At 41.0% G+C, this 101,270-nt stretch overlaps 9 protein-coding genes across 10 annotated transcripts; 5 read left to right on the forward strand and 4 right to left on the reverse strand.

The window, feature by feature from the left end:
• Positions 1-17,675: 17,675 nt before the first annotated feature.
• Positions 17,676-28,260, reverse strand: efemp2a (EGF containing fibulin extracellular matrix protein 2a). The gene is made up of 11 exons (XM_069694399.1): positions 28,187-28,260; positions 24,051-24,291; positions 23,417-23,465; positions 23,083-23,271; positions 22,365-22,487; positions 22,112-22,228; positions 20,974-21,093; positions 20,734-20,853; positions 20,463-20,589; positions 19,754-19,949; positions 17,676-18,055 (listed from the first exon to the last, which is right to left on the reverse strand). The coding sequence occupies exons 2-11, from the start codon at positions 24,150-24,152 to the stop codon at positions 17,882-17,884; spliced, it is 1,317 nt and encodes a 438-aa protein (XP_069550500.1). The 5' UTR covers positions 24,153-24,291; positions 28,187-28,260; the 3' UTR covers positions 17,676-17,881.
• Positions 28,261-29,828: 1,568 nt separating this feature from the next.
• On the reverse strand, positions 29,829-34,745 carry fibpa (fibroblast growth factor (acidic) intracellular binding protein a). The gene is made up of 12 exons (XM_069694400.1): positions 34,489-34,745; positions 34,370-34,408; positions 34,160-34,244; positions 33,062-33,260; positions 32,732-32,858; positions 32,282-32,382; positions 31,917-32,050; positions 31,289-31,397; positions 31,093-31,156; positions 30,909-30,995; positions 30,669-30,766; positions 29,829-30,134 (listed from the first exon to the last, which is right to left on the reverse strand). The coding sequence occupies exons 3-12, from the start codon at positions 34,242-34,244 to the stop codon at positions 30,065-30,067; spliced, it is 1,074 nt and encodes a 357-aa protein (XP_069550501.1). The 5' UTR covers positions 34,370-34,408; positions 34,489-34,745; the 3' UTR covers positions 29,829-30,064.
• Positions 34,746-37,690: 2,945 nt separating this feature from the next.
• On the forward strand, positions 37,691-40,337 carry ccdc85b (coiled-coil domain containing 85B). Its single transcript, XM_069694401.1, has one exon. It carries the CDS (start codon positions 38,463-38,465, stop codon positions 39,063-39,065), a length of 603 nt encoding a protein of 200 aa, XP_069550502.1. The 5' UTR covers positions 37,691-38,462; the 3' UTR covers positions 39,066-40,337.
• Positions 40,338-41,441: 1,104 nt separating this feature from the next.
• Positions 41,442-48,792, reverse strand: fosl1a (FOS like 1, AP-1 transcription factor subunit a). 2 transcript variants are annotated; one of them, XM_069694403.1, is made up of 5 exons: positions 48,601-48,792; positions 44,613-44,734; positions 43,964-44,221; positions 42,838-42,945; positions 41,442-42,720 (listed from the first exon to the last, which is right to left on the reverse strand). In XM_069694403.1, exons 2-5 carry the CDS (start codon positions 44,727-44,729, stop codon positions 42,163-42,165), a joined length of 1,041 nt encoding a protein of 346 aa, XP_069550504.1. In that variant the 5' UTR covers positions 44,730-44,734; positions 48,601-48,792; the 3' UTR covers positions 41,442-42,162. The 2 variants fall into 2 exon arrangements, with proteins under 2 accessions (XP_069550504.1, XP_069550503.1); XM_069694402.1 differs by lacking the exon at positions 48,601-48,792 and having other exon boundaries at positions 43,964-44,693.
• On the forward strand, positions 48,608-55,555 carry yif1a (Yip1 interacting factor homolog A (S. cerevisiae)). The gene is made up of 9 exons (XM_069694404.1): positions 48,608-48,703; positions 49,100-49,151; positions 50,220-50,470; positions 51,285-51,389; positions 53,382-53,460; positions 53,546-53,603; positions 53,684-53,839; positions 54,098-54,191; positions 55,177-55,555. The coding sequence occupies exons 2-9, from the start codon at positions 49,109-49,111 to the stop codon at positions 55,333-55,335; spliced, it is 945 nt and encodes a 314-aa protein (XP_069550505.1). The 5' UTR covers positions 48,608-48,703; positions 49,100-49,108; the 3' UTR covers positions 55,336-55,555.
• Positions 55,556-56,323: 768 nt separating this feature from the next.
• Positions 56,324-62,169, forward strand: LOC138618448 (forkhead box protein N2). The gene is made up of 5 exons (XM_069694164.1): positions 56,324-56,594; positions 58,099-58,753; positions 59,001-59,122; positions 60,263-60,318; positions 60,718-62,169. The coding sequence occupies exons 2-5, from the start codon at positions 58,142-58,144 to the stop codon at positions 61,068-61,070; spliced, it is 1,143 nt and encodes a 380-aa protein (XP_069550265.1). The 5' UTR covers positions 56,324-56,594; positions 58,099-58,141; the 3' UTR covers positions 61,071-62,169.
• A 465-nt stretch (positions 62,170-62,634) lies between these two features.
• Positions 62,635-76,449, forward strand: atl3 (atlastin 3). The gene is made up of 14 exons (XM_069694405.1): positions 62,635-62,765; positions 66,384-66,606; positions 67,212-67,346; positions 68,438-68,542; positions 68,631-68,681; positions 69,162-69,218; positions 69,357-69,449; positions 70,378-70,516; positions 70,620-70,747; positions 70,821-70,877; positions 70,979-71,050; positions 71,299-71,490; positions 73,151-73,390; positions 74,043-76,449. The coding sequence occupies exons 2-14, from the start codon at positions 66,403-66,405 to the stop codon at positions 74,103-74,105; spliced, it is 1,536 nt and encodes a 511-aa protein (XP_069550506.1). The 5' UTR covers positions 62,635-62,765; positions 66,384-66,402; the 3' UTR covers positions 74,106-76,449.
• A 2,088-nt stretch (positions 76,450-78,537) lies between these two features.
• Positions 78,538-86,579, forward strand: cfl1 (cofilin 1). Its single transcript, XM_069694408.1, has 4 exons — positions 78,538-78,644; positions 82,588-82,898; positions 83,718-83,794; positions 85,567-86,579. Exons 1-4 carry the CDS (start codon positions 78,642-78,644, stop codon positions 85,677-85,679), a joined length of 504 nt encoding a protein of 167 aa, XP_069550509.1. The 5' UTR covers positions 78,538-78,641; the 3' UTR covers positions 85,680-86,579.
• Positions 86,580-87,072: 493 nt separating this feature from the next.
• prss23 (serine protease 23) lies at positions 87,073-90,581 on the reverse strand. Its single transcript, XM_069694407.1, has 2 exons — positions 90,316-90,581; positions 87,073-88,817 (listed from the first exon to the last, which is right to left on the reverse strand). Exon 2 carries the CDS (start codon positions 88,805-88,807, stop codon positions 87,665-87,667), a length of 1,143 nt encoding a protein of 380 aa, XP_069550508.1. The 5' UTR covers positions 88,808-88,817; positions 90,316-90,581; the 3' UTR covers positions 87,073-87,664.
• Positions 90,582-101,270: the final 10,689 nt, after the last annotated feature.

Below are 101,270 nucleotides of genomic sequence, written 5' to 3' on the forward strand. Positions count from 1 at the left end.
TTTATGACGTCGAATTGTGGGGACCTGCCACCATTTTGTGGACTAAGAACGAGCCCCCATAATGCAAATCATAACATTTCAGGGTGAAGACTTGGTTAGAATAAAATGAATGTAAGTCAATGTGATGTCCTCCGAAGTGATGCAAACACGAGCATGTGTGTACATTTACAACATGGGATACAGACCTTGATCTGTTTTACCTTCTATTATCTGAGTTGTTTTGTTATTCTCTGTCATCTAGATGAATGAGGAGTCAACAGGACAAGGCCCATTTACCAAACAATATTGATTACTTTGCATCACTGTTTTCCTCCTGTGACATTTTTCAGTGTGCAGAGGAGATCTCATTGATGAATCATCCTGCTTTTTGTTGGGGACCTTCGGCGTTACTTGTTTCAGTCCCTGTGTGTGTGTCTGGTTTTTGTTCTGGTGCTTGTGGATCTGCCTCTTGCTTTTCATATCGGATGACTCAGCCACCTCTGCTTCCTCCTCTGTTGTTGTATTCCAGTTTGGTTATGACCTAAAGGTACTAAACCAGATCATCAGAGAGAAATGACACATTTGCTGTTAAATTTACTGTTTTCCTCTTAAAACGACCCCCCAGTTCTTACATTTTGTCTTTGCAGTTGTAATTCACTTCACCCTGAAGATCCCTGAAGCTGTAGGAATGAGAGATATGGGTTTGTCATCTCTGCTGCACATCACATGGGTGAGCAGCTCCCCTCCAGCACAGAGAAATACATCACACACCAGTCTGTTGCTAAAGTGGTGACCGTAATATCAGGACAGTGACATCAGTTTTCCTATTCTGGATGCAGCGTCACACTCATTTATTAATGCAGTTCATTCAGAGAAGACATAATTGCAGAGGCTGTGATCATATTTTTTTTCCAACCAATCCTAAAAGGACTAAATTTGAGTCATGCTCTTTGTTTCATGTGCATCAAATACCCTTTTGTTTGGTATGATGTGTGAAAGGTCCTCCAGCCAGTGTTCCCATCTCAGGATGGTTTGAAGGAAATGTCTTTAAATGAAGATGTCTTGAGGGGCAACAGTCAATACTCCCACATGAGTAATAATTGTGAGAAATCGTGGTTTGTATTCAGGATCAGTTTGGACAAACTGCTTTAAAGTATTTTTTAAGTTCAGTTAGAAATCACAATGGGTTTTTTCAGCGTAATCTCACCACATACATACCAATGGAGGAGCTTTATTTGAGTAAACAGTGGTTATTTATAAAGGGCATGAAAAATGTCTCCTCATAAATCACCTTAAATGTCTGTTAAAGCCAAAGCCGATCAAACAACTAATTAATTATCAGATACGATAATCAACAAATCCAAACATTCTCTGCTCCCACCTTGCAATCGTCTTCCTTTATCTCTTTGCAAGATCAGTGAACACGACCTCTTCACAATTCATACATTTCAGTTCTTTTTTTATACAGTCTGACTTCATGTTTTATTACTTTGCTGCTACTTATGGGTGATTTCATTGACCTCATTGTTTTACTTGTGCAATTGTTTTACAGCCTGCAACATACAGTATAATTACTCCCAATTTACAATCGAATTAAGTACACCAGTATTGCACTTACAAAAACATACATGTAGGTACAAGGTAACTATGAAGTCAGGGAGTAAGGGACAGCAATTTTGTACCTTAAAGATAATTTATACTGCAGGTATTTTTTAAATACTGAGTATTTTTTAAATTCTTATTATGAGGGTCAGTTTCACTGTCAATGGGAAGAAGCTTTTTAAGAAATCTGTTGAGTTATTTCCAAAATTACTATATACAACTTACCAACACTGGAGGAGTGCAGACGAGAACGAAATGTTTTTTGTTGGTGTGTTTTTAGTTTTGAACAAACAGGACCGGGAACGAGAGTTTCAGAAACATGCTGTAGGCCTATCGCCCTATTCTGTATGTTCCTGCTTGTGTTATAAAGTAGGCCTGTTGGAACTTCGACTTGTATCCAAAACTGTGCAGACCTAAAATCTCAGGCAATAGCTATAAGAATAATCTGATGATACTGTCAGCAGCTCAGCAGTGTCAGCTACTACTCACTTCACCAAAAAACATCAACAGTGGACACTCTATTGTGACCTGTGTGCGGCTCTTAATAATGGTAATGCTCATTATAGCCGAAAAGGTGCCTACTAGTTTAAAAGTACGTACAATAGATGTTTGCATCGTACGCTGCATTGTACTCTGTACCGTTCTCTTGTTCCTGTAAAAAGGTTGTACTGTATAATGTATTGACTCACACCACCTCTGTCTCTCTGAACTCCCCTCTGAAGCACCAAACTCTGACTTTCCTGACATAAAAAAACGTTTTTCCATCTCTCATCAGGAGTTTGGCTCAAAATCCACCCAGCTCCTCGTGATTTGGTTTCTTCAGCTGCCACGAAGTAATGAATTGTACTCTACAAGTTGTACTCTGTGTGACAACATACTAAATAGGATCCTCTGCATCTTGGTGTCATTAGCAAGTAAAATCCTCCTCTTAAACAGATTCTTCAATAGAACCACTGCGGTATTCTTTTTTCTTACAAAATTATTTTTTTTAAAAAGAATAATTATGCAGACAACACATTTAGGTCTGCTGCATCATTAACTAGCCTGTAAGCAAATCTGAGGCCTTGTGTATTATTGGCCATCATTAGAGTAATTAATGACAGACAACAATCTTTAACTACAAAAACTTTATTTATTTCTGTTTTCCAAAGGATGACTGACTACAAAATCACTTCGATTACAGGTTTGACCTTCTACGCTGTCATGTCAACCACAAATGAATCCTGCAGTGAGGAATCTAGATTCCAACCCTTGTTACACTTAAGCTGGTGTTGGTACGTAATTTGTTTAATTTCCCCACACCACATATTCATTAATACAGACTGTTTACTGCAGCTTTTTTTCTGATTTATGAATGTGTTTTTCCCTGTCTTTCAGATTTAAAATCATAAGTGCTGAGTGTTTTTGTACTTTTCTCCACCACTTTGTCTTTGAGAGGAAACAGGTTCAGCAGTTAAAGCTCAGTTACCCTGGTTCTTAATTTTTCAGTCCTTGTTCTGATGACCTGAGAGGCCTAAAAAAAACTTTACAGGACCAGCAACTCACTGATATGTTGGAGCCAAATTCTGCTATACCTTTAAAGTCATTTGAAGGGTTTTAATTTCAGTCATAAATCTGACAGGATGCCAGTGTGATACACAAATACTGTGGAGTCTTTGAAAGGAGTCTTGCAGTAGAAATTTAAAGTACTTGTAGATGTTCTGGCTTTCACAGGATTATAAAGCTTCGCAATAGTCAAGACATCAGGAGACAAAACAATGGATGATTTGTTTGAGCTGAAATACAAGAAAGATTGTAGTTTGGCATTGACTTTAACTGTGTTGGCAGCATCATCCTACCGATGGCAACGTCGACATGTGACTCTTGTTTTCATATGATTTGTGACCAAGCAAGTGTCACTTTCTTTAACATGTTATGTTTTCAGAGACTGCCTTTAAAAAAAGAAAAACAGCACCGGCAGACTCTCTTTGTGGGCAGAAATAGCACACATCTTTATGCAGGAGCTCCCCGAACATAAACACTCAAAGTTTTTTTTTTTCTCTGCACCAAACAGTCTCCTTGATACTCAAGCTGTCCCGGTGTGCCACACATGCTGTTGTCTCAAACGCTGCCATTGTTGTGTTTTTACATGAGAATCCCTACCATTAAGAGACGAGGTTGTGTTGGCATCATAGGTGGGTGGCAGAGAAGAACATGGCTGCGGAGAGGCGGATGGTTGAAGAGCGAGGGGTCTGAGGGATGATTGCATCGTCTCCCAGACAGCAAATGGACTCAAATGAATCCAATTAGTGGCCTGTCTTTGTGTTAGAAGCTCCTGTTTGTCTCAGTATTCATGTGGAGCCTCATTTAGTCTTACAACCCTCTTTAGCGCAGCCACTCATCCAGGCACATTAACTCAGGCACTCGCTCATTCACTCGCTCATTTTTCCACTTGCTGATCCTATTTTTCAATGAATTGCTCCCTCACTTTGTCACAAGTTTATACACATTCATTTGTTCACTCAGTCACCCTTTCACTCGGTCAGCCATTCACGGGGAGTGTCTGGTACATTTCACAGCATGGTGAGCCGACGGTCAGTAATGAATTGAAAAAAAACCAATACATTGATAATTTAAGAGTATTAGTAGAGTTGATGGCTTAAACCGGCTCTAAATTATTTGTGAACATTTGCAGGCAGCTGAAACTGGAAGGAGACATACAAGACACACATTTTGATTGACCTCTGCCAAGCTGATACAATGTATTATATTTACCTTGATTTGACTTGAAGAGGCTTTAATTTATATTCTTATAATGAAAATTAATCAAATGACAAAAAACAAAACAGAAAAACTGATTGTATTCTACTTGCTCAGCACCAATCAGCAGACAGACACAGTTGGCGACTAGCTGGTGAATATAGTGGAGCATTTAGTGGCTAAAGAGTTAGATATTTATCTTAGGGGTTCGTTGAGACCATAAACAGAGCTAAAAGAAGTTTTAGACCTTCATCAAACAGGCAGAAACATAACTCTAGATTAGTGATGATGTTTCTCCCAAGTGGAAACCCACCGTGACGTCACCCATTGGTTTGTCAACTGCCGTTTTGAAGCCGCCATCGAGCATTTTGGCCATCGCCATTTTGTTTTTCCAGAGCAAGACGTAGCCATATTTAGACAAGCTGGGGAGGAGTGAGTGGTTGATCTGACTGAGAACCCGAGGACACTACGAGGCGTGTCAACCAAACAAGGCACGCCTCCAAACATCCCTGTCTTTAAAATCAAATTAGTTATGGATCTACTTTCAACAGGACCACCAGAACACTGAACAGAAGGAGTACATTTAGTTGACTTCATGAGCGAAGTTGGTTGTTTTTCATTGGAAGTCTGCTTTAAGGCACTTTTTCATTTGCTTCACATTTCAGACCCGGAGACTACATCCATTTTTATATATAATGTATGATTGCTCACTATGATCCACAATTTGTTTCTGTCGCCCCCAGGTGCCAATAAAATCAGCCATTGCAGGTTTTAAGTGATTATAAAAGTTGTTTTTGTTGTTGGCGGTTGTTTTCTTTTTTGACATAGGAGTTAAATGCTCTGAGTGGCCAGTGAAACATTGTGCTGCTCAGTGTAATATGGTGGTACGGTAGCTTATGAGTAGCCTACAGCAACAGTGTTTCAAAAAATGTGCGCGCAGCAGAAATAAAACCTGTAATCTGTTCACTCCCTCACATTCACTCTGTCACTCACCCACATATTTCCTCTCGAACCCTCTCAGATGTGCTCATTCAGGCACATTTCACTCATTCAGTCGCTCACACCCTCATTCATCAACACTTACTCTCTGTCGCTACCACACACACACACACACACACACACACACACACACACACACACACACACACACACACACACACACACACACACACACACACACACACACACACACACACACACACACACACACACACATATACTGCACAGATGTACAAAGGGCAGGAGTGTTCTGGCGCTTTCTGTACAAATACTATTTCAGTAGCCAACAGGTGTGACTTTCACAGCTTCAGCTCTTGGCAGTGAGTGAAACTGTGGATGAGGGACGAGCAGCATGTTCCTCCACAACCTTAGTCATCGCATCACAGGGAACAGAGCGGATAGATCATCGGTCTCTGCAGCCGCTCCATCCTACCGTATTGTGAAAGTTTATCACACATAATAGGAGATGGACTGTATTTATCTCGAATGTAAATGTGGCTATAAATGTGTGGACTATTTTTGGACCACTTCAGGGTGAAGATAAGGGGGAACGAGGCTGAGTGGGGTGGGTTATATATACACCATATTTTCAGGATAAACAAGGAGTGAAGTTCTCATGCCAGAGGTGAATGATACTTGTCCTTTTTCCTCTGAGCCTGTCTTTTCTTTTTCTGTTTATTTTTACACCCAGAGAGTTAAGGTCTGCACTCAGCTTCTTGAAAGGAAGGAGCTAATCTGTCGCCTAGCAACACCTCCCACTCCTGCAGCGAAGCAGGAGCGAGAGAGGATGTGGAGAAAAGAGAAGAGTTGAGGAAAAAATAATATTTAGGGAATTTAGAAATTTAGGGGCAAACTCACATCTGTTGCAACAATTTGTTTGTTTAGTGATTTTTAATTGAATTTTAAAGTCCAATCAGAAACAGAGACAAGCTTGACTTCCTTTAGACTTCCTCTGAAATATTTTGTATCTGTTTCGTTCCTGTTGACTCAACTAACTCATATATATATATATATATATATATATATATATATATATATATATATATATATATATATATATATATATATATATATATTTAAAAGAGGCATTATCTAACAATTAAAGAATCCATGCCTCGTTAATGGGCCACTTATAAGAATTAGGAGTTACATTCCTGGCAGTGCCCTCCCAAATGTAGAAACTAAGCATTGATTAGTAGGAATTTGTTACATCCCATTTTGTTCTGCTTTAACAGTGAATGTAAAAAAAAAATACTTTTTTTTATTCAAAGTCTGATTTTTTTTTTTTTTTTTAAAGGCCTTTATAGAATAGCAGTCATGCAGATATCCAGAGTAGCTGTAAAGGTCTTGAGCTGGATCTGAAACAAGGATACTGTTTATATTATACATCTTAACCTCTGAGCAAATATTACACTCGTACAGATTGATTTTACTGTATGCATTATTTATTGCATTTTTCAGTAATTCAAATGATTAGAAGCCTCAAGACAGTACACAGGGAAAATCTAATAACACATAGGTAAAGACTGTCAGAACTGGAACCAGTTGTCTGTATGTACTTTTATATAATAAAGAGATTCTCACACATTACACAGAGAAAAGATTATTGAGTGGTGCCCTGGTGGCCTGCGAACCACCAACGTATCCGGCTTGCATCTGGCTTTTGTCCTTGCTTCTCTCTCTTCACTCAGTCCTGTCATCTCTCCCAAAATCATTCAGGAAGTGTTCATTAGCTTGTCCATATGCTTTTATAGAGATATGGAGTCTATCAGAGGACGTTGCAGTTACATATCTCTATGAAATTTTGAGGGAGGGCAACAAATCCCCTCTCTTCCTCTCCATGACGAGATATGTTGGTGCCTGAGCTGTTGTGGTCGAACACTTGGTGGTCCTCCGGCTGCTCTTCAAATACTCACACACACACACACAACAGAATAGTGTTGCATTAAAAAGAAAAAATGTTTACTTGAAACAAGCAGTCACCTGTTGCATATGTCTACTTGTTTAAGTGATTGTCTTAAAAAAAAAAAATAAGCAGATCAGAAGTTGTTTTTTTCCCACTCTTTCTGTACGTTAATCATCTCGCAACTTCTTAATTTGATCTCGTAAGCCGGACCTCAGGTTGGGAACCACTGCTCTGAATCCCACCTTTTCCCTAATGCATGCTGAGACACACACCGACCATCTCATGGCTCTGAGCAGGAAATGTGTGCAGAAGAATTTGTTTCATTATTTTTGACCTAACACATACAGAGGATGAACTCTGCTAATCATCAGATATTTTTTGTGCTATTTGAACATACATGTTTTCTGCTGCTCAGTTCACTCAGTTCCTTCGCACTGCATGTCCCTCTGTCGGACTCGAAGCCGGTCAGAACCATCGACAGACAGACGCAACCTGCGTATACGAACCATACAAACACCCACACTGCTGCTCCTCACCTCCCGCCTTTATCCATCTCTGCCTGCCTCCTTCTCTCCGTTTGGCTTTGTGAGCCGGTAGCCTTGTGCCTTTTCTCTTCGCTTTTCAATATCGTTTATTTTTAGCAGCTGGGGCACAGAACAGGGGACAGAACTTTTTTCACTAGTGTTCTTTAGTTGGGCTCGAGTTCTATATCTCCCCAAGGTCCCTTGATTATACTTAGACTCACAGGAGAACACGGGGACAATAACTCGGTAAATAGCCTCGCTATTTCTATTGTGGATGGAGTTGGCCACGAGAGGCGTCATTATACTGCATGAGATTGAATGTGTGTCTATGCTCAAGGATAAGGTTGCATGCAGCTTTCAAGGTAAAGAAAGAAAAGCCTGTGGACACCTATGTATAATTTGGGAACTGCCATGTAATATTTATGATATTTGTATGTAACATTTGTATACTTATTATCCAGTAATTTGTACCCATGAGTCTTTATTTTGTTTTTGTGGCACACGCAGAGACTTTTTCTCCCAGAGTAATCTAATGTAACATACCAGCACAGACACCGACTCTTGCTCCCCACAGTCAGTTGGTGCTGATGCGGGGTTGCCATGGTGATGTGATGTAGATGTGTTACATCATGAGAGACCTCCTAGCAGCAGATCTTTCATTGAGACTCCCTTTCTGCTTTCCTCTCCCTGTTTTCCACCCCGTGTGCGTCCCGCACCCCTCGGTTAACTATCAGCCGCCTCTTTTTCAGACAAAAGGTCAAGAACAGATACAACTGCGCGCAAGACGTGATGCACGGATACATCTCACATTTGGTTTTGGCTCTCAAGTGCTGCTTTCCATGTGTCTCACCTGGACATATGTTGGAGATGAGCAGATAGATCGAGGTGTTGTGTAACAGAAGCAGAGAGTGGGATGATGTCAGTGAGACAGGAACACATTCAATGGATTTTTACCTTGTTCTTTTCTTAGACTTCAGTCCATTTGTCCTCTTTTTCCTCACTGTCCTTGTTGAGCGTGGCTCAAAATACATCTCTATTGACCTGACGTTTTGAAACCTGTCACATGACTCCCTTCACATAACTGTCATTATTTCATTTTTTTTCTCTATGTCATCTACTGTCCTGGGTCCATTCATTGTGGGCTGATTAATAAACAGATAGGGTCAATTACAATCAGCTGTGGATTTTTCATGTCCTCCCGTTGAGGCCGGCTTTCTATCTGTAGCGCTCCCAAAAATACATCAACAGGACCTGTAGGGCGTCAACAAGCTGGAAAACAGGTAACAGGTTGTAAACTAGACTAAGAGTCTACAGCCAAGCTATAATCTGTCCCACAGGTGACATAGTTATTTGGCTTGTTAGCATGCTAACATTTTGTACTCATCACTTAACACAGAGTAGAGCAGAGGCTGATGGGGCTGTTAATTAATGTTTCGTCATAAACCAATTTTTTTGTGGTAATTCATTCTGTAGATGTTAAGATATTTCAGTCTGGACCAAAGTGGATGGATGCTGCCATCAGTGCTCCCAGCCTTTTTGGCTTGCGGCCCCCTTATAAAACATCACGGCCTTGTTGGGGCTCCTTTTCATATTCTAAGTGTTTATACGAAGGACTTTTCTTTCATCAGGTTCTCTCATTCTGATCCTCATGGGACCTGAATGACCTCCTGAACTGTGGGTCACAAGGTCTGTGATGTAAGGTGTGCTACAGACAAAAGCAGCCTGGTGTTCCCCGATCAACCAAGTTTCAAGTTTAAGACTAACGTCTCCTTATCTGGAAACACGGAAAACTCTAAGGAGTGAATGATAACGGGAGTCGAGCAAGCGGCACCTCAGAGAGGGAATGATGGCAAGACGCCTGCACACTTGCTATTCTTGTTAGTCAATAGTTATTTCTGCTAAAGTCATCAAGTAGTCTCCTGAGGCTTCTTCCAGAAGAGTAGACCAGCTCCATGATTTCCATGACAATCCAAACATCTCACGTGATTTCATTTCTATAACCTTTTACTAAGATGATCACTGAGATGATCTAAAATGTATCACACAAGAAAAGCAAAGACGAGAGCAGCGTTAATGAGATGGAAGCAGATTTGTGTGGCAGAAGTTTGCTTTTTTCTTCTTTCCTCACCCATTAATCAGTTGTGACACCTCAGATTTATCTTGTCAACCTTTGGAGGGCCTGAACCCTTAGGTTGGGAACCACTTAAATAAACGATTGAACTTCTTTATATGGTTAAAACGCCACCTCAATCAGCCACAACTGTAAAATACTATTTTATGTACTGATGCATTAGTATTAACAACAGGGAGCTTTTTTTGGTTTGTCAACTTTACTTTTAATAGTCAAGTTGGAATTGCAAGAGTTTTATTTTTACCGCTGCTCGGTGAAACCCAATACTGGAAGAAATGTTCAGATCTTTTACTTGAATACAACAATGTCAAAATGCTAAAGGTCCAAAAATTCGCTCCAGTAGAAGTACAAGTGTTTGCACATACACAAAAAATGCCAAAAATAACTAAGTATCTGCGGTATGTCTCATTTCTGAATAATGTATATTATTTAATTGGGCTATGATTCATTATTGATGAACATCACTTTCATGATAGTAAATGTGAGGCTGATTTGAACAACTGTACATACCCCTGAGTAGCTTAATCTATAAAATACATCATGATTTAGTAGCTGATTATATCTTGACTGATGATTGTCTAATAAGTGGCGTAGAATGGAAATGCTCACGTAAAGTACAAGTACCTCAAAACAGCACTTGAGTACTTAAGTAAATGTTTTTGATTACTTAAGTTGAAATGAGTTACATCCCAGCAGTGAACCACAGTGAGCTGTTTGTCGTTTGAATCCTGCAACGGTGCCTCAGCAGCTCAAATATCTGTTTCACAATCAGTTTTGTAATTCATAGAATTCCTCTCCAGCCTTCTGCTCCCCGCCGCTCACATACCTTTCACTTTTTCTTTTCTGTTATTTTTCTCAGGGCTGAATGTCTTTTCAGCATCGGTCCCTCTTTGCCGCTCTACACCCACACACCCATAGCAACACGTTGTCGTCTCTTGGTAACCACATTTACGCAATGAGTAAAGAAACAGGAAAGTAAAGTAGGAATGGGTCTCTAACTTGGAGCCTTGTATAAATCTATCTCAGCGACTCTCATGTAATCCGACATCTCAGTTTAAATTCTGTTTGTTTGATTGACAACGGCGGATAAAGATGTTGTATGAGTGCTTCTGGGGGCCTCCGTGTTTTCGTTTGCACCTGTATGTCAACATAGACTTCAGTCAGAGGACATGCAGTTTGTGCAGTCATCCTCTCATATTTTTTAATCACACTGTTGTTCATCACTGACATGTGATCCAACATACTGCTCGCTGCAATAACCTGCACTAAATTCCCAGAGTGTTCTTTGGCGATTACATTGACCCGAGGTAGTGAACATACCCAGCAACTGAACCTGTAATTGCACCAGACTGATAAGCTAATTATTTCTAAAGCTAACAAGAAGTGTTGTATTGCAGGACATGGAAGCCCTTTGTGTGATATGTGGAGGTCACACCTGCTCGGAGAAGTGATTACATTTTTTCAAAGTAGAAGATCCCACAGGATTTATGTCTAAACAATGGAAAATCCAATCAACACTCACTATGTGTGGAAACATCTTCAGACAGTCAAACATTTAAATCCCAGTAGATTTTAATGTAAACAATACAGTCAATGATATGGAGTGAAATCTATAATATATCTATATCTATATAATCTATAATATTATACATAATATATATATATATATAATTATTATTTATAATAATATAATAGTATAATAAATAATATAATAATTACTGGAAAAATTGCCCTGAATTTCGGTTCAGATATTATTGATCCCTGCAGGATCAATTGTAATAACTTATAAGATTTTATGACTTTTTTTTTTTTTTTAATCTGGTATCATCATCAGGTTAAAATGAGAATATGTCCAATACTTTATTTTATGTTCAAATACATGCAAAAATAATGATTTTCTCATACTAACGTGTCAAGCTAAGATGATTAACATGAAAAACATTAAATCTGCTATATGTCCAACCTGACATCACAATGAGGCGTGTAATACACCTGTGAGTCCACGAGACAATACAGTGTAAATGTCATATTATGCCTCCCCTCAGCGTGAAAAGTAAGGCGCCCCAAAAAGCATGTGTGGGTTAGAAAAAGATCATGGTTTGGGCTAAAATAAGTAACTTTGCTTAAGTAACATCACTTAAGTTACTTAACTTGTAAATTAAATACGGTACGTTATAAAAGTAACTAGTTGACGTTACTTAAAAAAACAAAAATCTATGTTGACTTTTGCTTTCTCACTGAATCAAACACCGGTCATTAAGGAAAAAGTTATGTGTCCATCCAACGACCTTCGAGCTCCCCGACTCTGACCACTCTGTAGTTCATCACATGACCTCCTTCTTGGACATGGGTGTACTTTTCACGCCTAGCCGAGGAAAAATGTGACAGTGATACAGTATCCTCTAGTGGACTGACGGGTTTGACGGTTTTAATGTTCAGTTCTTGTTGAAGGTATATGTTCATGTTGGAGGATGTTGCATTAAATTAACGGGTGTTTCTATTATTTTGTCTTCCCAATTTATATCAATGGTGGGTGGAATAACAGAAACATCTTGCTGTATAATGCAATATAGTTTAAGTTAAGTCTACAAAATATCGTCACATCAAGCTGTTCCTTCTAAACACATAAATTGGATGTATATACATCTCTTGCGATATCAGTGTTTCTATTTTCTCAAATTAGCTGATCTACTCTGCTGCTACAACCCAAGAGGATCTCGTGATTAAAAACTACAGCAGCTCATTAGCAATGTAAATACTGTTTTTCATTTAATTCAAGGCAAAACATGACCTGGCTTCATCTTTTATTTTCTACCAAGGGAAGCTTTTAGTTTACCTAAAACTTAAATACAGAGTATACTAATACTAATTTTCCATATTTCTAATTGTTTTTATGGAAAAATAAAACACTAGTTTCAATGTAAATTGTATGTGAAAGACACTGAATAGAATCATGGCTTGTTTTTTTTTTAAATTAGTTATTGATGTTGTTGTTTTTGTCATATTTTGTAATTGTCCTCCCCCGCTCATCACCCTCTCTCCATATCTATAGATACTCTATGCAAATATCCAGATGAGAGAGAACCATTTCCTGCCTCATGCCCTCACTAATTTACACTCCCTAATCACTCAGCCCTCCTCGTATTATACGTCCGCTTTTCATGTCCCACAGATTCCACGGCCCGCTCTTTTCATTAATGAATTAATCTCAGTGCTCGGGGTTGTGGGTGGAGGGAAATGATACTCCACCTCGCTCTTTCATTCATAAATATAATACCTGCATTGTATTGTAGTGGAGGGGGAGGCGTCGAGAGCTTTTTGTAATGCAATAGGAGGAGATCAAAGGGGGAAAGATTGCTCCTCCAACATGGTAACATGTCTCAAATTGAGGGACAGGACATGATTGTACAACATGGGGACATGTCTTTCATGGCCACCATGTTTGTTCTATCGCACTGGAGTCATCAGCGCCCCACATGAGCCTCCATTTCTCCACCTCCGTACCCACGCCATCGCCCCGCTGCGGCCTACAGGGCACGACTTGCCCAGAAATGACATCATGCTCCGGCCAAGGTGCCAATAAACCGAGGCCCAGGCGCTCCAACACTCCCCACTGCCACCCCAAACACTCCTCCCACTCATCTGTGTGGGCACTGCCACTCTTAAACACATGCTCTCCAATGTAAACACCCACATCCTGCACACACACACACACACACACACACACACACACACACACACACACACACTCATAAACACAAATACAAGCAGATTCATATGGACACTGGATGAATATACTAATGCACTCATTTGAAATGCTCCATTGATCCATCAAATGACATTACTGCGCTCACACAAAATCACAGATGCTCACTCACACTCTGCTGAGCTGCTGTAAAAGGCCCTCCACCCTTCACACAGGAGCAGCACACCCAAACTACAGGAGATACGACAACAGTTTTCCATTTCTTTATGTTGTTTTGGGCGTTTTCTGTCTTTGTGTTTATCCTATGTTTCTGTGTGGCTGTTTTATGCCTCTTTGTGGTAATTTTGTATCTATTTTAGCCATTTTACATCTTATCCTGGTTGTTTCGTGTTTATTTCTAGTCATTTTGCACCTATTTTTAGCCATTTTGCGTCTTATTCTGGTTGTTTTGCATCTATTTTTAGGCCTTTTGCATCTGGTTTTAGTCAGTTTGTGTTTCTGTATGGTCTTTTGCATGTGTTGTGGTCATTTTGCAGCACTTTACAATCATTCTGCATCCCTATGTTGTTAGTTTGCACCTCTAATTAGTCATTTTGCATCTCTTTGTTGTCATTTTGCAGTTGTTTTGTGTCTCTCTGTAGTGTGTCTCTTTCAGTGACATTTTACAGGTGTAGCCCAGAGGCGGCTTGTCCTGTCGAGGAATTCACCGGTGACTGTGTCAACCTGCTTCAGTCAGATTTTCTTTCAGTCTGAATGGCAACAGGAAATGCCAGGGCTGCTCTCCCCCTAATACGAACACACACACACACACACACACACACACACACACACACACACACACACACACACACACACACACACACACACACACACACACACACACACACACACACACACACACACACACACACACGTCCTACCCTACTGCACTTTTTAACGCCATCACTAGGCTCTGTCATCTTTGGTCTCCATCTTCACAAGGTGCTAAGTTATGCAAGAATAAATCTGTATATACAACATGTTTCAGAGCTTGGAAATTGCTCAAAAGTATTTTTTGAAGAGTAGACAGGGTTGCTGTCAGTTTTTCCTCCCACAGGTGCATGGGTTCGTGGAAAACGGTAGAAAATGTAGGCTCATTGGCCAATTAGGTTATAAAACCAACACTGTCTCCTCATGTTGTTGCTATTCCTGGACTGCTGCTGCAGAGGAGATCTGCAGGGTCTGCTGCCCCCTGGTGGCTGAACGCTGTCTGCTGCTATTACGTAAAACAGGGCTGCGTGTGAGTCATCACCCCCAAGTGAGGACAGATGGGAGGTGTGTGTGGTGTGTTTGTGTGTGTTTGTGTGTAGGACTGGGTGGAGAAAACATCAGTGGACTGTGAAATAAGGGCTTCCCCCTCTCTCTCTTTTTTCTCCCTCTCTTTCTCTGTTTTTCCTTAGTTTTTTTTTGTGGGTCAGGAGAATCAGTTGGCACTCGAGTGAAGTGCTGTGACAGTAAAAAATAGAACAGAAGCAACACAGCTTCAGTGTTGTGTAATTTAAACTGCAGCCATTTGGTGCCTTTCCTCCCTAATTTAAGGATGTTAGGATCTAATCTGCCTCTTTCTCAAGCAGGAAGGAAACATTTTAGATCATTAATGAAGATGAGCAGAATCAAAATAGGAAGTGATGTTTCTGTCTTTTTTTTTTACACCAAGATCCTGCATTTTATCTCATTACAGCACGGAGCTCGTTTTTAGACAGGGCAGAAATAATAATGATGACGTTCGCTTGCATGGTGTTGTAGACAGAAGCACATACTGTATATATCTTGGCTTGGGAGGCTCGTGTCGAGTGTGGGTGCAGGTAGAGAGGAGGTGGTTCTGGGATGCTCGAGCACACAGCTGTGGGTGTCATGTACCAAGTCAACGAAACACCAGTTATTAAAAGGGTGCCACCGGATGACCCCGTAGACCCCGCCCTCTTATTCTAACATACCAGCTCGGAGGAAACCATGCTCTTTCCTTTGATATGACGTAAGGGACTGAATTCTGGTGGAACTAGATAAGCAGTGATGGTGGATACTGCTGCTCTTTGCTTTGGGTGAGAGAAAGGTTTCACTCAGTTTAAAGGTGTATTAAGTCAGAGAAAGGTGTGGAAATGTATGATACAGCTACTGGTTATTGTTGAAGGTGGACAAACAGTGCATGAGTTCTGCATGGGATTTGGATGAAGCCGTGTATCAAGCCAGTGGGTCCTCCCGTTGATGTTAAGCTGATGCGGTGTAGCTAGAAAACTGGATCACACTGCAAATGATCTGCTCTATTGTTGTGTGAAAGTACTGTTAATGGCAGCTTAAAGGTGCAATATGTCAGATTTACTTGTAATACCTCTTTGTACCCTTAAGAGGCGATAGTGAGTCACTGTAGAGTTCAATCTGTCCTCAGTCTGACAAAGTTTCAGCTGGTTGATACAAGTCTTCATATTCTTGCCCTGCTGTGTTACTTTTGAACTATTTTTTTAAAAACAAAAAAAAACAGATGATTGTAAAGTTACATCGTATCTGTTGGATCAATAAAATAAAAAAAATGGTGATAATATATAATATAAACCTATAATTTATGTTATAGCTTGCTTATCTTCATTTGTAGCAAGACCATTGTAACAAGGTAACAGTCACAGCACGACCATGCCACTGTTTTTAGGTATGATTTGTGTTATAATTAGCTGCACTAAAGATCTGATCTCAAGTGTTTAAACAAGGTCAGTACACCTGGTTTGTTTGCTACGGAAAATTCCCTCGGTTTAGTAGATGGCTAGATGACGACCTAACTCGGCTAGCCACGTGCAACTATTCTAATTGGCCTGAACTGCAGACTCAGCAAGCAGTAAATATTTTTACCGCTGTCAGTAATTTTATCCAATTAGTTCCCTTTATAAGCTATTGCTAAATGGCCAATGTTAGCATTAAAATCTGTTTATTCACCAGTCTGGAGGAAACGTTGCGAGCTCAGGATCAAACTTCATTCCTCTTATTCGTCATCAGTTGTCTCCAGTAATGGAGAGCAAGGCCGGTGTTAACTTTTGCTTTGCTTCTGTTTTGCCAGCAGTTTCAGCCATCGTTGCGTTTTCTGTTCTGCTTATTCTACAAGAAGCTTGTTCACACTTCTTCCTCTTCCTTTCATGTTGGACCTAGGGCAGACTGGGCTCATTGTGATGGGACAGTGCTCTTTGGTTAGAGTGTGAACTTCAGACATCTGTGAGACAGTCCCAGATGGTCAAAGTGACCAAGAGGCTGTTTCCATTGAGCTATTTGCTATTGCTTGGAGAGAACAGTTGTTGTAAGTGTGTTTTTCCACCAAGGGCCACGAGGCGCAACAGTGAGCCCAGTGACCTCCCTTCTGAGGATTTTTTTTTGCCTTCACCATCTTGCTTATTTCTGAGCTAAAACTGACCATATTTGGGAGAGCTCGGGAGGAAGCGAGCAGTGAATCTGACTCTCATTTCATGAAAGAAGTTGAATGGGAATTTGTGGCGCCAGAACCTTTTTTTTGGAGCATGGGTGAAAAGGTATATTGTTTTATTTGGGTTCAAATCTTAAAAAAAAAAAAAAAAAAAAAAAAAAAATACAAAGTACAACACAATCACCAATGTGACAAACCTAGAGACAGCAGTGACGGTGAGCTCAAACATAAATGAACAGTGGAGGGGGGGAAAGAGGAGCGTGGGTGCTGAGGTCTGATGTGAGTGGTTACTGCATCGCGTCTGTCAACAGGAAACAGGTCTGACAAGAATAAAGTGACAAACAGAGGCAAACTGCTGATAAGGATGTAAACTGGTCGACGCGGGGCGTCAATCATTCCAGCTGAAGGCAGAAAGGAAACATGTCACACAGATTTGTTATCACCCTGAACAGATGTGAAGAGAAGAAATCTTCAGAGTAAAATCCCTTTTATGTTCTCTGACCACCAAAAGATGATGTCAGATGTGTGTAAAGTAAAAAAAAAAATAACGCTAAACATGACAACAGGAAGACCTCCAGATTAAACACGAGGGAACAACTTTGACTGGACTAATTATTTTAAGGCTGCTATTTATCGGTGAGACTGCATGTATATTCTTACACATAATATGGGCTGACAGAAAAGTGTCACTTCCTTTGGGCGACTAAGTACAGATGCTGTTGGTGTAACATCACAGTGACTGGTTGAACTGCAATCGACCGCTTCTATTTTACAGCTTCATTTTTTTGCATCTGTGTTTCTGCCATCTCTCGCTGTGTCCCTCCACTCTTCTTCTTCTTTTTCTTCTTCTTCTTTAAAAGGTGTATGGCCCGACGTAGATGGAGAGTCTGAGGGCAGAGCTGGTCTGGTAGCTGCCCTGGTAGCTGACCAGAGGGTTGACTGACACCATCTCCAGGTCCAGCGTGTACTCTCTGGGCCCCGACACGGCGCGGGCCAGCACCAGCATGGCACTGATGTTATTGATTTGCTGCAGAAGACAAAACAAATGTTACTGTGCACTTCGTCACAGCGGGGGTGACAGATGTTTTTCACAGCAGGTGCTACTGATCCCATGAGCGATGGCTCTGTTCGATACGCGTGTCCCAGTCAGAGACGACAGTGTGACGCCAGGACTCAGACACTGAAGCAGCTAAAGGGAATTCAGCCACAGTTACTTTTAGTGTTCACACTGGTGCTTTTCTTACTATAGCATCTCAAAATGTCTTCTATAGAAGTGATGTGCCTGTTTGAAAGGTCCTGCACATCCGCACAGATGTTTTCACTTATTCTGTTTGACATTCGGTTTAGCTATGCTGGAAATTTCATCACCAAAGCTAATGAATTGATAAAAAAAAATGTTACGAGTCCAAGTTGTCCAATCTTTACTGGTGCTATAAAACTGAACGAGTGAGGTAAATGTCAGCCAGTTGAACACAGGCTGCTCATGAGAAGGTCTGACTAGTCACATAAAGCAAAATCACAAGTGAGTGAACCACATGTGTAGGGCTGCAATGTTCCATATTAATGTTGTAAAGGGGCAGTCTGCTGATTATTACAAATGAAGATTATTTTAATTGTCAGGGGGAGAAAAAGAGCTGGAGCGAGAGCCTGACCCAAACTGGGCAATATTTATATATATAAATATAGACTATATTTAAAAAAGAAATCATCATACAATGATATTTCTAGTGTAGCTATGTCTTCTGTGACTCTGGAGGAGCTTTTAATGATGCCCTCTGGGTTATCTCGTAGTAAGTTTAAAACTTTAAATTTCTAGCAGGAAGTCTGCGGTACAAACCGAACCTGTGGGCATTTAATGAGGCAGGGAGAATCGACTACAGAATTGCATCATGGGAAAGGTTGGAGCCAGTGTTTTTGGAGCTTGATCCATCAGGATATTAAGACCCATTCAGCATCGACTTTCAACCATTCTTTCTGTTTATTTGGGTTTTTTTCTGTACAAACTGTCTGATTTTATGAAAGCAAACGACCCAACAGCTTTAAAGCCTTTTAACTAAAAATTCCAATTCCAGTGAGAAAGTTATCTAAGCATTTAATTGAAGTACAGATAGACACAATCTATACAGAATTCGCGCTTTCTATGAGATTTAACTGAGTTTATTCGCCACATCTTTTTTGTGTCGCTTGAGAAACAAAGTTTTAAAAAACCCGCAGAGATTATTGATTGGATTATTAATGTACAGACGTGTTTGACTATACAACTCCTGTTTATACCCACACAGAAGTTGGCACAGGGAACTCCGATTTTCACTGACAACGCATTCGGTAAAGTCGAGCTCGGTATGGTACTAAATGATGAGAAATATAATTTTAATATAAAAAACAAAATCCTCTAAATTAGCACCCACCATCATGTGACACAAAAGCTCTTGTTTGATCGATCAGTTAAGGTTTTTGGCTGCAGTGTGTGCACCTTAATGATTGGTCACCAACCATGTTAATTCAATGGTAGAAGAAATGATCAATAAATGTATAAAGTACAAAATAAACAAACTGACCAGAGTCCAATGTTTGAACTTTTTCATTCTTATTTCTGTCTATGCCTAAAAATAACTGGTGCACTGTGAGCTTCAGAGCTGCGATTACAGGTTCTGTCAGCAGGTCGTTTGGTAACTTGAACTAATAATCCATCACACTCTCCTCCACACTCTCTCACAGTTCTCACCCTGATGTAAAAGTCTCCGTTCTCGTCGCCGGAGCGGATGCGGAAGGTGTTGTAAGCCCCCGCAGAGACGCTGGTGGCCTGGATCTGGAAGATGTCAGAGGGGACGGAGCGCTCTGAGGTGATGCTCATGTAGCGGTGGACGATGGAGAAAGGCAGATCTCGACAGGCGGGCTTGCTGACGGGGCACACACAGCGGCTGGTGACACACAGAGACGAGTAAACAACTGAGGTGAGAGTCCACTTTGAGTAAAATAACTGGTATTTGTCAAAGTGGTAGTTTGGTGCAGGAAAACATCACCGTCAGTTTATAAATCCGCCAGCAGAGGGAGTAACATGACTGAGAGGAGAGTTCTCCTCAAATCTAAACATATTGAACAGTAGCCTTTTTTCCATCATGTTTTTCTAAAACACATTTTATACTACCAAATCATCTGGGATATGTTAATAGTGACCCACACCTGTTACCAAGCCAGCACTTGTTCGCAGCTGTAATAGTTTTCTTATTGCACTGGAACACGTTCAAAAGAAAAAGGCTGCAAAATTGGACTCATACGTGGAAAAAGTAATTGGCGTAATCTTGCAGTTTAAAATGTATTCAACACAGGGACTGATTATACTCTGAGGTGATGGCCAGCACATATTTGAGTAATTGGGAAAAGGTGCGTGTTTGTGCATGAACACACACGAGCTTTCATGAGGTGTCACTCACTTCTCAGACACTTGGACGTAAGGGTCTTGGCAGCGATTGTTGTCCACACACTGGTATCGTCCGTGGATGTTCACACAGGTCTGCGTGTCGGTGCACTGATTTTCTCCCGTTTCACATTCGTTTATATCTGCAGGAGACAAACAGCAAATGAGCATTGACTGAACAGGACGAGACACCGCGAACTGGAACGGAGCTGCTGCCAAAAAAACTAACTGACTCAGTGCAGCGTTTGTGAATCTGAGGGGAAGGTGTTGGAGGCGGGGGTGCTTACCCTGGCACATTCTGGTGCCCAGCAGCTGGTATCCCTCTGGGCACATGCAGGAGAACTTCCCCGGCTCGTTGACACACTGGAACTGGCACAGGTAACTGGAGTAGCTGCACTCATCGATGTCTGACGAGTTACGGGTTCAGGTTTTATTAATTGTCCACCGTCAAGAGCAACAGGAAACAGAGCAGGGAAGTGCACATATCACACCGTAATCCTTCATTATAGACAGAGAGGGTCTCTTACCGTTACAAGCAAAGCCATCAGGCCCGAGCTCGTAGCCCTGATCACAGCGACAGAGGAAGGTGCCGTATGTGTTGTAACACCTCTGAGAGCAGGGGGCACCCATGTCACACTCATTCACATCTGAAAGGAGGGAAGCAGGATTCCACAGTATTTAGAGGTCAACTTTGAATGCTGCATGAGCGACCGATGAGTCCAAAAAAAAAACTTTATAGGTTCTGAAACAACATTGTTTTTCTGATGAAGATCTGATGGAATGAAAGTTTAAAACCTGGATCTAAGTGTGCGGACATGGTTCCAGCACCTCAGCTAAGAATCAGCCAGGTGGAGCTACTGTCTTCCTGGATAGATTCTAGATTAAACACTCAATGTAATGTCAAAAACTGTACATCTGTGGACCAATTAGAATTTAGCAATATTGGATCAATAAGTGATGACAGCTGCGGGTCTGTTAGTCAAATCCCATCAAATCAAACTGACAGATTTGATAAATTCGCTTGTCAGAGTTCAACCCTTAATCAATAATTCTCATCTGAATTCATTACATATGTCCTCGTGAATATTTTATTTGACACAGAAATACTCAAGAAATTTGTTGAGCCTTTGATGTTTGTCAGGATTTAAAACTTGAGTATAAAAGTGAAACTGACTGAAAGTTGTCGAGTGACTTTCTTTTGTCTGATTTCTGTTGACAGTGGCTGTGACAGTGGTGAGGTAATTATACTTGAATATTTCATTTTTCAGCTTATTTATAGTCCACAACTTTTTTGTGATATACAAATAAAGTTCATTGTTATTATTATAAAAAATATATATATCAGTACAGATTAAACTGGCAGACTGTTTATAAGGTTTGGGGACATATTTGCATGCCAAACAGACAAAAACATTTATTTGTATGTGTTGCATCATTATGCATCAGCAATAATAATTCTATTATATAACATAATAATACTACTCTGATGGGGCCATTGCTACTAGAGGACAAGTACTTTTACTTTTGATACTTTAAGTACATTTTGCAGTTAATACTTTCATACTTTTCTGTAAGAAAGATTACATATGCAGGAGTTTTACTCACAGTGGAGTTTTACACTGTTGTGCTGCAACAATTATTTACGTAAATGATCTTAAAACTCACCAATGCATGACCGATTGTTTCCCGCCAACTGGAAACCAGGTTCACACTGACAAGAGAAGGACCCGGGGACATTGACACAGCGGTGCTGGCAGTACCTGTACCTGCACTCATCAATGTCTGAGAGAGAGAGAAATAGAAGAAGGAATATTCAGGGTTTTAAGCTCACTCCTGCAGGTTATAACTAACTGCAGGCCTGAATGGCCATATTTAAGCTTGAATACAATAATTCAAGGAGATATTCTGGTAATCTCACCAATGCACTCTGTGCCAACCTTGCGGTAACCGTCCGGACACTGACAAGTGAAGGCACCCAGTGTGTTAATACACTGCTGGCTGGGCTGGCAGTCATGTTCGTCTCGTTCACACTCATCGACATCTGTGTTTGTGGGTGAAGAGAAGCAAAGACACACATGTAAAACGTGGTTATTGTGAGCAAACGCTGCATCATCCAGCATGACTGACAGGTAGAGTTTGACTGTCAGCGGCTATGCCCACAATGTTCCCCTCACTTGCACCCGACAGCTGAGAATATCATGTTGAGTCATGTTCGCTGCCTCACGCGGGCGGACACCTTAACGTCCTCCAGCGGCAGTAGGTTTCTCACTGCAAATCCACTTCTTAAAACACAGCAGCTGTCTGCGTGCGAAATCTTCCAAATTCCTGCATTGTCTGTCTGCCTCCCGCGGACTCGTACTCACTCACACCCACGCAGATTGCACCAACACGCTGCCTCCAGTCCCAACACCTGCCACGGCCACCTGTCCCTCACAATCTGTGGCCGCCGACAATAAATTTACACAATCACACACACACACACACACACACACACACACACACACACACACACACACACACACGCACACGCACAAGCACACTTAATGATCACTCATCCTGTGGCCACCTGTCCACCTCCAACCCCTCCAACCTCCCCCTACCCCCACCCACCCAGGACCAACAAACCAGACACCCACCCACACAGCTGTCTCCCTGCGGCTCGTAGCCCAGAGGGCAGGGGTTAAAGGCCTCGGTGGGCGCGATGGGGGGCTCTGGAGCAGGGATGACTGACGCCGAGCGGGGAAGGCACAGGTAGCCTCCGTAGTGGTTGAAGCACTTCATTTCCCCTTTGCAGGCATCAGGAATGGTCTCACACTCGTTTATGTCTGACGGGAGACGCATAAATTGAATCAGCGAGTGTAAAACAAAAAGACAAGGCAGGGCTTGCAAAGCAAGAGGGCAATCAAACCAATAAATGTACATAAGAATGAGCTGCTGAGGGGAATTAGTGCAGGTAAGAGAGGGCTTTACCTTTGCAGTGCTCAGTCTGAGGGTCCCAATGATACCCATCTGTGCATTCCTATAAAAAGCAGCAGAGAGAGAGAGAGTGAGAAACTGATGGAAAGAAAGATGTGAACAGTCCCTCTGAGCCAAGTAGTTGCATAATAAAATGCATAATACATAATAAATCCTCAGTAGTGGGACATGATAAAATAAGCAGGGGATGGAGAAACTTCTTTCCTCTGTATGCATGTGGGAGTGCTGGGGCAAAAAGACGAGAAGTCTGCTTCTGTTAAAGGATTCAGGACGTTTTAAACTACTTTCCTGCAGCCAAATGTCACTTCAAAAACAAAGTATTTAAGGCCACTGTTTGGAAAAAGGGTCATTATCATTCATGGGAAAAAGACTGCTGTGACCTGAATGGAAAGAAAATCTGAGGCCTCAAGAAACATGGTATTAAAACCAAATTTAACCCCAGCGATGACCACATTTATGTGGAAAGAAGAAAAGAGAGGATTTGGTGGAAAACATTTCAACACAAAAAAATAGTCATATTAACTGACAGGTGTGATATATATAACGGAGAGGAAAGCGAGAAGATGCAAATAAAAAGAAAGGAGCGAGAGGAAGAGCGAAAGAGGGAGAGAGATTCATCCATCCTTACCGTGTAGGTGTCACTTTCTGTGTGTTGCTGTGAAATCGCACAGCGGAGGAGCACGGACACACATATGCACACACACAAGACTGACACACAAACACCCTGCATACTAATGCACTAACTGATGGGAGATGGGTCAGGAACACACGTAAAACATGCACACAAACACACACACACGACTATCAGGCAGGTGGTGGTGCCCTGAACACAAGACTTTGTGATGTGCAGAGCAGTCGAGAAGTGGTGTCTGTATTTCAGAGAGAGACAAAAGGAAAGAAAAAAAAACGTTAAAAAGAACAACATCAGAAACTCAGACATCACAAAATAGTTTGATTCTGTTTCAAAACAAACAGCTGAGATGGTTAATCAACTCGAAGAAAAACGCGCTGCAGCCAGCTTTTCAGAAGTCAGTCACAACACGAACAGTTAGCGTCTTGGACTTCGAGAAATTCACAGTTTGTCAACCAAACAGTTCCCTCTTGATCGTACTGAGAATAAATGTAATGAATCACAGTGCCAGGTAAAAACATAAACATCATGACGTCCTCCAACCTTCAGCCGAAAATAACCGAGTCAACATCACAGAAATACTTTCATATTAGCTACTTACAGAAAGCCCTCTCTGTCTGCAGACAGGCAGCGACTGGAATGACAGTCTCACTCAGCGCTGCCTACAGTTCATTCGGTTTACTGTGTATCAGAGCTGCGTCGGTGGGGCCACATAAATCCTGGCCATTACTCGCATACTTTATAGCAGCGTCCACTGCTCAGCAGCTTCAGTTTCAAAGTTTTAAACTTGGAATTCATTTGTCTCAATCTCCTTTTTTTTCTAGACGCTGTATTGTGTCTGCTTAATGGAAGAGGCGTATGTCTTTGCCAGTGGTGGAAAGTAAGTACCTTTACTCAAGTACTTAATTATCAGTTTTACTTGAGTACTATTTTCACTCCATTTCAGAGGGAAATATTGTCGTTTTTACTCCACTACATGTATCTGACAGGACTACTTTGATTTTACACATAAAACATGGTTCATTAAACATGATGGATTATAAAAGGCCCTGCGTACCCACACAGGTGGTTTGTAGTTATGTGGACAGATTGGAGGTGTGTAGAGTTCTAGTAACTAACAGTAAATAACAATAAAGAGAAAGCTCTAACTTGAGATGCTGGTATCCTGAAAAAAAATAATTCTTATCTTGTTTGATGAGACAAAAACACAAAATACAATCTTGTATGCATAAGATAAAACAATAGCAATCCTTCAGGACCTTGTGGACTGCATAATTGAATCTGCTGAAAGGTGCCATCAGGTATAATGAGTACTTCTACTTTGGATACTTTAAGTGGATTTTTCTTATATATATATATATATATATATATATATATATATATATATATATCCCCTTAAATGCAGGACTTTTACCTGTAATGGAGAATTCTAACATTGTTAAAAGAGTAGTTTTACCGCCTCTGGGTTTTTCTACAGTGAAGTGTATTTTTAGGTAGATTTGAATTGTATTCTGTTTGTTTAGTGCTGGGCTTCTCTCCCAGCAGAGACACAACCGTCTCTCAGTGAATGTTCCTGTGGAGAAACTATATAAGCGTTTAAACTGACTTTAAATGTAAACAAATCACCCATTCCGGCCCTGGCACAGAAAAGAAAACAGAAAAGAGTTTGAGAGGTTGAAAGAAAACAGACCAATTCAAGTAATATAAAGAAAAGTCTCAGCAAGTGCTGTTTGCAAAGTAAGTGCGCTCCAGTTAAAATACATGGCAGGAAAGTTATAATCACTGGCTGTCTACGTGCACAGACTCACGCTATAATATAAACTCCAGAGGCCACATTTGCAGGAATTGCTTATTGTTGTATTCCAGGTTGGGACAAACAGAAGGCCGCAGGGTGACTTGGACGCCCTCAAATACTTGATAGATGACATCACAGGCCAGTCGCAACATTTGCACGGTGCCAAACAGCATAACATGCTCTCAGCCTCTAAGCCCAGACGGTAACACATACCACGACGCAATCAGACGGCCGCAGAACGTGACCTCTCTGAATTGGCCCGGCAGCTACTTACAACCGGCATGAATGTGACCCGAAACCGTCCAAAAACAAACTGACCATCAGTCCGGGGTCCAGTCACTCACTGGCCACTGAGTGTGGGCAGCGGGGATGCATGGGCGTGACCCCGCTGCTACTGCAGATCAAGTGGCGGTGGACCTCTGGAATGCCCGTGGCGAGGATGTGGGCGCCAGTTCTCAGCTGGGATGCCCTGCCACTGCAGTGGTTCCCAGAGTATCGGGTTCTGGGAAACCCCCCATGGTTCACATAAGAGGACAGCTGGTGCCAAACCTCCAGTCACTGCTCCCCTAACCTCTCATCTCTCTGTAGGATGTGTAGGAGGATGTCAGAGAGCTGCAGCTCTGATGCAGGAGTTCATTATCTGGGTGCGACCACCATTGATCATGAGAACCACAGGTTTACTTGAGCTCTAACAATTGTTTAATGAATTATCTGTTAAAAAGTTGTTGTTTTTTTAAAAGAGTTAAATGACAAAAGAAAAGATATTTTTATTTTACTCGTAAAAATGCTTAACGCTTGTTGGTTCGAGCCTCACAAATATGTGGATTTTCTGCTTTTCATTGTTATTATGATATTAAATTGAATATTTTGGGGTTTTGGACTGTTGGTCATACAAAATAAGAGGTCTGAAGCCATCTGATGCCTTGGGCTGTAAATGAAAATAGAGTAAATAATAAGCAGATTAACTGATAATGCAAAAATCCATTAGTTGCAACCTTAATTGAAACCTCTAAATATTACTGCTCTATGAATTATTATTATTAATAATCAAGTATATTTAGTATTTGTAGCCTGGCTCGGCCTCTGGGGCAGCAGGCATACCCATTTCTAAATTCACATACTCAGTACAACTTAACAAGTAAAATGTCAGGTGGCTTATAAAAATGACCACATGGGAACCAGAAGAACACACAGACACAGACAGACAGACACAGACACACACACACACACACACACACACACACACACACACACACACACACACACACACACACACACACACACACACACACACACACACACACACACACAGACAGTGTAGACTACAGGATGGTCATTTGTAGTGTATACATGGCTAGCTTTGTGTTGTTGTGCTCGGCTGTGCGTGGAGTATCCTGAGAACATGGTGGTCCGGCGAGCTCCAGCTACGCTCTGTTACAACTGTGGCAGTGAACATGCAAAATCCACAACCAAGAGGTCTGCCTCTCACACGCAGCCTGAAACTCCACAGGTAATGATGGATAGTGGCCTGCAGGAGAAATTCACACACTGTAACTGTAACAAAGCTCTCCTGAGCTGTTCTGGGTTCCCAGTGGTGATGCTGCTCTGTGAAGAGTGTGTGTGATGTATTAGTGTGTGCAGACAATGTGACATGAGATGATGGGCTGCCCTCAGGGGTACAGCGCTCCTTCCTGGTGCTTTTATAATCCCACCTGATTTACAGCAGGAGCACAGAGCCATCTGTTGTTAGCTGTGAAGAGTGTACTGTAAAAACTTTTGATAAAAAATTTAAAAAAATACACAGTCAAATAGTAGTGAAGCACTGTGAGGAGTTTCTATGTGTTGCCACCTGTTTGTCTCTCGGAAATTAAACTCAGAGCTTCACCCAGACTGTCCAGCTGTAGTTTCCCTCCACCTAGTGACTAAACTGAGATTGTGACACTGACTTTAAATATTATACAAGAGGGATATACAAGAGGGATGAGCTGGAACAATTTTGCAATATACCGTACAATAATACATGCCCTGTGACTCACCGCCTCTCTTCCTGTCTAACCTCCTATTACCGTCAGAGCCAAGAAGCAAACTACACAGACTGTTAGCCACGTTATCTTAGCTTCTGTAAGGAGCCAAGTCCAGCTGGGAGAGCGAGCAGACAGCAAGGCAGCGGTGCAGCTGTGACGTGTATGGCCTGGACCAGAAAAGTGGGTAAGAGGTACGTCTCGTCTCTCACCTCTGTTACTTGCTCCCTAAAACGCTCGTAAACATAGAAAGTCACCCGGCAGCTCTGTTTGACACGAATCCCTTCTTGTAAGACACTAAAGAAACAGAAGGAAACTCACAGATGAATCTTTTTTCCAGCGGGTCTTCTGCGTCTCGGTCTTCCTCTGACCAGTGTCTCCTTCTGCTGGCTGAGCTGGTCCCTTAAACTCCTGTCTGTATGACCCTGAGAGAGTGAGTGGGGAGAAGGACAGCTGGAGCAGCTAAACACATGCAAAGGGAGGGAGAGAGAGCAGGAGAGAGAGAGCGAGAGGGAGGAGAGAGGGACAGCCCCTTCTTACCCTCCCAACCCCCCTCCTCCCCCGACCCCCTGCGCTGCCATCCTCCACTCTCCAAACCCCCTCTCACTGACCCCCCAGGATGCAAATTCCTGGTCTGCGGCCCAAATACCAAAATTCCAAATCCGTCCAAATCGCAGGCACAACAACTCACAGATTTCACACACACACATGCCCCCCATCTTCTTACCCAATGCCCCCTCTTACTGGTCCCACAACACACCTGGTTTCATTTAAACTAAACCCTCACAAAAGCCCCAAGCTCTCCCACCCTTTCCCCCCCTCCCTTTTCCCATTTACCCCCCATCTATCTATACTTACCTCCCCCATCTTTTTCCTTTTTTTTTCTTTCCATAAAGTGACTAAAGCCCTCACTCTCTTCCAATCTGACATGCAGGATATTTATAGCCGGGGAGAGAGAAGTTAATGGAATGTGGACAAAAATTAGAGAGTGGAAGAGCGAGAGAGTGTGCGGAGGTCTACTCGGAAAAATTTGTCAGCTTATTTTGCAGAATAAACGAGTGGTACTTTCTGGAATAAAATGCCGCAAATAAACGACTTTTATGACTCTTGACCAACCCACCAACTTTGCTCTTCTCTATTTGGACATGACTAATCTATTACTGCACTTGGAATCATTTCCGGCGGTTATGTTTTTTTCTGGCAAAATTTGTAGTCTGTTGCGTTGCACACTGGTTAGGATGTTGCAAGTCTCACTCAAAGTCAAACTTAAAGGTCATCCTTGTTCTGGGGACAAAATAAAATCAATAAAATTGCAGCCTTCCTTCCAAGATACTTAAAAAAAAAACATGTTGCATCCATTACAAAATGATTGCCTGAAATTAGGTTTACAACCAAATATTTTTAATCCAAATTGTATTTTTAAAATGGTACCAATTGCCACATTTTCCTCCCGTTTTGTTTTTTTGTTCTCCAGTGTTTTGGTTTTAGGCCTTAATTATCTGCCTTGTGTTGCTGCGTGGTGGCCGAGATGGCAGTTGTCATCACTGGGGGGGGGGGGGGTTGTTAAATAAAATCACACTGACGACCCCCTGGCTGGACCAACTGTGACCCCCCCCTGGTGGGTCCCTAGTTCCCATGACCACATGGACATCTCACACTGGCTCAAGTCAACAGTTCATCATACATGTGATCTGCTGGTCCTATTTAAAAATCTGAAACGCCATGGCGTTTCATGCCAAGTGCTGGATGCTCACGCCTGAAGCAGGGCTTTACAAATCTGGCATCTTCACTTTTGCAGCATGATTTGTATCTCCTTTTTCTCTCAGTCTCTTATCTCCACCCAACACTCACGAGATCAGTAAATCCTGACTCTGGGTTGGGTTGACGATAACATCTCTTGCATATAAACACTAACATAAAGCACAAAGACGTAAGGGGGTAATATAAAACAGAACAGCATTTTGGCGTAAATACGTTAATTTTATTTACAAACCAAATTTACAGACACTGCGAGGGAAGCTATCCCGTGGAGAAAAAAAAAAAGAGGAGGGGGGGGTGAAGCGATAATGGGACTTCAGAAGCAAGATTCATCCCCACTGACGAAACGAACAAACAACCGCAGGAACAAAATAATCGGCTTCAGTGGGGGGGAAACGAACCGAGGGGAGAGAGGAGAGAGCCGCGAAGGAAACGCCTCAGTCGTGATACATTGTGAAGATACAGCTTTTGATGACGCCCATGTATCTGTCCCACACAACCTGATGTCTGAGGGTCAGAAAAGAGACACAGAGAATAAACGGAAAGTTATTATAGGAAGTACTGTTAGGCTCATGACAAAGTCTAATTGTGAAATCTGGGTGAAGAGAGTAAATGAGGCAATCTTTATCCCCTCAGTGTAACCAGGGGGGGGAGGGGGGGTCTATGCTTCTTTTTATGAATATCTCTTTGTTAAGCTTGTCCTGGTGCAGGGCTGTGTAAACCCTTAACTACATTCCTGAGTGTTTGCAGGAGAAACAAGGTAACTACAGTTTAAGAAATCATGGCCGAGATAGGGAGACACCCACTGGTAGAACAGGGACATCAGTTCTAGAAAGGATTTCAACATAGGAGTTCATGCTAGAGCAGCGTTATGTGAATGTGTATATCCTTATTGGGTTATTTTGTAGGTTTCCCAAACCTCTCTACAGAATCATGACTGTATTTTTAGCATCACATATCCCTGGGGATTGATAACCCTGGCAGGATCATTGCCGTGCTCCACCTGATAAGCTTCGCAGAATAAAAAGCACATTAACTCACTTGAACGTGTCGAGTATGTGTGCAGAGTTGGTGTAGTGAGTGAGGTAGAGTTTCATGTCTGCAGCTGTCCATCGGTCTGAGCGGCAGGGCTCAATAAACTGGGGGAGGAAAAGGAGGGGAGAAGGTTACATCACACCGTCTCAAAGGCAGACTGAAGCTGGCACAGGCCTCAGGAAATCTGGGCTTTACTCACAATTTAGGGGGAAAAAAAGAAATAATATTTGTTTAAGTAGTACTCACCTTCTCTACAAGATCAATAAAGAAATCTCTGACATCTTTTGTGTTGGTTAACTTTGCGGCAATGTTGACGAGTCCTCTGGAAAGATTCTACACCAACAAAAAAAAGCATTACACTCAGAAACTCTTATTCCACGGTAAAACTTAGATGACATTGAGGAGGTCAAGAGGGTGAAATGTTTCTCACCTTGAAATTAGCCTCCATCTCATTAAAAGCTTTAGTCTTTCCTCTGAGGGCTGTACACACTAAACTGAGAGGAGAGATGACAAACAGAGAAATCAGACATAAAAGACTGGACAACATTATATAAGAAAGTCAGAATGATTTTTTTTTTTTAGTAATCAGCAAAAAGACTGCAGTGTTTGGAGTCTGTTTCTGTTACCTTTTGTGTTGATCTAGCAGATCTTTGTCAGTGATTAAAATCTTTAGTTCTTTCAGCTCTTGTAAAAACTCTTTATCAAGATCGACGTCCATGTCTTCCACCATGTTGTCTACAAAGAAAACTCCAGTCAGACACGGTCAAATCAGTCCAAAGGATGTTTTCTTCTTATTGCCATTGGTAATATTTTCTCTTTTTCTTACAAGTACAGTTTAATTATCATGTAACTACTCAGACTGCCTGACTCAATGAACCTTCATTTCACTAAAATTCCTTCTCATTCTGATGAGGACCTGCAAAACCTGAAGGACCTCTGGTGGCCAGTGGGCTTCACTGACGACTCACTTCTCGAAATGTTATTCATTATTCACTATCAACAAAGAATGCACCATTTGTGCTGAAATGAGAAACAGAATTTAAGCCCTTTTTAAATTCTGTCATACAGTTTCAAATTTTATTTCACATTTTTGTTCTCCTTATATTTACTACTAATGTTTTATGGCCATTTAAACCGTAAACCAAGACAAATTTAGACAGTGCCATTTGATTAATGTGTTAAATAATCTAAAAATGCGCCTCCTAACATCTTACGTCGGCAAACTGGCCAAAGGAAACAACAGAAATCCCTCACCAATAGCCCCAACAGTCCAGTTGTTGATAAGCTGTCCGGCACAGAAAGCAAAGTCCTGGAAATTGAGATATTGCAGCTTTCTTTTTCCCGTCTCAAAGCGATTGTTGGCAAAGAAAACAATGGCGGCATAGTCCCTGAAACAAGCAGAGGAGACAGAGGAGATAACAAAACAGAACAAGATAATCAGAGTTGCTTTCGCTGGTTTAGATATCACGAATACCGGCCTTTTCATGTTGTGTTTTGTTGGAATTTGTTGCAAAACTATGCAGTAATGCATCATAAAAACTACAACAAAAACGATTTATAGCAATTCTCTGAAAAATAAAACTAACACAAGAAGGTTTGTGCTCGGTTCTCCTGATTACCTTGCAAGCTTATCAGAGAGAAGAAAGTGTTGATGAATGTTCTCCACCAGGGGTCCCTTTAGCTCTTCCACAACTTTGAAAACACGTTTGAAGTTGTCAAACTGAAATTAAACACATGATGCAGGACAATTAACAGAATTACGACAATGTGACTTGTGCACTGTGACTGATAAAATGTACCCACTGCGAGAAAATCAGCTTGTTGAAATGCTAAAAATGTGGCATTCGCAGCAAATTAAAATCAACTGCAACATGCTGAGTTTGTTAATCAAGGCATTGAGGACTGTGTCCAGCTGATGTAAACCTGAAGGGCAGACCAGAAACACTACAAAATGAATGTTTCATAAGCTAAATGTATTCTGCAGACTCATCTTTTTAATATTAAGTACTGTCAATATTAAAACTTATAAAGAAAATGAACAATCACTGTGGAGCTCAGACTGTATTTACCTGTCGTCGGCAGCTTTTCAGCGTCACACCCGTCTTGGTACCGATATCGTCCAAGTCCTTCTTTGTTCCTTTGGAGAGTTTCTTTCCCAGGACCTCGCGGACAAATGCATCATCAAAGGCATAATATCTAAACAAGGACAGACAGACGCAAGAGAGGAAACTTCTCAGTATTTAATCTTTAATCGACAATGTCAGGAGACAAGAATAAAGTAGGGGGTTTGAATAATAAATACATTACATGAGAGCATCTGATGACCTAGAAAAATACCCAGATCTTGGTAAACAAATCAGACAATTAAATGAAACTAAATGAGAGCACTGTTGCTGCACCTCTCTATGAGGACGGTTTGTCGATGAGGTGGGATCTGGAACAGCAGCTGGTTGGCTAGTTTGGACGGGCTGTGCAGCAGACGCTCGCACATCTGGAAGGTCCTGTACTGGTCCATGGTGTCACTCAGCAGAACATCTGCATTTGCCTCGCACTCCTCCAGCACTCCCCCCTCCCTACGTACCTTCACGGCATCATTTACTGTTGGATAAATCACAGAAAAGTAGAGTGTGTACTCATAAAGTTAAAGCTGTGCTGTCGATCATCAGCTGCTGCATCTTCACAGTTCATATTGTCGCTATTGGTGTGCAGGATGAGTATGTAGATGCTGAAGTATTTCTGCTGATGATTACAGGATTATTTGTGTGTTTGAAAACATTTGGCTCATAACTGTTAAAAACTATTAAAAAAAAAGAAAAAAAAATGTATGTCGCTCAAGTTTAACAAAAGCGTAGTCCAATCAAAAGTTCAACCAAATGTCCAAAGAGGTGAATCTATCCAGTATTTTAAGGCTGCAAACAAGAAATAGTTTCATCATCAATTAATCTCTCAATTATTTTCTAGAATGATTAGCTGTTTGATCTTAACCTGAAAACAGTGACAAGTGTCGACCAGTGTTTCCTAAAGCTCAAGTCGAAGCCTAAAATGTCTAGTTTTGTCCAAGTCAACAATCAAAAGATGTTCAGTTCATTGTCATGGAGGACTGAAGGAGCCAGAAAATATTCACATTTAAGAAGCTGCAATCGGAGAGTTTCAGCATTTTTTTTTTTTCATGAAAGAATAACTCAAAACAATTAATGAATTATCAAAACAGTTACAGGTGATTCATTTTCTGTCAATTCATTCACTGAGTAATCGTTGCAGCTCGATGGTATTTCACAAAGCAGCAAGCAATGAGTAGAATAAACTCCGAAGAAAAATAAAACACAACAGCAATATGTTTTTCTTATTTTCTGATTAGTTGATCATTTTGAGATCCATTACATTTTTTTATTTTTTTTGCCGCATTTCAATTAAATTCATATTTCTCACATCTCTAAATACACCAGGACTCTATAAAATCACATCCACTCCTTAGGTTACCGTGGTGTGATACATACCTGTGTATCCGTCCAACCAGAGCTGGTAAACCTCCTCATCCATGATAGTGGTGTTACCTACGAACACATCCAGCTCCACCGACATCTGTGGGGGGGGAAAAAAAATATTAAAAAAAATAAAAAATGAGCCTCTAATGATTTGAGTCAAGATAACCATCAACAGTTTTGAGTAGCTCAAAAGTACCCAGCCGTCACCGGGTGATATTATACCTTGTTTCCAGAGCTGTCCAGACCAGTTTCAAGCACAAGCTACGGAAAATAAACGTGTCATTAAAAGGCGAATGGTTCGAGGCTACACGATGGGCTTCATTTTGCTCTCCATGATTTACTCGTTAGAGAAGTTCCTCCATTAAAGGTTAGCTCCAATGCTAGCTCCGTTGCGAAGTTAGCAGCCTTTTAGCGGACACTGAAAACTGACGACCTGACAACGAAACGGGAAATTAACACCAAATGAACACGACTCTACAATCGAGTCACTGGTACGAGCTAAAACTTGTCGTACTTATAGCACGAAACATCTGTCTGATGGTAGCGTGACTGTATTGCTATGGGTGCGAGGTGTCAACAACAGCAGTCACGGCGCACACTTCCGGCTCTGTGACGTCAGAGAGAGAGAAAAAAAAAGTGAGGATACACAGGAAAAAAAAATCTGGCTTCTTTTTTATAATTTAAAAAATAATAGAAAAGGGGGTTTGTGTTCCATTTTGTATAGCACCCGCAATAATATTTATTTAACAAAAAAAAATTACTTCATTTTTTTAAAGGGATTTATTGTATTTAAGTAACTTTTTCACTCTATTTTGCAAAATATGTGAACCCCCTAGCTTTTTCTTTTAATTAAATATTTATTTTTGTGAGGGTCCCAAAAATAATATAATGTTGATATATACATAAGTTTGATATTATGTTGGCCTATCACAGATATATTTGGGTAGATTAGAAATTCTTTCATTTGTGCTGTTTTTATACATGGTTATAAAATTTTTTATTAAATATTAGTTTACTGTTTCAGTGCACCGATGTCAGAGTGGAACATAAACTGTAAAAATAAATAAAATAATAATAATAATAATAATAATAATAATAATAATAATAATGATAATATAAATATCCAGCATCCAATAAAGATTTTTGTCACAAATGTCAAAAATGTTTGATGTTCACATTCGAGGGATCGTTGCAAAAATAATGTGTGTTTATATACTACACAGACATATATACAGAACACTGATATATATTGATATGGGATTATTTATTTTTTTTACTCCCTAATATTCGTATGGGCATTGGCCCAAATGCTGATCAAAGGAAGTCATCACCTAAAAAGAGCAGTTTTTGTATCATACAATACATACATTTTCAAATTATTCTTGTCACATACTGTTCACAATCCACAACCATTTTTGCAGAAAGATTTTTTTAAAGTAAGTTACTGGTAGACATGTGCTTTAATTCTAAAACAACAACACCAGTCGAGTCATCGATTTATTACCAGAAACTACCATGTCAGAGCTGTTCAATTATCTGTAAGACCCAGTGTTTGTGTGTTTTCTTATCTTTGCTACTACAGCAACAAATACAGCAGTGCCAAAGCAGACGTATCTCATCCACTGTGGGTAAATGTGTCTCAATACCAACACTAAGTTATGCATAATAATAATAATAATCACAATAATAATCATTATAATCATAATCATAATAATTAAAGGCCCTTCATCTTGGTTTTAGATGGTGATTACATAATGGAATTCTGAAGTGGCCCTAACAAAGGAATTCTGTATGTAATACTAGACATCTAATTAAACAGTAACAATCATTACTATTATTGTCAGTGACATTAGGTTGATTTTAATTTATTAATTAATGATAGAAATACAGTATATTTTTTTAGAATATCATTATTATGAAAAGCTTGATAATCATTCTCATCATATTTGCTGCACTGATACGAATGTAGGCTACAGATTCACCTCAGGCTGTTTTATTCTATCATTCCTGTCTTCAGGGTGTCTCCCCACTTCTACGCCAAAACCTACTTTGACTGATGGACAGTGACTTCACAAAGCAAGTAGCCAATAATAAACTCATGAATGGCATTAATATCAATTTACAGTGTAGACCCAAGTGGCTCAACTCAACACACACACACCATTCATTTTTAGTAAGAAAGCCATCAATGGTCAGACAAAAATCCCCAAAACAATGGCAGATTCCGTGAAGACTCAAATTCCTATTGTATTTGGCAGCTCGACAGGAGCCTATTGTCGATCTTTGTCTTTACATTTGTGCACTTAGTTATTATAAAACGTGTAAGATCACAGATAGGCTTCTGAGTGCACACTGGGCCCCTACAGTGTGAGCTTTGCTTGTTGCCTGCGTGTACACAATCTGCTCTCTTTCCCCCCAACGATTAATCTAAATAAATCCCTGCAAATCCCTCTCCTCACCCTCCCTTTCTGTGTTTCTGCATGTGTCCTTCAAAATCCCAACATGAGGGAAAACGACTCAGTCAACATGTCTTTTTGTCAGATCTCCTGCTGCACATCAACACTGTCGTTTCTAACCTCACATGACACCCTGATTCCATCCCCAGATCCCCCTTGCATGGTTAACACCCTACATTGTTGTGGCCTCAGTGAAACAATGGAGGTGGGACACAGGGCGGAAGGATGTGGCTGAATGCCTGAGCATAAACCCATGGAAAAAAAAAGGCTGCAGTCACACTTTCCGCCAATGTTCTTTGAAAAGAAATGAGTATGACCAGGAGTCACTCCAGCTACACTGTACAGGATCTGTAGTGAAATCCAAAGGCATGTAGGACATGCTATACTTCATGTATTGCAGAGGTTTGAAAAAAGCTCTCATGTGTCTTTAATTTTTTAGAATGAAAAATAACAGAGGGCCACAGAGGAAGTGGCTTCTCACATGCCTTTCCTTTTCATTTCATTTCTAAATTGAGCTTTTATATGTTGTTTTGATTTCATAGCCTGAAAAGGGTAAAAATACAGTTTTGAATCCAAATGGGGGCGCACACGTTCCACACTGAGGATGGAGCACATCTTCACAAATCATCATGTTTTTCATAATATATCTAAGAGACAGAATCATTTCAGTTCCATCACAATCTCTGTTCAGTGTTGCCGTTTAAGACCACGCCACAGCCCCTCAATACGATACGTCAAAAAGAGCTACTGTAAACACCAGAGGAAGCCACAAACATTTCTAATTACTATCTAACCGATGTGTCAAATTATCAGCAAACATAAAAGGTAAAGCTTCCTGTGACTCACTAAAAATAAAATCAGTGTTGGTGAGGAGAGGATTACATTGAACACACCATAAATTAAAGTAAACCTCATAATAAGTAAGAAATCTATATTTTAGTTCAACTAATTTCTCAAAACATGTTTCTGTAACACTGAATTACGTCTTTCTTTAAAATTATAACAAGTCTGTGCTTTTATTTTGAAGGTTGCTGGGACATAGCTCCGGTAGAGCTCCAACTTCACGCGCAGCTCGGTACTCGGCGGAGTCACAGCCGTGGCGAAAGTGGCGGAGGCGGACATTGTTGTGGTAACAGTCCAGCTCCAGAGGATGAGCAGAGATGATGCACTTATTCTGAGCGGATAACGGGTGAGATTGTGACTTCTTTAGTTTTCAATCTAAAGAACGAATCGTTTTTAAAATAATAATTGAACAAAACAAACAGCTGCTGCACCGTGCGGACTCTTCCTGTAGAGTTCATTCAGCCGAGGCGAGCGGAGCACAGCCTGATGAGACGATGCCAGCGACGTAACAATCACAACATCTGTAGGGTGTGCATCCTAGGCTGCTGGATTAAGCCTCTGTGGATCGACGGGGCCTTTGTTACGTACAGCAGGCTGCAGAAAAAGCCCACGGCGCGGCTGCTGCCTTCAAAATACTGCGAGAGGAGGAGAAATACTGTGCTCCTGGAGGCCTTTGGAGGACACAGCCTGCTGTGTGGAGGATGACAGATTGACATTAATGGGGGTTTGCGGTGCATTTTCACACACGACCTCATTATCCACGGAAACGAGAGACTGGGCGCAGCACGAAACAGGACTGAAGTCTCAGCGCCTTGAAGACAAACAGTCTAAATAAAGATATCACATGTTTCTGCCTTGATTTCACCTCCGGTGCTGCAGTGATTACATACATGCAGCACAGTGGATGCAGATGAAGACGAGGATGTGATGACTGTGTGTTGATCATTAAATCTAGTTACATCTCAGCGCTTTTAATAGATTCTCAGGTACCCATAGGTGTCGACTTTTAATAGAAAATGGGTAGCGAAGGTGAGATAATCAATAGAGAACTGTCAAAGATGTCTGACGAGGATTTGTTGGCGTGCTCCAAAGAGGAGCTCATAAGCCGGCTGCGTAAAGAGGAGTCGGACAAAATCTCAGCTCTGATCCAGCGAGGCCGGCTGATCAAGGAGGTAAATAAACAGCTGCAGGGACACCTCCTCGAAATCAGGGAACTGAAAGTCATCAATCAGCGCCTGCAGGAGGAGAACGTGGAGCTGCGGGACCTGTGCTGCTTCCTGGACGACGACCGGCTCAAAGTAAAAAAGCTCGCCAGGGAATGGCAGCTGTTCGGGCATCACGCGGCCAAAGTGATGCGGGAGGACCTGGGCGGGTACTTGAAAAAGCTCGCCGACCTGGAGCGCATGCAAGACGGGCTGGTGAAGGAGAATCTGGACCTGAAGGAGCTGTGCCTAGTCCTGGAGGAGGAGTGTGTCAGCAGGAGTGACTCCAGCCCCGGAGGCTCAACCGAGCTCAATCTGCCCTGCATGGTAGCCCGGGACCTGGGAGACGGAAGCTCCAGCACAGGCAGCGTGGGAAGCCCGGATCAGCTGCACCTCGTGTGCTCACCTGATGACTGATGACAGGTTGATGTCAGCAGTCCGGGCTTCTCCACTTTACAGAGGAGGCCGTGGACTAATGTGATTGACAGATTGGAGTCACAGAAGCTCTGTCAGACAATAGCCTACAAATTAAATTGGACAAAAAAAGCATAGGGCCTTTTGAATGCTGCAAAGATCTGTGTGCCACTGAAGGTTTTGACAAAGATTCTACCACACTACATTTCAGGACTTCAGAGAGACATTTAGTAGATGTTTGCCAGATGATAACTTATCTCAATTTTACAGTGTTTTTCTAATGACTCTTCTGGAATTTGTCCTTTTTCAGAGGTCTGAAAAAAAAAATGGGACCAAAAAAGTGGGTCACGTATATAAATTTATCTCATGCACTGGACTAGCCTACACTGGTAGAAGCCTTTTTTTCTATTGCACTGGACAGCATTATCTTGGATCTTTAAATCACAGATCTAAAGATGAATTTCAATCCAGTTTTGAGCCATATTTAGTCCACTGATTTCCACTAGCACTGAAATAGATGATTAAAAAAAAAAAAAAAAAAAAAAAAAATTTGATATTTGCTTTTGCTAGATGCTCAATAACGTGTAATATTTTATGCACTCTCTTCCTCAGGATAGGATTGGAGTGCCATACGTGCATGATGATTGTCACAATTTGTACAGGCCTGTGAACCAATCTGATGTGAAGGCCCTTCAGGTTTACTGTAGGTGGTGCTGCTACTGTGCATCACGTAACATGTGCAGGGGCCTGGGCAGAGCTGACACAGGTGTTAAGGTTTTTTGGATCTGACATGATTTAGATGTCGTTGGACCTCACTCAGAGCTGAACTGGGAAAAAAAAAGTTCTGTCACTTTTTTCAAAAAAAAAAAAAAAAAAAAAAATCAAACTGGAAACTCTTTGTATCAAACCAGAAGGTCTACGAGTTTTGATGATTTTTATTTTATTGAAGCCAAGCTGTTTAAATTCACTTTTTTTTATGCCGTTGTTGTTGATGTTCAATTAGCATATCACAGAATTTGTTTAGTTTGGCGATTGTCAGCTTTCTCTTCTGTATTTCATGCTTTGTATTTAATCTGTAACACGAGGAGTAATCTTAACTTTGACCCTTCTTTATCTTGATTTATCTGTGTTAACTAGCATTACTAACCAATTTCAGTTTAAACCATAGATATTGCACATGGATTAGAAAAGATTTATTTTGTCGTTAGCTGTTTATTGGTGGGCTATGCTCGTAGTGCACTGAAGAGCTTTAAATACAGTGGGTATGACACTTTGTGCTGTGGTGACCTTTCTTTGTGTGTTTGACTTTGCAGAAACAAGCATTACATTTACATGACACAGAGTGAAGGATTGATTTCTGCACTTGTTGTGACCTTCGCGTCTGAACCAGCTGTGCGTGATTGATGCTCCCTTCGTGTCATACAGACGGACTTTATGGATGTTCATCAGTTTTATTTTTGGATCCCTATTTGCACAGTCTGGAGAGCTGAAGCGGACAGTAATGCTTTTACCCACTCACTGATGCACAGACGTCCTATGACGGGAGCATGCACAAAGATTTATTTATTTTTCCCCCCTCCATCATGCTCTCAAGCTCTCAGACTGACTCTCTTCCATCTCTGACTCCCCCTCCCCCCTCTAACCCCATTTCAGCAATCCAATGCTCTCTGAGCCGTGGACATATTAGCAGGAGATTCGCTTCATTTTTGGGAAATGGAGTAACGGAGACCACAGTGTTTGCAGCGGAGGGTCATTAGCTGTCAGTGCACGCTGCAGTAATCAAACTCCTTTATTGGCTGCCACTAATGATTACTTTCTGTATTGATTACTCTGCCAGTTATTTTCTCAATTAACTGATCAATCATTTTTCCAGAAGTTGTGCCCTTAATGATTTGCCAGGTCAGTGTGTGTTTTTTTCTCACCAGCAGGTCAAATATGTTTACAGATGACAAAACAGTTAAGCAGCAAATCTTTTCATTATAGGCGCGTCAGCCAGATAATATTTTTTATTTTTTGCTCAAAAAAACAAAATAGTTGCAAAATATGACTACATTAAATATCATTTTCATGGTGTAGATTCCCATGTGAAAACATTTCCTCATTTTCCCCCATGTTATCATGTGGTAAACATGTCATTCATTTGATCACGTGTCCCAGCCAGAGGCCATGGGAAAGTCATGTGATAGTTTTTTGGTTTTTTTGTAAGGGACAAAACAGTTTTCTCCTTTCAGTCGACTAATCAATTAATCTAATACTGCTTTCATTTCTAGTTGTCCGGTGCTGTTCAGGTTATTCTGTCTTGGATGGACTTTAGAACATTTTTAAATCTTTCTTGTTCACTGAATCTGATTTGCACCAATAATTTCACACCAGTTTCCACACGGTTTTGAACTGTCATTCTTTATTGTCTGTGAAGTTTTGACAAAAGGATAAAAGTAAGGCACTGCCCACCAAAAACTGTTCATTCTTCAGAGAAAAATGCAAACACTACCAAAAAATACACTCTCAAAAATAAATATGTGATAGTAGAATCTATATTAACTCCTATGGCCCAGCCTTAGTGGTCAATAATTTGAATAGACAATATTCAGATTATTCGAGGATTAAAACAAAAATAGGTACCATTTCTTTCCAGGTACTCCATCTCCCTTTTTGAGGACTTTCATAGTGTTACCTAACATGAAATAACAAGTTACTAAAGGCAACTTTATATTTGCATTATCACTATTAATAGAATATTATTCCACAAAATGGAATTATCATTCTTTAAATAATAATTTCTGCATGCAATAATTTCATAATAAACCTAAAACACACTCATTCCATTTTTATAGCTTTTAAAATTAGAAATATAGACTTCATATAAAAACTAAAAAGAGTGTAACATTCATATCCTGATAATGCCACATATTTGCACATCATCTAAAAAAGAAATCAACTTTCTAAAGAGATGATACAAAGCAGGTGCATGTAGCTCATTTTGAAATGGTGATTACAATTATCATTTTCATTTCTGTCATGTTTCCCAGAGATCCTTTCTGTCACGCACACTGAGTACATTGAAATGAACATTAGTGTTTTATGATGGCAGGGCCGTCGATCACAATGTGAGGATGGTTGGTGAGTGCAGGGAGTGATCCGATTGGTCGCCACTGCTGCTGCTGCGGCGATGAGCTATCCCACAGGGCTGTGGGATTTGAGGCTGCTGGACATGTCCCTGATGTGATGTAACGTGGGACGTGATGGAGGCGCTGGTGTCTAAAGGGGCTGAGGGATAGGTGAAAACCATACCGGCAGCGAAGGACATGAGAGAAGGAGTAGATGTGAGAACCGGGGTGTGGAGTGACTCTGATTCAGTGGCAGCAGCAGAGACGGTTGATGTTGCAGGCTTGGTTGGGATGGTTATCTTTGGTTTGTGCTTCTCCATCTTTCTTGGCAGTTTGGTTGATGATCCAGGTCTGCTGGACTCCTGTGGCTCCAGCTTGATGGCTCCCAAAGAGGAAATGGATGGATTTGGGTCAGAATCCGAATCAGAGTCCTGTATTTTACAAATGGGACGGTGAGCCTCTAGGACCAGCTCGAACTTCTCCTTCTGCTTTTGTAACTCAGCTATTTCCTTCTGTAAACGGGACTTCTCATCCTCAAGGTTGTCGGTCTCCTACATTTAGGGGAAAGCAGGGAAAGGCAAACAAATTTACATTTATTCACGCCTGACTGAGACCAAAACCTTACATTTCAAGCAATAGTTTATGTCATTTGTGAAATGTTCACTCACATTTTGCAATGTATCTGTCAGCTCACGACGTCGATTGCGACATTTTGCTGCTGCCAATTTATTCCGCTCCCTTCTTATTCTGCGTCTTTCCACTTCCTCCTGGGACAACTTCATGGGAAATAGAAGAAAAACATTTACAATACATGAAATAGGTTAACTGGACATAGTAAAATGACAGGGTCAAACTTGATTTAAGAATCTTCCAGCTCATGTCAAAATATCAAATGTACAGTGAAATTCATTGAGCGTCAACCATTGGCATCATGACACAGGAGAAATACTACCACCATGTGTGCACACTGAGTCATCACAGTCGCGGATTGAGGAACGTCTGAGCTTGTGTGCCTTTGTAATCCCTGATCTCTGACTCCATTCAGCACCCTACTGTATAATTGCTGTTGATCTAACATTTCCCGCCCTTTCAGGTTAATGAGTCAGTCAGACTCTGGCGGTGACTCAGGTGTGAGTCACAGAAAATGACTTGCCCCTATGAGTCACGTGACAGTCTACTTCCTGTGCCATGAAATTACAACTATGTGACGGGATATGTGCCAATGTGTGCCTGATGAAAGCAAAAAGTGATACCGTGTCAGTGATTATGATGTTCGGAAGGTTTAGTTCCAGATGAATTGGCCCATTTTAACTCCTGGTTTTGACACGTAACATCACTCTACTAACTAAAACCTGATTTTTGCAAACAGTGTGTCACATTATATAATTTTACTGTGTAAACAATGATTCAACATAATCCTTATCTAAGAACATAGAGAACAACAGCGTGGGCTTGCCTTTATAGAGTAAATGTTCCTTTTAAGAACTGAAAGCTTATTTAAATAATGACTTAATAACATCTCTAAATAATTAATATTATTTCTGAATGGATTGATCTAGAGTTGCATGTCTAAAGGAAATGACACAGTTGTGTCAGAGAATTACAGGATATTACGCATTAGTTAAACAGGAATGATTGAGCCACAGTCCACACCTCTGCAATCCATCTGAAGAAAATATTAATCCAAAGAGGGTTTCTTGCGTTTTCTCTCAGTTTAACAACTGTCCCCTTTCAAACAGCAGAAACACAAAAAATCCACAATCATTAGTGCCTTTTCAAAAGGTGTTTTCTTACATGAACATCGTTCCTTCGCCTTGTTGAACACGTAGTATTCGCAGCTGCTCTTATGACTCCTGGTCTGAGAAGATGGGAGTGGGGAGGTGATGGGCCCAGTGAACGTGCCCCTGGGAAGGTTGGGTAAGGAGGCGCCGGAGATCGAGACGGGCCTGGTGAATGCATGAGGGAGGGCTGGACCAGCCACTGGAGGTCCTGGTTGGTTGTGATGGCATTGAGGCTTGGTACAAACTGACTGCTGCCTGCCATTGTAAATTTCTGGAAAAAAAATAGATTAAATAGAAAGTGTGTAAAACAAGAAGAAAACACAAAACTAAAATGAATAAATACAACATCAATAATAGATATTGTGATGTGTAAATGCCGTGTAAATAAATTAAAAGTAAAAAACATAACTGGTGATAAAGATGATCATGGTTAGTTAATAAATACGGGTTTTGTTCTCTATTAGCCTAAATATGTTTTAACAGTTTGTATAAGTAGCCTACTCAAGAAATACAAATAAGATGTGGCTTATAGTTAAACTATAATAACTGTACAGTATTATAGGCTGAATATAATAGGTTTCTAAAGTTTTTACTGTGTGTTATACACTTTGTTATACTGATTTGACCCTTAACCTGTAGCCCAGTTTCATTTCATCACGTACCTGCTCCTGTTGAGTGGTTGAGGTGCTGCTGCTTCCCTGGGACACAGAGTTTGACCCAGAGACGCTGCCTGTGTAAGGCGGGTCTCCTCGTCCTTGACTCCCGAAGTTCCGAAACATCGCTTCTGTTTCAGTGACAAGAAAACTGAATCCAGCTGCGGCCGTATAGCCTTCGGGTCTCACGAAATGACTTTCGGCTTGAGTTCCTGTGTTAATTCAAACTCTGGGCAAGTCCACCTTATTGCGGTAAATCGGTAGAGTCCAAACGGGTTCGTCTCCAAGGGGGAGCAAGGAAGGAAATTCGGCCTCCCTTTTTTTCAAAATTGTCCGAAAACCTCCGAAAACAAATTTCAGTGCACCCTGTTGTCGTTATTCATCCAGAATCAGAAGTCTGGGAATGATTGTGAGGTTGTAAACTCTTAAACCACCACTATAGATTTGGCCACGCCCCTCCGTATTTACTGGAAATAGTGTTGTCCGGAATCTCTCACGAATGATACCACGTGCCATGACGTCACTACCCATATTTGGTGAGAGTTTCCTCCTGAGAGTAGCACTCGGGATTCCTCAGGCAGCATCACCTCATGGTTTGAAACCAGTAGTTTTTCTGCTCTGAAATTTCTGTCTTCTGATGCAGCGGTGGAAATACTATAGCACTTTCCAGTTCCGAGTGGGAGCACGGTCACATTTTGTTTACACTAAGGTTAAATTTGTACAACTTATCAATTCAATTTCCGGTTCACAAGTTTGCCAAAGTGTCAAAAATAATAATAAATGGTACAAAGGATATAAGTGCTTTATCATTCCAATAATAATGACATGTATATCACCACTATTATAATGACATACATATACCTACTATCATCACTCCAATGGTATACACATATGCCTGTTAGAATTACTGTCATTACAATTGTAACATACTATGATAGAGAGCTGAGTGACCGGTGTTTATCTCTCTTAAAATTTGTGAAACCACAAAATAAAAGCAGATTTGTTTGCCTTTATCACCGCAAGCTTCTATTTTGAATGTGACAGTTTAATATGACATTTAACTGTGGTTAAAAAGATACCTCTCAGTAAAATCATGTCACAAAGTGAAATCACTGACTCCATTCACACTGTGAAAACATCATCTACAACAAAATTAACTAATCTCCTATCTTTTAACTCAAAGTAAACTCATTTTAATATTTTAGTTACTTTAAAGTTTCTTTTTTTATGTTCAGATCACTTGCAGAAGTTATAAATATTTTGAATAAATGAAAAATATTATCTTCAGTGATGGATATCAGTTTAACTGCTGTTAACGTATACTACCAACAAATTTGTTTACATGTATAAATGTACATGTATGTACATGTTTTTTAAATTACTTTTTTTTTAAATGTACATGTATATACATGTACATATGTGAACAAAAAAAAAAAAACCTTCACATAACAATATCCCACCATTTTCATCTATAGGTGTAACCTACAAATAGTTAATTCTCTCACAATGGATAGAACATATTAAATATATTCTTATATATTATATATTTATCTACTTCAAGGTGTTTTATGTACTACAGAGTGAGATGAAATAGATATAAAGTTTGGCGCGCATGTGCCTAATTGTTCTGAGGGGTTTTGGCAGCCACTCTCACTTCCCAAACCACATCAATGTGCAAGCATGCTTGTGGAGATGAGTCAGTCCAGTTGCATAAAGCTACTCACTTATTTCAACACCCATTTCAACGTCTGTTTTTTACTTGCAGGCATAATATAGTACCTAGAAGAGGTTCAAAAACTGCATGCTGTAAGCTTAGTCTGTCATAACAGCTGCTGACCTTGCAGTCCTAAAGGACAGAGTTCCTGGAAAAGGTTGATTTGTCCTGGCTGCTGACTGTTGCACCGTTGTCTCATATTACTGCTAATTCTTCTCCTGGAAATAAGGATTGTCAATATTTTTTGAGAAGCTAAGTTAATTGCAAATACAGTTACTTGTCCTCTCAAAAGAGTCTGTTTTTGTGAAGAAAAGATTAATGATCTGTATAATGGAGACATGGAACCGTGGACTTGGGTTTCTTTTTGTGATGACCGAGAGTGTGAAAGAAAACTGAAACTGCTTGGAGTAAGACATTTTATAAGGTCTGCATACCTGTTGCTCGTTGACACATTTGACTGAGTCTCATGAACAATATTACACCACAAGGACAGACATGCAGGATGTTTTTACATGGTGTTTAATGGTATTGTATCAATATGGGTTAAAGGTGACTCAGATGACTAAAACATCAGGAATGCAATGATGACACACTTGCTTTATACGTCTCTAATCGTGACATGTCAAAACATGCCAGCCACCATTTTTTCCCCGTTACACCTTCATTCATCCACTAGATGTTTCGTGTATCTTTTTTTTTTCTTTTTACCAGGGAAAGTCTGCTCAACACCAAAGCCTATTTTAACACATAAATGTAAAAAAAAAAAAAAAAATCTTATAAATTACTGTTTGTTTGCATGTAAGAGCGTGTGTAAGCAGTGTAAGTAAGTGGTTGTTTCTGTTTGACTCCACATTTTCCCTCCAAAAAGTAACATTTTCTGGCGAGGATGTAGGAAGTTCAGATTCCATTGCAATTAGCTCATCCCAAAAAATCTCTACATGCACTCATAACTCATCCAGACCCACCTACTCACCCACACACTCATGGAGCACTGCCATTCCACACACACTTTCATTTTTTTGGTTTAGTATTGTAATTCACGCCTTGTAGATTTATACTTACGAGTAAACCTAGATTATCTCACTGTGATTGTACAGTGTACAGTTTCCAACATGCCTGTACCATTACAGTACTGATTGTACAATCTATGAACATGCTTATCATTTGCCTACAGAGATCATAATATCAATTAATGGTGTCTACAATTAAATAAAAATTAAATAATGTAAGATTTTACGATAATCAAAAAACAAGAGTCTTAAATAAATGGAAATATTCATCTTATTTGTTGTAAGCTTGGCATTCTATAATGAAAGTATAATGTATTAGCAGTAAAATATATCCAGATTGATCTGAAAGAAGTCATTCTGAATTACATGACACAGTAATATATTAACTTTCCTGTGAAACTGGAAGCAGATGTTCTCGTACAAGTGAAAGTGACATGCTCAGGATGAAAACAGCACTGCAAGTACTTCAGGTCGAAATAAATTCAAATGTATTATACAGGCTCCTGTTAGATAGTTTAATGTTTTATGAACTCATGTTTATTTATTTTTTTAGATACAGGGTTTTAATCTGCATGTGTTGTAACTTCTAACACAAATAGAGCACAATATAGGTACAATAGTTTTCTCAAATATAGCAGAGTACAAGTGTAAATTTGCTCAAGATTAAATGAATTTGTATTTTTCCCATTTCCCGTTACATCTCTGAATCGATCTGTAGATATAGGTTACATGGGAGGTGTACAGATTGTAAAGCTCCGTGTCATAGGCCACTTTTGATTTGTAATTATACAAGTTGCGTGACTTTACCTCACGCATCAACTTGTAATGAGTATAACCGTGTTGTAATTAGTCTAGCAACGCCTTAAGTTACAATGCTGTTTTGATGGAAAACACTTAAAGTGGAAAGTATTCGGATTAAATGCAAATATAAAGTGGGTGATGTGGTTTCCCCCTTTTTAGCTCCCCATCTTTCATCCTCTCCCACTTAAAATAAATCCTCGCCTTCTGTTTCTAGTGAAATTACAGGTATAATAAATACTGACGTGTGTGTGTGTGTGTCACTCTTCATTTCTGCTGAGACTAAACTGAGTATCGGCCTCTACATTTTTTGTTTTTGTTTTATGAAACCTACCTACAGCGTGTGTATATATATATATAGAGAGATATATCTCTCTATATATATATATATATGATTGGGTAAGTAACACATGCAGGCTCGGTCTGAATCGCAGCTGCGTACTGGTACTGTATTGTTACTGTGTGCTGTACTTACATCGTTATCTGCCACGCAGGCAACACTGAAGTCAACCAGCCGCTGCGGATGGGAGGGATCAGTCCGATAGCCACGTCGCTAGCTCCCAACGCTAGCTCTGTAGGTAAGTGCGCTAATCCGGCTTTTTTTTAAATTTATTTAATTTTTTTTTAAAAGCATTTTCTTCAGTAACGTTGCATTATTCCCCAGACATGTTTTTTGTTGTTGTTGTTGTTTTTGGACATGTACTGTAGCTATCGCGTTATCCGTCAGCAACAGCGGTTACCGTTGAATAAGTTTATACGTAGGTGGGTTAGCGGTGGTGCTAACTAAGCATTAGGAGAAACGTGTCGGAAGCTTTATTATATAAATATAGATATATATATATATATATATAGAAGCACCGCATGCGGCAGTGTTAACACTTTGTTTAGGTGGCGTGACCAAGAAAGCACACAGAGAGAGAGAGTTGTGTTAATACGTTGAAATGTAACTAACGTGTCCTTGTTGTCATTTTAAGCTGACGTCAATGAACGTTACGATGGACCTGCCACATCACGGGTACAGAGCCAGTAAGTGGACACATAAATCCCCATGAGCTGTCCTTTCTGCGAGGTTTCCCCACTGGTGCAATGTAACTAAGTGCATTTTTTTTTTTTTTTTATACTAAAGTACGGTATTTAAGAGGTAATTGTACTCATTTGATGCAGCTTTGTATGTCCACTATCCTGTAGACCTCCAGAGGCAAATCTTGCACTTTCTACTTCACTACATATGTCTTGACAGCTTTAGTTATCAGTTACTTCTGAGATTAATCTTCCTGTCCAGTGAAAAGCACCGTACTCCCTAATTTGAATGTGTATCTTTCTGCTTAACACGATGATTAAATGGTCCTTCATGGCAGAGCTGTTCAAACCCAATTAGGAAGATCACTGGAGGCTTCAGCCAACAGAGAATATTTTGTCAATGAATGGCTACGAATAGCTCTCAATGTTAAAGAATAAACTAATCATTTGCATCCCTTTTACAAGATAAACATAGTAAAAAAAAAAAAAAAAGTTTTCTGTTTGTGATACAACCAAAACGATTCAAAGCAGACATGACGAGCTTATAGCAGATCCATGTCCATATTTGTTGAAGGTGAAATCGGTGAACAGGGCTCGAGACATTTTCAAACTGACCCTGCTTTGTGGATTGGGGAAATTCTTCTGCTTCTTAAGAAAAAAATAGTCATTTTAAAACCTTCGTGGATCAGCTTGAACACGTATCGTCCCAAAGCTGAAAAATGACCGTTTTTATGAGCTTGACTTTTTCAGAGATATGTGGCTCTCGCAGGACAGTAACGCTACAAATGTGACAGAGGATTTTATCATTTTATCACTTAAAGATGACTCAAAACGATTGATTGATTATGATAGTAGTTAGTGATTAATTTTCTGTCTTTCAGCAAATCAATTAATCAACTGATTATTGTAACTCTCATGAAGGTTTACATATTAACCAGCCAGGGTGGATTTTTACTGCATTCATATTTGATAATATGGTTTGATGGTATCATATAAGTCATTTTTATATATTTATCATATATATCATGTATTTAAATGACCTCCGTTTACATGGTCTTATCCATTTCTCCACAGCTAAGCAGAGAGCTCGTGCAGCTCCCCCCTCAGCAGACTCTGTCTTGTTTGATGACACCAGCTCAGCAGCACCACCACCAGCAATGAACAGTCAGGGCTATTACACTCCTGGGTACAACATGGGGGCACTCTCAAATGACATGCAAGGAGGCGCTGAGGTGAACAACCTGTTTACTGACCCAATGGCCAACGCTGCAATGATGTACGGCTCCTCCTTAGCCAACCAAGGAAAGGATATGGTGAACAAAGAGGTGAGGAAAAGCAGGTTACTCATGGCACTCCTTCAGTTATGATGGATGGTACTGCCTGGGCTTAAATAACGTGTTAACCCACTGACCTGTAAATAAGGTCACGGCCTAGGCTGGGTAACTGGCACCATTTATACCTGCCACTAAAATGTGTCTTCTATAATTCAGTCACAAGTCGACAGTTTTCAATGCAGGTTTCAGCATCTCAAACACATTGGGAATGATTTCCACAAGGTTTTTGATTTTTTTTTTTAATATATATATATATATTACACTCTGTCGGTGGATATTTTTGTACTATTGTGTTGCTTTATTTTTTACCAAAAAGTCACTCTTGATGTGACAAGTTCATAATTCATTTTTCAAAGACATCAATACTTTACAAGAGCAGTCTGATATTTACTGCTTTAAAGCTACTGTTAAATACTCCAATTCTGCCTGGTATTAGTCATATTCAGAGCTTTTTCACTGAGCAAACTTTAATGTGATAGAGCTGTCATTTTCAGTGGACTGGTTTTCAATCAGAACATTTCTTGCTCTTCTTTTTAATATAAAACACAGTATGTGATTTTCTTCACCTAGAAAGGAAGGAAGAACAAATTGAATCAATGGGGCACCTGTGGGATGACACACACAAAAAAACAACAAAAAAAGTTGTTTTACTGGTTTGGCAGCTTTGATACACAAAGTGATGCATAATCCTGTGGCCACAGACAACCCTCTGGTAAAGGGAAAATGACTCATCTGTATTTATTAAGTTAGGCAGACTGTCACGTCTCATCTGTTTAGTTAACGTTTGCACTTCTTTGCTTTTCAGATCAGCAGATTCATGTCAGTGAACAAGCTGAAATACTTTTTTGCAGTCGACACCAGATATGTCATGAAGAAACTCATGATCCTCATGTTCCCTTACACACATCAGGTAATCCGAGCCACTCATCTCATCAGACTTTGTCCCACATCAACTGATGGGACGACACAAAACTTCTAATAGCTACAGACTGGATGATAATTTTCTCTGGTATCATATTTTTTTTAAACACACGTCACATTTAAAACACGCACACAAGATAATCAGCCACTTTATCACTTCTCCAGCTGGATTTACTAACATCATAACGCTGTGATTGCCAGTAACAACACAAACATAATGTGCCCTGATAATGTGCAAACTACACAAACTCTCCTTGCAAGACCAGGGTCACATACTGTTTACTGTTCAATCCAAAACCATGTTTATACAGCTACATAGTGATTACAAGCATCACAGCCACATCACAAACCTCATGGCTGAGATTTACTTAAAAGAGTGCTTCTGTTGAGATTCTATATTGTTCTTATTGGGAGTATAGCCCATCAAAAGCAGATTGTGTTAAGGCAATCCTGTATATAGTTCATAACAATTATGTTTACAGTGTAGGGAAATATATATTTTTCCTATTTTAGGTATTTGAAGAGCAAAGCATGAAAATAAGATAAGAGACTGCCATTAGCTTTTTTTCCATGCTGTTTCTATGCATAATATTATTGTGTAAATATTCAAAAGTAATATATAAGCAGACACAAAAATGTCAATAGCAGATTCAAATTTTACTAGATTGGGAACATAGTTTTGGACAATCTACATTTTCCTGCTGTCCTACTAGTGCACCGAATACACAGCTGAAATTAGTCCCCCACAAACTATCTGCTACTGTTTGGAAAGAACGACAGTTCTGTGCTGTTTTGGAATTTATTCAGAGTTAAAAAGAAGAAAAAGGAAAGTAAACATTTTGGGACCCGTTGATAAAGATTCACACCTTCAGTTGGAACAGACAGGATTGGGTCTGAACACCACGGACAGGCTTCATAATCCTTTAATGAGGATGGCAAGCTGTTAAACAGAGAAGCCACATTAAAGAAGACACTTTTTTTAAATGTAATAATTTATTTTAACCGTTGTTCTTTCTACTGCTACTACCCAAAAATGTACAGTGAACCCTCGTTTATCGCGGGGGTTACGTTCCAAATAGAGACCGTGATAGGTGAAATCCGTGAAGTAGTAACCTTTATTTTTTTTACAATTATTATACAATGAAATACTCCATAATACATTGAAACCAAAGAACAAAACCTTTTTACAGGCCCAAGCATTTGTTTAACAAATAAAAGTACTGTATAAATGTTTTTTTTTACAAATAACTACTGTACTGTAAAATAATAATTTTAATCATCAATACGAACTGAAGGCTTCAAATTGCTGAGATCGGCACCGCCCCACTGCGACCCGAGTCATTGGATTAGAACGGGAGGAAATGAAAAATGATTATGAAAACAAATACAAAGTACAGTCGGACAAATAGTGACTCGTGTATTTCACTGCTCTTCTGACTGAGCCGCTGCATCCTGACTCCGCTCTGCAGCGGTTCTTTCTTCTAAAGCCGGCGGTGCAGGTGTGGTTTTTCGAGAGAAGAACATAGTTATCGGTAGTTGTTGTCGCTCTTTTTTCTTCTGGGCAAAAAGATTCTTATAAACCGACATGCCACCATCGATTATTTTTAATTTGGCAAGCTGTTTTACGTACGTGTACATATTAAACCGCAACGTTATTGACAAACAGGTAGAGAAGAAGCGGAGAGACTGTTTAGCCAATCAGAATGCAGAACACAATGCACGATGCAAATCCGTGAAGCAGCGAGACCGTGAAAGGTGAACCGCGTTATAGCGAGGGTTCACTGTATTGTTGGTCTTTAATCTCATCAGGTTTAAATGATCTTTCCTATAATGACGGTTTAAACAGTTGGATTGTTTTATATAAGATAAATTGTTCCACCTTAGACCCATAAGGCAAAAAAAAAAAAAAAGAGCATCATTTGAATGAAACACTGTTGGGCTCTGCAGGGTGATTCATGGTGTTTTTCATTTTTCTTGGCAGGATTGGGAAGTTCGTTACCATAGAGACACTCCACTGACTCCTCGACAAGATGTGAATGCACCAGATCTTTACATTCCAAGTAAGTCCCCTATAAACAGAAAATCATCAATAGCAGAATATTTTGGGAGGACTGTAACGTATTAAGTGTTCTTTTCGTCTTTTAGCGATGGCTTTCATTACCTACATTTTACTTGCTGGAATGGCCCTTGGCATTCAAAAAAGGTGAATATTTATTTTGAGTCACAGCAAATATGTTTGTAATAGATGAACTAAATAAAAAGCTGTATTGACTTTGTGTGAAGGTTCAGTCCAGAGGTTCTGGGACTGTGTGCCAGCACTGCCCTCGTGTGGATCATCATCGAGGTCTTGGTGATGTTGTTGAGTTTGTATCTGCTGACGGTACACAGCGACCTCTCAACCTTCGATCTCATCGCCTACAGCGGATACAAATATGTTGGGTAAATGGACCTTGAACACACATTTTAGAATAAATTAATGATTTATTACTGAAAAAGTAAACGAGTGAGATAATTCATTTTAGGCCAAAGCTGCCTGTAGTTTCTCGTAATTTGAAAAAAAATAACGTGATAAATGAAAGTGGTAGAAAATGCTATAATCATTCTGCTCAGTAGCATACATTTCTTCAGTTTATGTTTAGTTTGGTTTTAGTTTTCTAGTTTGGTCTCTTTTCACTGAGTGTTTACGTATCCCTTTAGGATGATCTTCACAGTGTTGTGTGGCCTACTGTTCGGCAGTGATGGTTATTTTGTGGCCTTTGCCTGGTCCTCTTGTGCCCTTATGTTCTTCATTGTAAGTATTTTCAGTGTGTATTCACATCATTCACTACATCTATAAATCGAAGGTAAAGTTTAACGGTATGAAGAGAAGTGGTCACTAAATAATTTCTGCTCAGTCAGACTCAAGAGAATGGAATGTTTTTACTACTCTAAATGTTAACATTTTTCAATTGTTTATTTCCACCAAAGAAACATATTTCTAACCTCTAAACTATAAACTTCCTGTCCACAGCAGATTTGTGTTGCTTCAATGTGGCCTATTATATAGAGAAAAAAAAACACACTAAAGGAAACAAAACACCAAAAACGTACAGTAAAACAAACACACTTAGTGGTGAATAGTGCATTATCGCACTATATTAAATTATTTTCTGAAATAATGTAACTATGGCCAATACGTTTATATATGCCATTACATTTTAACAAAAAATACAGAAAAAGAAAGAAAAAAAGAACTCAACTATTTAAACCATTTTTATTGCATTCATGTAATCCATATTATTCTTTTAAAATGTTTGCTCTACAGACAATTAATAACATGGATTTTTAAAGGAGTAGTTAAACCCTTTGGGAAAATATGATATTTAAATCTTTTGCCAAGAGTTAAGTGAGTAGCAATTTAAGCTGATTAGCTTAGCTTCGCACAAAGACTGGAAATGGGGAAACGGCTTCCATGACCGCTTTGTCGTCAAGATGACAACCTGCTTGGCAACCAGCGGAGGCTCAAGAAAGTTACCTGGCATGTAACCCCCCTGTAAAATCATAACATGTCATTTTTACTGTTCAGCTTGCAGATCATTGCATCTCACAGGTGGTGTTAGACAGTCTGCAGACTTTGGACAGAAACAGGACTGCTTGTTCCTCCAGCTTTCAGTCTTTATGTGCTAAGTGCTAAGCTAACCAGCTGCTGGCTGTGGCTTCCTATTCCCCAGTCTTGTAATGTGCCCATTTATTAGTTGGTCTGAATCGCAGGTTTAAAGATGTTACTTCCTCCACAGGTTCGTTCTCTGAAAATGAAGATCCTTCCCTCGCTCTCCTCGGACTCTATGGGAATGGGATCAAGTGCCAAACCACAACTCCGCCTTTATATCACTGTGGCAACTGCAATCTTTCAGCCAATCATTATATACTGGTTAACCTCTCACTTGGTCAGGTGACCGTGAGGCGTATAACAGCCTCAAGTCTGAGTGTACACGACCCCAAAAAATTTGGTTGTTGAGTGTTTGTACATTTGCCTTTATACGCTCTGTTGTCAGTAAAGCTCGTAGCATATGTAAACAGTGTTACGCTGCAGCGTGCGTTGAGCTTGTCAGTTGGACATCTTGAAATTATTTCATTGATTAACCAGAAAGTATGACACAGAAAATGTCTTGTTGTCCACTGTGGCTGTACAGTAACACTGACAAATGCTTATTTTTGTTCACCTAATTCTAAAACACAAGGGCTTTTATTTAGTGATGTGTTTAATCAGAACTGATTGGGTTCAAGTTTCCTTTTATATAATGTCTCTGGACATGCTTTCCACACCACAGAATTTCACATCACCCACATTATTTGAGTACCATTTTTCTGGTATAGTAATGCTGCTGCATTATCTTCTCATTTTGTGATCCTGGATTTTATTTATCTACATTTGACAAAGCATGACAATGTTTGGATTTTTGTAGAAATAAATAAATATATATAGCTTTGTGTATTCAATTTTAACCGTTTCGGAGATGTTCTTTTGACTTTGTACTTATCTGTATTTGTTGTAACCTGAAAAGATTTTATTTTGAAAAATAGTGCTAGTGCACCAGAGGTTGCAAATGTATGCCACTGGTAATGTTTCCTTCATTGTATTTTAGTGGGGAATGATCATTTTTCCATATTTATATCTGATTATAAAGACACTAGCCACAGTTAGCTCAAAATACAATGTGTTAGTAGAGCTGTCTAAAACCAAAAGATACTCAGTTAATTATCATTGAGGAAGAAGGGAACCAGAAGATAATTACATTAAATGGGTGGGAGTTGCATGTTTTTTTTTTTTTTTTAACCTTTTAAAATAACTCAAAACAAGTTATAATCAAAAAGCTAAGTTAATCGATTAATCATTGCAGCCAGTGTTTTACACTGCTGTTTTTTTTTTTCTTTTTTACTCCACTATCCTGTTGTATTATCTGGGGACTGTCTACCATGTCGGATGGTGTCAGACTGTACAATTGGTAAAGGAGCGCGCCTGAGCACGCGCACACCGCAGAGCGTCCTTTTGGTTCCCTTGGAAACCGCGGACAGCAACAGAGCACGGAGGTGGAGGTGTCCGACCGCCACTCCACTTCGAAACATCAGGATTTCCTCTTAAACTTTTCCAAGTCGTGTTCTGGAGGTTTAAGGGAAGCCCGTTCCCGTCAGAGTCGTCATTTTTGGTAATTTGGTGAGTAACTAGATCATGTAAGGCATTGTGGGACCAGCTAACAGCGCCGAGTGGGTCACCTGTGAGGGGGGGGGGAAAGGCGGCTTTCTTGACTAGCTAAATGAAACTTTATATTGTTCCGCCATTTGCCAGCCATGTAGAGCCATGTGGCTTCACACAGAAACTTTCAGAGCGGAATAAATGATTTTACATGCAATAAATCGATGGTTGACCTTAGTGTATGAAAAGTGTAATCGGCGCCAGTGCAGCTTCTTTATAATCTACGATCAGCATTGACTTTCTGAAAGACCATCACCTGCTCTCTGGGCATGTTTTACCTTTATTAAAACGAGAGATGCGACTGGGAGAGTGGACTTTGAACGTTTAGTGGATGCTCATCAGAGGGGAACTGGAGGCAAACGTTTAACAAAATCAAGCTGTGGGGTTTTTGTTTGCTTGTTTGTTTTAACTTTGTGTGTTTTCTATCAACTTTTGTATTCTAAAACTTGGAAATGAACCAGGAGTGGTTACCCTGTGTTTTAAATAATGGTTTTGTTTTGAAATGTAGTTTTTAAAGTCTGGTTTATTAATCAGTTCATAAACAAAGGGGGAAAAAACATCGGCATACTTGCTGTGTAATGCCACTATTGTCGTTTCTGTCTTTTACTTGACCTCTTGACTAAACTCAGTCATTCCTTACAGCAGTAAATTTGATTAATTCCTAGAGTAGTAGAGGGTAACTAAGTACATTTACTTAAGTAATGACTTTGAGGTACTTTACTTGACTATTGTCATTGGATGTAAATTACACTTCCATTCTACTATATTTCAGAAGGAAATATTGCACTTTCTACTATACTACATGTATTTGACAGCTGTAGTTATTTTTCAGTTGAAGATTTGACCCAATTGATAGTTACACATCGTTAAAGAATATTCCAGTGGTTTCCACCCCTTTTTTGTTCTTATGTCTTACAAAAATCAGTGAAGTTGGAGTCACATTTCAGATGTCTGAGTCGTTACCAGCTCCAACAAATAGTGATTTTTGCCTCTAAATTTCTTACATGGTTTTATTTCTACAAATGTTCAAACGATCCAACATTTTAGCAAAAAGATGAAAGAAAAAGTCCCAAAAACTCAAGATAGATATGAATATCACAAGATTGTTTTTTTCTTTCCTTGCCCCCTTATTATCTGACGACCCGTCAGATTTATCTACTGTCCGCGGATATAAAACTGATATAAAATATTCAAACCAGCTCCACCTCCAGCAGCTACAACAGTAACATGCTGCTTCAGTATAAATACTCTAATGATGTCATAAATTCCTCATATATGTCAGAGAGACCAAACCAGTACTTTTACTTTAATACTTTATATTTTACTTATATTTCTGTGCTTTTAATTAAGTAGGATTTTTAATGCGGGGCTTTTTATTGTAATGGAGTAGTTGGTACTTTTATTTAAGTAAAGGATCTAAAAATGTCTTCCACTTCTGATTTTTTTGAATTTCTGTCATCTGCAGCGGTGCAGCTGAATGACCCTGGAAGTTTCATCTGGAGAGTGAGATGGAGAACAGCTCTCATACACTGCCACCCTCACCCTTGTGTCCTGCCACTTTTGGAGGGTCCCTGCCGTTCTCCTCCTCACCCCAGCAGACCTCCTTCAATGGCCGGGTTTCCCTCCCACTCTCGCCCATTTCCTTCCCCCCGTCCCCGACCTCACTTTCTCCAGCAACGACAGAGTCCGTTCACTCCTCCTCACCTCTTTCACACTGCACAGCGCCTCATTGTCTCGAGGGACAAAACATGCAATGTCTGAGCATGGAAAACATATCTGACCAAGATGACCTAACCTGTCTCAGCTGGCTGCATCAGAGGGGAAACCTGCTACCACTGCAGCCTCTCGCCAAAATTACACCACTGCGTCAGCTAGAGTCCTCCACACATACCCAGCCTCCTCCTCCTGCTTCGTCAAAACCGCCGTACTCCTTTAGTAGTCTGATTTTCATGGCGATAGAAGATTCCCCAAACAAGAGGCTTCCAGTGAAAGACATCTATGAATGGATTGTGAACACTTTCCCCTACTACAAGACGGCCACAGGAGGCTGGAGGAACTCTGTCAGACACAACCTGTCCCTGAGCAAGAGCTTCCGTCGTATTCAGAGGGACAAGAGCCAGGTAGGTACATGACTCAACGTATCCACATGAGACATTGTGCTTAAATAAAAGGACAGCTGTCTTTGAGCAACACGCTGAATCCAGATGTTCTGTATTAAAAACAGTTAGGCCTCCCTAAAGGGAAGTTATTATAATCTATTCTCCATGTGTCACGGCTCTTATAGGCCTACTACGTGATGCTGGAGACTTTCTTTGGCTCAGCTGTTACAGTTTGAATGTTTCAAGTGGATTTGTGTGTTCGCTGCAGTCAGTGGGGAAGGGGTCGCTGTGGTGTGTGTGTCCAGAGTATCGGCCGGCGCTCCTCGATGTGCTGAGGAAGACCCACAGTTATCACAGCACCAACAGCAACCTGATTGACAAGCCTGCACTGTAAGTATCCCACGGTTAAAGCATCAGTTCAGTCTTCATCTTTTACTCCATGAATTCAAAGTTTTAAAGTGATTATTTATTCTGAGCAGCTGCCAGAAATTTTAATGTGTTCAATTAAACATGATACAGGAATAAATAAATAAAAAGCAAGCTGCTCCTGACATCTGTGAAGCTTCTAGCTGCAACCACACACGTTTTGTCATACTGTATTTACTTTGATGACTAAAACAATCGGTGACCAAAAGTATGAAGTTATTTTTAGTTCATTTTAAAGAAAGAGTTTTGAGGACATCTCACACTTGCAAAGAGGTTAGTTTCATTCATAAGCAAAATTCTCAAGTCTGTGACCAAAACCAAAACCAACAAAACTGTATGAGATCATTTGTTTGCGGTCCAGATCATTTTATTGTCACTTCAGATGTTTTTACCTACAGATTTGATTTTTGACTACAAGTGCGAGAAATTTGCTCTCAAACCTGTATTTTATGCTTGCATTGTGACATGTGACTTTTCTGTTGACTCTCAGACACAAAAGGTTTATACTTATATTTGTATTAGTGTTGATATGATTAGTCAATTATTCAATTACTTAATGACATAGCAGAAAATAGTTCTACAACAGTTTTTAGTTACAAAGGAATATGACCAAACACTTATTGGCACCAGCTTCTCAAATGTGAGACTTTAAGTGTTTTTTAATTCAATTTAATTGAATGTTTTTGGATTTTGGACTCAAAAGTTTTCACTACTTTCTGGGTTTTTATTTTTATTTTTTTTTTTTTTATAGTAAAAATGATTTAATGTTGTTTCCTCACTGTGTGCTTTTTTATGATTGTGAAGTGTTCTGGGGCCATGTTACATGATGATTTTACACATAAAAATAGATTGAACTAAATTGAATTTATTGATTAATTGTCAAAATAGGAAGACAATTCATTATTAGTTGTAGGCCTACAAAATATGACTTCAGTATTCAGTTAAGTTCAGTATATTGCTCTGAATTGGTTTAAAATATAATTTGCTTGCAGTGGGTGAGGTGTTAGTGAATAATTTAACATTTTAATGATTCCCATTGGGATGCATTTTAAACGAACGAACAAAGCTATATATATGTAATTCTGTGTTGTGTGTCGTGTGCAGGTTGGAAGGAGCTGACTATGAAGTGCCTGCAGTGTGTGATTCAATGGAAATCTCAGGTTAGTTTCACGTCCCTTTATTATCACAGGAACCCTAATATTTGACCGTGTATGAATTTCTTGTCGTCCTCAGTGTTTCATCAGTCATCAGCTCTTTCTGACACTTTTACGACCTGCAGCTTTTCTCCCGCTCTGCAGCTTTCTCAGCATGCAACATTGTCCCTGTGTTTGTGTGCTGTTGTCGTGGCAACTGCCTTCCATTACCTTGGCAACCCAGCAATAGCTTAGCTTAGTCGCCTTTATGAGTCCCCTCGTTTTATTTCCGAGCCTATGCGCCATACGGGCCCACGTGATTGCTGAAAAATCCGACAAGTGGTTGTTCAATCAGCTTTTATGGAAACAAGTTGGTAATATTAATGTCTTACTTCATGTCACTTCAATGCTTTGTCTCTCATGCAGATCCCCTTTCTCACACCCTGCTCCTCTCTGCGTCCTCATCCCAAATCCTCACCTCTGATAACCCAATCTTCGCTGAAAACCCACCGTGCCCTTTGACCCCGGATCATGAGGAGCTTGTCACCATGGAGTCGGTTGAATACCAGCAGGAGGAGGTCTGCGAAGAGATGGAGAAAGACCCTCTGTCAGACAGCGGCTACATTGAGTTACACTATTACCAGTCCCAGCAGTACCAGTATCTGGTGCTGCCGGGGGACACAGAGCTGGATCTGGAGACTGTGGAGATCCTTCAGCTTGATGCCGAGGCCCAGGAGGCCGCCGGGTCGCTGCTGGACCTGGCAGGTGGGGGATATTAATTCATGTCCTACTTAACAATCGCAGATGAATGCAGTGGTTTAATCCACTGCATAAATACTCCAACTAATCAACATGAATGAAGATTTATGTTGGTTGTTCCTGGGATGCTGACACTGGCCTACGGTTTGTGTATTGTTCTGGAGGTAGATAACAATATAGATCTGTAGATGGACTAACTTAAAACTATTGATCGCATTACTTCACATGTATTCAGCGCCTTTGATGCAAAGCTGACTTTACCACCAGTTCACATCATACGATAAGAACCTGGACTGAGACTTGACAGTAAACATGGACAAAGAAACAGGGGAAAGTATTATTACAGTTATTTTTAGTAGATTCTCTACGAGTTTAAGTTGATTCTCAGGGGTGGAAGGAGTACTTCCAATTCAAGTAGAGGTACAATTTCTTCATTAAGATGTTTTGCAAGTTAAAGTGTGATTCCCATTCTGTTAAAGTAGCTCAATGACCAGCACACATCCATACTGTTAACATTTAATACTTGTATAAGTACGTCTAACCGACCATCTCCAGTTCTTCAAAGTAGTGACCAACTCTTCTTCGTGAGAAAGTTTTAGGTTACTTTAGGAGGGGAATAACAGTCAAAAGAAACTGTATATGAATATCTTCCTGTTTAACATTGTCACTGTAACCTTTTCTACACACAGATCAGTATAACAAATAATTAGAAAATATTTAATTTATAATGTAGCTGCAAATGTAGATTGTACTGAAAAAGTATGGGAAAGCCCTACTCAATTACAATAACACAGGTTCTTCCAATTTTATTTCTAATTAATTTCTTTACACCTGTCATGCTCCAGATTATGTTTGCTGGACTTTATTTAATGTACATGATATCAAGTTCTTGAATCCCCGAATGTCCTGGTTTTATTTGAATATGAAACCCTGAATATGAACTTGTAAGCTAAACTGTCTTCAGTCAGGAATAGTTTGATTAGAAATAAATGAACTCACTGCCATTTAAACCATTGTACATTTCAGGGTACATTGAATTGCTGTTTATAAATTATATGTATTTTCAAAAACTTTTAGATTTTGTAAGCTATCAAATAAACAGTGATGCTGCCGACTGTTTTCAATGTTCTGTCAGTATATCCGGGTTTTTTTTCTGTTTGTGTTGGCTTTTTTTCTTTGTTGTTTTTTTTTAAATGTTGCAGGGTCAGTTTGGGTGTTTGCAGCATCTGTGGAATCTGCTGTTTAGAAAAGTTGCACCATTAGAGGGCGCTTCACCTTCAGCCTGCAGGATTGTCACACCCAGCCAGATGTTTGAACTCTATGTTTTCAACAAGGACCTGTTGCTAAGAAACGGCATCCGTTTCAGCCGCTGACATATTTTGAATACGATTTGTATAAAAGCAAATCAGTTTTCTGTTACCTGTTCGGTAGTTCCGTATTCGTAAACCACATTTCCCATAGCTACGAGGCAGAATTGGCACAATTGGGACATGTAGTTCAGAGATAAACCGAAGTACGGCATAAAAGCTGCGCAACAAACTACATTTCCCATGGGACGTTGCGCCGCCAGAGGGCGGAAGTGAGTCGAGTTTCGTGTTGGAAAAAAGTTCTCATGGTTGTTTTGTTATCAGCGTAAAAAAAAAAAAAAAAAAGTTACATTTCAGTCGTTTCTCGACTCATGAGGTCGTGTTGAAGCCGTTTGAAGACGACAAAAGGTAACGTTACTCTGTGAAAGTGGAGCTGGCGCTCAGAGATACGTTATTTACCAGCTACTTGGACGTCTTCTCAGATTTCTACACCGTTAAGGTTGTCAACATCGGATTTCTTTCACAGCTAATACGGATACATGTTAGCTTTTTTTGTTTGTTTGTTGTTGTTGTTGTTGTTATTTGAAAACATGCTGTCACACAGGCTGTTAGCTGTAACTCGGAAGTTGGGCTGTAGTTGTCTGTTTAGCCTCGGAAGATATCCATGCTAGTGTTCGTCATCCGTTTATCTCGGCTGGTCTAAGACTTTAAGTAGCAGATGCTACGATCGAGCAGTTTAAATTATAGAGAGCGTGTTGTTATCCCATGCAGTGCTTATAGGGAGACTATAACATTTTTTATTTTTTTTAAAAAAGCTGAATTATTGCTTCTTTGCATCAAGTCGTTTGAACACATTGCCCGCGGAACAATTGCTGGCATGCTGCTACTGAACGCCACACCTTTAAGGTGTTGGTGTGGGGGGGACAAAAAAAAACGAAAGGGCTTTTTGGCTATTTTACAAACGGATAAACTTATAAAAGCACCCCTCTGTCTTACTCATCATGGGAAAAGACGTCTTCCCCGGCAGAGATGGTTCAACAACGAGGTCCATTGATGCGGCCAAGATGAACGGAGAGCAAACTGAAGCCTCAAGCTGCAGGCAAAAGCAGCATGACACCCATAAGAGCAGCCCACAGTCAGCCTCTCACACAGATAAATAGTGTCTCTAATGGCAAAAAAAAAAAGAAAATGCTGTAACGGCTTCGTGTGTGACTATCAACCCGAATCTCGTATATATTTGTGAAGCTGGGGAGAGAAGGGTGATATTTACATCCTTTACATTTACAATTCAATTTTATTTATATGGCGCCAAATCACAACACGGGGTGTTTCATGACACTTAACACGTTAAAGACCTTACAGCAGAAATTATTACTTTAGAACAGCATTTATACAGAGAAACCCAACAATTCCCACATAAGCTGGGAGGGGGAAAACGCCCAACAGAGGGAAGGAGAAACTCTCTTCGGGAAGAAACCTCAGACGGAACCAGGCTCGGAGGTGGGCGGCCATGTGCCTCGACCGGTTGGGGTGAGAGGAGAGCAGAGACAGAAAAGGACAGCATAGAGATCCAAAACATGAACTGTTGGTGGAGACGACAATCACAGAGCAGAGACACGCAGCTCCATGGCCGGAGACATCTGCAAAAGAAAGAACAGAAACTACACAAGCGAGGGAACTGAATAGAGAGACAAATGCAAAAACTATGGGAGAGAAAAAGCATTATTTATTTTATACACTTTATTAATCCCCGAGGGGAAATTTCTTCACTACAGCAGGGGGGCTCTCAGGGGGGAGATGCTGCAGCAGGCTGCCACTAGCGCGGCGCCAGGTAACCTGACCTGAGGTGCATGTTTTTGGATGATGGAAGGAAGCCGGAGAACCCGGAGAGAACCCACGCAAGCACAGGGAGAACATGCAAACTCCACACAGAAAGGCCCAGGACCGGATTCGAACCCGGAACCTTTTTTTGCTGTGAGGTGACAGTGCTAACCACTGCACCACCGTGCCGCCCCTAATGAGATGTAATGGAGAGATTTGAGTGTATAGAGAGTGAAAGAGCGAGAGAGGGAAGAAGCTTAGGTCCCCCTCCGAGTTCCCCCAGCACCCTCGGCCTTTAACAGCACAACTGCAGGATGGTTCGTGGCCACCTGAACAGCTCCAAGTATATGCTTTATCAAAAAGGAAAGTTTTGAGTCTAACCTTAAAGCTAGAGAGGGTTTCTGCCCCTCAAATACAAACTGGGAGCTGGTTCCACAGGAGAGGAGTCTGAAAACTGAAGCTCCGCCTCCCATTCCACTTTTGGAAACTCTTGGAACCACAAGCTCACAAGCAGGTCAGCTTGATGATATAAGATCTCCGAGATACGATGGAGCCTGGTCATGAAGAGCTCTGTAAGTCAGTAAGAGAATTTGTAATTCTGTTCTTGATTCAACAGGAAGCCAATGAAAAGAAGCTAAAACAGGAGAAACATGATCTCTCTCGCTAGATCCCAGTCAGTACTCTTGCGGCAGCATTTTGGATCAACTGCAGGGTTTTTAATGAGTACTTTGGACATCCTAACAACAAAGCATTGCAATAATCCAGCCTGGAAGCAACAAACGCATGAATTAGGTTTTCTGCGTCACGCTGAGGAAGGATTTTCATGATTTTATTAATATTACTGTAGCAAGGTTGGTGCTACCGGGGTCTCTCCTGGACACAGGTGACCCGCTCAGTCGTACGTTCGGGTGTAAAATGCCTTTATTTGCCCGGCCCATACACCGATGTCTACGTGCAACCGCTTCTCTCTTCCTCCTTCTCCCTGCTCCCCTTTATCAGGGGAGAGCTCATCAGTCCACATCCAGCTCAGCTGTGCTCATCAGTTCGTATTCGGCTCAGTTGCGCTCATCACACCTTCCCGGCACTGTTCCCTGAGCCACTCCTCCCACTCTCTATCCCCTGCAGCTGAGCTAACCACACCCCGCCACCACAATTACGTAGATGAAAGAAGGCAGTCGTGGAGACTTGCTTTAAATGGTGGCTAAAGGACAAATCTTCATCTGCTGCTGAAGGCCAAAATGATGTCATCCAGAGTAACTAAGTGATTGGAGAAAGAGTTTCTGAGGTGTTTAGGACCAAGTACAATAACTTCCGTTTTGTCTGAATTTAGAAGCTGGAAATTGTTGGTCATCCAGGCCTTTATGTCTTTCAGACATTCAAGTTTTACTAACTGATTTGTTTCATCTGGTTTTATAGAAAGATATAGCTGCGTGTCATCTGCATAACAATGGATATGCATAACTAATCACTGTTGCCATCATTGATTAACCAACCAATGAGTAGTTTTTCTATGATTGCTCTTAGTTTTTACTGAAGGATTTCTCCTCTGGTGGCAGGCAGACATGAGAACATTTCATGTGCCTCAGTGGATCAGATTCATATTTTTCCATTCGTCCACACACAAAAGATTCTGTTGATTGTGTTTAGTGAATATGAATAACTTATTTGAATTGAATAATTAAATTTAGAGAGGTTGTTTAGATTTCGTGAAAGACTTTCAAATAATTGGTAAATGTGGGCGGCTGCGGCTCAGAAGGTATAGCGGGTTGCCTGCCAATCATAAGGTCGATGGCTCAATCCCTGTTTCCTCCTGTTGGCCAGTGTCCTTGAGCAAGACACTGGACGCCTGATGGCAGGCGAGCATCTATCGTGGCAGGTCTGTCGTCATGTGTGTGTGAGTGGGAAACATTTTAAAGCGCTTTGTAGACCGCTAAGGTAAAAAGGCACATAACAAGTGCAGAACATTTAATTGAAGAATGAGAAAATGAAAGTCAACAATTTTTTTACATTTTTTTGTGTGATTTTTTTGGTCATTTAGTTTAAAAAAAAAAAAAAAAACTTTGTGTTGACAGGTTCTGTGCTGTCTACAAACTATAAAATTCATCAAAACATAGACAGATGAATCGATAATACAATCGGTTCTTAGCAGCTTTAACATTTTTTCCAGTATGAATATTGACATGTTTCTGTCTGTGGCATCTACAGGGACCAGTACTGCTGCAGGATGGGGAGTGAACCAGGCCCAGTTCAGATCGTCACAGTGTCGAAGGAGGATCACTCCTTTGGGTTGGATACAGAAGCTTTGGCTCAGATTCTGTTGGCCCCAAACGTCCAAGACAAACATGTGGTGGTGCTGTCGGTGGCCGGAGCGTTCAGAAAGGGGAAGAGCTTCCTGCTTGATTTCATGATCCGTTACATGTACAGAAAGGTGAGATTCATCATATCTTGCTCTTATATTGTCAAGTTAAATAATGAGTGCTTCAGGACAGAGAGTTAAGACAGTCACTTGTTCCTCTTCTTGTGTTTAAGATGTGAAAACCTGGTAACCACATTAATGCCTCTCCCTGTTCTAACATGTGAACTAACGAGTTCACTGAAAAGAAATAATTGCGAATTTCGTCATTGCCTCTATTAAGGAGTGGTTGCTGTGTAATGCCCTCTCATTGTTTTTTTTTTGCTACATAATTTGTAAACCAACTTCATTCCTGAAGTTACATGTGCTGTGATCATTGATAAATCTTCCTGACTTTTGGTGACTGTTACCTTTCCTGTAGTGCCACCATCAGGCCCTAAACTATGGCTGCTTTTAAATCCTTCTGTCAGTGCAGCGGAACGAACAACTAACTGGGGAGATAATTATGGTCTGAAAGCTTCTATGTTTTCAATTATGCACAGCAGTGGGGATTTCCATTTCTGATATAGCATGGAGAGTAGATGAAAAGGCATCTTTCAGATCTTGAATGAGCTTGAAGTTTTACCTAAAAGCCTCAGCCGTCTCCTGACTGGTGCTGAAAGTGTCATTTATGTCTGCAGGGCGAAGAGAGCTGGCTGGGTAAGGATGATGAGCCCCTGACGGGATTTTCTTGGAGAGGGGGTTCAGAACCTGAGACAACGGGCATCCAGCTGTGGAGTGAAGTTTTCCTTGTCCAAAAGAGCGACGGAACAGAGGTGCTCAAACATTTCTAATCATTACCTCCGCCAAGGAGGTTCTGTTTAAGTGTCGTTTTGCTTGTCTGTTTGTCATCAGGATTACGGAAAACCACCAACACCATTTTCATAAAACTTGGTTGGAGTGTGTAGCACGGGCAAAAAAATAACACTTTAAATTTTGGAGCATATGAGAATCACGGGGCGCATTTACGAATTATTTTTTACTTTTATTAAAGTTGCAAATTAGGGGCATTTGGCCAAGTAGATGTCATACTGTACATCTTAAAGTTCAATTGATGGCAGTAAAGTTCAATAGTGAGAAAACATAGGCCATTCTAGAAATACAATGACTCCATAGCGCAATTCACATTGACTAGTACAAGTAATCCTCTGAGATACACGTCTACTTATTTAAACTTAATATAGCAATCAGTCGTTATGGATCACTTGGGGACATTTTATAAAGGAGAACCAGAGGTTGAAACTGTTTGGTCTGCGCTCTCAGAGTGCCCCTCTATTTTATTTATTTTAATCACAGTTCACATTTAACTAAAACCTACAGCAGAAAGTTACAGAAGAAAGAAAACAATGATTGCACTGTTCATTTAAGAAAGTTTACTAATTAACGTTTATATTAATACATTTCTGTAAGAGTTCCTTATTTATCCAAAAGTTCATCTGTTCGCCTTTTACTGACTTTTTCAGCATTGAAACACGGATCCAATTCTATGGATAGTCCAGAAATACAGTTTACTTTTCAATCAGAAACTCGGAGTGTCCTCCGACTCGGTTTTTAGTGCCACAAAAATCTCTGACCTCACATCAAAATAATCCAATTAAGTTGCAACCATGGAGGTTAACATATTTGAAGTATGGGGAACAGAAAGTCAGAAAGGTTTTGTCAGAATGTGCGGGTCGGTATCACCAGCGAAAAAAAGTCTCATTGGTGCATCTCAGCTTTGTAGTTTTTTTTCTAATTCAAATGACAATCAGTCCAAAATATAAGAAAAGCAGCCCGACAAGTCGACCTTCCAGCCACACGTGACAGCAATCACACACACACACGAAGCCGTCATGCCCGGTGTCTTGTCTCTGTGCTGCCGCTGCAGGTTGCCGTGGTGTTGATGGACACTCAGGGAGCGTTCGATGACCAGTCCACGGTGAAGGACTGCGCCACCATCTTCGCCCTCAGCACCATGACCAGCTCGGTGCAGGTGACCGATCCCCTCTGATGACCTCTTGATTGGATAGTTTCTCGAATGTAATCGTCACATGTGCTGACATGGTGCGTCTCTTTTGTAGATCTACAACCTGTCACAGAACATTCAGGAGGACGATTTGCAGCAGCTACAGGTCGGTTTTACGTTACCATGGCAACCTAAAAAGCATGTTTGAGAAATTCAACCTTAGAGAACGTTGATTTTCAGCCTCACGTGATCTAGTTTAGATGATGTTTATGAAATTTGTATCTCGTACAGTAACAAGACTTAAAAAAACCTTTTGAGTCCAATATCACCAACAGTGCAAAGTTGCTACAAAACTTGGGATATACTTGTCTTTGTTTACACGTTTTTGTTCACTACATAAATTCCTTTTTATTATTTCAGTTTTGTTGTCTTTGCTAGTGGTTTTTTTTTTCTATTTTCTACACTGTAGACAATATTATATAAATAATAATTTGAATAAGTGTGTCCAGACTTTTAATTGGTACTCTAAGGATATGAGATCCAAAAGTCCCAGAATGCACTTCACTTCACTGCATAACATCAGTTGTGCCTTCCAGATTTTTGCATCTCATGTTAATTTTGTGTAATGTCTGCCTCCTCCTTCCAGCTGTTCACGGAGTACGGTCGTCTCGCCATGGACGAAATCTTCCTGAAGCCCTTTCAGGTACGAGTAACCACATGATTACAGACATTGTGGATGATGTCGGGCATTTCTCTAAAAAGATTTATTTTGAATTTCCATTTGTCCTAAAACAAAAAAACAAAAAGTTGATTCTCTAATGTGTTTCTTCTCCTCCTGCAGTCTTTGATGTTTCTGATAAGGGACTGGAGCTTTCCTTACGAATACACCTACGGGTTTAATGGCGGCAAAGAATTCCTGGATAAACGTTTACAGGTACCAGTTATTGTCTTGTTGATTTGGCAGAGTATTATTACACCTTAGTTATGTACCTATCAGCCACAACATTAAAACCTCTGAGAGATGAAGCACAAAGTATCATGCAACAGCCCGGCAGAGATTCCTGTGAACAACGGCACAAAACTATGCGAGCGAGAGGACTTAATACAGCGATAAAATCCAATAAACAAAACTATGGGAGAGAGAATCCATGAAGTCGATGAGTCATATAAATGTATAGAGAGTGAAAGAGAGAGAAGAGGGGAGCTCAATGCATCATGGGCGGTCCCCATAGCAGCCTCGGCCTATAACAGCATAACTAAAGGATGACTCGGAGTGCTGTGTTCCAAACGGTGTACTTGTGTACTCACTATTTTGAGTGCATAAGTGCCGTCACACTGTCAAGTACAGAGACATGCAGCGCACGACAAGTACTAGCATGATGCACTCAAAATGCCCCAAAAAAGAAGTGTGAAACGCTCAAAACGGTTGCCATCACCAACAGGTTGATTTCTGAGTAAAATAATTAAAGCTGCAGATATTTTGGACGGTGATATATTCACATGCTGATATAATTTCTGGTCAGTGAAACAACGCTACTCTGTCAAAATTCCTGCACTATATAAGTAAGACACCTAACATGGAAGAGCACTATTTGTTAGTGGAAAGTATGTCGTATGTAACACAGCAAAGGTCACCAGAGCCCACCCGCCCTCATAAGGATTATAATGTTCGATTCCGGCTGATTGAGAGGTGTTGATTTATTTTCATTTGTGGTGCCGTTGAACTGCACTGGTTTATAGTGACAGGTATACCTAATATTTTGTTAATTCCAAATGTGAAGGACAAAATACATGCACATCTCATCTTAAATACAGATGCTGTGAATGTACGTCACCACCTGGTTGTTGTTGTTTTTTTAAAGGTGAAAGAGGCCCAACATGAAGAGCTGCAAACGGTGAGGGAGCACATCCATTCATGCTTCACCAACATCTCCTGCTTCTTGTTACCCCACCCTGGGTTGAAGGTCGCAACCAGCCCTTCTTTTCAGGGACAACTTCAGGGTAAGATTCCCAGATTTGTATAATATTTGTTTAAAGACGGTGTTCAGCAGAAGGCTCAATGCACTGAGTGCGCTCCTGAGCTCTGACATGTTTATGTTGTCAGATGTGGGGCCGGAGTTCAAAGAGCAGATGCAGAGTCTGATTCCCAAACTGCTGCATCCGGACCGGCTGGCTGAGAAAGAAATAAATGGAAATAAAGTCACGTGCAGGGGCCTGCTCGAGTTCTTCAAGGTAACTTCACGTTCATCTGAGCACCTCCACTGAACCCGAGTCAGACCTGATACTGTGAATTTTGTGTCACCAGGCTTACATCAAGATTTATCAGGGAGAAGATCTGCCGCAGCCAAAGACGATGCTCATGGTACGGCCAGAATAATTCAAGTTTTTTTTTCTGAAGTGGGGTCGATTTTGACTCTTTTTGTTTTGTTTTGTTTTTCCACTCATTTGTATTTGTCTCATCAGGCTACAGCAGAGGCCAACAACCTGGCTGCCGTGGCAACAGCCAAAGATCAGTATTACAAGAACATGGAGAAGGTGAGGTCATATGAAAGAAAGACTACATTAACCACATTTCTTTACACTGTTTGGGGATTCCTGGTGGTAAATAGTAACATTTAAAGACTGAATGTGTTTCTATTAGTTCTTACACTAAAGTGTTTGTCATTTTATTAATTTACAGAGTGAAGATAGATGGTTTAATTCAAATGTCAGCTTGACATGAGTAATGTTCATGGGAAACCTTCCCTCTTGTCTTCTCTACCTCTTTCTGTCCTTTTTCTAAGATGTGCGGGGGAGACCTGCCCTACGTGGCTCCCGACTCTCTGGAGGACAAACATCACTTCTTTTCCCGGGAGGCTCTTCACACCTTTTCGTCCACCAAGAAGATGGGCGGACAAGAGTTTTGTGACCGTTACCAAAATCAACTGGAAAAGGAGATGGAGGAATTGTGGCAGTCTTTCATCAAACACAATGAGGTAGGAAATGATGATGATGAAATGACTACAAGTAATGTCATTTAGCACTTCGCTTTCATTCAAGTGCTTGTAAACAGTCTGTATGCCTATAATTCAAGATATAGCTACTTTTTATTTTATTAGGTCTTAAGCCCTATTTGCACTTTTGTTGCACATTTTTTTATTTCGTGTTTTTAAGAGTGCATTGAGAAGGCTTTGTGAATTACTGCAGTATTTTTCTGTGATGTACAATTGAGTGGCTCAAAAATGTGGCTCGTGACTTTATGACCAATGAAAATTGTGGGTCCTGAGGTTAGACCGTAAAACGGTGGATCTCACCATTTAAAAAATGTTGATATGATTTTTACATTACATTTCATTTAGCTGACGCTTTTATCCGAAGCGACTTACAATAAGTACATTTCAACCATGAGGGTACAAATTCAGAACAACAACAATCAAGAAAGTACAATTTTCTTCAAGATAGCCAAACTTCAAAGTGCTATCAGTAAGTGACATTTTAAGTTCTACTATTCAAGGTAAAGTCTGAAGAGGTGTGTTTTTAGTTTGCGGCGGAAGATGTACAGACTTTCTGCTGTCCTGATGTCGTTGGGGAGCTCATTCCACCATTTAGGAGCCAGGACAGCAAACAGCTGTGATTTTGTAGAGTGTTCAGCTCGCAGTGAGGGAGCAACAAGCCAATTGGTAGATGCAGAGCTGAGTGAACGGGCTGGGATGTAAGGTTGGACCATGTCCTGGATGTAGACTGGACCCGATCTGTTCGCAGCATGGTATGCAAGTACCAATGTTTTGAAACGGATGCGGGCGGCTACTGGTAACCAGTGAAGGGAGCGGAAGAGGAGCGGAGTAATGGGAATGACTTTAGGAGGTTAAAGACCAGTTGAGCTGCGGCGTTCTGGATGAGCTGCAGAGGTCGGATGGCACTAACAGGTAGACCTGCCAGGAGGGAGTTACAGCAGTCTGGGCGTGAGATGACCAGAGCCTGGACCAGAACCTGAACCAGAACCCAGACCAGAACCTGGACCAGAACCTGCGCCGCCTTCTGAGTGAGAAGAGGATGTATTCTCCTGATGTTGTGCAGCATGTATCTACAGGAACGTGTTGTTGCAGTGATGTTGGCAGTAAGGGAGAGTTGACTGTCGAGTGTCATGCCGAGGTTCCTAGCAGTCAGGGTCGGGGCTAACACAGAGTTGTCGAAGGTAATAGTCAGGTCGAGGGTGGGAGAGTCTTTCCCTGGAAGGAAGAGCAGTTCAGTCTTGTCAGGGTTAATTTTCAGGTGGTGTGAGGACATCCACTGAGAGATGTCAGTCAGACAGGCAGAGATTCGTGCGGCTACCTGTGGTTTCAGATCAGGGAAAAGAGAGGATCAGTTGGATGTCATCAGCATAGCTGTGTTAGGAAAAGCCACGCGAGTGAATGACAGAGCCGAGAGAGTTGGTGTACAGAGAGAAGAGGAGGGGACCCAGGACGGAGCCTTGAGGGACTCCAGTAGTGAGAGGACAAGGTTCAGACACAGAGCCTCTCCAAGTTACCCTGTAAGTGCGGTCATTGAGGTAGGATGAGAACAGGGAGAGAGCAGAGCCTGAGACACCGAGGTCCTGAAGGGAGGAAATAAGGATCTGGTTTCAAAATAGTTTCTGATCACCTGTTTTCTCTTCAGTCAAAAAACCTCTTCAGCGCCTTCCGGACTCCCGCTGTGCTGTTCGTCCTGGTGTGCTTCCTCTACGTGCTGTCAGGCGTGCTGCTCTTTGTCGGCCTAGCCACCTTCGCCTTGGTGTGTGACTGCACTCTGGGCGTGGTCATGATGTCCATGCTGACGTGGGCCTTCATCCGCTACTCTGGCCGTTACACGACTGTGGGAGGAGCCATCGACCAGGCTGCAGGCGTCGTCCTGGAGCAGGTGAGCATGAAGGGGGTGGGGGTCAGTTTGTGGTGGCTCATGTCTGTCAGAATGGGTGTCACAGTACGGAGTATTACCAATTGTTTCAATGTAATGCACCTGTAAATGCCACTAGAGGGAGCAATTGATGTTGAAAAGCTCGTGAAAAATGGCACCCACCAAATAGGATAAAAAAAAATAGTCTGGTTTGAGGAACAAAAGCTGCCTACTTGTGTTGTGTATACACAACACAATGGAATACATAAAGGGAAAAACCCCTTTAATGATTTATAGAATCAACCACAATGTATGGTAATTTGTAAAAAAAAAAAAAGAAGAAAAAAAGACTAAATGCAAAATATATGAGCTGGATTCAAAATGAACAGAGCACAAACAGAAAATTAAACTAACGACGAGAGACTAAAAGCTGCGCTCATGGCCTCCGGAGGCTTTTTAAGCACTCACTGTCAATGTCACTTTTCTTACTTACGCGAAAGCAGAGGTGGTTCACATTTATCAACCGCATTCATGCTGGCAGAGTTGAAACAAACATGATGGGTGAGACATTTTGGTGAATTAACTACAACATAAAAAAAAAAACTGAAGTCAGCACATGTTGGAAGCAGCACTTCACCCAGCATGTACTAAGATTAACTGTCCTCTCTGTTTTCAGGCCACTGTGGTGTTGAACAAGTCGAGAGGGAAGAGCATCGTGGACCATAAGAAGTCCCGTTAGATGAGCTCCGAACCGTCATGATCTCGATGGAATGCAAATTGCACACAACACAAGCACACATTCAGCACTAAAGCCTTACCATTGCCTCCCATTGGAACCAGAACTCAACCAGATTGGCACAGGGTCACAACATGATGCCAATTCACCAGCATCTCTGTCAGGCTTATGATTAAAGTCCAGGCTTAAATAAAGGTGACCGGATTCTCTGAGATGGGGACTTAAACCACCCCAGTCCCTCTTATTGATACTCCATGTCTTAAATTGATACTGCCATCATTTTACAAGTTTACAATTGGTCTTAATAGACGAGTTAGTGTTTACCTTTAAACAAAAAAAAAAAATGTAAAAAAAAAAGTTTATTTACTATTTCAGCTGAATGCATCTTACTTGGCTGCATATTGATGAGGCAGGGGTAGTCAGGGTGCTTTTCAAACAAAGCTTCTGCATTATATCTTTAAAGAAATACCTTTAAAATGCTGGCTTTAAAGCTTATACATTTATACATACTTCTGTGTGGCTATATTTTTTTACTTATCGGCCTTAAAACATTCCATTCTGTCGGTAGATTTTACTTTATATTTGATATAAACTAGCATTTCCGGGAGGGTGAACGTACCTTTTACACAGCAGAGCAGATTCTGGAGTTTGGTTGAAATCATTAGTTTCAACTGCTTTTTCCGTTCATTCCTTGATGGGAGTCTATTACACTTGTAAACTTTAATGCTGATAATAGACAAGATGCTAGAATAATTGTAATGCAGAAACGTGTATTTCGAGAGCTTCGAACTCCAAAGGAAAGATTATTGGAACACTGAAAGGTGTTGCATGCCCTACATGATAAAGCTAGTGACCAGTCAGCCAAAGAGTTAGCTTTAAATATGTAAATATAACATGTTTGCAATCGCTCATCACTTTTAATAGCGGTAAATATACAGTCCAGAGTGAAAGCAGCAGACTTCCTTAAAACAATGTAAAAATTGCATTCATGTAAATTAACACAGGGATAAAACATTATGCACATGCATGGAACAAATAACAAGCAAGATGTGCATAGAGACCAAAATACAGAAGAATTAAGAAGTAGAAACCTGCAGTGGATGGGACTGTGGCTGTCATCCTGTGCTTTTTTTGTACATGCCTTTCATTTTTCAGAAGATGACAACACTTATGATCAAATTTAGTACTTGACAAAAATCCTTGACGTGCATAAATTCAGATATTTAAAATTGTGCCGTGATGCTTTCAGCAACCCGCACAGAGATAACACTCTGTTCTAATACTGTGGTGAAGTATATAGGTTTCACACAGGTGATCTGGCTGCAAGTAAAGAGGTTATTTGATAGCATCTCACTCTTCATGAAAGTTTTAGTGTGATCTTAAGTAAACTGTATGAGGAAAACTTATATCTGAACATGGCAAACTGTCTCTTTTTGATGAAAGAATCCCCATATATGGCTACTAATCCAGTTTGAAACTGTTGCGTGCTCGGGTCAGAGCTTTGCTTCAAATGACTCGTAATGGTTGTATAACACACAATGAAACCATATTACAGTCAAGGGAAAGTAATGCATTTGGGTCGACTTGATTCTTATGTCCTTGTTTACGTGCAGCCATTTAACCAATCAGCCATATTTTTTTCAGTCGTGTTGAGAATTAAAAAGCTTCACCCAACGGTGGATTTATTAGGGTTTTAGTTCGTCTTTGTGAGGCCGAGCAAGGGTTCTCAGGCCAACTCCAAATCGGTCAGGTAGTGGATTAAAGGACTACGATTATTTTCAACTATGCCCTACATCTCTGAATATGATGGCAGGCAGCGTTTTGCAGTAACATTTGATTGAGGAAGTGGAATAGCGAGCATTTAATACTTGAAAATAGCCACAAAATTGAATGATGTAAGAGCAGAAATAGAATCCTGAAGTCTAGAATGACGCAGCATTGTGCACTTTAAAAACTAATCATTTAGTTTCCGCACTCAGACACAGGGTGGAGACACTGAAAGCTGAGTAATGATGGTTTAGTTTCAGTGATTGCATGATACTACAAGTCCTAAGAATACCGGGCCAAATGTGACCATAGAAATGTAGGAGATCTATGATCAGTTTGCACTTTCCGTGTCTATCCCTCTCCACTAGAGGAGGAAACTTCACAATGTTTTACAAGCGGTTGCTAAGCGGATGCACTTCCCCTCCTCTTTGGTGCTTTTGGCACACAGCTTATTCCAAAAAAAAGAATAAATGCATGCAATATTGTAGTAACGGCTAATGTAATTGTCTATTGCAGGGGAATGGTAGACTTGACTTGAGAAATGCTGTTTTATAAAGAATAAACAGAGCTTGAAACTGTTGATGTGTCTTTCCTGTCTATTAATTCAGCTGTTTTTGTAATGTGGCACCAGATTTACCAGCTGGTTCATCAAAACCAGAGAATAATAGATTTGATTTTACTCATTTCACATGAATACTTATGACAGGATTATTATTTTAATATGATGAAATTGTGCAGCCACAAAAAAATCTGTTCCACATTGCATTTAGATATTTGACTCAGACTCGTATAGATTGAAGGCATAAATCTTTGCATAAAGTGAACAATAAACTGCTGTGAAAATCTATAATATGATGTCATATAACCCAGATATTTACAACACAAACAATAAGCCTATTTACAGCATGTAAAGCAAAGGATCTGTAGGCTACAGCATGAATAAATATACTGCACACTGATTTATGTGTTCAACATACACAATAAACCCTAGTACAATGTAATGTAAGATGTACGGTGAGTACGAACAATGAATCCACAGTATGAGAAAATGTAACTTGTGTCTATTAATCTGCAATATATACAATAGCCATAACATAGCACATTATCTATACAGTGAGTAGTACATATTATAGTGTGAGTGTATGTTACTATACTAATATAGTATGTACAGGATATGAATGAAACAACAATAATCTTGTATTTCCTGAAAATATATTGTGTGAATATGAACGGTGGGTTATGAATTCATGTGCCTTTGTTTTTATTCTACATGATGAATGTAGGTCTGTGCGTTTACGACACCATGTCCCACTCATGTACGTGTGTGAGCCTCGTTTCATCTCCCGTAGGAATGTGTGGATTCAGCGCCTCGCTTCACGTATCGCTCCGGTCTCTCCTCTTCCGCTCCTCGCTTCCTCCTGCTGGAAATGTGCCTCTCATCCTCGCGCTGACCGCACTCTCTCCGCGGCTGTGCCTGTGTGTCTGCGTCTCTCTCCTCTGCGCGGTGGCGTACAAAAAAAAAAAAAAAAAATCTGCTCGAGCGAATTTCGTGTCCCTTGTTTCCTTATATGGTGATCAGCGTCGCGGCCTGACCCTCCTCGCGCAGTGAGCGAGGCGCGTGCACTGACCGCCGCCGCTCACCGTTCGCTTCCATATTTGGAAGTGAGTTCAACAAAAACCGCACGGAGGGGAGGGGAGAGAGGAGAGGGAGAGGAGGAGGAGGAGGAGGAGGAGGAGGAGGAGAGGAGGAGGAGGAGAAGGGAGAGGGGCTGGATGGCGGAGAATTTCCTCCCACCGTGAGCACCGCTTTGCGCCTGACTGGCAGCTGAATGTCGGTCATAACAGCAGCGAGGCAGCTTTACTTATTGATCGCTCCTCACGCCATTCATGTTGCCTAATAATTAATAGCACACAGTCTTCAGAACAATACTTGGATTACGGTGTTGTTTACAATGAGAGCCATAGGCGTACTCGTGGTTTGTTTTCAAATAAATAAATAAATAATAATAAAAAAAAAAACAACAACAATGAACTAGAGATATAGCTACGGGGAACCACAAGATGGAAATATCTGATCAAAGTAATTATACTCTACAATAAGCACTAATGGATACATTTTTGATATTATCTAATATCACATATTAGTCGGGATTTGTAAGTTTATTCAAATACTACACTAACACATATTCCCACAATGCTCCCCCCCCCCCTCCTCCTGACACCCATTTGGTATGTTTGATTTGTTCACGCATGCTGGCCGCCGCCACCACCCATGGAAAATAGAATTAGCCTATTATTAGAAAGGTCAAATGGACAAAATATATTATATATATATATATTTTTTTTAATTCTTATAGGTAATTTATTCTCACTATCAAGCAGAAATCAATTAGTGCCACATTTTAGTGGTAAATAATAGTAGAGGGTAATAAAAACATTTGGGGGGAAAATAATATTTTTTTGTTTGAGTGAATAATACCGGCCTATTCCGAATTGATGCTCAATAATCGGATTATATTCTCTCTCTCTCTCTCTCTCTCTGCGCCATCACAAGGGACAAACCAGGATAAATCAGTAGTAAACACCAAACAAAACAAGCCGGATCGTCGTGGTTACCAGACATGCGCTGCCGCTCGTGCACCGCGCTCAAGGCGGGGCCGCGCTCGTAATGCGCGTCCCCGCGGTGTATCCAGTGTGTGAGCGAGAGCGACGATTCATCATCACAGTCCATTCAATTTCCTACCAGACGCTCACCGACCCACAGCTACAGCGATGGTAGGTCGAACCTCGCTTTTTTTATGATATATATCGCCGCTCTGCATCTTCTAATTGGTCCGACTGTGTATTATAGACTTTATCTCGACGTGTCGAGAGGTTTTGTGGTGAATTTGTGTTCATTTTTGTTGTTTTTTTTGGTAGCCGTTTGGTTTTTTTTTTAGCATCAAAACCAGGAAGCTGGTTTGTGTGCCGCAAAGGGCGCTAGCGCCGGAGCTAGTCGGGCAGCGAGCAGCTCCTCTGTCCGGGATAGCGAAATAAATACCAGTAACGGAGCCGCATTTTTTTTTTTTTTTTTTTATTTTCCATTCATCAACACCCGGCGAGCTTTCAGCAGTTTATTCGTACAGGATCGTGATAACGGACCGGATTTAAAAACAAAAAATTAAAAAAAAACCCACCAACGGTCCCAAACAACTGGCGCCATTTCGCTCGTGCTCCGCCGACAGAAAGCCTCTGTCGCGCGGGGCCTGGTCTCGGTGAACGTCCGCCGCGTTGCCATGACGCTGCCGCGGTGTTTTCATTGCATCATGTTTCTGTTATTTCGCCTCGTTGCTCGTCGATGCTTACCCCTCTCTCTCTCTCTCTGTGTGTGTAAGAAGAGGCCGGGGCTGGCAGGTGCAGCAGCGCCCTCGGGGGCTTACCCGAGTACCGTTAGCTGAACTAGCTCCTTTAGCGTAAGGCAGAAAATGACACCCATGATGGCTGATGGCCGGAGCGAGCTGAGATTTCCTTGTTCTTTGTCTGCACACGACTTCCCCCTCACTGACAGTATGGGGTTTGTTTTTTTTTTGTTTTTTTTTTTGTACACGCTGGTTGACTACGTGCTCCAGATCGGATCACTTTTTTTTTTAATTTTTTTTTTTTTAATATATATCTCCCAACAGTGATACCAAATAAATACAAATAAATGGCCGGATTACGGCCGATCAACGTGAATTGACAAAAAGCGGAGCGGAGTTTCTCGCCTTATATAGCAAGCTAGCGCTCACATGTGCTGCATTCACGGCCCCACCCTGAATTTGGTGCAAAGACCATTTTGTTTTGTGCAGTATTAATAGCGGCTCTGCCATTAGACTCGACGTCCTGCCTCTCCGCACCTGACGGTTTAAAGCCTCGTATCTGTGAGGTTGCACCGACTATTTGACACAATAGTCAGCATTATGTAACGCCGGTTTTAGCTGAAGCTAACGGGCCGCTGTCTGGATCTTCATGGTCGGTGCTGCGCATCTTTCTTCTTTTTTTTCTTCTTCTTTCTTTCTTTTTTTTTTTTTTTTTTTTTTTTTTAGCTGCGCAGCTAATTTGCACAGCCGTGTACCCGCGCTGCATAAGCACCATTAGACTACAACAGAACACCAAAAGGCAATTATTAACGATTATCTTTAATGTATACATACATATTCAATCATCAAACATTATAAAAAGACTATAGATACGACCGAATATACGGGTTTTTTTTTAGTTTTGTTTTTTTTATATATCACTGCAACATCCGACTGGGCGATATGTCGATATTTTATCATATGATATAAGACCAGATATTAGATTTTGGATTCTGTAATATCGTGGTGTGATGTAATTATTGTTTTATTTTTCCTGGTTTTAAAGGCAGCGTTGCATTAAAATATTGTCATTTTCTGAATTTATCAAGCTGTTCCAATGCTTATGCATTATAATCAATATTACTGAAGTATTTGGTCAAAAATATTGTGATATTTGATTTTCTCCTTATCGCCCAGCCATTCAACAAATATAATAGAAAACGTATGTGATATCAAATTGACGGTATCACAGTTTTCGTTAACCTATAGCTGTGTTGCCTTTCATTGCTGAGTCTGCACTCCTAATTACATTTCATTTCGCTGACGTTTTTATCCAAAGTGCATTTCAACCATGAGGCTACGAAACCCAGAACAACAGGAATCAAACATAACCTGTCATCAACTAAATCTGTGTACTGCACACTTTTTTAAGAGTTTGAATAAAGGCAAATTAAGCCTGTGTTTGCATGTGAAATTGTTTTCGACGATGACGACGTGAGGCCTTTTAATCTTAACTGTTCCTGTGCGTAAAGGATTCAAAGCAACTACTTTTATAATGAGTCAGCTGAACCTTGACTTCTGTGAAGAAACGTATCCTCGGTCAAGATTAGATAAGGTGCAAAGATTGTGCTCACCATGGGGATATCGGCCTGCTGCTGCAATAAAAGTAATCTTGAGGATATAAAAAATATCGTGGGCAAAGAAAGGCAGTGAGGAGGAAGACAGGTGAAATGGTTTGTGTTCAGAAATATGCCACCATAAGGTCATAATCTTTTCTCACCGTCGCCATGTGGGAGGGAAAAACGTTTTAAAATTTGTCAAAGCAAAAAAAAAATGTAAATGGCCATAACTGCTGAGGAACATTGACAAAACTGAATCACAAGTCTTCATTTATTAATAAGGGGGATTAAGGAAATGAGTGCCGTTGTTTGCTGGTTAATTAGTACTCTGGAATTTTTTTATTGTCTCACTCGGGCCTTAAACGCCTCGAGCAAACATGTCTTCCCGTGCTGCTTTGCTGCCGGGTTCCTTTCTTGTCTTTCCTGGCCCATTACTTCCTTTCCATTGTTGTCCTTTTCCCCCCAGTAACACGTTGCTGGTAGATAGCAGTTCTCTTCTCCCGAGACTGCGGTTTCCTGTGATGGAGCGCCTTAAACAGAATCAGAAGACATGACTGAGTGAGTTTAGGGAGCAGCCGTGACTTGGCAATTTGACTTGTAGTCTGTATTTCAACAGAAGCTCCATTGTTTGTGACCGAACCCTGAGCTGAAACGCTTAATTCCCGACCACACTCTCACCCACATGGTCATCTTCGCGGTAGAGATACATGGCTGCTCCCTCTTCTTATGCAACGTTTTTTGTGCCTACTGGGCCGGTCATAGTCAAAACTGCTAGCGGAACTTATTTAGACGTATTTATTTTAGAGGTGGACTTTGGACACGCAGGATTGGCCACATATTTTCTCTTCTGTTCTTCAGTGTTTTCACAGCCTGATCTCATGCATAATAAATGGGATTAAAAGGCTGTGCAGTGTGAATCATCGGTGCTGGTTTCATTTGAGTCACAGATGATTCTCACGTTGCTTCGGTGCAAATTTTTCCACCACCACCGTGACGAATGTATTGTCACGGCCGCACCTTGTGCGTTTCAATCGTTCTTATCAGTCGTCCTTGTAAGGAGCATTACTGCCGTGTGTGATGGTCACATGCCGCCCTTCAGGCTCGTCATGTCTCGTTTCATTTACTGAACTGAAGTCGTGACTTCTGGCCTGTTCAAAACTGTTGTCTGGTTTAGACAAAGTCACATTATCGATCTGCTGATTAGGTTTAAATTTGATCATTGACTGGTTTCGTCCATATTGTTAGAAAATTGCAATGACATGTCCACCACAATCTCTCAAAGATGCAGTTGGCATATTAAGATTATTTGGTTTTTAGATTCATGTTTGAATATAAAAAAAAAAAAAAGAAATAGGTTCAGTACAAATTACAAAAACAAGGGAATAATTACGTTTGAAGAGCTGGGAATTGTGGGAATTTTTAATTCAAGTAACCAAAACCTGTTGATCATAACATTAGCTGCAGATTACTCTTTTATCAGAATTGAAGCAGGTGTCCTTTTACGTTTAGAACTTTATTCTTTAATCATGGAAGAGTTTGAGCAATGGATTTTCTGTTTGGTAATCTATAAAGCAATTTGATGGAAATTAGTTATATTTATGTTTGTTTGTTTTTTTTGTTTTTTTTATCACGATGTAAAGCTTTGCAAAACCTGAGAAACGGGTATTACAGGGTCAGTACGGACTCTTTCTGTGGCATCGTTGGTTGTGAGAAACGTGGACAAAAGCAGCCCGTATGTAAAACTGTACAGACTTGTGTCTTAACAGATTGTTCTCTCCACAGGCCTCTGGTGTGAAAGTCACAGATGAAGTTATCGCAGTCTTCAATGACATGAAGGTGCGTAAGGCTCAGGCAAACGAGGACGAGAAGAGGAAGAGGAAGAAGGCCATCCTGTTCTGCCTTAGCAAGGACCTCAAGAACATCGTCCTGGATGAAGGTAAAGAGATCCTGCTGGGTGACTTGGGAACCACCGTCCAGGACCCGTACCAGCACTTTGTGAAGATGCTGCCCTCAGATGACTGCCGCTACGCCCTCTATGACGCCACCTATGAGACCAAAGAAACAAAGAAGGAGGACCTGGTCTTCATCTTCTGGTGAGAGCAGCCATGATTGTACATGATGCAACAAGTAGATCCAACCCAGCGATCTGATTGGTCAACGGTACATTTGGAATATGCTCAAATCAGCATAAAGCATCGCTCCCTGCTCACCACTACAAATATCACCCCGCCTTCTCAATGGGAATGTATAATTGGAATTGAATTTCATATAATGTGCAGGATAGTGTTGTTTTACTTGTTATAGGTCTATTTAATGTGACCCATTCGGTGAAACCGGGTCTCTTTTGGTCTTTATTTGTTGCTCCGAGCACCCGTACCGTAACGCGCACATAGTCGGGCACTTAAAGTGATAGCAGCGGCTAGCTTGACCGGTTTGGTTTTTACACACGACACGGTGCTGACATCTTGAAAATAGATAAGAGTCCATCGATATCTTTTTTTCAGCAGATATCTTACTTACAACAAGATTGAGCGAGCCGAGCAGTTTAGTGTTTCTCTGTGCTGTATTTATTCAGTTTGAGAAACGATCGTTAGAAAGCAATAAAATGGACTAGATCCTGTCTCTGTTGCTAGTTGGTTGCTAAGGGTCGGCCTACTTCCTGGAGTAGTAAACATTACATACGTTATTGAAGAGTCTACTGACGCAACTGATTGTTTTCCACTTGTTAGTCATGTGTGTTGCCATGGAAAGAGAGACCGCACTAACAGAAAGTATTTTGTATTTTGAGAGCGAATTGCCCCACAATGAGCCCATTTAGATGACATATCTTATTTAGATGGTTACTTCGATTATTAAGTTTATGACCCTTCATGAAGTCACATTAGGCTTGAATGTTTTTCCTCTATGCGCAGGGCTCCAGATAGCGCTCCATTGAAGAGCAAGATGATCTATGCCAGCTCAAAAGATGCCATCAAGAGGAAATTTGAAGGTGAGTGCTGTGCGCGCGCCGCCGCCGACTCGCGAGCAAACACGTCACACACGCGGAAGCGTCGCCGAGCGAGATGACTGAAATGTAAAAGGAAATGTGAGAAAGCCACAGAGGATCGTCACGTGACTCTGCAGTTCTTTCAGCTCGCTCTTCTGCCTTTTCCCGTCTGCAACTTGCGTTACGGTTCATTCTCGCCGCTCTCATGACATCGTTTCCAGACGCAGCAGGCGGGTTATTTCAGCTCTGAACATAGGCAGTACACTAACGCTGCTCACACAGTGGACAGACACAGGTGGGGACCAACTCGTACACATAGTGGAGCATTTACACAGACTGTGTTAAAAAAAAAAAACAGTTTCTCTTTTGTTTTGTTTTTGGGTGTAGCCTCTGTGACATAACTCGTAGGTTTCCCACAGACCGGTTTTGAAGCTTAGTGTGGGTTGACCTAACTCTGGCGAATCCAAAAATGGGCAAGGAGGTGGTGCATGGTGGGGATGGGCCACGAATTTGGAATATTCGAATGGTCGTTTTAATCTCCAAAATCGATTAGTACACGCGACTTTCGTTCTTCCTTATTTCCCCCTGAATTTCGAACAGTAGCTTCGATTAAAAATCCCATCTCCGTTGCTTTGTTGGAGCCGAGACGGGATGAATGAGGCCTTTGTTGCTGAAACCCGGCTAAAGAGTCTTCGTTGGTCTCCGGCTGACGGCAGCACAGTGACAGATTCCCCTCCGTCATTCATAGCAGCTCCAGATAGTTATCTTATCAACACAACAGAATGATCTTGTCAGTGGTTCACAGCTTGTTCTGCTGCCCTCTAGTGAGCAAAACATTACTGTTGCTTTATAGTCCTTGATGGCATTAACTTCAATTCAAACAGGCCATCTAATACTTTGAGCGTCTCTGTTTCTCTCCTCTTACACCTGAACGTTGCTGAGCTTTCGCAGATAGGAGTTTTAGAGGTCCACCGTGCCTCAGTATTGGATGACATCATCGGTATACGTCACGGGCGGATCCAGTGTTTTTAACAACTGTGAGCTGATGTTTTAGAAATCATATTCTCGTGATTTCAAAGCTTACAGCGGATCAAATGTAGACAACTAGTTCCTGGTTTTACTATGTCTGTAGTCACCATATCACATTGAGGAAAATGTTCATTTTTCTATCTCTCCATGGGCGGCCTCTGGCCTGCACGTGGGCTTCACTGAATATTCCATACCTACAAAAGATTGCTTTAAATCAAATGTTTATGGTTTTAACTAAAACATTTTAATTGAATCACACCGATTAATTGAAATGGCAAAACTGGATGATGTGTCTATTTCCTGTATAATATTACCAGATTATATAAATTTGTCAACCGTCTGTACCTGGATAACTATCCCATAAAAATCTCAGCCATTTTTGGGCGATTTTATTTAAACCCTATAAACAAGACTGTTATGCGACTGTTGGATTCTTTTATATCTATTTTTATTTTACACCAATGCCCAATACAACTGTCAGTACTGTCTGCTGCATAAGTAAATCATTTATCCATTCTTAATTACAAATTAAATTACACATCATGTCGGGAGGATTTGATCCGTGTTGCCCATTCATGTTAAACGTGTTGGTCAGTAGACATTCATCAGATAAGATAACTTAAAGGCTACAATCCTGTTTTTTTTTCTAAACTTGCCTGAAGAAGGTCTATTAGTGTGAAGCATTTCTATTAAAACGTTATGACGGACAAGTCTGACTGCCGTTTCTTTTTTTTTTTTTATTTCAGGTATCAAGCACGAGTGGCAGGTGAACGGTTTGGAAGACCTCAAAGACCGGCACACCCTGGCAGAAAAGCTCGGCGGCTCATCAATAGTCAGCCTGGAAGGATCCCCTATATAAATACTGCGCTCCTCCTCTCTGGCTTCGACTGAAGCCTTTCAGACACATCTGTTGGGTTTAGCTGTTCATTCCTGTGTGGTGTGGAGAAGGGCAAAAGCAGAACCAGCATCATTTGGGGGACTCTCTGGGGAGGGATATTGTGGGTGGGTTTGGGGTCCAGTGACAGTAATACAAAAAAAGAAAAAGGAAAAAAAAAAAAGAGAAGAAAATGCAGACTGTCATTCCAGTTCATGCAACATAAAGATTATGAACAAAACACACAAAGGAAAAACATAAGATACAACTGAGGAAGGATGATGATGATAAAACTCAAATACACATATTGTTCATGTTTAAGGACAGGGTTTTCTTCTTTCCGGGTTCCACTGAATGACTGCAGAGAAAGGGACAGGCAACAATCTTTTAGTTTTCCAACCATCGAATCCTGACACATAATCGTTCCAACTACATTTTTTTTTTTTTTTTGCCAAACTTCTTGTTAAGTTTTGTAAGTGTGTGTAGTTGAGACTAGGTGTAGTATAAACTAATTCACTCTTGATTGCACAAGATGTAACAAAACCTCTGGGGAAAACACGGTTAAAAAGTTTTCTTTCTTCTTCTTTTTGTTATTCCATTGTTTTGTTTTTTTCTATTTTTTGAACATGCAAATTTCAAAACCTGAGTGATTCCTTTTCATTTCCAGTTCTGGGTCAGAAAAAAATGGCATTTGATGTAGTAAACAGACAACATTCCTTGTACGTGTTAAAACCAGGATTTCCTCAATTTAAAATCGTTGGTGTCTTGAAGGTCTGATGGGGAGCGATGTGTATATGAAGGACCAGCAGTCAGAGTTTAGACTGAATATTGAATGGTGGATGTTTTGTATCGTCTCCTTATCTCTAATAAAAAGCACTAAACTACTGACTTGTTCTGCTCTCTTCATACTTTTTTGGGGGGGCTTTTAATTCAGGGTTTGATTTTCTGTCGCATGGTTCCTCTTCTCTTGATTGGAAAGTCTTTTTTTATTTTTTTATTTGCTCAGACCTCACCGAACAAATGATAAATAATACAGAATATGCTTATCCAATTAAAGGAGGGGTGCAAAAAAAATTATAATTTTCTTCACTCGTTATTTATTTATTTTTTAATCTGAAAAAAGTACACAAATTTCCATCACTGTCCTAGATATCTGATTAAAATGTTTTTAACTTAAAATCCAAAGATATTTACTTCACTATCATCATCACATCTAAGTAGTTTTTTTTTTCTTTAACCACTTGTAGATAACTTGTTCTATGAATACATTTGGCTCAAAGATGTGGAGTTCAGTTGCAATTGCGGCTGCAGTACTTGTTATGACCGCAAGAGGACACACCAACACCACTCCTGAAAGATAAATCGAGTGACACAAACAGTTATAAATCTCTGTTTATTAAAATATATCAAGCATTTTTCAAAAAATAAAATTAACACTCTGCATCTCCGGTCTGAGAAGAGTCTCCTGTCTGCTGAACCTTAAAATCATGAGTGGAGTCTCTTAAACTACAGCCAGGTCTTTACTCTGAATGCAGATCAACTGTAGGCCTAAAATCCTGGAAGAGCTGTCAAAATACCAAACCATGTCCCCAAAGAGAGAGCAGGAGAGATGAAAATACGTCCTCAAAAGATTACAGTCGTCCACAAGAGGAAAATAATCTGCTGCTACTGATATAGGAGGAGAGGTGTGTTTTTCCTCTTGTAAATGTTAATACTGTGGAAACACTGACGGTCATTTTAATCTGACTGTGATTGAAAACATTAAAATATGCTGGTGATGATCTCATCGGCAGGTTTGTTTAATAGGCCCACAGGTTACAGGGAGCAAATTAAATAAAGAAGATCTGCTTCACTGAAGGGTGTTACTCCTGCGAGGATTTAAACCTGCTTCGCTCTTTTCTCTCTCGTATTTCACCCCGTGTATATTTTCTCAGTCACTTTGTGCGTTCTTGCTATATTTTAGGCCTTTCTTAGTCCTGGACGCAGTCCAGTCGGTTTCCGTGCACCCAGTAGCAGATCTGAGCAAACTTCAGAGGCGTGATGCGCACGGCCACGTTGTAATCCCGGTTCTCGCCGTCTATCTCCAGCCACTGGTGTCCAGAGAAGATGCCGATGACCTTTCTTTCCCAGCGCTCCAGGCTGTTGTCCCACACTCGTCCGTACACTCCAGAGCCGCTGGCTCCGGGTCGGGCATCACAGTGCTGGTATATCAGGTCGCTGGACTCTTCCTCCACAGGACAAAACCTGTAGACCAGCTCCCCGGACCTGTCGCTGTCAAAGCCGGAGAAGTGGACGCGCTTCCCTGCCAAGTCGTCGGAGGAGGGAGCCACGGAGAGGCGCATGAAGGGTCGTCGATGAGGCCAGCGCAGCTCCAGCAGCGCGTAATCAAAGTCCATGCTGACCTCCTGAGGACCCTGTAACCAGCCCTTCGGCACACGGGTTCGTTTCACGCGCACCCAGCGCACCAGAGGCTTCTTGGCAGAGGAGAGGTCGGTTTTGGTACCGTTGACGGATGGAGGAATCAGGAAGCCCACCCTGAGCTTCCGTGCCCCGTTCACATAATCCTTCCCGTCGTGCACGCAGTGGGCAGCTGTGAGGACGTGCTGCTGGGACACGAGGACGCCGGTGCAGCCGGTGGAGATGCGCACGGCCGTGGAGAAGGGGTAATCCAACAGGAAGTTGTCCCCTTGGATGTTGAATCGTCCGTCCGCTCCGTAGATCTGCCGCCTCACACGCCTGCGCCTGAGCTTCACCTTCCTGAGTGAAGGCTGCGGAACGGGACGTCCCTCAAACCCTTCATCAGCCTCCACGTCCACCGTGGTGAGAGTGCGCGAGCCGTCGGCGTACAACGTCTCAAAGGCCAGCTTGTCGGTGAGCTGCGCCCTCTGCTCCACCTGCTCTCCTCTGTGGAAGCAGCTGGAGTTGCAGTGAGTGGTGAAGTCCAGCTGAGTCCGGGCGCTGAAGCGGGAGCGCTCGAGCGGTGTCGGCGCGTGAGGGACAAGCGCGGGGACGTGAACGGGCGCGGGGTGGGGAGGGTGGAGGAGAGACAGGGCGAGGGGGAGGAGGAGCTGGAGGAGCAGGTGAGTTAGGAGGGGGCTCTCACGTGGAGTCATCGTGGAAACACTGCAAGGACAGAAATAATCACATCCATGAGAACAACAGTTTACAGAGGTTTCTGAGGGATTGTATGGATTCGCGTGTGCCAAGAAATCAACATTCCCAAACAAGCTGCCTCGCAAACACACAAACTAATCCCTCGTGAATCTGGACTCTTTCACAGTTGATCGTGAAGCAGCTGATATGCAAGTGAGGTCAGCTAGTGTTGTAACTCAGGCTTGAATTTCATCAACAATGAACCTTTTGTTCCACAATATAGATTAACGGTAAAATAGGATTTCAGCCTGAAGTGGAAAACAAAGCTTTTAACGTCTGTTTGGTTCTAGAAAAGACCGTTTCAGTTAAAGAGGAAGGACCTTTCAGGGCAGATTATCGGGGACAACGAGACACTTGATTCCCCCCTCTGAAGACTGTGGATCCCGAGTCACTCACAGCACCAAGAAAGCAGGTGTGTAAAAAGTGAAAAGAAACCAGTCGAGGCAGGTCAGCTACACGGAGCATTATTCCCTGACAAAAGACAGGGTGGGGCCTGTTCACACACACCTACAAGCTGCCCCATATAACACTGCAAAGGAGGCTGAGTTACAACAAAGAGCTTTTCTAAGCAGGGAAAGAACAAATATCCTTCGGTGTTGGCGTGTGGGATACACGACAGCTGTGGAACCAGCTACAGAACATCTTAAGTGGTAAATTGGCTGCTTGTCAAGTTGAGATAACATCTCAATTTTGAGAAGCTGACACATTAAATGAGGGCTAAAAATGTCATACACTATTAACAAGCTGCGTCAAGATCAAATCTGAGATTTTGTATGTAGAATAAATGAAATAGCCTAACTGTGTTTTCAGGTGTTGAAACGCAAAAAAAAAAACAAAAAAAAAACGCAGCTCTTGTGAAAGATTTGTGCGATTCTGATAAAAAATATAAAGATAAATACAAAAAAAGACAGAGATATGATAACAAAATACTGAAGGGAAGATGGTGGGAAGGTGTTGATTTCAGGGCTGCTGCAGAACGATTACAGTACATGTTTAAGTAGGAAAAAACGGTGAGCGATCAAATCTTTTCACAATTACAGGGCTGCATTTAAACTTTCCAATACAAGCATGTATCCAAAGAGCCTATAGAGGATCCCGTGTTCATCGAGTGATCTAAACTGGTCTGATATGCAGCAGAGTCACATGTAGTTCAGCTCCCTCTAACATCTGTCAGACACAGAAACATTTTTTTCTTTCACTTACAATTGGGAACACGCTTGAAGCGATGCTTAAGAGACAGAAACTGTGTGGAGCTCACTGTAGAAATGCCTTTTTAATATTTGACTTCGGACCAACATTTCTCCTGAAATGACATCTGGCCTATAAATCCGCTCACCTTTATTCCTGCAGAGACCTAAACATTCAACATAAACTGAACTGCAGAAAGCAAAAAAAAAAAAAAAAAGGGGGGTGGGGGGGAAGGAGTTCCCTCACCTTCCCAATCAAACCTCCAAATGTAATACATTACCTCCTGATTAGAGATCGGCTGTCGGTGTTTACATCCCAGTCAAGTTTTCTTCCCCATCGGACGAGTCCTTCAGGATCATTGCCCCGGGTTTCCCCTCATCATTTCCCGTGACAGGTAGTTAGTGTACCCCCCGCCCCCACCTCCTCTCTGTCTTCGTGCCCGCCCTCCGGAAGGGAAATATCGCTCGCCGTTTTACAGCGTGTAGAAACGGAGCGCCAGGTGCGGAGTGAACTTCCCTGCGAGACCTTCCCAGCGCAGACGCGGAGCCGCGACTGATGTCTCCGGGTCTGAAAAGAAGACTTTTCTCCGCATGCAGGCGTGCGGGTCTCGCGGTCCTAGCGCCCCTCCATTACCTGCACGCTGGGGGGGGGGAGGGGGGGGGGGGCCGTAGTGCAGACCGGGGGCATCCGGGAACTTTGGGTTGCGGCATGTCCCCGCCCACTTTTGGGGGAAAACAAGTGAAGCTTGCCATGAACTCTATTGTAAAACACTCATAAAAAAAAAAAAAAAAAAAAAAAAAAACAACTATCAGAAAACCACCAGTGTTCACTTAGTTTATGACTGACCCCAAAAATAAAACGCTCCGACAAGTTCACTCTAAAATTATTATTTTTTTTTTTAAATTGAATTTAATCCCTCAGTAGTGTGCAACAACTTTACAGTGGTCAGATATGTACCGCATGGTCACATATTTTTACCATCTGAGTCTCCAGTTGAGCAAATTACCAGCGAATATTTGTACTTTTCTGTCCCACAAATAGTATGCTCGCTAACAATAGCACTGTGCTGACCGACCACAGCGTCCCGTCTTCCCTGAGTATAGCTTTGTGCCGTAAAGCCCAGATATGAGGATCTTTTTTTTAGGACATGGCAGTGGAACAAATTGGAGAATAGTGTTTGTTTTTTTTATTGTATTTTTGATGCAAACAAATAGACAGGAAGTCAATTTGTCAATTTGGTGTTGTTCGCTAAAGTCACTGCTTCTTATTTGTGTTCTGGTGGTCCATCTGAAAATTATTCCGTCGTTATAAGATATCAGGCCTCAAAAAGCAGCATTTTGGGGGTGTTTCGGTTTGATTGACGGGCCTGTGGTGCAGTCAGGTCTTCGCTGTCGGCGCGGTGTCCACGGGGGGTCCCAATCAGATCGAGTCACCATCACAACCTGCTCCGCCCCAGCTCGTCCAAATATGGTCACTTCTGGCCACAAAATAGCAAGATGGCAAACTCCGGCACGGCGGGAGTTTACAATTACATCGTCGACTTCACTGTTGGCGGACGCTCGGAGGAGGGTTTAAAGAGTGACCAATAAAATTCTCTTATTATCATGATTTTATTTACGGTAACACCAAGAAATAAGTTGACAAAATCTGATTTAAACCTTCACCCCAAGCACAGACAGATAAGATATTCACCATTATAAATGAACAACCTAAGCTAATAAACTATGTTAAACCATCTCAACAGCACTTTCAGCTGAAGGCTAACGGTATCAATATGCTAACAATCAATACAGGAGCACTGAAGTGCTGAACATGAAGCAGTCCGGGTTTTTTTCTTTTTGATTTTGCGTTTTGCACCTCAAGACTTGCAGGTTTTCGTGTCTTTGTTTTCCTTTTGTTTTTTTTAGTTTTCACTCTAGTGCCAGCGTAGATCTATAAATCTTTTAAAAGAAACATTTAACATTTAATATAAATGATTAACAAAGCCAAGTTTTACAATGTTATTTTTAAAACCATTGATAAAGTTTGCCCTGTTAAAAACGCCGAGCCCAGTCATTTTGAGTGCTCCAACCGTCCTGCGCTGCATGTTACTCAGGCTGCCTTAAACCTCTGAATTTAGGGAGAATAAAGTAATTAGGTGCCACTCAGACTATCAAGCAAAAATCTATAATCTAATTAAAGAGTTGCAAACATTGGCAAACATCTTTAAATACTAAACAACTATACATTTTCGCAAAGTGTGATTCTGAGGCGTTTCAGGCATTAAGCAGTTACACAGTTAAAAATCAAGTCTCTACCTCCCATAATATTTTCAGTTTAGCTGTTTTGACATGAAGATTTAACATTCAGAGCGATGAATAACCACGACTGTTCATTGTTACAGACTTTATAACATTCTAAGTATTTGTTTTCACATCATAACAGGCACTTGGCATCTACTTTTGTAGCCTGCAGCTACACCCAAGCAAGAAAAATCTTGTTTCTGGCATTGCTGCAGTCCAATTATCATCTGTGCCAAGAGCTATGATAAAAATGAAGAGCAACTCCAGCGCGTTCAGAGAACGTAGCTGCCGGGCAAGAGGACTGTTGGGGCACGCTGGCTGCAGCGTTCACTTCATCCTTTGACCTTGATTTCCAAAAGGTCTTTCAGATCCGTCAACCTGTGGAATGTGGGAAGAAGCTGTGAGACGGACGCTCTCGTCGGGCTTCACGAGGCTTCAGGGGTGCCAGAAACAGAGCTCCCAGTCACGGCGACAGTGCGTTCAGGAATGCTGAGGAATCTCCCAACAAGGACACAAGTCAGTTCTGTCGGCACAACGTGTCTGCTGCTGTCCTCAAAAGTAAATGTCACCCCGGAGGAAACACCTACCCAGCCTGCTCCTCATCCCCGTAACAAAATCTTCAGTGAATAGCGCGGTGTTGACAGATTAAGCGTAAAGTATATTCCCTCCGAGGTACAGAGGGAAATCATTGTGGGTAATACGGAGCGCAGCAGGCAGAAGGCTAGAGAGGTGCAAATGTGATCTGTGTACGCAGGATTGTATCACCGCCTGTCTCTGTGCTACAGACAGCGAGCACAAGAGATTTCCTTTGTGTGTTTGGCATCGAGCAACTCGGCTTCTGTTTCTCAGTGGAATCTTCTCTTTCCTTCCTCTGTGTTTCGATGTTCCTCGCAAAACGTTAGGCCCAAATTATGTTTGCTTAATTTGTACAAAAACCTGAGTGTAAAACTTGCAGTTTACAGTTTTACAGAGGGTTACGTTCATGTCTTCAGTGGCGGGACCTGACCAAGAAGTAGTCCTGCACATAACTAAATAAGAGTAACACATAAGAGTTTTTGCTTCTACGATTTGGTTTTTAAAGCAAATTAAACAACTATAAGAAGTGACCATTTCTGTGCATTCAGACAGGTGAACTGTTTCACGTCTTTATGCTAAGCTAAGCTAACCTGCCAGCTGTAGCTTCATACGTATAGCACATAGATATGAGATTTACCCATCTAACTGTCAGCAAAAAAATGAATAACTACATCTCCATAAATATTAAACTACTCCTTTCTTTAAAAAAAAAAAAAACACATCATTTTACTTTCAGCAGAAAAAAAAAGTAGAATATATAATTCAATAAAAACTTGTTAAAGTTTTGAGGGTTATTTTTTTGCAATTAGTTTTTTTGTCATTTGTCTGTATTTCAATAAAATATTGTTGCATAATCTAAAGTAATGGGTCATTGTTGTATTTTAGTAACTAAATAGCCTATAATATAGTATAAAAAACCCGCAGAATAATGTTACGTCTAACATTCGCCAGACAGCGAATAAATAAAATTCTCAAAAAGCATTTAAAGCCTGTATTTTTGCAAACTGTATCAAAGCGTCTTTACATCTGATATTAACTTTCCAGTACATTTTTCTCAATTTGTTATCCTGTGTAAATTGAGGTACATGAAACACCTCTTAGACTTCCTCCTGTCTCCTGTTTAAAGTGTGGTCGAATAGCAGTTCCTTGTCAGACATATGTTTTGAGGTTCAATCGCGGTTTAGTTTTCTGACAGAGCACCTGCAGTATATTTGACAGTCATAGGAAAAAAAAAGTGCCTTAAAACTGTTAAAAAACAGCTGTTGGTAATAAAGCTTTCATTTCCAAAACCATTTGTTTTGCTTGATGGCGCTAATTCAATTGTTCAGGCTTTACCTGGTTACTCAGTCAGGGGTCACAAAGGGTCGGAGCATTGAAACAAACTCCCAGCATGCTTTAGGGGTGGGGAAGAGTAAATAAACAGGTTTTTAGTCCACCACAGGACTAATAGAGGCACTGACATTGAACAGTTTAGACTGTAAATCTGCCCAACTTGCATGTCTTTGGTATTTGGGAGGAAACGTGGTTGAAACCAGCGAGAACACGTCAGCTCCAGATGAAAGAAAATTCCTGGGCTGAGAAAAGACCCCATGACACTGACACACTGCTGCCTCTGTTTGATGCCATCTTTTTTCCTACTGCACTGCAGACCACAAGCTCCACGTCACAAACTGTGCTCAATCGTACATGAACACCAGGTGGGACCGACATTTTATCAGGTCAACTGAGCAGGCCCTCTGGTTGGTGAACAGATCAAAAGTGGACTTGAGAGCACTTTGCACAGAAAATAGTTTATTGACATGTTCCCATGATAATTTTTTTATTTTCTTAACATTAAATGACTATTTCTCTCCTTTATTTAATAACGGACACACTCTTCAGGTTTATAAAAATCTTCAAGTGAAACAATCAGAGGAGTGATAAGCGATCAAAAGTAGAAAATGCTTAATTTTTTAAGATGTATTAAGCCCAAAGATAGGAAAATAATCTGTGCCACAACATGAGTTCTTTGTGGGACGATCATTTTCGTGGAGATAAGTGGCCAAACATAAATGAGATGTGTTCATATTTCCAGTGTAAGGATGACATCCCTCTCAGATGAGCGAAAGAGAGCACTTTTCCACCAATACCAGCAGCTGGTGAACAATAAATCACAGCTGAATACTGTGAATGCACTGATGTTTTCACGTGTCAAAATCAATTTAGGGAAAATAAATAGATGCATAATCAAGGGAAAACTGTTTATAAAAGTGGACGTAGCTTCCGGGTCCGTAAAGTGAGGCCAATGCACAAGCGCTTTAAACTGCAATACCACTGAGGGCGAGTTCCACCAGTGAGTTTGGTGTCGTTCGCTAAAGTCACTGCCTCTTATTGGTTTTCTGGTGGATGATCTAAAAATAACACCATCATTTTTTTATGAGGCCTTGAAAAAGCGCAATGTCCAGGGGCGTGTCTGTTTGATTGACAGGCCTGTGGTCAGGTTTCCGCTATAGGTGGGCGGGGCATAGTGTATTCGGAAATCTTGTCAGATCCACCGCTGGTTCCTCCCCGGCTCGTCCAAATACGGTCACCCCGGGCTCCAAAATAGCAAGATGGAGACGGCTAATATCCAAATTGAGGCTTTAGAGCGGGAGTTCACAAACCAGTGTGTGATGTCACTGTTGGTTGCCGCTTAGAGGAAAAAACTTAATTTATACTTTTTCACAAAATGGCTACAGGAATACCCTGAACTACAAAGATTTAATTTAGAGACTTCTTTTCCCCATTTTAACGTCTGCGTCTAACAGTCAGGTCCTGAAAGTCAGTGACCCTCCTGCTCAACTCCCGACTCCCTCCGACCCTCAACACCCTTTCTCTGACCCATTCTCACACTCACACACTTTCCAAGATGATTCATTTCAGAAAACAGGGACCCACTTTTTCCCCCCTCTGGAGAAACGGCTGTCATGTTAATTAACATCTGACCACTTTTCAGGGACATCCGTTATTAGTCTGTGACCGCACAAAGAGGCGGAGTGGAAAACAAATAAAAATGAAAGAGTCACTCGTGTTTGACTTTCCCCGTTGCCGCTCTGTGTTTGAGTATGAGTTTCTAATATATCGAATTTACTGGTAGCTGTCGGTGGCTGAGATTGTTCAGCCCGGAGGATTCCAGATGAGTTAGTTCACGCTGGGTACATGTGAGCAGGCATACTTTAAATTTCCATGGAAATGGTGCAGTGCCACTGAGCACAAGTTGAAACCTGTAATAGCTCCATATTGTACAAACAGAGTTCATCCATCGGGTATATTTCCGCATGTGCAAATTAGAGTTAAATAAATAAGTACACCAGGGTGGTGAACAAAGACCTGGTCTCTCTCTGCCCATTATAATGCCAACGCGGTGGGCCGGCGGATCAAGACTCGTGTGACCGTTCAGCTGACATGCTGAGGGCCCCACGACATTTTTCTAAGCAATTGGGGGCTTTATTAGCAGGATCAGAGGGTTTTCTCTGAACTTTAATCTGATAATTGGCTTCAAATTCAAACAAGCCATCTGAGCCTTAAAAACAATAGAATGAACTTCTCATAACAGCCCTGAAGCTGTTGACCCGCTGCAGGCCGGGCCCTCGTTACTTTGAAACCACAGAAACAGAAACCTTTTCAGAAGGCAGGTCTTTAAAGAGCAGGACCGGCAACACAAAGAATGTCCCCTTTCTCCTCTCCAGCTGGTGCCTCAGAGTTTTATGTCCCCCTTTTTTTTTTTTTCCATCCAGATATATTTATTGCTCCATCCCTTTTCATAACAGCCCTCCAATCCCATCTGTCTGTCCTCTATCTCTCCTCATCATCGGATCAAAACAGATGAGATATTTTCCACATTTCATTCCTCGTGTTGTTGCAGCACTCCACAAAGAACTTCATCTGTGCCAGAAATTACCTTTTCAGACGTAAGATTTTCCTCTCTGATAAATATCTCATCGTCCTGTTGAGCAGATACCCGTCCAGCCGTTGGTCCCTGGTTATCCTGCAGGGCCACGTGGGTACGTATTAAGCCTGACTTCCCACTCGGCATGATGTCATTTCAGTTTGGCTCCACTAGCTGTAAGAGGAAAAGAAAAAAAAAAAAGGAAAACACAGTTAGCAAAAACAGAACTAAGGAATGCAAACTGAGTTTGATGAAATCCATCAGCAGAGAGGTGGAGAAAAAAAGATATTAGGCCTCATATCTTTAACCAGTCTGGACAGAAAGTGTAGGGAAGGAGTCTGATGCTGAGATTGGAAGTCATCCCAAACGGTATGCTGTCACTCCAACCTCTGGCCTTCTTAAACAACCATAAAACATGTCTTTGGCCTGGAGATATGGAGAGGAGAGGGGCATCTGCTGTTTTAATCAACTGATATAATGGCTGCAACAGGAATCTTGGTTCCAAGGGGCAAAATAAATCCACTTATTACTATTTTCCCATAAATGTTTATTGATTTTTGACACTTATCAGCATCAAATTACATCACGGATAACTGCTTTTGCAAATATTATTTCTTAATGAAGTGTTGTTGATGAAAAATAGTGAAAGATTGGGTGTAAACTGGCATATACAGTATGTTACTATTTGTACTGGATACAACTGAGACCAAAACCCTGTAATCTTTGACGCTGATGTTTATTTTTAGTTTCATTTTTGACCACTTATATTATTCTTGCAACATTATTCAAGGCCCTGAACAAAGGTGGACCTGGAAAACAATACAGTCCAACAGGGAAATTAACAAAAGCAAATACATCTTATGTCTTCAGTTTCTCATGAAAAAATTCTTTTCGAAACATTTTCCCAGTTTGATGAAAAGATCTGAGCCAAAATATGTGATCTGGGCAATTATAAATTATACCAGAAGGGGGAAATAACTCAGGGAATGCTGGGAATCATGAGAGCAATGAAATGTTCTTGAGACCAGAGATAACACAGAATTGTCCCTCCAATTGTCATCAATCAGCAGTGAAAGCGTCGAGCCACCCGGCTGTTAGACAAAGTGGAAAATGCACACATGTGAGTGTCGAGTGTGAAGACAGGCCGGCTGACTGCATCACACCAATATGGTTTGAATATGAGGAAATCATCAAAAGGGGCTCTGATAGCTACACTGCGCAGGCGACTGCAATCCATCTGACCACAAAAGCTGGATCCCACCTCCTAAAACCGTTTCCGTGGAGGAGACGCAGACAAAAAGCATTCAGGTCATTTGAGAGGAGGAACAGATCCGCTGTAAAGGACTCGGTAAACAGACCCAAATATTTACAGCCTCACAGTGAACATTCCCACTGACACTCCTCTCTGTGAGTCTCTGCTTCATGCACAGACACAGTGGAGTTTCAATAATGAATTTGACACTCAAAATATACACCTCTGTATCCTCACTTGACCCTTTAAGTGTGTTACTCCGTCAGCTCCCTGCTGACGTAGGAAAAGTCAAGATTTTACCAAACCTTCCATCACATTTGACCAGATGGCTTTAAAAACACAACAGTATTTTTACGACAACACACAACTGTAATCACTAACCAAAGCCATGCCTAGTTCTTTCATATCAATTCATCTAATTTGTGGTATAATGGATCTTTAAAGGTGCATTCATTGATATTTTTTTTTGTCCAAGGGGCAACATAACAAGCTGATAACACAAAAATACACATATTTCCAGGGTTCGAGCTGTGATTGGAAATCAATTAATTCCCCTTTCAAACATCCAGCAGTTAAGAGCAACATTAGCATCAATTTCGGTGTTTGTGTTTCTGGCGACCTCACAAATATATTATACAGTATTAATCCTTCTTTCAGTGTTATTTGTCAGATAAAATATCTTGCTCTTTAGCTTGCTAGTTGCTTGAACTGTCAGTTATTAGGTCACTTCTTTAGCTGAAAACACTTTCCTCCATTGATAAAGTTACAATCTCCGAGATCTCTGTTTCGTTCTCTTTGGCAGCACCAGTGGTGATAAGCAGTTATTGCAGCTGTTTTGTGTCCCAGAGACCCAAACAGTGTCTCCTGTCTGACATCATTTCTTTTTCTTTTGGATTTGCCCTTGTTTTAGAAGTTTCAGTGTTTGCAGTCATTAATCTTTTCTTTGGTTGTCGTTGTAACTGATTACTTGCGATGTTAGCTTCATCTTCTTCATTCGTATGCCGCCGCTTCACACAAGTGATTTCAAAAGGAAGCCTGTTGCACTACTTCAGCCCGTTCTCATTCTCAGGGTGTCAAATACTGCCGTTTCGGTAAAGCTGCTGGCATGACAGAACAGCACACAATTTACATACATAAACTTTTTCGCACTTTGAGACATTTGCATTCTCACAGACTTAAACACCTGTGGCCTGGGTGAGAGTACCGTGTTTGATCCATTCAGCATCCCTAACCTCACTCTTTATTCTCCGTCAGATGACCTTCTTCAAATTGGGTAGTGAAAGCACTGACGCCAAAGCCTATATTTCAACCCAAACCATGATCTTTTCTTAACCCTAATCACGTGGTTTTGGTGCCTAAACCTGAGGCATTTTGTGCTTCTCTTTGTGAAGCCAGTAGGCTAAGATAAAAACATGAGTATGATGCCCTGGGATGAGAACAACCACCAGTGATGTCACCCGTTTGTTTGTGAACTGTTGTTCTGAGGCCTTGAGTTTGGTGTTTCGGCCGTTGCCATTTTGCTATTCTGGATTCAGAAATGACCATATTTGGACGAACTGGAGACGAGCGAGTGGTAAATCTGACCCTATATCTGAGGACAATATGCCTCGCCCACCTATAACAGAAACCTGACTGCACCACAGACCTGTCAATCAAACAGACAAATCCCAAAACATATCTCTGTTTGAGGCCTAATATCTAATTAATGATGGGGTTATTTTCAGATGGACCACCATAAAACTAATAAAAAGATTAGACTTAAGCAATTGACACCATAATAACTTCTGACAAAATAATTACTGACTTTGTATTTCATGAGAGAAGTTGAATTGGATACTACGGAGCCGGAGTCTTTTTGGAGCCAACCCCTAGTGGCCCTCGGTGGTATTGCAGTTTAAGGCACTTCCGCATTGGCCTAATTTTTTAGACCTGCAAGTTATGTCCACTTTCATATACAGTCTATGGTCGCCACACAAAACCAAGCGCAATCAATTTGCAATTCTGGTACAACAATGTCTTTTAATAGTGGACCCCAGGCTCAGTCACCAATCTGTTAAATCATCAGCGATAAACAGACATTTGTTAAGAATAAAAATCTTTGAGATTATTACTTTAATGCAGAATATTTGGTTTTATTTGTGAGTGTTTCACCTCAAACTTTAGTTGCGATACGATTTTACTAACCAGCCTTAAAATAAACCTTTAATTTTTACACAGGTTTGCCTTCAGAAAAGAGGATTACACAGCCCTCCCTCCAACAAACTAAAGTGTCCTTTGAGTCACCATGTAAAAAGTGTAAGTGTAGTTTGATAGCCACTCTCCGTACTCTCTTGTACCACAGGGAACAATATACCGAGGCTGACGGTGTACCCGAGTCCTGAATGGAATGTTCTGGAATGTTCTGGAACGTTATCACCGCCGTTCTTTGCTCCTGACAAGGACCCAGAGAGGACCCACCCACGGGAACAGCGCGGTTTGCCGGGTAACGAAGAAACCCTGATAACGACCACAGTGTGGTGTGTTAGCTGAGGAGACGAATCCAGACAGAGTGTGTGTACAGCGACCCCGGCCCCCCAAACACAACAAGGAGCACCTTCGACGAATGAAACCACTCATGATCAGGAGCAACAACCAGGACTGGACTGGACCAGCTCTTCAGAAAAACGTCACACGTTTTCAGTGACTACTGACTGTTTTCACATGATTTACTAACTCGGACAGCCCCGTGTGTAAACTAGTAAGGACTAACAGTATGTTAAAATAAAATAGTAAAGAGCTTACGTCAGTAGAAATCTTGTCTCTTTGAAAATAAAGTGTTGAATGTCCCAGAACTTTCTTCAGCTGAATGAAAATAATGTTAGCAGATATTCCACTGGCAGCCAGTTCAGTCTCTTGGATAATCAAGTAAAAAAAGATCAAGCCAAATTTAATCAAATATCACATTTATCCACAACAAAAGATGAACAAAGGCCTACACAACACCCAACAGGGTTAAAATAAATCAAAAAGACTTGAAAAGAAATAAAGGATTAAAACTAAATTAGAACAATGTCAAACAAAACAACACATGAGGATATACATGATATACAAGAGCAGTAAATTAACACAAAAGATTAATTAATATTAAAAATATACTTAAAATTAAAATTGGGCCTTATCAGGATATGCCAATGAGAACAAGTAGGTTTCAATATTTATTTGAAAACTGTTAGCGGTGA

Source organism: Brachyistius frenatus, unplaced genomic scaffold (genome assembly GCF_029030835.1).
Source record: "Brachyistius frenatus isolate BFR_SWC_R1_liver_20210118 unplaced genomic scaffold, ASM2903083v1 Contig_17, whole genome shotgun sequence".
In the NCBI taxonomy this organism is placed as follows: domain Eukaryota; kingdom Metazoa; phylum Chordata; class Actinopteri; family Embiotocidae; genus Brachyistius; species Brachyistius frenatus.

Coding starts and splice junctions, on each gene's coding strand:
- yif1a (XM_069694404.1), top strand. CDS start 49,109: ATGAACGTTACGATGGACCTGCCACATCACGGGTACAGAGCCA. Junction 53,461..53,545: donor ACCAGATCTTTACATTCCAA/GTAAGTCCCCTA, acceptor TTCGTCTTTTAG/CGATGGCTTTCATTACCTAC. Junction 54,192..55,176: donor GTGCCCTTATGTTCTTCATT/GTAAGTATTTTC, acceptor CTTCCTCCACAG/GTTCGTTCTCTGAAAATGAA.
- fosl1a (XM_069694402.1), bottom strand. CDS start 44,356: ATGTTTTTTACTTTTAATTTATTTACACGGCATTTACACATCACAATA. Junction 42,946..43,963: donor GGCGAAGGAACGATGTTCAT/GTAAGAAAACAC, acceptor TTTCCCATGAAG/TTGTCCCAGGAGGAAGTGGA. Junction 42,721..42,837: donor TGACAGATACATTGCAAAAT/GTGAGTGAACAT, acceptor CCCTAAATGTAG/GAGACCGACAACCTTGAGGA.
- atl3 (XM_069694405.1), top strand. CDS start 66,403: ATGGGGAGTGAACCAGGCCCAGTTCAGATCGTCACAGTGTCGAAGGAG. Junction 66,607..67,211: donor TCCGTTACATGTACAGAAAG/GTGAGATTCATC, acceptor TTATGTCTGCAG/GGCGAAGAGAGCTGGCTGGG. Junction 69,450..70,377: donor TCCTGGATAAACGTTTACAG/GTACCAGTTATT, acceptor GTTTTTTTAAAG/GTGAAAGAGGCCCAACATGA.
- LOC138618448 (XM_069694164.1), top strand. CDS start 58,142: ATGGAGAACAGCTCTCATACACTGCCACCCTCACCCTTGTGTCCTGCC. Junction 58,754..59,000: donor TTCAGAGGGACAAGAGCCAG/GTAGGTACATGA, acceptor TGTTCGCTGCAG/TCAGTGGGGAAGGGGTCGCT. Junction 59,123..60,262: donor CTGATTGACAAGCCTGCACT/GTAAGTATCCCA, acceptor TGTCGTGTGCAG/GTTGGAAGGAGCTGACTATG.
- ccdc85b (XM_069694401.1), top strand. CDS start 38,463: ATGGGTAGCGAAGGTGAGATAATCAATAGAGAACTGTCAAAGATGTCT.
- prss23 (XM_069694407.1), bottom strand. CDS start 88,807: ATGACTCCACGTGAGAGCCCCCTCCTAACTCACCTGCTCCTCCAGCTC.
- efemp2a (XM_069694399.1), bottom strand. CDS start 24,152: ATGCAGGGTGTTTGTGTGTCAGTCTTGTGTGTGTGCATATGTGTGTCC. Junction 20,854..20,973: donor TGATGGCTTTGCTTGTAACG/GTAAGAGACCCT, acceptor GTAACTCGTCAG/ACATCGATGAGTGCAGCTAC. Junction 20,590..20,733: donor GGGCACCAGAATGTGCCAGG/GTAAGCACCCCC, acceptor TGTCTCCTGCAG/ATATAAACGAATGTGAAACG.
- fibpa (XM_069694400.1), bottom strand. CDS start 34,244: ATGTCGGTGGAGCTGGATGTGTTCGTAGGTAACACCACTATCATGGAT. Junction 33,261..34,159: donor CTGGTTGGACGGATACACAG/GTATGTATCACA, acceptor TTTATCCAACAG/TAAATGATGCCGTGAAGGTA. Junction 31,398..31,916: donor CTGGACTGTTGGGGCTATTG/GTGAGGGATTTC, acceptor TTTTCTTTGTAG/ACAACATGGTGGAAGACATG.
- cfl1 (XM_069694408.1), top strand. Junction 82,899..83,717: donor GACCTGGTCTTCATCTTCTG/GTGAGAGCAGCC, acceptor CTCTATGCGCAG/GGCTCCAGATAGCGCTCCAT. Junction 83,795..85,566: donor CATCAAGAGGAAATTTGAAG/GTGAGTGCTGTG, acceptor TTTTTATTTCAG/GTATCAAGCACGAGTGGCAG.